Genomic DNA, 122,534 nt, shown 5'->3' on the forward strand with positions numbered 1-122,534 from the left:
ACAGCAAGGAGGTCACATGGGTGAGGGCAGGCAATTATTAAGATATGTTTAAAGACATCAGACTCTCCTAGAATCGTATGTATATCTGGTACAGTGGGGAGTTACATAGACACCCCCCCATATCACCCTCTACCAAAACATCATTCAGACACACAAGTTAGGGAGTGTCAATGGGTGCAGACTGCAGCGGAAACCTGTCCTTACCACCTTCCCTAAGGCATGCATTAAGGACTGGACTGTCGTGGGTCCACTAGAAGAAGATAGCCAGATGCATGTGTTCTTTGTATGAGCACTAATGTGCCCCTTAGGGCTTTTGTACTTGTGTCCTGAGTTGCTGTAAATGACTGCCACTATCTTTTCTTAGCATACACACAATACAAGGTAGCAGTGCCTTTGCCTGGCACTATCTTGCCTAATTATAAACACTTTCCCAAAGTAGCAATCCTTCCCTCTGACAATGTTTTTTCCTACTATAAATACAATTCCACAGTTTTTGTCTTAATACACCATCTCAATAAACCAAAAGCTATAGCCCATGCCAAGATGTGTATTTACCCTATTGGCACTCTAGGGCCGGTGCAGTTTTAGGAGGTGGCACTTGGATGCTTATATGCTAAAAAAAAAACTTTCCAAAATAAACCCCAATTTCTGCTGCTGCTGTTTACTTCCCTATCAAATCCATCAGCAGAAGTGGGGGTAGGGGGCCTCACTACTAGTGGCACATGGGAGAAGTGACATCACATCTGTCAACGTCACACTTAGGGGCGCTCAGTGCCCAGGGTAGCACCGGACCTGAATGCGATATTGCCCAATGTAATAAGAGAGGTAGGTGTATAGGAGAAAATATACTGTTTTTACTTTCCATATACCGACAGCTATGGCCCTGTGGGAACCCACATCTTGCACTTCTGGGGTCCAAGAATCTAACTTCTTAACAAACTAAAGGTTTTCATCTCCTGTATTTTTCCCCTCCAGCATTTTTCTATATCTATTCCAGTTATGCTACCTCCCTCGGCTGCTCGAAATAAGCTCAGCAGTCAGAAGTGGGAAATCATGAAATATCAACCTTATGTTTAATTTAATGCATCAGACAAAGGAAAAACAAAGCCATTCTTGCCGCGTATATCTGTTGTTTCATTGTTTATTTGCCATCCATCTGTAGCAGATGTACAGATATGAGCTCACTTCCAATCCTATCTGGGCACTTTCTATGTGCAATGAGGAAAAAAAGCAATCTGTTTGATGGGAAGCCATGCACATCTACACGGATTCATTCTGGCAATTAGAAGCTGGGGATATTGACTTTGTACAAACCACAGCTAGGCTGAGTGTATTTGCGTGTGTCTGCTAGATATTAAACTAAACGCTGAAGAGTCTTGATCAAAGGTCCACCAAAAAGCATTTCATCTTTTATTTTGTCTGTATTATGACTCATCAAAAGATATTTGCTGAATGCTTATTGCCCTGGTCTTGCGCCGATTCAAACCAGGAACACGGCCGTCATCCTACATGAAAAGGATGGTGGGACAATTATTTTGCCCGACACTGTGTTGAAGGGACAGAGCCTTCAAATAAAGTCTGTTCCTTTAGTGTTTAGCAAAGTGCCAGCTGACGGTTAATAAATAGCGGCAGCATGGTGGGCAGCAGTAAGTGGTGCAGGTTTCCTTCTCCTCATTAATTCACAAGCTTTGATTCAGAACTTAATTATAGGCTGCACCACCCGTTACAGGCGAAATGAGGTCCTACGTAAAACCAGATTGTAGGAGACGCTCCTCATGTGTAGGCGAGCTTTGACTTCATGCCATTCAAATAAGTTGGCAGTTTATACCCAGCTAAAATTGTTAAGGGGCCATTTATACAGGGACAGAATCTTACTTTAATGCCAAGCAGGATTTTTCCTACTAGAACACCAAACATCAAGCATTTGCACCTATCCCTGCTGCTGTGCATCTGCGCTTTGTGTAGGGCTTACCGCCTTCAACCTTGGCAAAAACCAAACAAAAGGGCAAGATGATGACATTGGGGCAGAGCAGTGCCGGGCCACGCTGGGTAGGCGTCCTAGGCAGGCCCGGCAGTCACGGTGCCTGTTTCGCCTGCGCATGCGTGAATTTGCACATGCAAGAAGCAAGAAGAAATGCAAAGTCGGGAACCGGACTTGGGGTAGGCGACAGAGGAGGTACGTGCCTGGCGCCCTCCCAGCTTTGCGCCCTAGGCACGTGCCTACTCTGCCTACCCCTAGTTCCGGCCCTGGGGCAGAGCCATAGCATAAGGGAGTGGGAACATGACATTTGTGGGCGTTTGTTGTGCCTTGTGGAGGCAGGTCTGTGACATCCGAGGCAGTTATTGGCCAGATTATTGTCCGGTTTTCACAGGATTGAAAACCCAACCAACAGTTGTTACCCGAACAGACCTAAGAAAACCTGAACTGTTTGGGTCAAAACCAATGAGTGGCACCTTGATTTAAGACCTCATGGTTACATTGATATAAAGGAAAACTAAAGCTTAACAAAAGAAATAGGACAAAATTGGTGTACACTATGTTTTGGGCTTCTATACCAGCTCAAAGAAACCACAGGACTTTAGCAGTAAAGATCTGGGCATTCGAAGATGCCACAGTAGCTCCCCATCTTCTTTTCTGCTGATTCACTGCACTGCAAACGTCCATATTTAGGGCTGCTGACCCATTTACTAATGACATTCTTTATGTTTGTATGGGGGGGGTAACTGTGCCAAATTTAACAACTGTTTCTTGGAATAGTATTTATTTTCATTATATATTTCATAATAAATCAAATGCAAACATCTATGCAGACTTGTATATGCGTTATAACTTCCAGTTGGAAGAAAGCATTTGGAAAAAAAAATTTGGTTTATTTCCAGTGAACTATCTGAAACCAACTGAACTGAAAAAAGTGTTTGAAGGTGAACAACCCCTTAAAATGGCAATTGTGTAATAAATGGGGGCATTGTGCAATGTTTTGAATTTTGCACAGTGCCTTGGATATTATAAATGATATGACTGTCCTTGTTGCAGTTCTGTTAGCAGGTGTTACACCTTGCTCCCCAGGTGCTCCAACTTGAGTGGCAAGCAACTAGGAGCCATGCAATCGGATGCCCAGATATGCCCGGATATGGGGCACACAACATGTCTAGAACAAGGGGGCCAAGCATGAAGTTGGAGGTACAGAAACTGTAAGATCACAAAAATACACAACAGCTTTCTTTTAAATTTTCTGGAGACAATCTCGGATTAAGACACAAATGGTAGAGTTTATAAAGGTTTTAGTTCATCCAGGTTCTGATATGCAGTAAAGTATTTTTAAGTCTAAAAGAAACTTTGAAGTAACAGCATTTCATGAGAACCTTGCAGAATAGGCCATACATCTTCAACTTGTGCTTTCTTCTAAGGCACCATGTTTCCTTGCGCCATCATGACCTCATCAAACATGGCAACACCCTTGAAGAAAAAATAACAAGGTTAGTGACTTGCCTCACTGGAGTGGCCAACATATTCTGCCCCCAAGTATTTAAACCTTGTTCTTTTTTTCCTACCAGCAGTTGAACTGAAGAAGAATGGGGAAGCCTTTAAACTCAGCAAGTTGAGCTGATTTACAATTGCCACTACTAGATACTACACATGAGAAAGATAAAAAACAGTTTTACATACTACAATTAGTATACTATACATAACCTAATGACAAACTGGTGATCTGGGCGGCTAAGTGGCAAATGAGATTCAATGTTGATAAATGTAAAGTCATGCACCTGGGATGTAAAAATATCCACTTATACCCTTAATGGGACTGCACTAGGCAAATCCATTATGGAAAAGGACCTTGGAGTCCTTGTAGATGATAAACTTGTCTGTAGCAAGCAATGCCAGTCGGCAGCATCAAGGGCAAATAAGGTCTTGAGCTGTATTAAAAGGGGCATAGAGTCAAGGGAGGAGGGGGGCATTCTTCCACTGTATAGAGCACTTGTAAGGCCCCATCTAGAATATGCCGTACAGTTTTGGTCTCCATCACTCAAACAGGACATTATTGTATTAGAGAGGGTACAAAGAAGGGCAACTAAGCTGGTAAAAGGTATTGAAAATCTTAGCTATAAGGAAAGACTGAGCAAATTGGGGATGTTCACACTGGAGAAGAGGCGTTTAAGGGGTGATATGATAACTATGTATAAATATATAAGGGGATCATATAATAATCTCTCTAATGCTTTATTTACCAGTAGGTCTTTCCAGCTGACACGAGGTCACCCATTCCGATTAGAAGAAAAGAGGTTCCGCCTAAATATTCAGAAGGGTTTTTTACAGTGAGAGCTGTGAAGATGTAGAATTCTCTCCCTGAATCAGTTGTACAGGCTGATACATTAGATAGCTTTAAGAAGGGGTTGGATGGCTTTTTAGAAAGTGAGGGAATGCAGGGTTATGGAAGATAGCTCAAAGTACAAGTTGATCCAGGGACTACTCAGATTTTTTGTCAGGAAGGAATTTTTTTCCCCCTTTGAGGCAAATTTTTGCCTTCATCTGGATCAACTGGCAGTTAGACAGGTCAAAAAAAAGTTAAAAGGTTGAACTTGATGGACGTGTGTCTTTTTTCAACCTAACCTACTATGTAATGAGCACACTAGATGGATTAAATAAGTGCTTTTTGCCTCAATGTATTTTGTTACTATGTTGGTAGTGTCCCTTGGAAAGGTTTTTGCTGACTTTGTTTGCTGCACTTGGTAACCAGAGCCATGGTAGGCACAAATCTGCATTATTGCCTCTGAAGTTCTTAGCAACTGCCTGCTTTACCATTGAGAATATTAGAAGTCTCAGGTGTTTTCTACACTACAGCATTAAAAAGGAAACTGTACTCATGCCATGAATTGCTAATATACAAGAAGCAAGCTAGCTTGGAAGCCATTGGATTTAACCCCCTTGTGGTCTCAAATAAAAAGAAAAAACACAGCATTGTGCATAACAGATATGATCAGGTTTCCACTATGAGGGTTAGTGCCCTCTATTGTCTATTAGTGAGAGCCAACCTATTGAACTAGATTCAATAAAATGGTAGTAAAACAAAACAGAGGCGCCAAAAGGATAAAAATAGCTAAAAGCACTTAAAAACCCAATGGGTAATTCAGAGGAGGTAGTAATAAACTTACCTCCTCCAAGCAGACACCAACAAAAGTGGTAATTTTCAATAGTAGTTTATTCACAAAACTGTATTGCAACGCGTTTCGCAGGCATTTCCTGCTTCATCAGGCAATATGGAGCGGGAGCAAAAACCAACTAAAAAAACAAACAAAAGTTGGTTTTTGCTCCCGCTCCATATTGCCTGATGAAGCAGGAAATGCCTGCGAAACGCGTTGCAATACAGTTTTGTGAATAAACTACTATTGAAAATTACCACTTTTGTTGGTGTCTGCTTGGAGGAGGTAAGTTTATTACTACCTCCTCTGAATTACCCATTGGGTTTTTAAGTGCTTTTAGCTATTTTTATCCTTTTGGCGCCTCTGTTTTGTTTTACTACCATATCGAGTCCACCCCGAGTGGAGGGGTATCATCCCCACTTTCTTCTTTTACAGAGAGCGACTTCTTATTCCTGAGTGGGGTCAGGATAATTTCCCCACCTGCCTATACAGTGGTTGCCTAGCGGTAACCCTGGTTTGTGAGTATTAACTTGTTTACTCTACCATTACTCCTTGTTAAAACATATTACACTATTGGGGCTCTTGGTGTTCCTTTTTGTCTCCTAGATTCAATAAAAGGGCATACACATTGCCTACGTTTTATCATACTTTTGGTGGACTGCCTGTATACATAGAAGGGTAACTAATCTATCAGTCCCCTACACACTGTAAGGAAAAACACTCACCGAAAAAAAAGTAACTAACTGGTAGACCTTGGGAGCTTCATCATGAAGACTACTACTACTGGGGAGGGAAATGCCTGGTGGAGAAATTATACTTTGAAGAGTATTTGAAGAACATTTATATTAATGCTACAGAGAAGGTCACTAACTGATGGAATAATAGTTTTTTGATAATGGCCATTTGAAGAGATAAAAACATACATAAAAACATTTTGTTAGGTGAAGGAACCCCTGGTGAAGCTATGGCAGTTTTAAAATGAATACTAACATCATGGGAGGAAGTGCATTAGTAAGGCCCCATCTAGAATATGCAGTGCTGTTATGGTCTCAAAAGGGCATATTAATGAAATAGAAAAATCCCTAAGAAGTGCAACTAAGCTCATAATGTGTATGGAAGGTCTCAGTTATAAGTAAAGGTTTGCCAAGTTTGTAATGTTTACACTGGAGAGGAGGAGCTTTAAGGGGGATATGATTCCTATGTATTAATATGAATAAATACAATCAACTCTCTGATGCTTTATACACCAGTAGGTTCTTCCAGTGGATACAAGGGCATCCAACAAGTTTAGAATAATGGAGGCTCTTTATGTTAATGAAAAGTCTGCCAGAAAAAGCAGAACAATTTAAAAAAAGGGTTAGACCACCTGAAATAAGTTTGCCATTCAGTTAACACAAAGGTCTACTATACATTTTATCATATACATCAGCCCTATGCTCATCAATTTAAGATGTCCTCAATCTTCCCAAAGTCATTTTTCTTTTTTATGCAAGATATTAGTTTCACCTCTTTCATTTAAAGATCAGGAAACCCAATATAATAGACACCCTCCGATAATTCATCCCTTAGATTTGTCACTGGGTCAGTACTTCTTTTTTGGAAAAAAAAAAATAAAGCACTGCAAATGAATATTACCTGGCTTCCCCAGTCATCCCTAGAGTAGAGTGCATGGTAAAATAATCCATTCTCCTATTTGCATTTCACTAAAGTCCCCTGTATCAAAGAAAACGGTGGTCATCTTACTCCTCAACTTCTGCTTTACATAAGATTACATTGCCACCTGGTGGTTCAAATGATAAAAGAGAACAAGAAAAGAAAAAGTTGGCTGCCTTATACCGGGCAAATGTTAGACGTCCAGAAGCAGCAACTAGCCATGCGTGGCCATACACGGGCCGATAAAAACTGCCGACAGACTGTGTCGGCAGCTTATTGGCCCGTGTATGGGGGCCCCCGACGGGCTTCCCCGATCGAGATCTGGCCGAAAGTCGGCCAGATCTCGATAGGATGGGACAGAAAATCCCGTCGGATCGCGGCCGCATCTGTTCGTTGATGCAGTCCCGCGATCCGACCGCCCGTTTGACAAATGCTAGGATCCGATCGTTGGGCCCTAGGGCCCACGATCGGATCTGCACGATATTGCCCACCTCAAGGTGGGCATATCGGAGGGAGATCCGCTCGTTTGGCGACATCGCCAAACGAGCGGATCTATCCATGTATGGCCACCTTAACCTGATGTCATTTGTGTTATAATATTCCAGTTCTGGATTATTTTAAACCTAATTTCTCTTCACTCTAAATGGGAACATGAAATTAAAATCTCAGAAATGCCTGAATCAGTTTAATGACATGGGGTTGGTTGACAACTCTTTATGTATGCCTGATATACTGGGGCGTCCCACATAGTTACATAGTTACATAGTTAAATCGGGTTGAAAAAAGACAAAGTGCGGTTCAACCCCTCCAAATGATAACCCAGCATCCATACACACACACCCCTCCATACCTTCACATAAATTATATATATACCCATATCTATACTAAGTATAGAGTTTAGTATCACAATAGCCTTTGATATTATGTCTGTCCAAAAAATCATCCAAGCCATTCTTATAGTCATTAACTGAATCAGCATCACAACATCACCCGGCAGTGCATTCCACAACCTCACTGTCCTGACTGTGAAGAACCCCCTACGTTGCTTCAAATGAAAGTTCTTTTCTTCTAGTCTAAAGGGGAGGCCTCTGGTACGGTGATCCACTTTATGGGTAAAAAGGTCCCCTGCTATTTGTCTATAATGTCCACATGTTTTGCTATAGGAAACAGGAGGAGTAGCATAACTGACATCTAAAAATTTTCAGGGACAGTTTGTCTCTGAGCCTTGCTGAGGCTCATACACATCATAATGGTCCTGCTTCATGTATAAAGGTTAAAGAGCGAGGACACTAACACCTGATTTCTACCCCACACAGACTTCAGGCCAGGCCTGATCCCCCCCACAGCAGTGCCCAACCTTACTAATGCTCTTGTATGTGAATGGAAGTAAATCCCACCAACAGTGGTCCAACATCTGTACCCAGAAAAGCATAGGTTGTTAATGCAGCAGGGCAGGGCCAACCTCAACAGTGTCCAGATACTTCTGACCATTTGGTGTACATGTATGCATGTATGTGATTGAATAAAGAACATTATCTTATTAGATATATGTCAGCGGTCTCTAATTAGTGCCTTGCAAGTGGCATGTTGCTTATGCCTCCTTTGAAGTTGTTGCTCATGGTCTCAAAAGACACTGTCATTTTAAAGTTCCAGGGTTGAAGGCATAAAGATATTTTTTATAGTTTACTGTAAAACTGAGCCTCTTAATCCACATGGGGCAACCAAACAGCCAATGACTGTGCTTATTTGGCAAAACCCTGAAACTTTTTTAATGCTTGTGTGGCTCCCATAACGTTTTACATCTGATAACAGGGGTCCACAACTTTTTTATGCCTATATGTCTTTTACAGGCTCATTGCTTTGTTTCTATAAGAACTGTGTATGCTGATATAATACACAAAAGCCATGAATATATTGTAAATTATATCCTTATAAACGGTGAGTAGTGATGTCATCAGTTATAAACGGTGAGTAGTGATGTAATTTCTGTCACATGACTCACTAAAATTTGTGTATTATAATTAATAAAGTACCCCCAGTTGTTAAATATGAGGATATTAGAAGTTACCTCGGAGTTCCATGACCTGTATAAAAACACTCGGCCTTCGGCCTCGTGTTTTTATATGGTCATGGAACTCCTCGGTAACTTATAATATCCTTATATTTTACAAGAGGGGGTACTTTATTCACTATATATTTATTATTACTATATATTTTGTAACAATGTATATTCACTATGCAACATTGTTTGCTGACCACTAGATGGCAAGATTCATTTGTATTCTTAATTTCTTCTAAATGTTGGAGATAGGGTAAAAAAAAAAAAAAATGAAGTTGGTCAGGTCCTGTAAACGAATTTTCTGGGCATTGTATTTAGTAGCATTTAAGACACAGTAGTCTGGAACTAGGAAAAAGGGTGTGCCAACTCTGGGTGAATCAATATGGTTTATGTTTGGGTATTGAATATAAGTATTAAAGCGCACCTGTTGCCCAAAAATATTTTCACCCATCAAAGGTATAGGCTAATAGAGCCTGTACTCTGGCTGGGGGTAACAGTAGTTTTCTTTTTTTTTTTAAAAAAAATTAGCCCCACCAGTGCAAGGACTCTTGAACCAGGAGGGAGCTCCTGGTGCGAGAGGCCATGTTGTTACATGCACATAATGGGGCAAATTCATTAAGCGCCGAACGCTAGCGTCAATTCGCTAGCATCGGGCATTTTCGTTACTTCGCAAATTCACTAACGGACGCTGGCGTAATTTCGCTAGTGTAACTTCGCACCCTTACGCCTGGCAAATTTGCGCAACTACCGAAACTACGCAAATTCACTAACGCATTGTTCTGAACGCCACCTTTTACACTAGACTTCCTTCGCCACCTCAGACCCGGCGAAGCGCAATAGAGTAGATAGGGATTGCTTCAAAAAAAGTGAAATTTTTTTCTAAGTCCCAAAAAACGCTGGCGTGTTTTCTATATTATGGGTGATAGGCTGAAAAAGATCGAAACATTTTTTGGGGCTCCCCTCCTTCCCCCCTACATTTCCTAACTCATGGCAACTTAACTATACAGTGGGCACATGTGTAGGGCAAAATAAAATTTTTATTTGATGTTTTGAAGGTTTTCTAGGCATTTGTAGTGATTCTACGTATTCCTCCATTGAAATTTGAATTTGGCGCCATATGCAAATTAACCATCGCTAGCGAAACTTCGCTTCGCTTGGCGAATTAACGCTAGCGCAACTTCGCAAACTTACGCTACCCCTGTGCGCAACTTCGGATTTTAGTGAATTTGCGGAGCGCTGGCGAAACTACGCCTGGCGAAGTGTGGCGAATTTGCGCCTGGCGCAACTACGATTCTTAGTGAATTTGCCCCATTGTGCTTTTGATGTCACGCACAAAATGAGCAAGTTGTGGCATTTGCTCATTATGTGCATCATGCATGTGCCCCAACATAGCCACTCCAACCGGTGCAGGTGTCCAGGGCAGCAATTGTCCAGGGCGCAATTATTTTTAAGAAAAATATTTTAGGGCAACAGGTGCCCTTGCCTTCGAGTTGCACAAGCTTGATGCAATGGTCATCGAGCTAGGCCCCAAAATGTATGCGTTTTCTTTGTTGGCTCTAATTGGTTTTATTAGCACTTTTAGAGCTGAAATTGGACAATTTAGAGTTTGATTGTCCCCCAGAAGTCCAAATGGCAAAGCACAGCGGGGTTGTTTGGTGATTGGTGAGAATCCTCTTGTTACGATGTGTCCTATAAGTGCCATGAGATCCTCTTAGGCTTTTACTACAATTTGTGACTGATAGTGGGTATTTTGTTTAACCTGAGGATGAGGATTTTCATCATCTGATTTATTACATTTTGTTGGCACATAGATTCATTGTTGAACTCGTTTTCCTTGTTCCTGGGTACATAGGACCAGAGATTCATGAGCGAGGGTATTGCTATTTATCATTATCACTTTTGTATGTCTTTTTATAAATTTGGGTATTTTTAATTAATGGTTACTATAATAAAGTGTGTCTATTTTTGATAACCAATATTCCTACGTGGGCCCTCATTACAGGATTTCTTCTGCTCTTCTACGGTTCTTCACATTTCTAATGCAGCATTCATACAGTGGGTGCTCCCACTGTAGTTTTTACTATAATAAATAAACTGTGATCCTTATAAACAGGGGCAATCATTGTCAACGTTTATAATTGGTAATCGCCGTTGTCACTTGTGTCACACGACTTCTTGAAACTTGTGCAATAAAGGAAATAATATAATCACTTTTTTATGTTGTTGTTATGTGTTGTGTTGGTGTGTGTTATTTTTTTTAAAATATGAGATTAGAGGCCACATGACAATATTAAGGTTTGTTGAGACAAATAGATTTCCCCCTGTTGTATATTGGCCTCCAGCCTTGTACCTTTATATGGGCATAGAACAACTCGGTGACTTTTTTTTACAATTTAAAATAGGGGTACATGAATATTTTATAAATACAACTTGTACAGAGGATGTTTTATATAAATGGGAGAGGGTTTTTCCTTTTGTAGAAACTGCATTTCTGGAGAAGGATGTGTCTCTAGTGGAACTGCATTGCTTTAAAGGGGTAGTTCATCATTAAGTTAACATTTAGCATGTTACAGAGTGGCTAATTCTAAGCAACTTTTCAGTTGGTTGTCATTATTTATTTGCTATTGTTTTTAAATTATTTGCTTTCTTCTCCTGACTCTTTTCAGCTTCCGAATGGGGGGTGACTGACACCATCTAAAAAACAAATGCTCCATAAGGCTACACATTTATTCTTAATGCTATTTTTTATTATTTATTTTTATTTGTGCCCTCTCCTATTCATATTCCAGTCCAAGTTTAATCAATGTATGGATGCTAATGGAATTTGGACATTAGCAACCAAATTGGCCAAATTGCAAACTGGCGAGCTGCTGAATGAAAAGCTAAATAACTTAAAAAACGGATAATAACAAAATGAAAACCCAATTGCAATAGGAGGAGGCATCAGTGGTGGAACTGTGGTAGTTTGAAAAGGAAGTATTGTTTAGAGATGAGGTAATTGAATAGTGGAGCTGAGGTATTTGGAACTGAAGAAACTACTGTGTTTCCCTCTCTGAACCTTTATTGCAGGTGCCCTTTAAGTCATTAAGTATAAGACTAAGGGGCACATTTACTAAGCTCGAGTGAAGGATTCGAAGTAAAAAAACTTCTTTTTTGGGTACTTCGACCATCGAGTAGGCTACTTCGACCTTCGACTACGACTCGAACGAAAAATCGTTCGACTATTTGACCATTCGATAGTCAAAGTACTGTCTCTTTAAAAAAAACTTTGACTACCTACTTCGCCACTTTAGACCTACAGAGTATCAATGTTAGCCTATGGGGACTTTCCCCATAAGGTTTGTAAGCTTTTTCTGATCAAAGGAAAATCCTTCAATCGTTCGATTCGAAGGATTTAATCATTCCATTGAACAATTTTTCCTTCGATCGAAGTATTTGTGCTAAATCTTTCGACTTCGGTATTCGAGGTCGAAGGATTTTACTTCGATAGCAAATGTGCCCCTCTGTCTAAGAGTAAGGGCATACGCTAAGATTCAGGTTGATTTGGGCGGTCGTCAACAAATCTTCGGGCGACTAATCTCCCCGAAATGCCTTTCCGATGGCCAGAATCAAAATCGCCAGTGGGATGGCACTCAGAGCGCTTTGTTTTCTGAAGTTGCCTCACGAGGAAACATCAGGCGACTTTTGAAAATGAAGAGCTCAGAGTGCAATCCAACTGATCTTTCTGAGGAAGTGGGTTGACCACGAAACGTGTAAAAGCTATGGAGCTATTGGGCTCATTACGCTCTGTCAATTTTTAACAATTTTCTAATAAACGGATATTTTAAACTTGCTGGTGCTCCGTGGTTTCAAGATTTGCCATCCCACTGATGATTTAAATTGTAGCCAGCCTGAAGAAGAGGCGATTTGTCACCGGGAGACTAAATCTCCCCAAATCTTAGCATGTGCCCTTACCCTAAGAGGTATCACCTGGGGTATGCCACATACAGTCCCTAACACCACAAATCCCTTCAAATCTCAAGGGGATAATAACGTAACATACAGTTGATATAATACACAACATCTGGAACATACACAATACTATATACATATATTTTTTAAAATTGTTACCTGCAATAAAAACGTTTAAAAGAGTGAGCAAGAGGAGTTGTTTCCTCACCAAAGAAGCATCTGATTGCAGCTTTCCTGTAACCTTTGCTCTTGTGAGTTACTGTATCAGTGGGAATAAAACCTACCCTCATGCACATCTTTATGAGCTCTGTAACATTCACATAGTTTTGCTGCTATAAAACGGCAATTTAGTACTTTTATTGAGAGCACAGAAACAAGTTTATTTTCCACAGACATTTGTGATCAGGGGAGAGGTGACAGTCTAGACAGAAAGCCAGCCTAGGTCAGCAGGGCCTATGAAGACCAAGGTCCACAGGGTTTTTTCCAGGTGTCCTGCTGGTCCAGTCCAACCCTGCAAAGTGCTTTTATAGAGCTCATGAAAGTTTCAGAGAGTCATGTGACAGAATTGACATCACTAAGCACCAATTATAACTAAAGACATAACTACCATTATATAGTGAATAAAGTACCCCCTATTGTAAAATGGATATTATAAGTCACCAAGGAATTCCATGACCCTATAAAGCACGAGGCCAAAAGGATGAGTGTTTTTATACAGGTCATGGAACTCTGAGATGAGGGGTTATATTATGTATTAGTGAGACATGACAGAAATGACGTCACTAAGCCACGATTATAACAGATAACATCACTAAGCACCCTTTATATAGTGAATACAGTACCCCCTCTTGTAAATTATAAGGATATTATAAGTTACACTTATAATACACTCTATAAAAACACTTCGGCCTCGTACTTTTATATGGTCATGAAACTCCTCTGTAACTTATAGTATCCTTATATTTTACAAGAGGGGGTACTTTATTCACTATATATTGCAACAAGGGGTGCTTTATTTATTATAATACACAAGTTTCAGTGAGTCTTGTGACAGAAATTCCATCACTACGCACCGTTTATAACTGATGACATCACCATTTATAAGGATATAATATACAATAGCCATGAATATCCTGCAAATTATATCCTTATAAACGGAGCTTCATGATGTAATTTGTGTCACATGACTCGGTTTTGTGTTTTATAATAAATAAAGTACCCCTTGTTGCAATATATGAGGATATTAGAGGTCACCTTCAGCCTCATGTGTTTATATGGTCATGGAACTCCTCGACAACTTATAATGTCCTTATATTTTACAAGAGGGGGTACTTTATTCACTATATGTTTTTTTATAATATATAAAATAAGATATTTATATAAAATAATAGTTTTATATAAAAATTATTTTTTAATTGCCTAATACTTATATTGCATTCACTTATATATTTGATGAACTTTACTATAAAACTGTTACTGTCTTTATATCTCTCAGCAGGTAGAAATAGCATTGTGTCAAATCTGATCAAATTCAAACGTATTATTTATCTTTTTTGTGGCTATTCCAGGTATTTAGAACAGTTCAGTCATGCGTGAACCCATTCTACTTTTATCTGAGTATCTCCTGGCTGTGTCTTCTAATTTGTATTCCAAATTTGTTTCTTTCTATAGAAAGTTGTGGTTCCTAAACTGAGTTTGTGCAAACTGAAGTCCCTTTAGATACTCCTGAGCCCAGCATTAAGGTTGTAAGTGAAATTTGGGGGGTGGGGAAAGCTTAGGACAGTGAGATGCTGGTATGTGTAGATTGTCTTCAGCAGGTAGGCATCTTGCGCAAATCCAGAAGCATCAAGTTGTAACTGAGTCCCAAATACGTACAGAGAATGGCTATATACCAGACATGGCCTCATTTCTATCTATGCAGGACCCTCTGTGTCCTCATTTACATTGAAAATATGTCTCACTTTCTGGCTCAGACGCACGGAGAGATGGGAAGGTACATCTAGTTACAGATAAATTGACAGAGCCTTTTTACTATTTATTGCAGTTGTAGTACTTCTGTAATTTTCCAGTTTTATAAATACAACAAAGGATGGGACTTCGGTCGCAAAAGTGAATGAGATGTTTATTGACATGTTTGTTGCTTTTCTGGTAACACTGGATCTAGGTGTGGTCTACAACTCGATCTTAAAGGGCAACTGCCAAATCTACAAAAAAAAACCATCTAAGCATGTAGTGAGGGTTAATTAGGGGTTCTATTTCAGACTGCCTGTGCTTTTTGGCATGTATAAGGAATAAGGAAACCCTGCATGAGTTTCCTAATTTTTTCTTTGCCCAAAAGCCTGTTCAGGTAAAATTACAGAAATTGGCAAGGTTTTTCTGCCTGAAACTCAGCGCGAATTAGGAAACACACAAGGGATTTTTCTTAGAAGTTGCTTGCCCATAAAAACTGATCATGTTGTTTGGAAGGTGGGCATTTGAAATGTACCAACTTAATTGGCATAAACAGGGTATATACAATTTCATCATTAACCATTGTCTATTTACTGTATATGGCGCCTGCAAACTGCATAGCACTTTACGTTAATTCATACTCACAAGAGTTTACAATCTCGTTATGTGTAATATCTATCTGTAATATCTGTAAATGCTTCCTGCATAAAACAGCTGCTGTTTTCATCTATCGGGACTCTGAGTCTTTATTATTTGCTTTTAATTGTAATATGTGTAAGTTTCTCTAGGACTTAAGTCATCTTATCTTATGTTTATGAACAAGTGATTCATGGTCTCTGTATCTATTACATAGTTTGATGACAAATGAATCTGGCTGTTGAAAGCAGGTGAAGCTTTACGTAACTAGAGGCTCCTTCTGCTGCCCCCTCCCTATCGAGGCACGTCACACACAGCTTAAGAAACAAGAGAGCCCTGTCCTCCAAAAAGCAGAGTTCCCTGCTGCAGCCCTGCCTACCCCACCTTGCCTTTGTCATTCAGCCACATGGCATTCGTTCATAATAACTGTATCCATACTACAAATCCCTGCTTTACAGATTCAAATACCCAATCCTTTTGAATAGTAAGCATGCATATGCATGTGTCATGTGTAAAAAGCATGACACTGTCAAGGTAAGTAACAAATCATTAATAATAATAATAATAATAATGGGCTCCAAATCCTGACCTATTAGTCATAATCATTATTCAAATTAACCTCCTGCCACTGATGATGGCAAATAATATAGGAGTCCAGCATAACAGTGTGTAGCAAGAATTTATCGAACCAATTACAAATAACAGAACATAAGTAGATCAGAAGGGCCTGCCCCGAAGAGCTTACAGTATAAGTTGGCCTTACCTAATGTTTACCGAAGATCCTCTCCTACTCTGGCAGGCCATTCCAACCCTGGAAGATAGGGAAAGCGACGTAAAAAATGGTACATTTGCCTCTTAACATTTCTATTACAAAGGGGAATTTTAAAAAATGTGTAAAAATTGGTATATATTGTTGCGGAACAAAGTTTTTCATATTCTCCTTTATGCTTTTGCTTTCTATAATGACTGTAACAATCAGATTAGTCAATTTCATATATAACCTTTAAGAAAAACAATAAAACTTTTCAGTTAAAAAAATGTATGTAAATATATAATAGACCTACTTTGGGCAATCATAGCCCTTATTTGGCATATAATTTGAGGCCATGTTGCAGCCATCAGGGTACCTGAGGATTTACAAAGCATGTTTTGTTTTGCACGCGCGTGTTTGCACATGCGTGTCTTTTTGCGCATGTGTTTACCTTCGGGCTCTGCCGCCAGCCAGGTTGCCTATGACGCCTAGCTGCCTGTAGTAAATGTGTGGTACCTGTATGTAGCTTTCTACAACAAGAAGAAAGAGAGCTATGTCACCTTGTACAAATATTTACAGGATAAAGCTGCACTGTGGCTTCGGTGTCAGACTAATATCTGCCCATGTTCTGGTTCAGTTGCTATCTTTGGTGTTTGATTTCACATTAACGTCACTTTCCTTGCTGATTTATACAATGATCTTCAAGGCACCTCAAGAACGTATCAGTATTTCCTAATCAGAATGACCTCTTGCATGGGCTTTGCCTGTATCTTTTGCTATGAGTCATTACTTTTCAACTTTACTCCATTTTCAGACATTGCCCATCTTATTTTGTTTTCTTCTTTTCAGCCAGATTGGTGCTAAAATTCAAACCGGGAGAGCTGAACAAGAAGCTGAATAATTCAAAAAACACAAATAATAAAAAATGAAGGCCAAATGCAAATTGCACACTAAAAGGTAATTTTAAGGTGACCAACCCCTTGTAAGGGAAACTTAAAGGAAAACTATACCTCCCAAATAATGTTGGTCTCTATAAAAAGAAATTGCATAAAACAGCTTATATGTAAATGCAAAATGCAAATTGCACACTAAAAGGTAATTTTAAGGTGACCAACCCCTTGTAAGAGAAACTTAAAGGAAAACTATACCTCCCAAATAATGTTGGTCTCTATAAAAAGAAATTGCATAAAACAGCTTATATGTAAAACCCTGCTTCATGTTAATAAACCATTTTTATAATAATATACTTTTTAGTAGTATGTGGCATTGGTTAATCCTAAATAGATAAAAAAAAAAAAAACAAGGGCCGCCCCCTCAGATCCGTAAAATTCACTGTGCACACAATCACACCAAATAAACCACCTCTCGTTTTAAGACCTGGCGGCATCTGAGTAGCTGAGGGCTCCTCCCGAGGCCAAAGGCGGCTGCTACAGGCAAAAGCACTAGCCGAGACCAGGGTGCTTGGCATTGGGTCTAGATTCAGGGTGCCAACCGTTACACTATCTGTTGCTTAAGTATTCATTTTAAGGGTATAGTTTTCCTTTAAATCCTCTTGTCCTAGATATTCTTGAACTTATGGCTAGAATAGGGTTTTCGTAAATCTATAACTTTGTTCTAAGCGAACAAGCACCAGATCAAATATTGAACCTCAAAGGGGCACTTGAATAATAATTGTCTGAAAACCTTTGATTTAAAGGGAATGTATTACCAAATCTTCAAGTAGGGTTTGCATTTACTCCTATTGTTCAGTACATGTTTGCATATATCAGCCCCTTTTGATCCAATTAATCAATATATGTAGCACATGCTCGAAGGAAGGTTAATTTTAAAATGATGATGTGGCTGCAGAGAGCATATTTTGTGGACCTCTGTTTAACTTGAAAGCTTGTATTCCATAATTAGTATACTGCTCCTTTGAACTTCACAGTAAACCAACTTTACTGATAGATGCAGATAGTAAAGTGTGTGCAAGACAACATAGTACATAGTACAGGATTTAGGGGGCAAAAACGAAACCATGTTAACCTATGTTCAAAGAGAGATTCCACTGCTACAGACAGAGTTGAACTGGGTTGGCTGGACACCGAAAAGAACCAGTGGGACATGGCCCTCTTGGGTCCCACCAACCCAGACCCACTCCCTGCCGAATACCGTATGCGGCCCAACTCCCAAGAGGAAAGGTAAAACTTGTGGCTGGGAGCGGAGACAAGTTGGAGACTTGGAGTTGGGGTTGATTAGGCTGGAGCTTGCGTCTGGTGTAGGGGGGCTAGAGACCAGTGGACCCATGGGTTGGGGCCTTGAGGTGGCAGTCCTGATGAGCCCACACACCCAGTCCAACACTGGCTGCACACACATTCTTGCTCAGAAAAACACAACTTACCCCATAGATGAAAGACGATTAGTTAAAGGAAAACAATTTTTTAGTAGTATGTGCCATTGGGTAATCATAAATAGAAAATTGCCATTTTAAAAAATAAGGGGCCACCCCCTGGGATCGTAGGATTCACAGTGCACACAAACATACCAAACAAACTTTACTTGTTAGGTCACATGAGCCAATTAACAGACAGAGTTCTGTCTTTTGCTCCCATACTTCTTCCTGTTACAGTTTGGAGCAGATTTAATAAGGGTTGAATTAAGAGATTTTTTTTATGGTCAAAACTCTCTAATTCTATTGTATGTTATCCAAACTCGAATAGAATTTTAATTCAAATTTCAAGATTTATCATACTCTGGCCATTTAAGAACTCGAATTCGACTATTTGCCACCTAAAACCTGCTGAGTTCATGTATAAGTCAATGGTAGAGGTTCAGGGACAAATCTGGACATCTTAGTAGCCTTCCTGACATTCAAGTTTTTTTTCTGAGAAAAAGCTTGAATCGAGTTTAGCTGAGTTTTCGAGTCTGTACAATTTGTCCGAGTTATAGATATTCAATTTATTTATAAAAAAAAACCCCAGTTGAATTTTTAGTATATTCTAATTTAAAAGAGTTTAAAAAAAAATCACATGAATTCGAAATTTGACTTTTAATTAATGTGCCTCTTAGGGGGTTATTTACTAAACTCTGAATGCGAAAATCATGAAAAATGTGTGATTTTTTTTATAAAATCAGACTTTTAAAAAAATCACAAATTTTTCAGAATTTATTGAACCCCTAGGATGGAAAAGTCTGAATCTGAAAATCCGGCATCTCAGACATGTCGAGGTTGCAATACCCCGAAGTTTTCGGGTGAAAATTCCAGAAGAAAATCGTAAAAATTGTGAAAATCGGATGAAAAAATCCAATAAAGTCCTGAAATTCGGATTTTTTACCGCAAATCAAAATTAAATGTAATAATAAATAAGCGTAAAAAACCCGAGTGGGTTTGTTCGGAGTTTGTAGCAGAAAATATTGAGATAAATTCAGACTTTGATAACTAACCCCCTTAGAGTTGTAGAATTTCTGGTCAGGTGATCTCTGAGGCTATATTCCAGTTTAGTAAGATTCTTTAATATGACACTTAATTTGATATAAACTATCTGTTGCTTAAGTATTCATTTTGGGGGTAGTTTTCCTTTTTATTATTAATTATATGGGGCCAGATTAAATTTGATAAGGAAAAAAATATCTCCAAATTCATTTAAAAAATCCCCATAGACGTCTACTGAATTTTACAAGATAAACAGATTATTCAATACTTTTTTTTCTCACTGAAGTGAATTCATTTTAAATATCCAGGAATAAATCCACTATTAGGCATGACAATTGGCCACTGGAAGTCACTGTTTCCAAACAGAGTTCGGATGAGGATTCCAATTGGAGCAAGGACGGCTGCTTTCTCTCATGATAATAAATGCAAATGTGAAGATAAATAAAGGTTCCTGAGCTATATAAACTAGGCAAATATGTGTAATAAACATCTAAAACATAATAAACAAACTGTGAATGCAACTTATAAACAGGTTACAGTTTTCACTCCAGCAACTTCCTCGAGGTGAGGTGGGAGACAGGCAGGCAGTTTGGTTTCTGTCTTACCAAAGCCTAATATTAATTCTTAACAGTATTCATATTTTATTTCCTGTTATTGATTCAAAATGCTACAGGCGTTTGCCTATGTTCCTATTTAAACATTGAGCTGTCATAATGATAACCTAGCAGAAGCTTTACTGAGGCCTTTGGCACCCTGTGTCTTTGCCGACATTTCTCAGTGAGCGAAGAATGTTGGAATGTTCAGCCTGTCATTCAATGGAATAGGCCAATCATTACAGGAGTAGTTTTGTACAGTGATTTACCAAAAGTGTGTTTTCTGGTATTTGAAAACCAGACAATTAGGGGCATGGAAGAAAACTACCACAGGGCATGGAGATGGGTGGTGATCATATTTCACCAGCAGGGACAAGCTGGGGGATCAGAGGCAGTAAGGGTGGAAATGAGGGGGGGGGCAAAATTTACACCTGCTGATAAAAAATGACTTAACACAGGGGAATTGCTGTCTGGTACTTATGGACAGATTTACCTTCAAAAGGGATGATTCACCTTTAAAGGGGACCCATCACCCAAAAAAATATTCAAAATCCTATTTTATCACATTAGTCAAGCAAAATGAACTTTAAATACACTGTATAAATTATTTGAATCTTGTTTCCATCAGTCTGGGAATTCATAATTATAACAAGCAGGAAGTAGCCATTTTGTGGACACTGTTATTAAGGCAAGCCTTGTATCATCTCAGAGTCTTGTTTGTGCACCAGAATGGGCAGCGCCGATTCTTAATTAAGGGCACCCTGAGGCGGCTCCTGCAATGCCACCCCCCCTCGCCAACTTACCTGTCAGGAGGGGAGGCAGGAACACTAATGCGGAGAGTGCAATTGTGCTCTCTCGCATTAGTAAAGCCGAATTTCCGGTTTAAAAAAGAAAAAGAAATTCGGCTCTTAAAGGTACCAGGAGCAGCTTTTTACCCGCCCCTGGAAACCTCTCTGGCGTTGCCGCCTGAAGAAAGTCTCAGCTCGCCTCATTGGTGGCGCACCCCTGAGAATGGGGGACCTGATGTCCATCCCCATGCCCTGGCTACACAATTAAATGGTGAAGAGAACTGGGAGAATGTGGGGAGAGCAGTGACATTTAGGAAGTGCTTACAACAGCTATGAATACTTTAATAAAGAATAGAAATTGGATTTTTCATGTTTAATTTGGAAAGGACTTTTATTATACAGATTTTTGTGTCTGGGTGACAGGTCCACTTTAAGTTAACTTTTTATATGTTATAGAATGGCCAGTTTTTAAGCCACATTTAAATTAATCTTTATTATTTATTTTTCATAGTTTTTAAAACTTATTTGCCTTTTTCTTCTGACTCTTTTTCTTTGCTCCAGCTTTCAAATAGGGGGTCACTGGCCCCATATAAAAAAAAACAAATGCTCTGTGAGGCTACACATTGTTACTGTTTACTTTTTATTGGCCATCTTTCTATTCAGGCCCTCCCCTTTTTCATATTCCAGTATATTATTCAAATCAATGCATGGTTGCTAGGGTAATATGAACCCTAGCAATCAGATGCCTGAAATTGCAAACTGGAGAGCTCATTAAAACGCTGAATAACTCAAAAGATACCCAGAGAGCTCAAGACCCAGACTGGCAATCAGGGGCTCATTTATTAACACTGGGCACATTTTCCCATGGGCAGTAACCCATGGCAACCAATCAGATTGCTGCATTCATTGTTCTACTTGCAGCTGGTTTCAAAAAGCTAATCACTGATTGGTTGCTATAGGTAACTGCCCTTGGGCAAATTTGCCCAGTGTTGATAAATGAGCCCCTGTAAGGTGCCATAGACAGTCACTATTTAGTGGGCTGGTGGGGCCTGTTTGGGCCTCTGTGCACCTGAAAGGCCAGGGCCTATTTTGACTCTCAATCCAGACCTGGAGAAGTCAGTTTGTTTGGAACATTGAGGTGGGCAATATCGGACTGATCATATCGGACTGATCATACTAGGCCCTAGGTCCAAACGATCGTATAATAATGCAGGAGTACTGGCGTTCAGATTGTATGACCACATCAAAGAACAAATGCAGCTCGAGATCCGACAGGATTTTTAGACCTGCCCGATCGATATCTGCCCGACTTTCACCTGGATATCGATCGGGGAAGCCCGTCGGAGAGCCCCATACACGGCTCAATAAGCTGCCGACTCGTCAGCTTTTATTGGCCTGTGTATGGCCATCTAAAAAACACAATTCATAAAAAATGAATGAAAACCAGTTGTAAATTGTGTCAAAATACCATTCCTGACATCATAGTAAAAGTTAATTCACAGATGAACAACCCCATCGCAATATTGGGCCACGCCTTTGAAGACACGCCCTCTACACAATTTAACCCATTTTTAACCATGGCAGTACGCAATGCCAACTTCATTTTTAACACCCCAGTTTGCCTGTTTAAATGCAGTGCCAATTTCATGTTCAAGGTCCCAGAATACTTTGCTTTTTCTATAGGCAACGCCAAACACGTACATTAAAGGGGATGTTCACCCGCCACACACTTTTTTCAGTTCGGTTGTTTTCAGATTGTTCCCCAGCAGTAAAGACTTTCAATTACTTTCCATTATTATTATTATTTACTGTTTTTCCAAAATTCAAGTTTAAAGTTGAATGTTTGTGTCTGGTGTTTGTGTCTGACAGCTCAGTAATTCAGGTGCAGGTTCTGAACTGTTACAATTTTACAACATTTAGTTGATCCATTTCTCAGCAGCATCTCTGGAGTATTAGCAACTATTGTATCAATTCTAACAGCTGCCTGTAATGAAACCCAGAGATTCTGCTCAGCAGGGACAAAGATAAGAAATGTATCAACTAAATGTATCCATTTAGAACAGTTTACAGGGTCGGCGACCCCCTTTCCCAGAGCTGCTTTAGAAGGTGAAACATTACACTTTACACAATATTAGAAACACGGTGACACATAGAAAATAGAAAGTCATTGGAAAAAGTCTTTATTTCTGGTGATCTATCTGAAAACACCTAGGGGCAGATTTACTAAGGGTCGAAGTGAATTTTCGAAGTTAAAAACTTTGAATTTCAAACTATTTTTTGGATACTTCGACCATCGAATAGGCCTTAATTCGACTTTGTTTCGAAGTAAAAAGGTTCGACTTCGAAAATCGAAGTACTGTCTCTTTAAAAAAGTTCGACTTTGACACTTCACCATCTTAAACCTGCCAAATTGCTATGTTAGCCTAAGGGGACCTCCTAGAATCCATAGACAACATTTGGCTAAGTCTTTAGAAGTCGAAGGAAAATCGTTCGTTTGATCGATGAAATCGTTTGAATCGTTCGATTCAAAGGATTTCATAGTACGATCGAATGATTTTCATTCGACCGAAAACGGCCTGATTAGATAAGAAAACTTTGACATTCGAAGTCGAAGTAATCCAATTCGAAGGTCGAATATCGAAGTATTTTCCACTTCGAAATTGGACCCTTGATAAATCTGCCCCCTAGTTGTTTGAAGGTGAACCACCCCTTTAATGGCACGTCCACCCCCACAACACATAGGGGCATATTTATCAAGGGTCGAATTTCGAATTGAAAAAATCTTCGAAATTCTAATTGAAAAAGACCAACCGAAATTAAGTCGAAGTTTTTTTTTTTGGTCGAATAGATCCGTTTTCGATTGAATAGGTCCGTATTCTGCCGAATTACCGTTTTCCCCCGAAAAACGTTGATTTTACAAAGTCCACCAATTGACTCCAAATAAGTTCTAGGAGGTCCCCTATAGGCTAAAACAGCAATTTCGGAAGGTTTTAGATGGCGAATAGTCGGTCAAATTTTTAAAGAGACAGTACATGATAAATTTCGATATTCGAATTTTCAAATTCTTTCAAATTTGAATCAAAATTGGACTATTTTTTTTCGTTGGAAAATTCATCTTGACCTTTGATAAATGTGCCCCATAGTCAATAAGTTCAGTCAGCCCCATTGTCTCCTGCCTAGTGCAGACTTTTAGAGGAGTGTATGGCCTCTGACTATTCAAGGCCCCAGTGACAGGTGAGGCGTTTATATAATTCCCTTGGGGTTGCCGTAGGACTCTGTACCAGGTTAACGCGAGGCCCCGCCCCTTCTCTCTGTCGCTCCCAAGTCAAGCCCCGCCCTCCCAACGCAGGTGCGACCCTCCCCGGCTCTTGGTGCTGTTCCCTCCAGCCACACCTTCCTGTGTCAGGGCGGGCGCTGCAGGTTGCGCTGGGCTGTCAGTTGTGAGAGACCGGCAGGGAAGCGCGGTATCGAGCCTTTGGGTATTATCGGAGTTAAACACCTGGAGTGGTGCTGGGAGAGACGTAGCCATGTCCCGGGACGCAGACGCCGTGGCAAAGATCACAGAGAGCACGTACAGGGTAAGTGGGGCTGCTCTACCGGCCACCGTAGTGCGGACTTAAGAGACAGCAGGGAATAGGCAGGAAATAGTAAAGTAACACAGAAATGTACTTTGGAACTCCCTCCTCCCCCCAAGTTTGTGCAAATGGAACACTAGTGCTAGTCATAAACCATGTTGTTGCTACTGAACTAGGACTGTACCACCCTGTCTGCAGGGGCACATTACAGTGAGTTGAGTGGTTCAGTCTGGGCACCCCCTGTAGTCATTTCATCTGTCATCTTGTGGAGCCAGGGCAGCCCTCAGACTTACATTAGAGAATGGCCATAGAGAGCAAAAGAAAGACAGAGAGGGCTCATAGACAATGTATCCTACTCTCAAACATCCTGATTTCTAAACTTTATTGAACTGGAACTGAGTCTGTAACAATAATATCCGCGTAGGGTTCTGGTGTTTGACCCGGACAGTTCGGTTTTCTAAGGCCTGTTCGGGTCTCGATTTTCAGCCTTGGGAAACCCGAACATGAATCTGGCCAAATGAAAACCAATTACATACCAAGATCACTCACTTTGACATGGCTTAGTTATTATGAAGGGCAGTTCATTTCTTGTTATTAAAGAAACAGAAATAAGGAAATCAATCGAAAATAAGAACTCGTTTTTCCTGAGTGAGCATTGCTGTATTCCAGAGCTTTCTGGATAACTGATTTCTGTATAATAGATCCCATACCTGTAGTTAAAGGATTGGTCTGACTTCATCCGGCGAAATAGATAGAGGTAGGGTTTCAACTGGACATCTCAGTTTGTCAAAGGGCTGTCCGTTCAAAACTTTCTGTCCCGTTTAAAACATTGTGAAAACTGGACAGAAATCCATCCATTTGCATATAAGTGATGTAATAACCCTGACCCAGCATCACAGCTCCACGACATCATTGTGCCTGCCTCTGATGTCATCATGCCCACCCCAAGATCACTGCTCCTCCCCCAATGCTATCTGCCCCACCCCCATTGTTCGGGTTTAGCCACCGACAATGGTGGCAACCCCAGCGTGTTGTCAGTCTGTAGGTCTTTACCCCACCTGAATATTGGCTTGTCCTCAGATCTACTTATCGCATCCAGCAGTGCGTTTATGTAGTTCCACATGTCTGAAAATAGTGTTAAAGAGGTATTCACACAGGATTTGTTTAGTAAATGATACCAATTCACAGGGTCACATTTTGCGACAGATCTGAATGTGGTTAGTGCATTACTTTGTGGCTAACGCCTCCTAGAATTCTGTGCCAGTACAACTGATGTTTCCCTAAATATGTCTCCTTCACCATAGGGGTGTGTTGGAATGCTTTATGACATGACAATAGCTTTGTGTATATATCAATAAAAGGTACAGCTGCAGGGATGTATGGCTTTAACCATGAGTAACTGTATAGCCTGTGCCGTAGAACTTTATTGGTGAAATTACTCTCTAAGCAAAGTAATTACCATTGTTGGCAGCCATAATTAACTCTGGATTACAATGGTGGCGATAGCACTGCTTCAATAAGAGGGCCACACATGGGCTCTTAGGTGTCTTAAATAAATGGATCTTTGACCGATTGGAATAGTGGACAAAATAGAGTTCAATTGTTCAGGTAACATGGGGGGTTATTGGGAGAAGGTGTACTCTGATGGGTGCATTGTTAACTGCATTTTGCAGCTCTTGAGGTCAGTATCTGACAGATCCTCAATAAAATGTCTTTTTGCCCCCCCCAAGCGGCTCACTCAGTGAACAGTGACCAAGAAAGTCTGATATATTGCCAGATTAAGAGTAAAGCAAATTACACTGGGGTGTCAGATCTGCATACCTGAAGCTATGGCTAATGCATGACTTTCAGCACCCTTACCAAGACATTGTTGAGCTACAGCTCCCAGCATCCTATGAGGGAACCAATAATTCAGCCAAAAAACAGAGCTTTGTGTCCTCTGTAAGTCAGTGGTTTTGTTGGTTGTATTGGTTGTTTAGTGTTTCATTCATTTTCTATTTGTTGGTGTGCATGCAGAGCAGTGAATACGGAGAATCAGACAGAAGTGAACTGGCCCAGAACGTGCTGAATTGGGTCATCGGTTTATCAGGTTTTTGGTTTTGGTCCATCAGACTTGTTTAGATTTCACCCCACACCAACAAACAAACCAGAGTTTGTACAGAAGTTCTGACACAACTATAGCACGATCATTGAGCTTATCATACATGATTCAATAATGACTGTCAAGTATGGTTGCCGGTATTTCAGCAGCCTAGCCAGTACGTCTCTAGCTAGGGCTGAACCAGAATTACCTGTCCTTTCCTCCCCACAATGAACTGTTCCACCACCTGAACCAACCTTAAAGGCCCTCTCCCACACTGTAAGCTCTCCAGGCCAGTGCATTTTTCCTAAACTTTTTTCATGCTGAAACAGTATATGACCTGTGCACAATGGGGTTCATAATTCTAAAAGTAATTTATAAGGGAACTCCGGCTTCCAAACCAAAATTTGATAAAGAGGCCTAAATAACACAGAAACCCCTAATATACCAAATGGAGTTACCTGTTTCTTTAAAAAGCATGAATAAATGCAATTTTCTATGCTGAAATCCAGCTGTGTAAGAGTTCTGTATCATTGGAAATCCTGGCAGGGAAGGAGGGACTAAACACCGATGTAACAAATTCTCCACAGCTTACAGACAGCATGCAGGAACTACATAACCCACAATACATTGCACTGGGATGTTCCTTTCCTTATTGAAATCACATGTGCAGGGAATTGTGGGGTTTGGAGGATGCAGGCTGAGGACAGATGGCTGTTGATACAAAGTAACAGTAGTCAGCCAGCTCAGCAAAGTAGTCAGACAGATCAGCAGGAGAGCAGGGGGCTAGGCTTACGGAACTTTTAAAAATCTTGAAAAGTCAGCATATTTTTTAACTGATGTATATTGAATTTGTTTACTTTTCAAAAAGCTATGTTTGTGTGGAGTTCCCCTTTAAGATTAAAGCTGTTAAGTCCACACCCACCATGTAAGCACCCCCCCCCCCCCCTCATTGGGTGAGCATTTTTGGGCCAAAAAGCCATAGTTGTAGTTTATAAAGCGGCGGCAGTGGGTAACATGATACCGGAAAACTGACAGTCCACATATGTATCTGTAGAGTCTGCAGTCTAGCTAGGCAGACAATAGGTAGCATGCACACACTTATGTTTTTAAATGTATGTAAATAACAGTGACGTATTTACGGTGTGCTAGGGAAGCAGCAAAGCCATCCCTAAGTTTGTTTCGGACATGTCTTATGTCACTCAGTGCAGAGGCTAAAATTAGTGCTCAGAACAATACCACTCTTGTACCTCTATGAAGACGTTTCCCTAAAATTAGGCCTTACACTGGTTATGTTTGGCCACCTTTGATAAATGTCTGGCCAACCTACAGCCCTCCAGATTCTGAGCTGTAACTCCCATACGCTGAAGGCTTTTTTCTGGAACTTGTAGTACAGCTATGAGACCTGTTATTCAGAATGCTTGGGACCTGGGGCTTTTGGGATAATGGATCTTTCTGTAATTTGGATCTTCACACCTTGTAAACATTAAATAAATTCAATAGGCTGGTTTTGCATCCAGTAAGGATTAATTATATCCTATAGAACAAGATACCGGTTTATTATTACAGAGAAAAAGGACATTTTTAAAAATTTAGATTATTTGGATAAATTAGAGTCTATGGGGCAAATTCACTAACATTGGTAGTTTCGCCAGGCGCAACTTCGCCGCACTTCGCCTGGCGTAGTTTCACCAGCGCTCCGCAAATTCACTAAAATCCGAAGTTGCGCTCAGGGGTAGCGTAAGGTTGCGAAGTTGCGCTAGCGTTGATTCGCTATGTAAAGCGAAGTTGCGCTAGCGAAGGCTAATTTGCATACGGCGCCAAATTCAAATTTCAATGGAGGAATACGTATCAGCACTACAAATGCCTAGAAAACCTTCAAATCAGCAAATAAAAATTTTATTTTGCCCTACACATGTGCCCACTGTCTAGGTAAGTTGCCATGAGTCAGGAAATGTAGGGGGGAAGGAGGGGAGCCCCAAAAAAATTTTCGAGCTTTTTCAGCCTATCACCCATAATGTAGAAAACACGCCAGCGTTTTTTGGGACTTAGAAAATTTTTTGACTTTTTTTGAAACAATCCCTATCTACTCTATTGCGCTTCGCCAGGTCTGAGGTGGCGAAGGAAGTCTAGCGTAAAAGGTAGCGTTCAGTACACTGCGCGAGTTAGTGAATTTGCGTAGTTACGTCGCTAGCGAAAGTTCGCCAGGCGTAAGGGTGCGAAGTAACACTAGCGAAACTACACCAGCGTTCGTTAGTGAATTTGCGCAGTAACGAAAATGACAAACGCTAGCGAAGTAACGCTAGCGTTCGGCACTTAGTGAATTTGCCCCTATGGGAGAAGGCCTTTGCATAAATTGGAACTTTCTGGATAACGGGTTTCTGGATAATGGATCCCATCCCCGTACAGCAATTTTACATGTTGTTTAAAGTGATCTTTCATGTTATCTTTCTAAGGGTAGTGTTTTAGTATATTTGGACCCTGCAGTAAAAAAAATAATTAAAAGGCAATGCACTGTGTTTGTTCTGCCAACTCTGTTGGGGTCATTTACGTTGTCCCCATGGGAGAAGGCCTTTGCGTAAATCGGAACTTTCTGGATAACGGGTTTCCGGATAATGGATCCCATCCCCGTACAGCAATTTTCTATATTTCACACATTGTTTAAATTGATCTTTCATGTAATCTTTCTAAGGTGAGTGTTTTAGTATATTTGGACACTGCAGTAGAAAAAATTAAAAGGCAATTCACTGTGTTTGTTCTGCCAAATCTGTTGGGGTCATTTACTTTGTCCCCAGGTAGAAGTTAAAAACTCCAAGGGCAAGGACATGCAGAGTGTAAGCTCTTCTGTTCTCAGCCTGCATATTTTTTGCATGTTGAGAGAAGCGGATGTGCTCCATGCCTGATCATACTCTAAAATGGAGCACAGAGACCTGCTGCAGTTCAAATAAAAAGACATTAAATTAGGCATTAAAGGGAACATGCAAAAAATAAAAAAAAAAATAATGAATTTTGCACTTTCTGCACTGCCTTCACAGATATAAATAATACCTTATGTATGATGTTTTCTTATACACTTACAGTGGTGGATTTATTAGTTGTGAGGCTCCTAGGCTTTGCTTTACACTTTTCTTCTAGGCTTCTCCCACTCTCAAAAGTTTACAAAAAATACAATTAATCCAGGTCACGGGTACACATAAGGGATCCATGATCTAGCACTTTAAAAAGAGGTGGTGTTACTGGTGTGCACCAAATTTAGAGAGCTCAAGTGCACTCCTTGCAACAGATGCATCCATGCACCTTTACTGGCCCAGCAGTGCAGATTAAAATAAATAAATAAATAAATAAAGAATAAAAATAATAATTGAGAAAGCTAGACAGGCCCCTAGGTGATAGCCTATTCATTAATCCACCCCTGTACTTCCTGGGTATAGATAAAGATTGCAAAAATGTTAAAAATATTAGGGATGCACCGAATCCACTTTTTTTGGATTCGGCCGAACCCCTGAATACTTTGTGAAAGATTCAGCCGAATACCAAACTGAATCCGAACCCTAATTTGCATATGCAAATCAATGAGTGGAGGGAAAAAGAGAGCTGCTTTTTTTCCTTGTTTTGTGATGAAAAGTCACATGATTTGAAGGATTCGTTCCGTCCAGGCGCAAGGATTCGGCCGAATCCTGCTGAAAATGGCTGAATACCGAACCGAATCCTGGATCCGGTGCATCCCTAAAAAATATGTATGTTATGAATATGCAACAACTAGTACTGCCTGCTTTATAGAATGGTGCGTGTAGGCTTTAACCATAGGCAGTACTAGTTGTTGCACATTCATAAGATGCATATTTTTAACATTGTTGCAATTTTTATTCTCCACAGTGCTACATATTATATGGACATGTCACTCCAATTGATTTTTCACTTGAAGCTATTACATATTGAAATGGACATAAAAGGATTGGACAATTTTGGCAAAGACTTTACGCTAATTTCACCTGGGAGGTGACAATTTATGGGTTCTCTTCGTTATAGGTCACTTCCTGTACTACACCTTAAATTTGTGTTTTGTTGTACTGGTTTCACACTTGACAAAGGGCCCCACAGGCTTGAAAAATGATATATGGCAATTAAACCCTTTTGAGCAGTTAATCTCTGCTGTAGTGCCTTATTCTTGTGCACTCACTTTTTTTGGATCAAATTTAGTGATTATAATGGCCAATTTGCAAACATGGGTGCTAAATTGTGCAACTGCATTTGTGGACAGCAAACAATCCGATCTTTTGTGTTAATTTTCCAGCTCATAGTGAACTCCAAAAATGAATAGCTAATTAGTTGCAATTTATCACAGATATATGTAAGTCAAAACATCTAAATATTATGTGGAACCAGTAGCCCACTAGGACTCACCCAGTTCTCCTTCGGTCACTGAGATTGTGGCAACTCAAGCATTTGAGCCATTGTCTTGAAATCTTTTCACTTTACCAAAATGTTTAATATGGATCAAGATAAAATGAATGGCTTTCCAAGGCTTACAGTCAGGTAAATGTGTTTTAATATTGCTTTAAAATAACATGATCTGTTGCCCAAGATATTTTTTTATTGTTACTTTCTTTTACTTATTTACTCTATTTAGGCCATCTCCTAATCATTCACTTCTTCTCGGTGACTAGTCTTAAGTTTTCCCACAGTTTGCTATTATTGACAAATTGTTATGTGCGCCAAAAAAAAATCAGAGCAACTTTTCTAAAAGTATCTATTAACAAACATCAAAACTGGCAAATTTTGCAAGCTTGCTATAGGTTAAAATGTTCACCAACTCAGAGCTGGCAAACAGCTTTAGGCAAAATGAAAATTTTGTGAGAAGTAGAAATATTTTTGAACATTCCGGATCTGACTTTCATAAATGGGAAGAAAAATTTTACTTCTGTAAAAACGCCAATTTTATTTAATATCTAATGAAAAATAAAAAGTGATTGACCATTAGGAAATCTACCCCTATGTCTTTTTGCAAGTTGCTCGAGCTGTTTACCAGTCACCGCTTCAAGAACTTCATGTTGTCAGCTAAACTTTACAACTCTCTTTAAAACCAATGTCAATACAAGAACTGTTTCTTGGGAGCATGACTTTTTGGGGTTATCAGCAGCCCACAAACCTATCCTACACTTTTTGAAGGCTGTTGATTGAAGTGTTCACTAGCTTTGAAAACAGGAGTATTGTACGTGCATTATCTGTCGTGCTGAGTTGCATCTCGCAGAACAGATGTATCAATGTTTGGTGGATGCCAGGAGAATAGTGAGTGACAATGCTTAAAGGGGTGGTTCACCTATCAGTTAACTTTTAATATGCTATAGAATGGCCAATGCTAAGCAACTTTTCAGTCGGTTATGGTCAATATTTGTTTATGGGTTTTTTTCTAATAATTTGTATTTTTGTTCTGACTCTTTCTAGCTTTCAAATGGGGGTCACTGACCCCATCTTAAAACAAATGCTCTGTATAGCTACAAATGTATTGTTATTGCTACTTTTTATTACTCATCTTTCTATTCAGGCCTCTCCTATTCATATTCCATTCTCTTATTCAAATCAGTGCATGGTTGCTAGGGTAATTTGGACCCTAGCTACCAGGTTGCTTAAATATCAACCTGTAGAGCTGTTGCATAAAAGGCTGAATAACGGAAAAACCACAAATAATAAAAAATGAAAACCAAACACACAAATTTTCTCAGAATATCACTCACTTCATCATACTTAAAGATTCTCAGTCTGTATAGTTTGTTGGGGAGGAATAATTGTCTGGGGTTGTTTAATACCCATGATCCCAACCAGTGGCTCACTAGCAACTTGTTGTTCCCCAACCCATTGGATGTTGCTCCCAGTGGCCTTAAAGCAGGTGCTTATTTTTGAATTCCTGAATTGGAGACAAGTATTGATTGCATAAAAACAAGTCCTTGACACTGTCGTCCACATAGGAGCTTTCAAATAGCCAATTAGAGCCCTTATTTGTCCCACAGGAACTTTTTTTCAATGCTTGTGTTGTTCCCCGACTCTTTTTACAATTGAATGTTGCTCACAGTTAAAAAGTGTTGTGGATCCCTGTTTTATATAGTGTGGACTAGGACCCCTTTTTCTAGTGAAAGCAAAACTTTGTATAATTAAATTCTAGGTATTTCCATACTTCTTGCTGGCAACAATTTAAAAAGACCCTTTAAAGAATGGGTTTGCTGAGACGAGTTGTGGAAGAACTGAACACTTTTTAAACTGTGAGCCAGCTCCAATCGCCAACCTTGCTAAAGCTTGTGAATATGGAAATAAATCCCACAAACAAAACACCTTTGCTATAATGAACACAGTAACTAGAAATTACATTCTACCTATTGTTTTAATAATAAAATTCAGATTTTCCTGTTTTTAAAGTTAAGCTATTTTCACTAAACTTGCCTCCCCAGCTTTATAAATAGGGCAATGTGTTCAGAGCAACCTATTTACCTTTGTATAAACAAACCACTCCCTTATCTAAGCAGCAGCCTTTGAACAGCTCATTATCAGGGACTTTTCAATGGACTGGTATGTTTTATCAGCTCTTCTGATGTTTTATGTAACCGGAAGTAATAAAGGGAAATTGGCTTCATATTTTTGTTTAGTGCCAGAAATAACACAAACTATAAATATTTCTTAAACAACAGTAGGCAAAAAGCATTCTGTCCCTTTAAAGCAGCAAAGGGCTTTAAATATCTCATATCTTTGGTTTTGGCACAAGATATTGTGTTTTGGTGATAGAACATAGTTTGTGTACACGACTTGTGCAAGTCCAGACAACATGTCTCTCATCTTTTAAAGGGGTCTCTTGTAGATCTTATTTTTGTCGTCCTGTTTTTTTCTTAGGAGGTTTTTTTGCTGCTACTTTTAGCATTGGGTTCACCACAGGGAACGTGAGGGGATGGAAGACTATTCCGAAATAGATTGCAGCCATGCGTGCAGTTTGTTGGTATGCTCTGTTTAAAAAGTTCCACCTTGATCTGGTGAAGATAGAGAATAGTGTCTTAAGTTATTTCAGTTGCCGACTTGGTGACTATCCAACCTTGATGGAACATGTTTGGGGCAGTTACACTTGGGGGTTATTTATAAAAATCCAAATGCTAAAAACTCAATTTTTTTCGAGATTTATTATACCCTGAGGATGCAAAAATCAGAATCCAAAAAATACTCCATCTTCAACTTGTTGAGGTCCCTAATCCCAATTTAAAGCTATTATGGTCTGTGCTGGGTTTTGTACGATAACCCGAACATTTCCTGGCTTTTCCGCTGATTTAAAAAAAAATCTGACTTTTCAGGCATCAAATACAAAAAATTCAAATTTTTCGCATGACAATCCGATAAAGTTGCAGTTTTTCGTACGACAATCCAAAAAATTTCAGTTTTTTTGTTTTTTTTAAATTATAAATAAGGGTAAATCATGAATTCTAGTTTGGCCAGATGTTTTTATTTAAAACATCTGAAAAAATTGAATTATGATAAATAACCCCCTATCTGTGTGAACTGAACCATTTTTGTGGGCTAAGTAAGACTTCGGGTTTAACATGGGGTTGGCCTTGGTGGACTCTCATTGCTCTACCTCAAACCTCTCACCTAGAGAGACCTGACAAATAAGAGAGGGGAATGTGGGGCGGGCAGTGATATCTAGTAAGTGCTTAAAGGACAAGGAAAGTTAAACTAAAAAAGTAGTTTAGAAATGTTGTACATTATGTTTTGGGTCTCTGTACCAGCCCCAGGCAACCACAGGCCTGTAGCAGGAAAGATATGGGTCTCCAAAGATGCCCCAGTAGCTCCCTATCTTTTTTTCTGCTAATTCACTGCTCTGTGCTGCTTTCATTGACTGAGCTTAGGGACCCACTCACAATATACAGTACACATAGAATATAACTGTCACAGTATAAGGCTGATTAGAAATTAATACAGTTAATTACTACATGGCAGCACAGAAACCAGTGCAATTAGCATCAGAATTTAATAATCAGCCCTGTAGCATCAGCTTATATGACAGGCCAACCTAATTTTCTGCTTGAAATTTGCGACGACCCCTAAGTTTAGCTTCTCAACAGCTGCTCAGAGCCCACTGAGCATGTGCGTGTCACAGACACTTTCCAAGATGGTGACCCCCTGTGACAAGTTTGAAATCCTGGATCATTGCTGCTATTGACAAGCTGAAACTTTAGGCTGGTGCAATAAGTTCAGTATATAAAACATGGCATTTTAAGCCATATTCATTTTTAGGCTTTAGTTCTCCTTTAAGGCATAGAAAAAACAAACAATATTTGATTGATAGCTGAGATTTTTTAAATGTGTTTACAACAGCTATGAATGCTTTAATAAAAAAAGAATTTGGATTTCATGTTTATTTTGAAAAGGACTTTTATTACGGCTTTTTATGTCTGGGTGACGGGTCCACTTTAAAACATCCACTTTTCCATGCTAAACTAAAGTGCAAATAAGCCCAGGAGGAAGATCTCCATATCGCATTTCTAAAAGGGCTGCTGTATGTGCCCATATGTATCCATAGTATATAGATATGCTATGGATACATATGGGCACATACAGCAGCCCTTTTAGGCGTTGGATAGAGGATCACATCAGCAGACAAATGTGGTCCTCCGTTTGACGCGAAAATTAAAATATTGGCTGTTCAGGCCTGTCAGCTGCCACCAATATGTTCAGCAGTATGTTCTCCGCATCATAAAGCCTTTTATACAGTCAAGTGCACTGGGTGGCTGGAAAAGTCATCATTTTTACTCTACTGATGTGTTGCACAACAAATGATGACAACGGCTGTTTGTCTAAGACAGTTGAGTGAATGCAAATAAAAAAAGGTTTTGGAAAAGTGCCTGCTTATTTCACGTGACATACAGAAAAAACAAACCATGTCTGTCTTAGAAGTTAATGCTTCCTATGAGCATTTTAGTTTTTTATACATATATTTTTTTTAGCTTTTCTTCTTCTTTTTTTTTTTTTTCCTCTGTGGCGCACCTATCAAGAACAATAATTACACATACACCAGGAGCTACCCATTCAAGTCCCTGTTGTTTTTACCAAGACAATTCATACATACAAGTATAAACCAACTGTACAATGCTACAGAGAGTAAATAGTAACAGTAGGGGCAGCTTTCATCAATTATTTATTTAAAAAAAATGTCATCCTTGCTTTATCTACAATACAAGTACGGGACCTGTTATCCAGCATCCTCAGGACCTTGGGTTTTTCCGAATAAAGGGTCCAAAAAGTATTGTAAACAATAAAACCCAACAGGATTGTTTTGCCTCCAATAAGGATAGTAAGGTAGACTCGAGACCATAGTCCCCAGTGTCCTACTTTATCCCAATGTGGGGTCCCAGGGCCTAGAAAATACAATCAGGCAGTAGATTATCGGGACTTCTAAACCTCATTAACTTTTTTACATTTCCTTGCTTTTATTTCTCAAATGCCGGTTTTGGTCTGTATATTAGAAATGGTTTATTAATTCACTTCCTACACCAGACGGCTCGGGCTGTTTTTAAAAAAGCAATTCTAAATTATTTTGTTTGCACATTGGCAATCTGTGATTGCAATTGGTTGGTGGCACTAGCACGTTAAATGTATTGAAATTGCACATGGCACTTTAAATGTTTTTATAAGCAATCGATTAGAGACTTAAGCACGTTAATAACTACATTTATAGTAAAGCCTCATGCCAGTCATATAATTATGTTTTAAAATCTATTTATTGCACTAAGCACTTATTTTGTCTATAATTAGGTAGGTGTGTGGAAATAAGAGGGGTATACTTCTTTTTTCTTGGTGTAAGTTTAACATAAAACATGGCCCTTAAACTCCCAGAAATGTGTTCAAACTTTCATAACCTGCCAAATTTTGTAAAATGGACATGGGAAAACGTTTTTGTCCCTCTTTACGTTTTTCAGATGTTTGGGGGGAAAGTTAGTTCTGGGGGAAAAAAAGAATAAATGATCCAGATGAAGCCCACATTGTATGTAGGGTTAAACATTCTGGCATTCATGTTGTGTTTGATTTGTAACTATTTATGACTGCAGAGCATATTTAGATTTAGGGCAGAGACACATGATCAGATTTGGGGAGATTAGTCACCCGGCACAAATATCCACTTCTTCCGGGAGACTAATCTCCCCGAACTGCCTTTCCGCGGGCGGAAAACGAATCGTTTCGAGTGCCATCCCGCCGGCGATTTTCATTCTAGCCGGAGGGAAGGCATGTGCCATTAATGCCACAGTTCTTTTTATTCGATAAGAGAAATGGGGTAGATATATGCATGCGTGGGCTTCATATTTGTATTGGCTCTATAGCTTAAAATGTATAGTACTGTGTGCTGTGGAAAGAGCAGCACTGTGATGTAAAACAGTGTAAATGACATGTCTAGCATGTCTTTACTTACCCTTTAATGTAAAAAATATATGCCAGGGATTCATGCATGCAAGCTCCACTAACGTGCAAATATTTTTTTTAGTTTATCGTAAATTAAACTTTATCTTCTTCCGTAATGAGAACAGCTTATTCTTCTTCTCCAGAGATTCACACGCGAATGTCGTTTATATCAGGGGAAGTGTAACACGATCATATCACACAGAAGTCAGAGAAGAGAGAATAGAACTGATCTGTTACAACTTGATCTAACGCAAGTTGCTTATATGTATATCTGATTGTGCTATTCATAAGTATTGATTTAAGTAGAATTCTAGGTTTTGCTGGATGTTATGGTATATTTTATTACATTTGATTTGGTTTCAAAATTTATCAAGGGTCGTACATTTTAGAATACCTGAAACTGAATTTCAACATAAGTGCAGGGGACAATAAAATCTGCCTACTCAGACCAAGTTGACAACTTATTGGGCTCTCCGGAAAGGCCTGTCTGAAAGTGGAAAATCAGCCAGATCTCTATTAGTGGAAGGAGATCTTACCTGGCGTCCCAAGATGGTGGCGTCCAAGATGGCGGCGTTCCCCATGTGCTTCCTCCTGGTCGCAGTTCTGTGACATCACGCAAGCGTCAGAAGACTTGCCGTCGTTGGATTGATCGCCGGCGCCGAAGCGTCAGCGTCAGAATGGACGCCAGCGTCAAAATGCCTTTGTGAGGACGCCAGCGTCATGATATCACTGCGTCCGTTTTTGGCGCCAAAGGAGGCCTATAAAAGACGCTGAAGCACTGCAGACTGTGCCCTACTATAGGTTCTTCCTTGTGAGTTCCTGGGTGCGCTTCCTGTGGTTATTATTCTTGATCCTGTGTATTGACCCTTGCTTGTTTCCGTGTACTGAACCTTTGCTGCCTGAACCGACCATATTGCCTGGACTTTGACTACTCTTCTTCTAAACCCTTGCCTGTACTTTGAACTATTGGACTGGTGCTTCCTCTTAGGTCCGCTACTCCTGGCTGAGCCTTCGGGCCTCTTACAATTAGACAGGTTTTAAAATCCCATTCTGCAACAACCATATCGGTATTTTGGTCCGGCCCTCTCCTTAGGTCTTCTATAGGTCTCTCTTGGCCTCCATAATGATCTGATCATTGGCCTAGGGGCCTTCAACATTGAAGGGTTTTCAAGCTACAAAGAAACAAGAGGTGGCAGCTGACTGGTGATCAGTGCACTGAATAAGGGCTAATGTTGGCAATGGGGAGCTGGCAAATTATTGCAGAATAAATACACATTGGACTAAGCACTAAGAACAGTATCTGTAACTTGTATGATTAAAACTATCTATCACATCTCCTTTATATTTGATAATGCTTCTACAAGCTAAGGTGAGCCTTTGCAATGTATTTTTGTGGGTCTTGAGGTTATTTCTCTATTTTTTTTTTTTGAATGTCTTAGGGGCATATGTCATAAGTAGAGACAGCCCTCCGAGTTCATTGGTATGCTCACCCATTTAAAGGAACAGTAACACAAAAAAAATTGGTTTAAATGAATGGCAATATAATGTATTGTTGCCTTGTGCCGGTAAAACTGGCATATTTGCTTCAGAAACTCTACAATAGTTTATATAAACAAGCTGTTGTGTAGGCATGGGGGCAGCCATATTAAAGCTGAAAAAAGGAGAAAAGGCACAGGATGTTCTTTAGAACTTATCTGTTATCAACTGTGTGTCCTGTGCTTGAATGGCTGCCCCTATGGCTACACAGCAGCCTGTTTATATAAACGATAGTAGAGTTTCTGAAGCAAACACACCAGTATTACCAGTGTAGGGCAAACAGTTCATTATATGTATGTAATTCATTTAAAACACTTACATTTTTGGTGTAACTGTTCCTTTAAGTACGTAAAGTAACTATTTGTCTTATCTAAAATAATAGATGATCACTGCTTGCTCAGTAATACGTGTATATGAGATTCCTAGAATTTCCCCACCACTTTTTGAAAATCCTTTAAGCTCTGCACAAAACCAGGACAAGTTAAAGATGGCTTTGAAAGCTATTACTTAAAGCCCTAAAAGGGACATTGTGCTCCCAGGCATGTTTGTAATTTTTTTTTTAATTGCAAGCTATAGTATCCTATGATGTTGTTCATGTTTTTGGCAATCTTCCTTTGTACAGCTGATTTGTCAGGTAGATATACATTTCTAGGGGGACTTGCTGACTTCTGTAACAAAGTCCCAGTAGGTTCATTGTCTGGGTCATTGGCAAAAATAACTCAGCTGCCCGTGGTTAGGTTTGATATGCTTTTAGTTTAAACCTTCCTCAAAATCAGAGCTGAAAACAAAAGAAACAAGGATAAAGAGAAGTCACTGATTTAAACCTAAAAGAAAGTAACATGGTGCTTGTGTCTTTAGTTTATTTTTGTAATTTCCAGTTCATCCTGAATATCTTGCAGAATATTTCACAATCTTATCCTGCCTGTGTGGTTTTGACTTTCGCTTGAAACTGCTTGGATGATGAGAGTTTAAAGTAAAAATTCCTGTTGCTAAGCATTTTATATGTTGATTAAACGCTTCACCTTAAATCATTATGGAGTGATCCTTAGTATATGGGTATATAAAGAGCAATTATGTCTAACAAAAACATCGTGTGTTTATATTTCAGCAACTTTTTAGAATAAATTATATTTGAATAAAAGACTATAATTTGGGGAGTTTTTATTTGCACATTACCGTACTATTTCTGTTTAATGACAGTAGTAAGACACTAAAGCTAGTCATACATGAACCTGCTTCTGGCCAATTAAGGCAAAGATCAACTCATTTGGTGACAGAAAGCATTTCATAGGCTTTAAGATGAAATGTTTTTAGATGGGTGTTTGCAACTAAGACCTTGTATTCTGGACCGCCCAAGTCCTAACTAGAATATCCACTGAGTTCCTTGGGGAGGTGAGGAAAGGGAAAAATTGCTGTCCAGATGCCATGGTCCCAAAAATTGGTCCATATACTTCTTAGGATGGGTCACCCCTGAATGCAGTCACTTTAAAATCAGTTACCGTTTATAATAATTTGGTCACAAACCTTGTGCTCCATCTAAATTTGGATCCCTTGTGGGGAAAAAAGGTCAAAGAACGCTTGGTTTTGAGCTTGAGTAATATGTGACTGTAAGATAGACAATCTTGAGATTCTCACAGTATCTGTCTTCCCTAGAAGGTATGGGAAGGGGTTTGCTTTTTGTGCAGTCTGTGTTTTTCTAACTGGCAGATTAATCCTATGTGTCATTTTTCTTATGGATGCCTGTTCTTTATCACCTGCCCATCATGGATTTTACATATCTATTTAGAGATTCTGCATTCAGGCTAATAAACGGTTTGGCTCTATTTTGTATGCCTGGAGCCTGCATGTATAATTGCATATACAGGTATGGGACTTGTTATCCAGAATGCTCTGGACCTGGGGCTTTTTGGATAACGGATCTTTCCATAATTTGGATCTTCATGCCTTATGTCTACTAGAAAATCATGTTAACATTAATTAAACCCTATAGGCTGGCTTTGCTTCTAATAAGGATTAATTATATATTGGGTTGGATCAAGTACAAAGTACTGTTTTATTAATTTGGATTATTTGGATAAAATTGAGTCTATAGGAAATGGCTTTTCCATTATTCTGAGCTTTCTGGATAACTGGTTTCTGGATAATCCCATACATGTATATTTTGCCTATTTAAATGTTTTATACCCCATAAACAACTAATGCACTGTAATACCACCATAATAACTTCTTGTAACACAATTAACAGATCCGATACCTGTATTGGTTGTTTTAGAGTTCTTTCATCCCTTTTACTGTATGACACATCAGTAGTTCAACTGGTGCATCCTCCATAATTAAAATGGTATCTGAGCATTAGAACATGTTCACAGCCATCTAAAATTACAGTGATCCAGACTCCCTGTTTCGTGTAGGATGCTGAAGTAAAGTATAGTGTTCTTCTGGATCCAGTTCAGTGTTGCATGATAAATTGCCACGTAGGTATCCCACACTGATGGAAGTTCTGATAATCCTATGTAAAACTGTCCAGTAGGGGTTACACTTTTATCATCTTAAAAAATGCATAGGTGGTATAACCGTGTTCATATATTAGTTAGAATGATTTTGGCCACACAAACTTACTATTACAGTGTTTTTTTTTCTTAAAATGAGTAACACGTTCAATTATATTTGACTGTCTTTTATAAATGAGATACTGAATAATACTAGGTTGGCTAAAGTCCAGTGAGCTGCTTATAAAGCATCAACTTGGCTGTATGACCTGCACTCATCTGGCTGTGATTTCCCAATGTTTGCCCTATAAAAAGAACAGCGATAGAGGAAATTAGAGTGGAGGAGTAGAATATGCAACTGCATTCCTGATGGAAAGGTCACTCTTTTGATAATGTGAGATTGCAAAATTCTGTGAACATTTACGTTTTTATCAAATAAATATTTGCAATGAAGAAACAGACATTGCAGTTAAGAAAGAAGGTGCCTCCGTCGTATAGTTTCAGAGCCAACTGTGTGTAATACATTGGCAGTCCCATGTCTAAATTTGGACTTTCAACAGGCTGACGGTAATATGGATGTTTTGCATTTCCAGGTAATTGAGCTACACACCTTAATAGTAAATCTGCCATGCTGACAATGTAGCTAGCACAAATCACCCACATTACCATGAAGTGGAAGCGTTTGGGCTGACCTGTTTTTGGATGATACTTGCCCATGCAAGGTAATACATGGCTTTTCAATTCAAATAAAATGATCTATAGCAGATAATGACTGGGTGGCCCCTTCCCAAACTGCTTGCTATACCCCACTAACAATGTAGGTCTCTCTATAATTATATTGCAGAAAACAGTTCATATGTAAAACCCTGCTTCATGTAAATAAACCATTTTCATAATAATATACTTTTTAAGTTTTATGTGCCATTGGGTAATCCTAAATAGACAATTGCCATTTTAAAAAAAAAATATGGTCTGCCCCTTGGGATCCTAGGATTCACGGTGCACATAAACAAACCATGTTTTTGTCTCAGTGTGTTGTTTTGTCTCCCCGATGTATAGATCTGTGCACTCCTCGCTACACTGGACTCCGTATACCACATTGCTTTGTTTTTCTTTTGGTGTTTGATCCTTTGTGTGTACCAGTTTTTGTCTCAGTGTGTTGCTAGGTTTGAAAAACCTAGCAACACACAGACAAAAACTGGTACACCCAAAGGATCAAACACCAAAAACCTAGCAACACACTGAGACAAAAACTGGTACACCCAAAGGATCAAACACCAAAAGAAAAACAAAGCAATGTGGTATACGGAGTCCAGTGTAGCGAGGAGTGCACAGATCTATACATCGGGGAGACAACAACTGCTCTCCAAGCGAATGGCTCAGCACAGGAGGGAGAACTCGACAGGGCAAAACTCAGCTGTCTTTCTACAGACAAGGGACACTCCTTTGAAGATAGCAAGGTCCAAATCTTGGATAAAGAAGACCGTTGGTTTGAACGAGGCGTGAAAGAGGCGATTCATGTCAAGGTGGAGAGACCATCTCTGAACAGAGACGGGGGCCTTCGACACCACCTGTCTGCTACATACAATGCTGTTCTAACATCTGTACCCCGGTGGTGTCAGAACACTTCACACATCCATTCATTCAACTCTCACAAGTAACACCTGTATCTAGGAGTTGCATGACACATTGGATAATCCTATCACAACTACACAGAATCAACACCTCTGTGAGTTTCTTCAGATGTCACCTCTTTGAAGAGTTACAATGTGCCATTGTAAATGGATTAGTGGAAGAGTTTATATGCCGAGAATTTCCCACACCAGTCAGTTGAACTGAAGAAGCTGCTCGGATGAGTAGTGAAACGTCTTTATTGATTACTCAGAAGTCCAGTTGTTTTTAGATTGACCTATACTAGATATACTATGACCTGGATGAATGAAAATCTTCATAGTCTGTCGCATAAGTGTTAATTTTGGGGTGTCGTTTTCCTTTAAGATCCCTAAACACAGCTGTTTCTACCTTGTTCTGTGAAGCAGAATAACGCAGAGGTGAGCAACTGCATTTAGGGGTTCCTATGTGGTGTGGTTCAGGTGGACTCTTCAGTGGAGCCCAGTTATTACTAAGGGTTTCATTCTCCTTTAACTGTTGCCACCAGTGATTGCAATCAGTATCCTCTCAGGCAGTGTGTGCCAGACCTTTTCAGTCCAAGCCCCTGTTGGAGGTCCAAACCTTTGTCAGGGCTCACCTTAGCTCATAATTAGGTAACAAATATGGGAAAACATCAGCTTGTCAGTATCAGCCTTTCAGCCACAGTTTAAAGAATATCTAGGAAAGAAAATAATTTTCACCCCATATATCACACTACAGATACAGTTATCCAGAATGCTCAGGACCTGGGTCTTTTCGGATAACAGATCTTTTTGTTATGGATGCACCGAATCCACTATTTTGGATTAGGCCGAACCCACTATTTTGGATTTGGCTGAACCCCCGAATCCTTTGTGAATGATTTGGCCGAATATCGAACCAAATCCGAATCCTAATTTGCATATGCAAATTAGGGGTGGGAAGGGGAAATTTTTTTTTTAACGTCCTTGTTTTGTGACAAAAAGTCACACAACTGCCCCTAATTTGTGTATGCAATTTAGGATTCCACTAGGCCGGGCAGAAGGATTCAACCAAATCCTGCTGAAGATGGCCGAATATTGGCCGAATCCTGGATTCGGCACATCCCCACTTTCTGTAATGTTGACCTTCATACCTTAAATCTGCTTGAAAATCATGTAGGCATTAAGTAAACCCATTAAACTGCTTCTGTTTCCAATAAAGATTAATTATATCATAGTTTTGGTCATGTACAAGGTACTGTTTTATTATTACTGTGCAAAAGGAAATTATTTAAAAAAAATTCAATTATTTGTATAACATAAAGTCTATGGGAGACGGCCTTTCCATAATACGGAGCTTTCTGAATAACTGCATTCTGGATAATGAATTCCATACCTGTAGTTTACTTTTAATCGTTGTACTGTATATAGGGCAACAAATAGGAGTTCTCCCCAAAATTAACCCTAAATATGGCAACTCATAACTGAATCAATGAAAGCAAAGAACTGATAGATTTGTGCAACACTTTCGGTAATCAATTTTTTTGTACATATGAACACTCCAGACTAAAAGCAATGATGCCTGAGCTGATATTCAACTAATCACAGTCATTGAAGAACATTTTGATATGGTAATCTTTCTAAAATGAATGTGTAAGAGTGCATATAAAAGAAAGCCTGCCTTCTAAGAATCTGTTCCCATTTGACCTCCCAAAAGAAACCCCAAGAGTATTTTCTCAGACTGACCAAACTCTTTAAGCTGGAAAGGCGATGCTTAGCTGGAATATTCTGCGCCCTCTGTTAATTCTTTCCAAAACATAAACTCCGCACATTCTGTCAGAACTCAGTCCATAACCACAAATTGCCTGACGTTTATATAAATAACCAGATTGAGGCGTACAGGCGTTTTGTGTTAGTGACCCAAATATGGCCGCTGGAAAAATATGCAGTAAAACGAAGGATAGTGGTGTTTTGTTTAATTAACAGTGAAACTTTTCATCTCGTGCTGTAATTTTTATGCTGCCCGACCCCTTGGTGTGAGAGCTTTTAAGAGGACACAAAATTGGAATACATGTCTTCTTACATGAAAGAGATCATTCTTAGACTTCTGCTTTATGAGGCATAGAGATGCTTATAAGTCTATGCTACTCTTTCTCCTTATAGAGCTGTGACATTCTTCCCAGAAACTCTGGCTTGAAGCTTTAGAAGATAATCTACACTGCTGATCATGAACCAGCAGTTTAAATTAAAGCTGGCCATAAATTTAAAGACCCTTTAATTTGGCATGGTCGGCAAACAAGCAGGTCTTGTACGGATATGCCCACCTTGGCGGACTGATCCAATAATTTGTCTGAAAGGCTAAACAGTTGGATCACAATGCAAGACAAGCAGGCCATTGGGATGAGGGCCGCATCAACGAGCCTATACATTCCTCCCTCCAACTGGATTTTTAAACCTGCCCAAATTGACATCTACACGATTTTCAGGCAAATATTGGTCAGAGAAGGCCCTACGGCGATCTGTCTGCAACTTAACAGATATGTATGTAGATTGATATACTGGTTCCTTCTGTGTAGTATTTAAGCCCTTGTTCTTATTTGGAGGTTTGCCCTTTCCCTTCTTCAAGGCTGCCCAGCAGAAGACAACTGAGATTGTCCATGTTACCTTAGCTCAACATATTGCTCTCCAACCTCTTGGATGTTGCTCCCAGTGGTCTCAAAGCAGGTGCTTATTTTTGAATTCCTGGCTTGGAGGCAAGTTTTAGTGGCACAAAACCCAAATGTACTGCCAAACAGAGCCTCGTGTAGGCTGCAAGTCCACATATGGGCAACCAAATGCCAATAACATTCCAAAATTTGCACCTGTAGGAACTTCTTGCATGATTATGTTGCTTATTTTAAATTTTAATGCAGCTCACAGGTAGAAAAGGTTGGGGACCCCTGCCCTAGCTAGAGAGCGCATGCATAGGATTTGGACATCCATTGTATAGTTTTATAATGAGGCAGCCCCGGGACATCATTAGGATTGCACCTGTAAGAGGCAGACTTAGATAATATATTATATACATTGTAATTGCCCATTCATTAAATTTATAAGGGGAACCAAACATCCTATGTTTTTAGGTTTGGTTTCCCAAAACAGATTTTGTAGGCCTCTGGGTCCAAAGTGATTTACACATCAGAGAACATCATTCACTTAATGGCTTAATGGATATCACAGTGTAAGGATCGCTGTCATAAAAATGCCAAGAATGATCAGAAGAATGTGTTGGGTAGTTTAGTAAATATGATTGTAATCTTTATTGCCTCGCTTTTACTCTTCTCATGTTCCGTCCTCTGCTAGAGAATTTTTAACTTGTTTTGCAAGGGCAGTTCTAGCATGAATACCGACCACCCTAAAACAAAATACATGATATTCTGCCTTTATTGATTATAGTTGGAAAGATTGGTCTTAAATGTTTTCAAAATGTGCTACTTTCTAGCCTTGGGTCACTTATGGACCTGTATATATATAGTACTCATGGGGAAATGCTACCTGCTATCTTTTTTTCAAGTGTTGGTAGTTACATGAATTTGAGTTGGACATTGAACTCTAGAAAGATGGGTCATAAGCCAATGAACTGTACTTGTCCTTGGCAAGGCAGTAGGCATGTGAAGCACCTAAAGTACCATGTTATCTACCTAAAGAATGTTTAGCTGGGTGCAAGATTGCACTTATCAGAGGCTTCATACACACTTATGTTTCTAAGATCTATACTGAACACAGAGCTGTATTCCTTTATCAGATCTCCGACTGTTTGTGTAACAGTTTAGTCCAGTAAAGGCAGAGCCCAGTGTATACTGAAATATATATCCGGTTACCTGGTGGAACATTTTTCAAGCAAAAATCACTTCCTTAGCAGCTCATGTGAAACATCTGCATGTATACGATCAAATGCTGGTGTGACATGTTTTATCAGTTCTGTAAAGTCTTTTAAGCTCTTTGGGCTCCCTTTATGTGAGTCTGAAACATCACTGGAGGCAGTCAGCTAAGGGGAAAGCGTTCAAATACTTCTGCTGCAGATAAACGTGGAAAGTAAGAATGTCTCGCCGCCCCCCAACTTATACTCCAGCATAAAATGTGACTAATAAATAAAGTCTTAAAACATAGTGTCAGTGTATTAAAGGCCATAGACTCCTCATAATTCTTAAATTCGGGACCCCCGTGTTGCTTAAACATTTGGCTGACTCCCCCCCCCACCCTCACCATAATAAACTTTGCCTCCCATCTACTGCATCAGGCTTACCTAGGGGGACCCATGATCAACCACCACCAGCACTTCTTCCAGCTTATAATAATAATATTAAGTATATAAGCTGAGCCAATCACTGGTTGGACACTAAAAAGTGGCTTACATTTGTGTGAATGACAGGTGGTACTGAGGAGTGTATTGAGTATTTATTTCCCATTTCATCTTTTTTTTTTTTTTAAATTTATCAAACTTTTCCTGATAATTAGAAGAGTTTTAGCCTACTGCTCCCGCCTGTCTGCACCAAGAAGCACTGAATTGGCCTGGTTGCAGACAAACATTGTGGATTTTGACGAGAAAAAGCATACTCCCATGTTTCTGCACCAAAATCCACTCCTAGTCTCAGCACCCAGACTGACTTGATGCCTCTCGGTGCAGACACAGGAGGGAGCAGAGACCAGCACATTGGTCAATTAATGCAGGCCAATAATCAGCCCTGTCTGGTAATAACGTTAATGATGCAGTTATCAAATTCAATACTTTTGTCAGAATGTAAATAATTATACTGTCAGATGATAGTCGTGCTATTCAGCAGCATCACTGCGCACTGTCGATCTTCCGAATCCTCAGTCCATGATGCAAATTGCATGCAAATTCCAACAATTTTGTTAAATTTTGTGCAAAAAACAACATAAAAAGCACATGCAGAAAAACATGAAATGGGGTTTTGCCTTGTATATCATATGTACATATCTCTGGGGCATTGTTTTTCCACGCATATTTACTACAGTGGTTAATTTTCATCCAAGCAATTGTATCGTTTGACTCATGCAGTTAATTTTTCAATTGCATTCATTTCAACTTTTTCTTTGAGATCAGTGACAAAATGAAAAAACCCCGGGGCACATTCACCAAGCTGGGGTGAATGAATAGAGGAGAAAAAACTCGAATTTCGAGTCGTTTTTTGTGCTCCTTGACTATCGAATTGGCGTAAATTCGCCTGAGTAGAATGATTCGAATAGATCGAGCGAAAAAACGCTGTGACTATTCGCCCATTCGATAGTCAAAGTACTGTCTCTTTAAAAAATACTCGACTTCCTACTTCACCAGATTAAACCTACCGAATTGCTTTAAAAGCCTATGGGAAAGTCCCATAGGCTTTTTTTCTAAGTTTTTGATCATTCGATCGAATGAAAATCCTTCGATCGCATTTTCGACTGTTCGCCAGCGGGTAAATTCGCCCGAATTGCCTATTCGATTCTATTCCCCAGTCGAATTTCGAGGGATTTAACCCCTCGAAATTCGACCCTTGATACATCTGCCCCCCCATGGCAAAAGTATGGAATTTGATAAATGCGTCATTAAAGTTACTACCAGACCGGACCGATTATCAGCCTGCATAATGCTCATGCTAAAAATGCTCATGTTACTGAAACCTGTGTAATATTTTTTTTTTCCTGAAAAACACAGTATCCAAATGATACTGCATTATTAGGGATGGACTGAATACAGGATTTGGTTCAGGATTCGGCCTTAGGATTCGGATTCGGCCAAATCCTTCTGCCAGGCCGAACCGATTCCTAATTTGCATATGCATATTAGGGGCGTGGAAGGAAATCGCATGACTTTTTCTCACAAAACAAGGAAGTAAAAAATGTTTTCCCCTTCCCACCGCTAATTTGCATATACAAATTCAGATTCAGTTCGGTATTCAGCCAAATCTTTTGCGAAGGATTCGGGGGTTTGCCCGAATCCAAAATAGTGGATTCGGTGCATCCCTATTCATATTCATTATTAAGACTTAATGAATACATCTGTATAATACCATGCGTCAAAGGCCTGTGTGATTATTCTGATAATCTGTGTTGTAGATTCTTTGAGGCTTCTTTTAGATTTGTGATACAGCTACCTACGAGAATACGTGCTGAAATTGATCTCGTCTTTTCATCAGTATAGTCAGTGTCGTGTCATTTCGGGTCATGATGAGATTGTGTATTCAGCTGCAAACAATACAGATTGTTAGATCACACCAGCACCCAAGATTCATGTTACACGGATTCATGTTTTAAATTGTATTTATTACAATATGAATTAAGGAATAATGCTGCTGGATTTAATTATGGTAACATTACATGAAATAAATGCATTGTTGATTTTTTTTTTTTCCTCTTTGTCCTCTAGAATGTTATGGATCAGTTCAACCCTGGGTTAAGAAACTTGGTTAATCTTGGAAGGAACTATGAAAAAGCAGTGGCAGGTAAGATTAATTAATGTAACATTTTCTTTATTATATTTGAGGGATGCACCGAATCCACTATTTGGGATTCGGCTGAAACCCCAATCCTTTGTGAAAGATTCTGCCAAATACCGAACCGAATCTGACTCCAAATTTGCAAAATAAAGTTTTACTTCCTTATTTCGGCCAAATCCCGAACCAAATCCTGGATTCGATTTATTACTATTATATTTACAACAATTGCAGGAAGAGAGGTATGTCCAGTATGCATTCTTTTAAAAGTTACCTTTTATATATACGCACTTTTTTATGATTCTGTTTTTTTTCTTAACCCTAATGATAGTGGTAGTTGGATTTACAGAAAGGCCATCTCCCATAGACTCCATTTTATCCAAATAATCCAAATATTTAAAAATAATTTCCTTGTACTTTGTCCAAACTAAGACATAATTAATCTTTATTGGAAGCTTATCGGGTTTATTTAATGTTTACATGATTTTTTAGTAGCCTTAAAGGGATTCTGTCATGATTTTTATGATGTTTTTATTTCTAAATTACAGTGTTTACACTGCAAATAATTCACTGTACAATATAAAGTTCAATTCCCGAACCAGCAAGTGTATTTTTTTTTTCTGGTCATGTGATTTCAGAAAGAGCCAGCACTTTAGGATGGAACAGAAAGCCAGCACTTTAGGATGGAACTGCTTTCTGACAGGCTGTTGTTTCTCCTACTCAATGTAACTGAATGTGTTGCAATGGGACCTGAATTTTACTATTGAGTGTTGTTCTTAGATGTACCAGGCAGCTGTTATCTTGTGTTAGGGATCTGTTATCTGGTTACCTTCCCATTGTTCTGTTGTTAGGCTGCTGGGGGAGGGAAGGGAGAGGGTGCTATCACTCCAACTTGCAGTACAGCAGTAAAGAGTGACTGAAGCTTATCAGAGCACAAGTCACATGACTGAGGACAATATGTCTAGCCCCATGTCAGATTTTAAAATTGAATATAAAAAAATCTGTTTGCTCTTTTGAGAAACGGATTTCAATGCAGAATTCTGCTGGAGCAGCACTATTAACTGATGTGTTTTGAAAAAATAGTTTTTTCTCATGACAGTATCCCTTTAAGTATAATGAAAGATTTCTCTATAGAAAGAGAAAAGTACCCCACAAAAACTTGTTTGAAATAGCGGTCGCCAATCCCCTTAGCTTCCTCCCCACCAATCAGACACACGTATTGGTTATAAGATCAGTAGTTAGTGATTTGTGCAGCACCAATATATTAAGCCAGAGGTCTATGCTGCTTAGTAAGTAATTCTAATTGGCTGGTCTGTGAAACAGCCAGTACCATTGTTAAACCAAAGAGTGAAAATTCCTTATTCTAATTAAAATATGAATTGATTAATTATAATAAGGAATTATTAAGATAAAAAAAGAGCTGGCCTATATTTTAAAGTGGCTGATTCTGTTCACTGGGAATGCCTGACATATTGGCAACCCTCAGAGTATTTAAGTTGACTTGTCCTTTAAATATTCCTTTATATATGTACCCTCATGTAGCAGGTTACTGTGATATCACCATTAGGAAAAAATCCTAGTTGGGATTTTATCCAAGTTTACTTGGATCTGGCCCCATTTACAGCGCTAAGGAGAGAGCATTGTGTAGTAAAAAGGAAGTACATATTGTGCCTTCCAATTTGTTATCTGATCGTTAGGAAGAAGGTTTGTTGTAGATTAAGGGATATATATATATATAAAACTGTATTATATAAATATTTTTCTGCCGATAAGAGCAGTGCATGAGTGGAGTGCATGATTTAACCATATTAATGTCACAGACATCACCCATTACAAGGAGATAATCCTCATATTAATAAAGGTGTGTCCTTTCTTTTACACCAGATTAATAAAGAAAATTATACAATTATTTTATGCCAGTGCAATCGTTATGGCATAGTCTATTGAGGTCAATTAGACAAATCTGGCATGAAGTCTGTTATAAAAAACTGGTTAAAAAGTGTCATTTTTTTAAAAGTAACTTTTATACAGTTTGGTTTTTCTCCGTTTACAGCATTGTTTTTTTTTTTTTACATTGCACAGCTTTATAGATAAAAGTCATTTACTTGGCATTCTGCAGTGTGTTAAAGTGGTGATGTAAATTATAGTTTAACACCCTTTTTTTTTTTTTTTCTATGAACCTTTCAAGCCATGATTTGCCTACACAATCATGTCTGTACACAGTAGATGTATTCATTATTTGAATAACACTCTATTTGCTGTGGATTTAATTATCACTTTGTGGGCAGAGACACACGCTCAGATTTGGGGAGATTAGTCGCCCAGCTACTTATCTCCTCTTCTTCACAGCGACTTATCTCCCCGAATTGCCTCCCTCCGGCTACAATGTAAATCGCCCGCGGGATGGCAATCGGTGTGCTTCGTTTTCTGAAGTTGCCCGAAGTTGCCTCACGAGGAAACTTCGGGCATCTTCGGAAAACAAAGTGCTCCGAGTGCCTTCCCTGCCTTGTTTCAAGGCCAGTAATGTCAAAATATGGGGGTAAATTCTTTTCACTGTAAATTCCTGAATCTATAGTTAATGACCGCTATAAAAGGACCAGTACGTTTGTGTCTATCGGAGATTATACGTAATTACAATTCCAATATAGGTAATTCTCCTCCAGTGGACTGGGAAAGGGTTAGTCTGGGGATAAATCATAACCAGCCTTTGCTTTGCATATCTTTCAAATGAATTGTCATGTAGTGTGTCTGGAAAAGTCCATACCAATGCCATGTAGGTTAACACCACTTCTCCAGAGCAATTTTGTAAATAACTTCTGCCACAGTTCTTTAGCTGTACTCATGTCTTCAGGGTGTCTTTCCTCTCGTTACACTGCTAATTCTATAATCCACTGTGTAGGCCTTGCCAATGCTAAATTGTATTCAAAAAGAGCTCTCAGGCCAATTGAATGGCCCGTCCTCATACAAAAACAATGTCATACTCAAAAGTCATTCTATATCTATTTCCAGTCTAAACACTTTTTCAGTTCGGTTGGTTTCAGACAGTTCACCAGAAATAAAGCCTTTCCCAATTACTTTATATTTTCTATTTGTGACCATTTTTCTAATATTGAAGTGTAAAGTTTCATTTTTCACCTTCCAAAGCAGCTCTGGGAGGGGGGGTCGCTGACTCTTTAACTTCTAAATTGATACATTTAGTTGATACGCTGAGCAAAATCCCTGAGTTTCATTAAAGGCAGCAGTTAGAATTGATACAATAGTTGCTAATATTCCACAGTTACTGCTGAGAAATCAACTAATCGTATAAACTAAATGTAGCAAATTGTATCAGTTCAGATGCTTCTGGATCACTGAGCTGCCAGACAAACACTAGACATGAACATTAAAGGGGAACTCCAGAAAAACATAATTTAAGATTTTTGAAAAGTAAACATACTTTCAAGCAACTTTGCAATATACAGTACATCAATTAAAAAATATGTAGACTTTTCATGATTTTATTGGTTCCCTAAGCCTAGCCCCCTGCTCTCCTGCTGGTCTCTCTGACTACTTTGCTGAGCTGTCTGACTACTGTTACTTTGTATCAACAGCCATCTGTCCTCCAAACCCCACAATTCTCTGCACATGTGATTTATTTTTAAAATTTTAACAATTTGATTAAAATGGAGTCTATGGAAGATGACCATCTAGTTTAGTTCAAAGCTTTCTGGATAACAGGTTTCCAGATAACACATCCTAAACATGTACTTGTATGATCACAGAATATGCTGAATATGAGGTCAGCATATGGGACATATACATACTGTACATATCTCCCTTGATGCCAAAAAAAAACCCTTTTAGAATTTTTGGCTTTAGGGGGTGATACATAATTGATTTCTTGGTTTACAAAATAAAATGTGTCAATGTATTTTTACAAATGTTAAGAGGATGGCAAACTAGACAAAAACTGTCTGGGTTTACTGTAGTCTTTTACCCTTGTTTCGTGTGTTCAGTGGACAGTTATTGTATAGTATTCTGATATATTAACGACATTTTTTCCTGTACAGCAGCTTAGCCAAGCATTTAATGTACTGAACCAGAGCACAGCTTGGATAGGCTTTAGAATCAGACATGTCCTTCATTATTTATGGCACTTCCCAGGCAGAAGCAGTGGTGTGAAATTTGATGTCTTGTATCAAGTAGCTATGCAGTTTAAATGCTTAAATATAGAGTTCTGCTCGCTTGTACTTTCTCTAACATAATCCTGTAAATCCTGCATTGCTAGCTTGAGAAATCCTAAAGGGAAAGTATACACTTTTAGTTAGTAGAGTCTGTCTTCCATTTCTTTCTTTTAAATGGATACATTATTAAAACCCTCAGAACTGTTTATTCCTTTACTTGCTCCTTAAAGGAGACGGAAAGCTACCAAAGCAGTTTATTGCCAGAAGATTAGCCACAATAGTGCAAGCTATAACACTATATTTGTTCTGCAGAATGCTTTACCATATCAGAGTTAACCGCTCTAGAAGCTCTTTCTGGTTGTTTAGGATGGCAGCTGCCATATTAGCGTGGTGTGATATCACTTCCTGCCTGCGTCTCTCCCTGCTCACTCGTAGCTCTGGGCTCCAATTATTGCAGGGAGGGAGAGAGGAGCAAACTGAGCATGCTCAAGCCCTGCCCTGGAAGTTTATACTGAAAACAGGAAGTCTGATACAGAGGCCCATGTGTACACAATAGAAGGAAAGAAATGTGGTGTTTCTTTTGACAGAGGACTCACAGCAGCATTACTTTGAGGGTTTACTTATGAAGCTTACTTAATTTTAGCCTTTCCTTCTCCTTTAATGAAGTCCCTGTAAATGATATACATATTCAACTTAAATAGGTGCAAAATGTATTTACCATGAATGTCTTTCTCCTTCAAAATTTCCTCCCCGAATAGTGTTCATGTCCACCATCTTGGTGTAGTTGGGTCCAATTTCTTCTCTAGATTATTTGGGGTCTCTTGCCACTCCCATGTATCCTTCACTGTTTTTCTCATGTGTGCTGCAAGGAAGAAGAAAGAACCAGTGTCGGACTGGCCCGGGGACACCCGGAAAAAACCCAGTGGACCCTGACCCTCATGGACCCTCGCTGGGCCACACCCCTCTCCCCATATTGGGAGCGAGCGGGAAGGCCGGAAGGGGAGCCCTGGACATCGGTCCTGGTGGGTCCTGGGCCCCCCAGTCCGACCCTGGCAAAAACTGCACAGACGTAATGCACATGCTGTTTTCCAAGAGCGTAGTGGGCGTCTCCAGAGAGACTGCAGGTGTGGGCTTAACAAATATGTAGTTTCAGGACAATTGCTTGTGGATAAACTTGTTTCTGAGGGGATATTTGTGATCTTACTTTTATATTTTTTTAATGAATGTCTATCTCTCTCCAGCAATGGTGCAGGCAGGAAGAGCGTATTATGATGGAGTAGCCAAGATGGGCGAATTGGCCTCTGCATCTCATGTATCAAAAGAGCTAGGTAAGTTATACTGTCTTTTTTGCAATGCATGGTGCCTGTGTTTTAAAAGTAGTGATGAGTTAATCTATCCCGAAAAATTTCCAAAACGGCGAAATGCATTGAAGTCAATGGGCGTTTTTACTCGCAACGATGGGTGTTTTTTCTTATGGAGACTTTTTTTCCCTAATGCATTAAACTCAATGGGCGTTTTTTGTTATGGTGACATTTTTCTACAAATGCATTAAAGTCAATGGACGTTTTTTCTTATGGGTGTTTTTTCTTGGTGAATTTTTCCGCTGCAATCTTTCGTTGTAGTTTCGCGCAAATATTCGCACATGGTGAAATTCGGAATTTCGCAATCCATGGCTGGCGGATGAATTCACTCATCGCTATTTAAAAGGCAATTAGTAGACGTTTTTCAACATTAATTTGGTCATCTGAATCCTATACACATACCAGTTTTTTAGGCACCCCCTAGTTATACAAAATGCTAAATTGCAGTGTAGCAAGTCTTGGTGTAGCTTGCATGCACCCAGCTTCATCAGTGCAACGACTTCATGGGTGCGAAAAAAAAAGCACCCTAGACTGGAACATTTCTTTTTAAATATAGCACCCACTCAGGGCCGCAGGTGAGACTTTCAGTTCAATGGATGGTGCCTAACCAATTGCTGTTACCTTCTGGTGCAAAAATGAACATCATTTAAGTGCAATTTTAAATTCTGAAGCAAAGAAAATGTGACTGCAGCCAGCGGACTGAACCAACTGTCAGCAGGCCAAAGAGTGAGGGTTTCATGGGTTGGGTTCAGACATACCTGCATGCTTCTCTACTTCTCTGCCACTGCTTAATTCTCCTTTTTAATATGCAAAATCGCCTTTTCGTTCTAGAGTGGATTAATCTGCATTAATATGTTTGGTTTTTAAAGAAAGAACCCTTTTTTTTTTTATATGAATAGAAAAAAGCAGGCCTCTGCCAGTTTAAAATGAGCAGGCTTTTCCCATGGCTGTGTGCAGATTACAGGAGTGGCTCAAAAGCAAATAGAAAAGAGCAAACATTTGGAGACTGAATTATGTATGAGCTTGTTGGTTTTAGCCAGCTTTAGTGAAAATAATGGCGGCGTTTGTTGAAACAAAAAATGTAAAAAATGAGTAGTGGATTATTTCTATTGTGTCTGTTAGTCTGAGTGGCCCTTCATAGGCTGTAACAGCACTTAACCCCTTAACACTTTGTGGTCATTTTAAGCAAAAAGGCCAGGCGTGAGGTTGCTGGAAAGTTTTGTGGTTTAAAGATATTATTGCATTAGTAGTATCGGAGCCAAACACAGAAGGGGAATTCAGGAAAGCCTTCTAATGCTGTAGCTGTTCTTAACCAAACAATTGACTGAACTATTACAGGGCTCTAAGATACTAATCAATCGTTTAGGGAATGGGTTGCTGGTGGCAGTACATTAGCAGTTTTGTATACAAAACCTATGCTGGGTAATGTAACTTGTATGTATTGAATTTGGTGTTTTCTCTTACTCATTACTAAACACATTTCTTTAGATTTGTTTATCCTCAATTCGCTTGTTCAGTGCGCTCGATATGCCACTTCCACTTTCCAAGTGGAGGTATGGGACCAGTTATCCAGAATGCTCTGGGGTTTTCTGGATAAGGAGTCTTTCCCTAATTTGGTTCTTCAACTTAGTATCTAAGTCTATTAAAAAATTGTTCAAGCTTAAATTAAACTCAGCAGAATTGTTTTGCCTCTATTAATTGTATCTTAGTTGGGACCAAGTACAAGCTGCTGTTTTAATTTTTACAGAGATAAAGGAAACCAGTTTTAAAAAATTTAATTATTTGCTTAAAATAGAGTCTATGGGCCAAATTTACTAACACTGGAAAAAATTTGCCAGCGTGACGTCATTTCGGTACTTTGCCGATTTACTAACGAGCGCAGATGTAACTTCGCGTAACTAGCACAACTTCGCACTCTTAACACCAGGCGAATCTTAGCTCTGGCAAATGGAAGTAACTACGCAAATTCACTAAGATGTAGATTTTACTGAACGTTACCTCTTGCTCCAGACTTGCCTTCGCCAGCTCAGACCAGGCAAAGTGCAATAGAGTTTATGCCTATACCCTTTTATTGAACAGTGCTATTGAATATGGTGGGATTTCATAATAGCGACTCTTGGCAGCTAAAAATAGTTGACAGGAATCGCTGTCAGTCCTACCCAAAACCAAATCTATTGACCTAACAGCCACAGCAAACACATGTCATGAGTATTTGGATTGTGACCTGCCTTTCAGCTCTACATGTAGTTTAGGGAGCACATTTGTTTATGGGAAACAGTGACTGGTGTATAACGGTGTACTGTTAATCAGCCAGACAACTTATGATCCATAGCCCTAAGATGACAATAGAAACATGACTTATGCCGTTGTCCCAGTGATACAATGTCTAATGTTAAAACCCTAGGCAGTTAAGTGGTTAAAGGATAACAAAATACTCCATGCTCCCCTGCCTGTTTTATTTGCATATGCAATTGGAATCCAGATCACTTGATTCCTTCTTTTCTTATGAACGTTCTCGTCAGGCTTGAGTAAAAAATGCAGTGTGTAGAATACTGTGCAAATGTTTATACGGCTACATGTAATGCTGGTAAATAGAGACAATATATCGTTTTATTTGTACAACGACAAGCTTTCTTCCCCATCTCCTATTGTGTTGTATTCAAATCTGTGGTTGTAAAGTGAAGTCATTTGAAACACAAGTGGGGTTTAATATAAAAAAACCTCTGAAGGTAGGCAGGGCTTCAAGCATTTATAGCTTCTGGAAATACAGGCATTAAGGAAGTAGGGGGAAATAACCTGCATGCGGGGGGAAAGAATTCCATATATAGCTGCATTACCGGCAGGTACATAGAATATACAAATAAAAACCATGTATGCCTTAAACTTGAGGGTATTCATTAACCCAAGAACACAGTTAAACACAATACATTGTGTTTTAAAGAGAGTGTCATAATTTTATGGTATTTTTTTTATTTCTAAATCAAACTGTTTACACTGTAAATAATTCACTCTACTGTATAAAATTTCATTCCTGAACCAGCAATTTATAATATTGGTATGTAGGCAACCATCTCTGGTCATTTTGCCTGGCCATGTGCTTTCAGAAAGAGCCAGCTCTTTAGGATGGAACTGCTTTCTAACAGGCTGTTGTTTCTCCTACTCAATTTAACTGAATGTGTCACAGTGGGACCTGGATTTTACTATTGAGTGCTGTTCTTAGATCAACCAGGCAGCTGTTATCTTGTGTTAGGGAGCTGCTATCTGTTTACCTTCCCATTGTTCTGTTGTTGACAGCACTCTAACTTGCAGTAAAGAGTGACTGAAGTTTATCAGAGCAAAAGTCACATGACTAGGGGCAACTGGGAAACTGATGATATGACTAGCCCCATGTTGAATTTAAAAATTAAATATAAAAAAATCTGTTTGCTTTTTTGAGAAACGGTTTTCAGTGCAGAATTCTGCTGGAGCAGCACTATTAACTGATTCATTTTGGAAAAAAAAAACGTTTTCCCATGACCGTATCCCTTTAAGTACAAACAATAATTTATTATTGTAAGAAAGGTCTAATTATGACTTGAGCTTGTACTCATTTTGCAGTTGGTTAACTGGATTGCCACGTTTTGGCAAACCATTAGCATTTTGCATAAGATTCCTTTAATACCCTGTTTTTGTTTAGAGTTGGTGGCGTAATCCTCCAGGATATTTGGCGCATTATTACCTTTTGTGATAAGTTTAGTTTTGGGTGTAGCATACCACTTACTTCCCAGATGTGTACCCCACCAGCTTCTGTCCTTCAAGGCAAGGGCTTAATATTTAGGCAGGGCTTAACTCTACAATGCAGGAGTGGTTACTTTTGTATAGAAATGTCATTGGAGGATCAGCCAAACATTAAAATTTAACATTTAGAAAAAGATATTACATTTACATGTAATAATAATGTTTTTGGACAATCAAGTGATAATTAACTGGCAGATCTCATACCAACTCCTCTAGGAAACCAATCCATTTAATTTCCAAAATATTGTGTGTGTAGGTAGTATATTCTTCCACTATAAGCTTTCTCATCTCCATATAATTCCCCACTGTGCTTTTCAACAACAATTATGTACCAGTATATATAAAGAGTGCAACGGAAAATGGCTAAGAACAAGTCTTTACTTTTGAAGGGTTATCATTCCCCTTCTTTATACGTTAGTTCTATGGATAAGGCTTGTGCTTATCATACCCTTTACCAATTGTTTTTGTTAAGATATATCTGTTTTAGTTATTAAACAGGGCAAAAATGGAAATTGTACTTTCTGTCCACATTACTAACTCACTGAGCATTTATATAAACAAACCCCTTCCACTAGCAGGTTTTAAAGGAGAAGGAAAGCTACCGAAACAGTTTGCCATTTGATTAGCCACAATAATGCAAGCTATAATACTATATTTATTCTGCAGGATGCTTTACCATACCTACTGTAAATGGCTCTAACCGTAAATGGCTCTAGAAGCTTTCTCTGTTTAGGATAGCACCTGCCATATTAGCTTGGTGTGACATCACTTCCTGTCTGAGTTTCTCACTGCTCACTCATAGCTCTGGGCTCAGATTACAGCAGAGAGGGGTGGAGGGAGAGGGGGAAATGGAAGGAGAGAGCAGCAAACTGAGCACGCTCAAGCCCTAGCCCTGCAGGTTTAAGCTGAAGAAGGAAGTCTGATACAGAAGTCCATGTGTACACAATAGAAGGAAAGAAATGTTGTGTTTCTTTTGACAGAGGACTCAAAGCAGCATTACTTTGAATGTTTACTGGTGTATTTATATAGACCTTTCTGATAAAGCTTTCTCAATTTTAGCCTTTCCTTTTCCTTTAACATAAGAAGCTCGTTATACAGAGGGTCATTTGCTCGGATTGCTCCCGAAAAAAACAAAGGAAGTGAATGTGAATTTACATAAATTTTCTTCAGTGTTTAGTGCAAGAAACAATACAAACTATACATATTTGCTATTTAAAACAATAGACAAAAAGTGTGCTGAGCACTGACCGTATTTATTAAAGAAGGGGGTTTACTGGCCTTAAAAAAAAAAAGAGTGTTTTTTTTTGTTTTTTAAACCTGTTGTGGATATCCATGTGAATATAATTAAATCCATTTTCCCATATTGGAGCAAAGTGTTTTTGTTTACCATGTGTATCCTGTTTTCTAGGTCAGTTTGCATGATACAGTAATTATTTAGCTGCTGACATCTGTTCTGTCCATTGGTTACTATGGAAGTTGGAAAGCCAACTTGTTGAACTGGTTTTTCCATGGCATTTTTTTCCATAGCTGCAAATGCTTGTGAGCAGATCTAGATGTGCACGTCTTATTGTTCGATACAGATCTGCTGCTTCAGTAATTAATTTCAAGTGATCCATGCATCTCTTCTTTCAATCCTGGGAATGACAGGAGGCCGGAAGGCTTGGGAACTGCTGCAGGGGGTGTGTTGAGGGTCCGTCTTCAGTTCCCAAGGTTCCCATTAGCCGTATAGTTGTTTATTCATTTATTTCAGATGTTTTAAGGACTGAAGGCAAAGGATTTGGAAGAGACTGAGTATATAGTATCAATGAAAAGCAAACAAAGCATCCCAGATTCCTTGAGACACTGAAGCAATATGATACTGAGAATGCTTCCCCAAAGCTTTAGTCATTTGTTAGTGTCCATGTAAGTGCCCTGGCTGCTAAATAAAGGAAAGGCGCGGGATCCCATTTCAATCAGAAACAAGAAAAAACTTTAACTACATTCCCCTATTTTCATCTTGAGATTCTTTAAAGGAAAACTATACCCCCAAAATGAACACTTAAGCAACAGATAGTTTATATCATATTAAGTGGCATATTAAAAGAATCTTATCAAACTGGAATATATATTTAAGTAAATCTTGTCCTTTTACATCTCTTTCCTTGAACCACCATTTTCTGATGGTCTGTGTGCTGCCTCAGAGATCACCTGACCAGAAATACTGCAGCTCTAGCTGTAACAGGAAGAAGTGTGGAAGCAAAAGACACAACTCTGTCTGTTAATTGGCTCATGTGACTTAACAAGTATGGTTTGTTGGTACGTTTGTGTGCACAGTGAAGCCTATGATCCCCGGAGGCGGCCCTTATTTTTTAAAATGGCAATTTTCTGTTTAGGATTACCAATTGGCACATACTACTAGAAAAGTATATTATTCTGAAAATGGTTTATTTACATGAAGCAGGGTTTTACATATGAGCTGTTTTATGCAATATCTTTTTATAGAGACCTACATTGTTTGGGGGGGTATAGTTTTCCTTTAAGTTGCAAGTGTATGTGGTACACAGCCACCTATTCTTCCTGCAGTGAATGTTTCATTCCCTGTCTTTTGCCTTAAACATCTGTAGTTCTTTGCCTTTAAGCCATTCATGAGCATATCTGGTTAGAAAAAGGTATCTCCTTGATATAGACTCGATTCAGTACTTACTATGCTAACTGACTAATCTATACTGTACTTTCTAATTTATCACTCTTTTCTTTTCCCTCAACCATAATTCTTTACATTGCATGTAAGTAGATGATGTGCCTTGCTTATAATGTACCCACGCCGGTGTACTGATGGGTCTCCAAATGTTCGTTGCATGCATACAAAGTTGTCATGTTCAGACTTGTCTGAAACTCCTTTATACCTGCATTTGGAGACCAATCAAGGCCAATTCTGAATACAAGGGATGTTTAAAGGGGTCGTTCACCTTTAAGTTAACTTTTAGTATGTTATAGAATGGCAACTTTTCAATTGGCCTTCATTATTTGTTTTTTTTTTTTTGGACCTCAATAAAAAAAATCCTGGCCTCTTCTTTGGGTTGCCAAAGTGACTTGTGCCAGTTATTAAAGGTGACATGGAAATGTAGTTGACAAACATCTGGAGGAGTTACAGTTGTAACATCCTAAAACTGGTAACATTTTATGGTTTTAACCTGCCAAAATCTTTTCTAATCAGAAGTTTATAAAAAACGAAATTCTGATTTCTAACTGACTTTTTGCCCCCTAGCACTAAATGCCAAAAGCTTCATAATCCACTCAGACAATAACTAATTTACACCAAAACAGCCTTGTTTATAGCCCTAACACAAACGTTTCCAAGTGCTGTTCTCATGAGTTTCCTGGCAGAACAAGGGTAGTTTGAGTAAATGATCATATGATTCTAAGACTTGTGTTATCTCTTCTTCTTTATCTGGAAGGTCAAAGATTTCCTATTCCAAACATAGTCCTTGCTGAGATATTCTACTCAGATACTGTATGCAGCCCAGTCTCCCAGTATAATCAGAAGAGTAAATACTCAGGACTACGGACAGGTTGCAGGATGGACTGAATTACTTGCTTAGCTTCGAAATACCACACTCTTTATACCTTTTCTCCAGAGCTAGCTACATCTTTACTGGCACAGAGGTCAGCCTGCACCCCTAGACCTGTAAGGTGCACTATGTAATATACTCAGGCCTGCCTTAGGTTACTAAAATATACATTAAATACAGGAATGGGACCTGTTATCCAGAATGCTCAGGACCTGGGGTTTTCTGCATAATAGATCTTTTCATAATTTGGACACCTTCTCTACTAGAAAACCATGTAAGCATTAAATAAACACAATAGTCTGTTTTTTCTTCCAATAAGGATTAATTATATCTTAGTCTGGACCAAGAACAATGTACTGTTTTATTAAGGAAAAAAATAAATAAATAAATAATAAATAATAAAAGGAAATAATATTTAAAAATTTGGATTGTTTGGATAAAATGGAGTCTGTGAGAGACTGCCTTTCCGTAATTCGGAGCTTTCTGGATCACTGGTTTCTGGATAATGGATCCCATACCTGTATTTAAAACTTTGTTTCCAGAACAGTAAATAAGCGTCTACTTACGTTCCAACCGGGAGTCGCAAAACCAGAAGTGGCGTCATCGCAGACCAGAAGTGACGTCATTGCACTCCGCACACGGCCCGAAAATTGTACGAAACGGAGATTCGTACTCTTTGCGTCTATGGCCAGCTTAAGTCACAACAGGAAAGGAACCCCCGAATCCTTGGAGAAACATTTGGCCGAATACTGAACTGAATCCTAATTTGCATATGCAAATTAGGGGTGGGAAGGGGAAAACATTTTTTACTTCCTTGTTTTGTGACAAAAAGTCACACAATTTCCCTCCCCGCCCCTAATTTGCGGACGCAAATTTGGATTCAGTTCGGCCGAATCCTGCTGGAAAAGGCCGAATCCTGGCCGAATCCTGAACTGAATCCTGAATTCAGTGCATGCCTGCAGAGAAATCAGGTTGGGCTGGAGTACAGAAAAAGTATACAGGGCTAGAACCATGATCAGCCCCTCTACTAATCCAAGTCAGCATCCTCCACTCATCCCTAATTCAACTATAGGCACACTCTGTATTAGTAATGCCCAAAAAAGCAATATCTGCCTTTAATAATCAAATCCTGTATACATGGAGTGACCTACAGACATGTGCATCTGTTTAAGGACAAAAGCCCTACATGCTGTTATTTTAAAGGGGGTATTTAACATTAATTTTCATACTTGGGCATTTTCTCAGTATTTTCGGGCTAAATAAAAGCTGCATTGTGTAAACAGAAGAAAATACCACGTCTATGTTGCAGTTAATTAACTCTAAGGCTTCCTGCAGCACATGTTCCTAATGATAGCTTTGAGGTTTTTATTTCCTGGGCTTCTCCTGGGTGTTTCTGACTATGAAAACTTGTTGTTCCATCCAGAAAGTTATAAACCCTGTACTGAACCCCTCCCGTTGTCTTTGATGTTGTACTTTGTGTTGCCTCCTATAACCATCAGCCTAAACCACCTGGCCTCCATTGACACCAGAGGGACTTCTGAATTACAGGCTAAAGGTGGCCATACACGGGCCAATAAAAGATGCCGACAGACCGAGTTGGCAGCTTATTGGCCGGTGTATGGGGCCCCCCGACGGGCTTCCCCGATCGAGAGGATCTCGATTGGATGGGACTAAAAATCCTGTCAGATCGCGGCCGCATCTGTTCATTGATGCGGTCCCGCGATCGGACCGCCCGTAAAGCCACCGTTAAGATCCGATCGTTGGGCCCTAGGGATCAGCCCTATATTGCCAAACGAGCGGATCTCTCCGTGTATGGCCACCTTTAGCTTCAGAGTGCTGGCCATGTCCCATAAATATAACATATATTCAGTATGTCTCTAGATTTCTCTTTGGTGAACACGATTGTCATTTGCTCTGTGGTGATTCCACGCCTAGTGATCTGTGGGATCCCTTCCACAAAAGAACCAAATTTACACCTTCATTTGAATATTTGTATTTGACATACAAATTTACATAATCTAAACACTCTCTCATCTGTGGAACTGTTTAACATATCAATTACTGTTGAACATGTCCCAACACCGTACAAAATAAATAAAGTACAGGTATGGAACCTATTATACAGAATGCTTGGGACCTGGGGTTTTTCGGATAATGGATCTTTCCTTAATTTGGATCTTCATAGTAGTAAGCCACACCCTTAAGTCTACTAGAAAATCATGTAAACATTAAATAAACCCAATAAGGCTGGTTTTGCTTCCAATAAGAATAAATTATATCTTAGTTGGGATCAAGTACAAGCTACTGTTTTATTATTACAGAGAAAAAGGAAATAATTTTTACAATTTTGGATTATTTGGATAAAATGGAATCTATGGGAGACGGGCTTTCTGTAATTCAGAGCTTTCTGGAAATGGGTTTACGGATAACTGATCCCATACCTGTATATTGTGCCTATTTAAACCCAAAAACAATGAATGCACAGTAATACTACCATAATAACTTCTTGTGGGTAGCACAATTAACATGAAAGCCTTTTGACCAGAGGTTCTCAAACTGTGGGTCCGGCTCCCCCTTGGTGCCTGGAGCTGTGATTGGAGGGCTTGATAGACACATGTCAGATCTGGAGCATGACTGTTGACTACAAGATACTCCTGGGGACCCAGCCTATTTGTGAATGATAACAGAACTGCACAAGTGCCTTAGCTCTATTGCACATGGGGTGTTTGGCCGATGCTGCCCTCTAGTGCAAAACGGGTGGGCAAATGCCCCTGTCTACCTGTGATTGCTCATGATAATAGTGGCTGGAAGCAGCCATATTGGATGCAAAAAGAACAATGATATATGTGCTTGAGATTTTTTGTCTTTTCCTTCACTTGGTTTATTCAGTAGGCCACTTTACATTCAGTGCTATAAGGGACATCTTAACTGACCCTGTTCTTTGTCGAATAGGGTTACCACCTGGCTGCTAAAATTGTTGTTGATGCCAATGTTATTTATAGGGGGGGGGGGGAAAAAAACCTACAAATATAGGAAGACCAGTATTTTTTACAGAAAACGTGTCAACCCTACTACTACTACTAACTACTACTACCTAGTAGTGCCATTTGCCTAAAGCTGGCCACAGACACAAAGATCTGATCAACGTACGATTGGACTTCCCCATCTCCCGACCTGCCACTAACCATTCAGATCAAATAAAGTGCAAAAGAACAGATTAGCCGATGTTCTGCCCCTGACAGCAATCGTATGAAAGTTATGTCCGACCAAAGCTAGTGACAGTCTCCCTCTGAAAATTCGTACAATCTGCAATACACGCAGAAATATTACCGCAGCCGACAGAAATCTTTTAATCTGTCCAATCGACCAAACGACCGATCTCCGCTGGGACTCTCCACACACGGTCCGAAAATCGTACGAATCGAGGATTCGTACGATCAGATCTTTGCATCTATGGCCAGTTTAAGGGTTAGTCAGGGTGAGATTTGGGGTAAGCAGCAATATACTGTTCTAGATATATATTTGCAAATGTAGTGGATAGAGAAATATTTTCATGTATCTGCAAGCCGTATGTGCTAAGTAGGGTGGGGGCCGGCAAAATGTTGGCACTCAAAGGTGGGGCTTGAAAAAGAAAAACCTTAAAGAGATTCTGTCATGATTTTTATGGTGTAGTTTTTATTTCTAAATTATACAGTTTACACTGAAATTAATTCACTCTACAATATAAAATGTAATTCCTGAACCAACAAGTGTATTTTTTTTTAGTTGTAATATTGGTGTGTAGGCGCCATCTCAGGTCATTTTGCCTGGTCATGTGCTTTCAGAAAGAGCCAGCACTTTAGGATCGAACTACTTTCTGGCAGGCTGTTGTTTCTCCTATTCAATGTAACTGTATGTGTCACTGTGGGATCTGGATTTTACTATTGAGTGCTGTTCTTAGATCTACCAGGGAGCTGTTATCTTGTGTGTTAGGGAGCTGTTATCTGGTTACCTTCCCAATGTTCTGTTGTTAAGATGCTGGGGGGGGGAGGGGTTGATATCACTCCAACTTGCAGTAAAGAGTGACTGAAGTTTATCAGAGCACAAGTCACGTGACTGGGGGCAGCTGGGAAACTGACAATATAAAATAATCTGTTTCCCCTTTTGAGAAACTGATTTCAGTGCACAATTCTGCTGAAGCTGCACTATTAACTGATGCATTAAAAAAAAAAAAATCCCATGACAGTATCCATTTAAAGGTAGGACTTGAAAAATAAAAATCTTTAGACCTCTAATTTAACCCATCCCTCATCCAAAAAAACTGTATATATATTTATATATCATATATATATTAGCAATCCACAGGCATTATTACTTTCTAGATCTTGACCTTTCGAAAACCAAAAACCAAAACTCCTTATTGATTTTAGTCTTTAAACATTTGAATTGGTAATAATTTACAGTTAATTCTGTCCTCATGGTTACTTATGTGGAAAGACAAATTGCTTTTGTGGCACACTTGAGCAGCGCTGAACAGGGATGAAGAGCAACCTTGAGAGTAGTTGTTAATTTGCAAGAAATTGGCCTGTTTCATAGGTTGCTACAGAAACCCAAGCTTACTGCCAGCATCCTGAATGGATATTTTCATTATTTACAGATTATAAAAGGGTTTACCTTGCCAAAAATAAAAGCTTTTATTAAGCCTCTGTATTGGTTTGCTTGCTGTGTTTGGATTTCGCAAAGTACTATACGATCTTTTAAAGGAGAAGGAAAGGTTAAAACTAAGTAAGCTGTATCAGAAAGGTCTATATAAATACAACAGTAAAACCTCAAAGTAATGCTGCTCTGAGTCCTCTGTCAAAAGAAACACAGCATTTCTTTCCTTCTATTGTGTACACATGGGCTTCTGTATCAGACTTCCTGTTTTCAGCCTAAACTTCCAGGGCTAGGGCTTAAGCATGCTCAGTTTGTTCCTCCCTTTTCCATCCTCCCCTCCCTGCTCTAATGTGAGCTCAGAGCTATGAGTGAGCAGAGAGAAACTCAGGCAGGAAGTGATGTCACAGCAAGCAAATATGGCAGTTGCTATCCCAAACAAACAGTGTCTAAAGCTGTTTAGTCAGGTATGGTAAAGCATTCTAAAGAATAAAAATGGTGTTCTAGCTTTGCAATAAACTGCCTTGGTAGTTTTCCTTCTCCTTTAAAGAAGTAGATGTTAAAGTTAAACAAACCTCAAAACAAAATCATGCTTATTGAAGAAACTGTAATTCTTGGCAACTATGATTACTCAAGTATGACTTTTAATGTATTTGTTAATATAATTACTATTAAGAGCAATATCTGCTTGTCTCTTCTCACCCCTGGTCGTTTTAACTTTCGGTACAGAAGCCAGATGAATAACAGACCTGTTAAGAAGCATAAAACTTGCTACATTGTTTCAAGGTACAGAACCAGCAGTGCACTAAAACAAATATTGCTTTTCAGTTGCAGTTTGCAAATCATTTTAAAACCACTGCAAATCTGCAATATACATTGGAAAGGTGCCTTAAAATTCCATTCTTTCTTAGGCGAGGTGTTATTTTTAGGGATACACCGAATCCACTATTTTGGACTCGGCTGAATTACCCAAATCCATCTTGAAAGATTTGGCCGAATACCGAACTGAATCCGAATCCTTATTTGCATATGCAAATAAGGATTCAGATTCGTCCGAATACCGAGCTGAATCCGTATCCTAATTTGCATATGCAAATTAGGGGCAGGAAAGGAAAAAGTGGGAAAAAATTGGTTTGCTTCCTTGTTTTGTAACAAAAAGTCACGTGAAATCCTGCCCTCCCCACAATTTGCATATGCAAATTAGGATTCGGTTAGGCCAGGCACAAGGATTCGGCTGCATCGAACCCTGCTGAAAAAGGCAGAATCCCGAACCGAATCCTGGATTCGGTCCATCCCTAGTTATTTTGTTTTTTTATGCCCTTTAACACTCCAGCTACACCAGCTGCTCTCAAGTATAACCTGATCGTTGCATGGGTGAATCAGTGATTGGACTGGGAATTCTGGCAGAGCAAGCCGTGCTGCTGGGAAACCTAATGCTAACGTCAGAGGGTGTGACATTTCTTTCAGAATCAAATCTGTTGCCTCATAGGAAACCTCCTAGTTTCTCCGTCATTATTAATCATTATAGGCACGGAGAGTGTTTCTATTGTTTATAAATGACATAGTTATGCAGTAAAATGGCATGAAATGTCATGTCAGGGCTTGGATATCTGTCAAATTGTCAGATGATGAGTACTCCAGCTGTCAACTGGACATGGGTGCCCAGCTATTCTGGGTCGTGTGCACAAAAAATTCATTCCCTGCAGAAATAATCTGTTGTATATGAGCAGGAGCTACCATTTAAATATTTCAGATTACCGGTAGGCAATGGTAGCTCCATGTAAATATGAGCTGGAGCTACCATTGCATAATCTAAAGTATTCCCTTTCAGTTACTTGGTATGGGATCCATTATCTGGAAACACGCTATCCAGAAAGCTCTGAATTACTGCAAGCTTATCTCCCATAGACGCCATTTTAATCAAATATCAGTTTTCAAACACATTTCCTTTTTCTCTGTAATGATAAAACAGTACAGGTATGCAATCTGATCTCCGGAAACCCGTTATAAAAGTTCCGAATTACAGAAATGCCGCCTCAATGATTTCCTTTTTCTCTGTAATAACAAAACAGTACCTTTTACTTGATCAAAACTAAGATATAATTAATCCTTATTGGAAGCTGAACTTTTTGAATGTTTTCATGATTTTCTAGTAGATTTAAAGGGGACCCCAAAAAAATATTCCAAATACTATATCATGCTAGTCAAGCAAAATGAACTTTAATTACACTGTATAAATTATTTGAATCTTGTTTCCTTCAGTCTGGGAATTAATAATTATAACAAGCAGGCAGGAGCCATTTTGTGGACACTGTTCTTAAGACAAGCCTTGTATCATCTCAGAATCTTGTTTGTGCACCAGAATGGGGGACCTGATGTCCATTCCCATGCACTGGTTACACAATTAAACAGTGAAGAGAACTGGGGGAATGTGAGGAGAGCAGTGACATCTAGTAAGTGGAAATGGAAAGTGAAAGTAAATGCTTGCCCCGCCTCTATGCCTAAGGCATAGAGGAGGGACAGCCAATATTTGATTGACAGCTGAGATTTTTAAATGAGTTTAACACAGCTATGAATGTTTTAATAAAAAAAAAGAATTTTGATTTCATGTTTAATTTGAAAATTACTTTTATTATACAGATTTTTATGTCTTGGTGAGGTATGAAGATCCACATTACAGAAAGATCTTTGTTAGCCCCAGGTCCCGAGCATTTTGGATAATAGGTCCCAAACATTACCTTATACTACAAAGATTTTATTTATCCTTATTGGAGGTGCAAAATAATACTATTAGATTTAATCAATGTTTAATTGTATTTTTTTTGTAGACTTAAAGGGGTTGTTCACCTTTGAGTTAACTTTTAGTATGATGTAGAGAGTGATATTCTGAGACAATTTGCAATTGGTTTTCATTTTTTATTATTGAAGGTTTTTGAGTTATTTAGCTTTTTATTCAGCAGCTCTTCAATTTGTATCTTAACCAATCTGGTAACTAGGGTCCAAATTACCCTAGCAACCATGCATTGATTTGAATAAGAGACTGGAATATGAATAGGAGAGGGCCTGAATAGAAAGTAACAATAACAATACATTTGAAGCGTTACAGAGAATTTGTTTTTTAGAAGGGAGTCGGCGATGCCCATATATCTATAAAACTATAACAAATGAAATAATGAAAACCAATTGAAAAGTTGCTTAGAATTGGCGTTCTATAACATAATAAAAGTTACTTTAAAGGTGAACTACCCCCTTTATGGTGATCCCAATTACGGAAAGCCCACTTATCCAGAAAGCCCCACATCCCAAGCATTCTGGATAACAAGTCCCATACCTGTTTATCATTTTTTTATGATAAAAAATGGTGTTCTGTTGCAGTCTATGTTGCAGAACGTCACTAACAATTGCTTTCTGCACATCAACCATATCAATCAGTTTCAGGCTTTGTTTATAGTAACGAACCCCCACCCTCCCGATGGTATACCTTTTATTAAAGGTGCTCTGCCTATAATTAGATTTGTTTTGGCCGTTCTCACCCCTGTGTGTGGAGTGGCGCGTTCCTTTTGTACCTCTGCAAGAAAGCATGTAGTGCACTGCAGTATCACATGTCCTGCAATATACATAGAGGCACATTTATCAAGGGTCAAATTTCAAATCCATGTGAGTTTTTTTTTTAAAACCTCCATAAATTCAAAATTTGACTAGTCGAAATGTATTAATAAAATCCAATTTTTAATTCTCTGATTAGTTTAAATGTCCCGACAACTCGAATCGAATTAGATTAGAATTCGATCAAACTCGATACAAGTTTTTTCTCCAAAAAAAACCTCAAATGTCAGGAAGGTTGTAAACATCTCCAAATTGATCCCTGCAACTCTCCCATTGACTTAAACAGTAATTCGGCAGGTTTTAGGTGGAGAATAGTCGGATTTGAATCCTTAAAGGGCCAGAGTATGATAATCGAATTCGAATTTTTTAAAAACTCGAATAAAGTTTGGATAACTCCCTAGTCGAATTTGATAGTTTTGACCATTGAAAATTCAAATCTGAATTTTCAATTTGACCCTTGATAAATCTGCCCCTTAGTGATTACACTGGAAGAGTCACGCGGTCAGATTCAGTGAGATTAGTTGCCCTGTGACAAATCTCTTTTCACGGCAACTAATCTCCCCGAACTGCCTTCCCCGCCGGCTAGAATGCAAATCGATGGCGGATGGTGGATATGAAAGGGATTTTCACCTTTCAATTAACTGTTAGTATGATGTAGAGAGTGGTACTTCTAGACAATTTGCAATTGATTTTCATGTTTTATTATTTGTGTTTTTTTTTAGTTGATTTTTGTTCAGCAGCGCTCCAGTTTGCATTTTCAGCGATCTGGTTGCTAGGGTCCAAATTAGCAACCATGCATTGATTTGTTTTGATTTTTTTTTATTTGATTCGAATTGAATAAGAGACTGGAATATGAACCGAAGAGGCCTGAATAGAAAGACGCGTAAGAAAAAGTAGCGATAACGATAAGCGTGTGGCCTTGCAGAGCATTTGTTTTTTAGATGGGGTCAGTGACCCCCTATTGAAAGCTGGAAAGAGTCAGAAGAAGGCGGCAAAAAAAAAACTATAAACATTATGAAGACCAATTGAAATGTTGTTTAGATTTGGCCATTCTATAACATACTAGAAATTAATTGAAAGGTTAACCACCTCTTTAATTACTGTATGGCAGATCCTTATCCCTAGTTTCTTTTATCTGAAAATACATTTTATCTTATAGTTTATATTACACTTTTTCCATGTGTTAGAGCAGAAAGAAAGGACATGACACAGGGCAGGGTGATTGGCCGGGTGCAGAACCATAAAAATATTTCACTTGTTATTGTATCCATAGAGATGGCAAAACAAACTATTATGCTTCCTTATGAATCAGAGAAGATAGTAGGGCAGACACATGTTTACTGTACGTTATCTCACATTGTATTATAGACTGCCCGTTTGCTACGTGGTGTCTCTTGGGAAAGATCGAAACCTCACCCCTTACATTTATCTAGGCATGTTGTCTTAATAACATCCTGAGAAATGTGCTTTAATATTCACAGACTCTCAAAGGGCTAGTTGATCTGTAAATAAACATTTATGTAGACATGGAGCTTTTTTTGTTCAGCAGATCTCTGGTTTGGAATTGGCTACAAATACTTAATCCTCTAAAACGAACGGTTTCTCCCAAATGTGGCAAAGAAAGGGCTCTCCTCCTCCCTTAAAGGGATACTGTCATGGGGAAAAAAATGTTTTCAAATTGAATCAGTTAATAGTGCTGATCAGCAGAATTCTGCACTGAAATCCATTTCTCAAAAGAGCAAAAAGATTTTTTTATATTCAATTTTGAAATCTGACATGGGGCTAGACATATTGTCAATTTCCCAGCTGCCCCAAGTCATGTGACTTGTGCTCTGATAAACTTCAATCACTCTTTACTGCTGTACTGCAAATTGGAGTGATATCACCCCGCTCCCTTTTTCCCCCAGCAGCCAAACAAAAGAACAATGGGAAGGTAACCAGATAGCAGCTCCCTAACACAAGATAACAGCTGCCTAGTAGATCTAAGAACAACACTCAATAGTAAAAACCCATGTCCCACTGAGACACATTCAGTTACATTGAGAAGGAAAAACAGCAGCCTGCCAGAAAGCATTTCTCTCCTAAAGTGCAGGCACAAGTCACATGACTGGGGGCAGCTGGGAAATTGACAAAATGTCTAGCCCCATGTCAGATTTCAAAATTGAATATAAAAAAAATCTGTTTGCTCTTTTGAGAAATGGATTTCAGTGCAGAATTCTGCTGGAGTAGCACTATTAACTGATGCGTTTTGAAAAAAACATGTTTTCTGATGACAGGATCGCTTTAAACAGACACTATCCACAAATAGATTGCTGTGCGACTCAAAGACCATAAGACATTGAGGGGGAAGGAAACAGAAAAATAATATAGTGTAGTATTTCTAAAAATTATTTCACATGTGCTATAAGTAATTTTATGTGCTAGATTACATCCAAGTTTTGTTGCGTGCCACCTTAAAACAAATATATCCTGTGAGATACAGTCCCCTAAAATGGGGTTAGAGATAAGTGGTTAGAGATACACCCGTGGTTTCTGGTTGTAATTCAACAAGAGCCCGCACTCCGGTTCCTAGTGAGTCTGGCAGGCAGTCATACTTACAAGAGGTAGGTTTGTAACGGGCATTTATAGTGATAAGTGTTCCAGTTCAACTTCTAATCTTCTTGCATCCTTAGTGGGTAGAATTAAGCAAAGAATATGTAGTACAATCAGGGCCTCAAACGGATCAACAGGACCAGAATAATTCAATTAAAAAATAATTTTATTTATACAAAGTTAAAAATGTATATCTGCATCTCCATCCACCCTACGCATTTCGCACCCATCCAGGGTGCTTAGTCATGGGCTCTCTTAAGCAACATGTGTGGAAGCGTTTATACAATTTTAATAAATAAATAAAATGACACTTACAAACGTTTCTTCGGTAACATCGCTTTAAAAACAATGCAGCACATTCGTGTATTATTCTGAGTTCATTGGCGTCTTTTGCAGTTCAACGCACTTTCCTCCGGGAATGTTAGTAGCTAGGGTCTGTTTGGCCTAGCAACCAGGCAGCAGTTTAAATGAGAGACTGGAATCTAAATATAAATAGGAGAGGACCTCAATAGAATGATTAGAAATAATAACAATAAAATTGTAGCCTCACAGAGCAATAGTTTTTGGGCTGTCCAAGTCAGTGACCCCCATTTGAAAGTTAAAACATTCCTAAAACCATACCTCCCAACATGTTGGAAATAGAAAGATGGAGAAAAAGATAATTTTTTTATCCGCAGCCAATTTTGTGGCCACACCCCCTAATTTTCATGTTCATTTTACAAAATTTGGCAGGTTATGAACGTTTGAACACATATCTGTGGTTTTTATGTGTTATTACAATTTTGCTAACTACGGTGAATTGCCCTTTAAGCTGCAAGTCACAGTTTCCCCAAGAGACCTGCTTATCTTTAATTGTTAAAATTGTTTCTTTGCTTATCTCAAATTGTTACAAAAGTATCCAAGTGCACCGGGCATGTATTCTGGGCTCTCTGCCAAAAGCCAATTAAGTTTTAGAAACTTTGTATCTTTTACTGGCTGTTCAGTGCAGCAGATCAAAGAGAAAGTTGGGACATTTCAGTAACGATCTGAGACTGCGGATTGAGCTGTCAAAATCGGGACTGGCCCACGGAAAACGGGACAGTTGGGAAGTATGCTAAAACAGCTTAACAGTAAACTGCCCCTTTGCCTGGAGCGATTGCATTCATTCATGACACAGTAGGGTTGCCACCTCATCATGCATGACTAATTAGCAATTCATTTCCATGCATGGCTGCACTTAAATCTGTTCAGTCTGCATTCAGTTTCTGACCAGCCGTGCAGCATATGGATTAAATATCTGGCCAATATTAAAGGGGTGAGGTGGCAACACTATGCCTCAGTAAGGCTTAGGCTGATGCCTTTCCAGGCCCCTTCCTAATCTGTAAATGTATTCTCTCTTTCTAAAGCATTACATTTCCAACCCTTCCCATCAAAAACCATACAGAGGGGAATGTGTAGTATATTGGGCCTGATATATATATATATATAATTAAGCCTGAACTTGTCCTTTAAATGTTTAAAGGAAAACTATACCCCCAAAATGAATACTTAAGCAACAGATAGTTTATATCAAATTGAATGACATATTAAAGAATCTTACCAAACTGGAATATATATTTACATAAATATTGCCCTTTTACATCTCTTGCCTTGAACCACCATTTCGTGACTCTATCTGTGCTGCCTCAGAGATCACCTGACCAGAAATACTACAACACTAACTGTAACAGGAAGAAGTGAGGAAGCAAAAGGCAGAACTGTGTCTGTTAATTGGCTCATGTGACCTTACATGTGGTTTGTATGTGTGCACAGTGAATCTTACGATCTCAGGGGGCGGCCCTTATTTTTTAAAATGGTAATTTTCTATTTATGATTACCCAATGGCACATACTACTAAAAAAGTATATTATTATGATAATGGTTCATTTACATGAAGCAGGGTTTTACACAAGAGCTGTTTTACTCAGTATCTTTTAATAGAGAACTAGATTGTTTGGGGGGTATAGTTTTCCTTTAATCTGCTGCTCTAATGAGGAGCGAGCTCTTGGCTGCAGAGTGTGGCAGCTGGGCATGTAGCGGCATGACTACCATCAGTTTTCTGAAATGAGTAAATGTAAAGCTTCCTCCCTGGAAAATCTAATCCTAAAAGTACTTCTTGTGTTCAAAGAAAAGGAAAATTGCAGCTCGTTATATATTTTTATGATTGGCTGCTGTTAAATATTATTTCAGCTTAGGTTTGCTATTTGCCAGGTGCATCTTTAGGCCTGACGATCTGTTTTTTGATCATTAGGTAAAATGTTCCCACATGAGTCCAAGTGTGTACAGGTATGGGATTCGTTATCCGGAAACCCATTATCCAGACAGTTCCTTATTACAGAATGGCCATTTCCCATGGACTCCATTTTATCCAAACAATCCAAAATTTTCTCTTTTCTCTGTAATAATAAAACAGTACCTTGTACCTGATTCCAAATAAGATATAATTAATCCTTATTGGAAGCTAAACCAGCCTATTGGGTTTATTTAATGTTTACATGATATTCTAGTAGACTTAAGCTACGAAGATCCACATTACAGAAAGATCCCTTATCTGGAAAACCCCGGTCCCAACAAGCATTCTGGATAACAGGACCCATACCTGTACCACTCTTTATATGCTATAAACCTGCTTTTTTTACACTGCATTTTTTGGATTATTCATTCACCTTAATGTGGTGGAGGAAAGACAACTTTATTTCCTTTCATACCATTAAAGAACTAAGTAACTTAGGTTATTAATATGCGAGTAAAGGTGTTTCTAGACACACCAATAATAATTTAGCTAATGTTTTATAAGTTGTGTTTGGGCTGATGAGAAGGATACCGGGCTTGGTAAGGTTTTGTGAAGCAGTGATGTGTGCCACATTTTTCACTTCTTATCTTCTGCCAATCAGTTGCTTTGTTCTATTGTTCATTACATTTTGCTGTCATAAATCAAATAGTTATAAACCTAGTTGTAGAAAACATTCTGTTCCCTGACCATATAGTTCTAAAAGGGATACTGTCATGGGAAAACCCTTTTTTTTTTTTTTTTTTTTTTTTTTTCTTCAAAACACATCAGTTAATAGTGCTGCTCCAGCAGAATTTTTAACTGAAATCCATATTTCAAGAGAGCAAACTGATTTTTCTTGTAATCAATTTTGAAATCTGACATGGGGCTAGACATATTGTCAGTTTTCCAGCTGCCCCCAGTCATGTGCTCTGATAAACTTCAATCACTCTTTACTGCTGTACTGCAAGTTGGAGTGATATCACCCCCCTCCCTTTTTCCCACCAGCAGCCAAACAAAAGAACAATGGGAAGGTAACCAGATAGCAGCTCCCTAACACAAGATAACAGCTCCCTTGTGGATCTAAGAACAACACTCAATAGTAAAAACCCATGTCCCACTGAGACACATTCAGTTACATTGAGTAGGAGAAATAACAGCCTGCCAGAAAGTAGTTCCATCCTAAAGTGCAGGCACAAGTCACATGACTGGAGGCAGCTGGGAAATTGACAATATGTCTAGCCCCATGTCAGATTTCAAAATTGAATATAAAAAAAATCTGTTTGCTCTTTTGAGAAATGGATTTCAGTGCAGAAGTCTGCAGGAGTAGCACTATTAACTGATGTGTTTTTAAAAAAAAACATGTCTTTCCATGACAGTATCCCTTTTAGTACCTGTGTTTATATATTCTGCCAGAGTCTGTGTGTATAGTTGTGTGTAAGGCCTTCTTGTGTTCTCCATAGTCTTCCCAGTAGAACCTACAGCACTGGCATGTGGGCATTTAGATTCCTGTGTTCACAATTCTTTTTGAGAATTGAGATATTACAGCCCCTCCATAAGATGAAAACTACAAATCCCATCATCCTCAGGCATCCAGCTCTCATGAATTTATGAATCCATCCCTAATAATTACAAGGCTATATGAGAGTAATAAAAAGGTCTTTTATTAGCGATTCCAAAGGTGTAATTACAATGTTAGATAAATACCTGTATAATCAGAAGTGATTATGTCCCTGTGACTGCTTAATTTAGCCAGCGTAGACATTCCCTTGAAAAAACTAGAAGTGACAGAAGGTTTGGTCATACCTCCCAACATTATGGAAACAGAAAGAGGGATAAAAAGATTTTCCGCGTGGAGTATGGCAACATTTTTTTGACCATGCCGATTTTGTGGCCACACCCCCTAATTACCATGTTCATTTTACAAACTTTGGCAGGTTATAAAAGTTTGAACACATTTCTGTGGTTTATATGTTTTATTAAAGTTTAGCTAATGAATGTGACTTGTCCTTTAAAGTTGCAAGTCCGAGTTTCCCCAAGAGACCTGCTTATCTTAAATTGTTACAAAATTATCTAAGTGCCTCTGTCACGTATTCTGGGCTCTCCGCCAAAAGCCAATTAAGTTGGAAACTTTGGATCTTTTTCTGGCTGTTCAGTGCAGGAAATCAAAGAGAAAGTCGGGACATTTCAGTAACAAACCCGGGACTGTGGGCTGAGCTGTAAAAATCGGGACTGTCCTGCCAAAAACGGGACAGTTGGGAGGTATGGGTTTGGTGTCTGTGGGGGGAAGGCAATTGTTTATAAAGCTTACACAGACATAGGTAGGTATGTGGTAAGTAGGGATGCACTGAATCCACTATTGTGGATTAGGCCGAACTTCTGAATCCTTTGAGAAAGATTCAACCGAATACCAAAGCGAATCCTAATTTGGATATGCAAATTAGGGGTTGGAAGGGGAAAACATTTTTTACTTCCTTGTTTTGTGACAAAAAGTCACTTGATTCCTCTCCCTTCCCATAATTTGCAAATATTTTGGGGTATCCTGGTTTATAATGCAGGTATGGGATCCGTTTATCCGGAAACCCATTATCCAGAAAGCTCCAAATCCCATTTTCTCCAAATAATCCAAATTTTTAAAAATGATTTTCTTTTTCTCTGTAATAAAATAGTAGCTTGTACTTGATCCAAACTAAAATATAATTAACCAGCCTATTGGGTTTATTTAACGTTTACCTGACTTTCTAGTAGACTTAAGGTATGAAGATCCAAATTACAGAAAGATCTGTGATCTAAAAAAAAAAAAACCCAGGTCCCGAGCATTCTGGATAACAGGTCCCATACCCGTATATGAAAGCTAGCATAAATGGCCAGTGAAGTCTTGCATGGTGAGGATGAGTAGAGGCCATGTCTGCTCAGTGTGTTACTTATTTTCTCTGAAACAACTGTACCTGCTAATTTAAGGTCTTTCTGACGCTCTCCACAAGTGATCCTTGGCTTTTGGTCAACTCTTCTGATTATTCTTTTTACTCCTCAGGATCTTGCGAGAAACACTTGGCTGTGGCTGGTTTAGGATAAAATGTTCTTTCCACTCTGGATTATGGCCCCAACGGTGCTCACTATAGGCCATCAATTAGGACTAAACCTGATGATATTAATTTTCACTGATCTTACTGATCGGGGTCTGGATTGCTTTCTAAATTTCAGCAGGTTTCTTGGCTTTCCATGCCATTATGTGCCTCCTTTTCTTCATGCGTTCAATACTTATTCCCTGTGTCATTCCAGTAATTACACATAACTTCATTTACGGATTTATTTGTGTTGGGTTGTTTGTATGTGTGGATTACTTGGGTTGTTAGTGACATCTGGTGTAAATGTTGTGTCGATAGTAGGGATGCACCAAATCCAGGATTCGGTTCGGGATTCGCCTTTTTCGCCAGGATTCAGATTCGGCCGAATCCTTCTTCCCGGCTGAACCGAAACCTAAGGGTGGGGAGGGAAATCCCGTGACTTTATAAAAAAACAAGTAAAAAATGTTTTCCCCTTCCCAGACCAATTTTGCAAATTAGTATTTGGTTCGTATTCGGCCTTCGAATTCGAATCTTTCTCAAAGGATTCGGGGGTTCAGCCAAATCCAAAATAGTGGATTCGTGCATCCCTAGTCAATAGCCCCATTAGAAATATATTTACTGAGAAAAACGTTGACGTGTTCAATACATCTTTTCCCTTGAGCCCCCATTTTATGATATTCTTTGTGCTGCCTCAGAGATCACCTGACCAGAAATACTGCAGCTCTGGCTGTAACAGGAAGTGTGGAAGCAAAAGACAGAACTTTGTGCTTTAATTGGCTCATGTGACCTAACATGTATGTTTTGTTTGTGTGCACCGTAAATCGTAGGATCCCAGGGGGCAGCCCATTGTTCTTAAAATGGCCATTTTCTATTTAGGATTACCTAATGGCACATACTACAAATAAAGTACATTAATATGCAGGGTTTTACATATAAGCTGTTTTATGCATTATCTTTTTATAGAGACCTACATTTTTTCGGGTTATAGTTTTTCTTTAACCACTAACCTTGGACCTAGAGCTGGAGCACTTCTTCACTGAAAAGTGTGCTGGGCCATAGTACTGTTTTTTGCAAACCTTCATATCATTGCAATATGATTTAGTTAGGCACCGATATGGGGATTTTGGGACTGTGTTTTAAGTGGGTTTTGATTGTTTCCTTAGCAGTTTTTTATTTTTATTTTGGAAAAATTGCATAACCATGGATGCTGAAATCCAGATGTCCTAAAAGTATCCATTTTATATGCCATGATATTGGCATACTTCTATGGGTAATAAGACCATATAAGTGCCATGCAAAGTTGCAGACAACTTGGACTGGTTTTTGCCGTTACCATGGCATTGGAACCCAGCAACAGTGAAGATGACACCGTCTACATGATCAGGGCCCGCCCATATATCTGATTAGGTCATTGGTCAGTCTGGTTTTTCATTTTGGCCAATCAGCCTAGATACATTTGCAGTAGAGAGCAATTGAATAGATGGAAATTGATAGCATTGATGTGTTGATTAAAGGAGAACTGAACCCTTAACATGAATATGGCTAGAAATTCCATGTTTTATATACTGAACTTATTACACCAGCCTAAAGTTTCAGCTTGTCAATAGCAGCAATGATCCAGGACTTCAAACTTGTCACAGGGGGGTCACCATCTTGGAAAGTGTCTGTGACACTCACATGCTCAGTGGGCTCTGAGCAGCTGTTGAGAAGCTGAGCTTAGGGCTCCTCACTAATTATCCAGCAGAAAATTGGGTTTGTCTGTAATATAAGCTGGTGCTAATTGCACTGGTTTCTGTGCTGCCATTTAGTAATTATCTGTATTAATTACCAATCAGCCTTATATTGTGACATTTCTATTCTATGTGTACTGTATATTGTGAGTGGGTCCCTAAGCTCAGTAAGTAATAGTAGTACAGAGCATTTGCAGTGAATCGGTAGAAAAGAAGATGGGGAGCTACTGGGGCATCTTTGGAGACACAGATCTTTACTGCTAAAGGGCTGTGGTTGCCTTGGGCTGGTACAGAAGCAAACAACTACTTTAGTTCTCCTTTAATACCTTACACATAAGGTTAATACACCTGCAAACAACTGGATCTGTACTTGATTCACCCACTCAACGTGCTGGGCCAAATCGTATGTATTGGGCCAATAGCTATTACATAGCATGAGATGACTAATACCTTCACAAGAAATGTGTTTGAAGGCTCCGTTGCTGTTGATTTAACAACATTCTTTACATTCAGGTTTTGTTTTCCTATTTTTGACATTTTCCCTTTTCATTTGCAGGCCATGTACTTCTGGAGATTTCCATCGTTCACAAAAGGCTAAATGACAACTTAGAAGAAAATGTAGGTATCTGCCAATAACAGTAGTAGGGGTAAAACTGATGTGTTTGCTTCAGAAACACTACTATAGTTCATATAAACAAGCTGCTGAGTAGCAATGGCAGAAATTGAAAAAAGCCTATATGGCACAGGTTAAATAGTGGATAACAGATAACACCATTATATTCTACAGAGCTTATCTGCTGTGTAACCTGAGCCTTTTCTCATTTAATTGGCTGCCCCCATTGCTGCACAGCAGCTTATTTATCTAAACAATAGTAGTGTTTCTGAAGCAAACACAGCAGTTTTACCAGTGCACGGCAAACACATTATATTCGTATTACTTTAAAACACTTTAATTTTATGACATTACTGTTCCTTTAAAAAACAAATTCTCTGAAAGGCTACACATATATTGCTGCTGCTACTTTTAATTACCGGTACTCATCTTTCTATTCAGACCCTCTCCTATTCATATTCCAGTCTCTTATTCAAATCAGTGCATCATGGTTGCTAGGATTATTTTTATATATATATATATATATATATATATATATATATATATATATATATATATATATATATATATATATATATATATATATGAAATTGCAAACTGGAGAGCTGCTGAATAAAAAGCTAAATAACTCAAAAGCCACAAATAATAAAAAAATGAAAACCAATTGTGAATTGTGTCAGAATAGCATTCTCTACATCATACCAAAAGTTAATTTAAAGGTGAACATCCCCTTTTAAAAATGAAACCAAAACCCTCCTTGATTTTGTCCATGATTGCTATGGCTTTTTATTTATGTGGAATAGCCAACTGTAAAGCTGCCCCCAATTGTATTGAGTGGCTCCATTCGTATTATGTATTCCCCTTACTATGGATAATGTATAGCCAGGCTGCTCAGTGCTTCAAATGCAACGGCTTCATAGAACAAGGAAGCTCAACATGTCCTTTATTCCGCTCTTGTTTATGAAATATTGAGTCCCATTAAGCCTGTATTTACACCAAACAAACTTAAAAAGCAGTTTCCTTGCTAAGGATCTATACATATACAACAGAATGGCCTAAGTTCCTTTTGAAAGGCAGCCTAGCTTTGTAAAATGTAAATTAGATTAGGCTTTATGGGAAATTCCTTCTCAGAATTCCGTTTTCAGGCTGGTGTCAGTTTGTCTTTTAATTTTTTATGCATAAAATAGCCAGTTTAATCATCGACAGTTAGTAGAAAAGAAACCTTGTCATTTAAAAGCAAACATTTCCAGTGGATTCCTCATGATGCCAATATTTTTTGCTCCTTTGCAGTTTAAAAAATTCCACAGAGAGATTGTTGCAGAGCTGGAGAGAAAGACTGATCAAGATATAAAGTATATGAATGTAAGTGCACTGCCTCGTCAAATGTGCTGTTCATTTTGATCCATTGGCCGATGTATCTGTATTGGTAGATCGACAGTACTGGCTTCATATAAGGGTAGAACTAGACTAACGTTTTCCATGCGATCATGTTGCATCCGACACGCTGCGCCAAAACGCAGGCGTGAAGTTGGATGCAACGGAAAATAAGGTAAGAAATAGAAATGTTGCATGGTATCGCAGCCTATACCTAAGAGCAGGGATCCCCAACCTTTTGAAGCCGTGAGCAAGTAAAGTAAAAGGAGTTGGGGAGCAACACCAGCATGAAAAAATGTTCTTGTGGTGCCAAATAAGGGCTGTGATTGGCCATTTGGTAGCCCCTACGTGGATTGTCAACCTACATTGATGCTCTGTTTGGCAGTGCACCTGGTATTTATACAACCAACACTTGCCCCAAGCCCAAAATTCAAAAATAAGCACCTGCTTTGAGGCCACAGGGAGCAACATCCAAGGGGTTTGAGAGCAACATGTTACTCACGAGCTACTGGTTGGGGATCACTGCCTAAGAGTATAGTCAAATATAACGAATATAACAAATATAACTTCTGTATTAAACAACAACATAATCGCAGTATAAAACAGGTTCTCTGCTGTTTTATGCAGGAGTTTTAGATAAACTTATTGGCCTGTTCTACATGATGTAGTCAGAGCTGCCATCAATAATCATGGGCCCCATACTACTAAGCAGGGACTCCCCTTTTTGGACCCTGCCTAAAATTAAAATAATAATCTACACATGATCATGCTCCTTTTTCCCATGCCCCATTTATGCCAAAAACTCTGTTCCTGATCCAGCCACAAGCCTTTTCATCACCCTAGAATTGTGTCTTTCCATCTTGGGGCCCCCAACTGCAGTACCCTCCTGATGGAGGTCTTGTGTATAACGTGCACACAGATGGCTACAAAAAAAAAAATGAATGCAGTCAATAACATGTTACTTTTATGTGGTAGGCCACCCTTAAGAGGTACCAGACAGAGCACAAAAATAAAGTAGACTCATTGGAGAAATCTCAATCAGATCTAAAGAAACTCAAGCGAAAAAGTCAAGGAGGAAGAAACGTCACTAAATATGAAATTAAAGAATCCGAGGTATGTTTGCTTTCCCTCACTGTGTTGAAATTATATGCACCATGTGATCACATGAGATAGTCAGTTAATATGAACTAAGGGTAGGCAGTAGTGATGTGCCGGTCTAGAAAAACTCTTCCTGCACCTGATCCGCACCTGGCAACCCCTTCCTTTTATAGACCCGCGCCGCCCCAGCAGGGTCGTCACTAAAGGGGCGGACAGACGTGTACCTATAAAAACGTAAGTAGGAAGCCTGCAACATGCAAATGGAGGAGCAAGGTCGGCCCGAACCCACCGACCCACAGGTTTCGGCCCGCACATCACTAGTAGGCAGGAAGATGAGGTACATGCAAAGCACACCCTGTTGCACCCCTAGGCAAGTGCCTCTTTTGCCTACCACTAGTTCTGGCCCAGGATTTATGATATATATATATATATATATATATATATATATATATATATATATATATATATATATATATATATATACGGTATATATTTATTTATTTATAGCGTTAACGATACAGTAAGTGCATCACTATTGCATCTCCATGATGAACTTTAATGCAATACTTATGGTTTGTTTCTAGTACGTGGAAACCATAACGTCCAGACAGTCGGAGATAAATAAATTCATAGCGCAGGGCTGCAGGGAGGCTCTGCTTGAGGAGAAGAGACGATTCTGTTTCTTAGTGGACAAACACTGCACCTTCTCGAATTATATCAACTATTTCCACGTACAGGTAAGCTTGAATCTAAGGGGTGTCCTGCAACATAACGGTTTGTCCTGGGGAGCATTGTGGGAGAAAATGATACAGCCACAGGGAACAATCAAATCCAGCCAATTTTTACTTCAGTTCTCAACCAATCCTTCCGTTATGGAAATGTGTGCCATTATGGAAAATGGCCTCACATATTTGTCTGCTCTATAAGTTTAAAGGGATACTGTCATGGGAAAAAATTTTTTTTCAAAAATTAATAGTGCTGCTCCAGCAGAATTCTGCACTGAAATCCATTTCTCAAAAGAGCAAACAGATTTTTTTATATTGAATTTTGAAATCTGACATGGGGCTAGACATATTGTCAATTTCCCAGCTGCCACATGTCATGTGACTTGTGCTCTGATAAACTTCAATCACTCTTTACTACTGTACTGCGAGTTGGAGTGACATCACCTCCCTCCCCCCCCAGCAGCCAAACAAAAGAACAATGGGAAGGTAACAGGTAACAGCTCCCTAGCACAAGATAACAGCTGCCTGGTAGATCTAAGAACAACACTCAATAGTAAAAACCCATGTCTCACTGAGACACATTCAGTTACATTGAGCAGCCTGCCAGAAAGCATTTCTCTCCTAAAGTGCAGGCACAAGTCACATGACCAGGGGCAGCTGGGAAATTGACAAAATGTCTAGCCCCATATCAGATTTCAAAATTGAATATAAAAAGATCTGTTTGCTCTTTTGAGAAATGGATTTCAGTTCAGAATTCTGCTGGAGCAGCACTATTAACTGATTCATTTTTAAAAAATAGTTTTTTCCCATGACAGTATCCCTTTAAGGCAAATATGGGCAGTGGGGCTGTAACTGAAAAATCTGCCCCAAGACATCTACAAAGCATAGAGAAGAATGCTTCTCTATTTCCCTTTTTCAAGCCTTTCATTTTTACATTACCAACATGTGTTTAAATACCCTCAGGAAGATTTGGGGCCATGATCAGTCACCTCCATATTTCAGTGTTCATAAATAAAACTGTGAAGTTATACAGTGAACCATAAAAGATACTATATATCATATAATTTTAAATTGTGAATACTTTGTAACAATCATTTAAAAGTTGCAAAATAGTATCATTTAGAAACAGTGTCGTTTAAAAATTACAAAAAAGTTACAAATGACCTTGTGGCTATAGAAAATGGACAGTACAAGTATAGGATCCCTTATCCAGAAACCTGATATCCAGAAAGCTCCGAATTACGGAATGGCTGTCTCCCATAGACTCCATTTTATCCAAATAATCCAAATTTTTAAAAATTATTTCGTTTTTCTCTGTAATAATAAAACAGTAGCTTGTACTTGATCCCAACTAAGACATAATTAATCCTTATTGGAAGCAAAACCAGCCTATTGGGTTTATTTAATGTTTAAATGAATTTCTAGTAGACTTAAGGCATGAAGACCCAAATTACGGAAAGATCTGTTATCCAGAAAACCCCAGGTCCTGAGCATTCTGGATAACCGTTCCCATACCTGTGCCATAAACGTCTTATTTTACTGTTGCTTTATATTAATTATCTTGAAAAAATGCTTTCTTTTCTGCTCCGATGCTGAATTCAGGCGACAAATACCCCAGAACTACTTTGGATCTGGAGCTTCCATATCTTTAAGTCTTACTGTCTCATATAAACAGTATATTTTTTCAAATTACCAGAGTGCTGCTGTCTTGAAATAGTGTCCCCTTTACCAATACAAATTAGACACTTTGTACAAATAGTGCCCTGTATTTGTTGATAAGCGGACCATAGCACACTTAGTAGACTGTTGAGATCCTGTAACATAATAAATTAGGTTGAAAAAAGACACATGTCCATCAAGTTCCACCTTCTAACTTTTTTTAACCTGCCTAACTGCCAGTTGATCCAGAGGAAGGCAAATATAACCCATCTGAAGCCTCTCCAATTTGCCTCAGAGGGGGAAAAATTCCTTCCTGACTCCAAAATGGCAATTGGACTAGACCCCTGGATCAACTTGTACTATCTGCTATCTTACATAACCCTGTATTCCCTCACTTGCTAAAAAGCCATCCAACCCCTTCTTGTAGATAGTAAGCTCTTCTGAGCAGGGCCCTCCAATCCTATTTTTATTCTGTAAGTCTTTTGTGAAATTGTTATAACGTTGCTGTTATTATAAAAATGCAACTTGCTGGTCCCATATAAATATGATGGGTTAATTTATGAACACTGGGCAAATTTGCACCTGGGCAGTAAGTGGTTAGCTTTTTTTCAGGCAGCTGTAGGTTGAACACTGAAAACAACCATCTTAATGATTGCCGTGTGTTACAGCCCAGATACAAATTTGCCCAGTGTTTATAATTATCCCCCACAGAGTCTCTACATTTTTGGACAGGAAAAATTTAAAAAAAAGCCATAATTTGTGTTCATTGCAGGCTGTGGATCTACTCACCTCCAAGCTGCCCAAGTGGCAGGAGACGTGTAGTGACATCTCTCAGGTTCCAGACACAGTCGTTAATATTATGCAGGACCTGAAAACTCCAGTGTCCACACCAATCTCTGCTTCCCCTGAACCATCCCCATTAATGGACAAAAAGGCCCTGGTAAGGATTATTAATATTACTGTATGTTGCTGTTCCATACCGGTATTTTGTGTTTGTAGAGTGCTGGGCACACTTATGCCCGTAAACCAGTACCAGTACTGTTGCATACTGACATATATCCATCTAGACATGGAATATAACTCCCAGTATTTGTACTTTTATATTGGTATGGTCTGAGACTTGAATGGGTTAAAGGAATTGTTCAGTATAAACAGGGTCGGACTGGGGGGCCCGGGGCCCACCGGGACTCCAGTCCAGGGCCCCCCTACAGGCCCCCGTCCCCCTGCTGCAACGCGCCGTGCGGCGCCCTTCAGTGTGCATGCGCACACGGTGGCACCCTCTGTGTGTACGCGCGCACGGCGCTGCGTCTGCACGCATGCGCACACTGCGCATCGACGAAGATTTTTTTTTTTATTTCAAAAAACAAGATATCTGTTGAGGGGGCCTGGCCCGGCGGGGGCCCACGAGGGTCGGGGCCCACCGGGTTTTTTCCCGGTGTCCCGCCGGGCCAGTCCGACACTGAGTATAAAAATAAAAACTGGGTAAATAGACAGGCTGTGCAAAATAAAAAATGTTTCTAATATAGTTAGTTAGCCAAAAATGTAATGTATAAAGGCTGGAGTGACTGGATGTCTAACAGAACAGAACTTCCTGCTTTGCAACTCTCTTGTTTCCACTGATTGGTTACTAGTCAGTAACCAATCAGTGACTTGAGGGAGGGCCACATGGGTCATAACTGTTGCTTTTGAATCTGAGCTGAATGCTGAGGATCAATTGTAAACTCGCTGAAAAGTTATGTCCCATGTGGCCCCCCTTCAAGTCTCTGATTAACTCAGAGTTAGAGAGCTGAAAAGCAGGAAGTAGTGTTCTGTTATGTTAAACATCCATTCACTCCAGCCTTTCTACCATATATTTTTGGCTAACACACTATCTATTTACCCAGTTTTTATTTTTACACTGAACTGTTCCTTTAATGTAATTAAAAAAAATTACAACTTAAGTACCAGTTTCAGCAATCCATAGCAATTCAAAACAAGCAAAGTAGGATTTATACTGTACTAGTCATTTTGTTAGACCAGGTGCAAACTTTCATTAAATTATCCAGAGGTTTAACTAGCCAGCATTATACATATATTAATCTGGCAACATAATTGTTTCATCGTTTTTTTTAGTTTCATATGCATTTCATATTTTTAATATGGAAATTACAGATGTTATTTTTCTTGAACAGACTTGAAAAAGTTGATTTCCCAGGTGTAGGCCAATTGCACTTTCTATATTTATGTAAATAGGGGCGGCCATATTTCTGTGGGAAGGTTAAACCTCACTTTTGAGGAGAGTGCATTAGGGTAGGTTTCGTTTTTTAACTTGAGAATATGAGAATATGAATCCAGAACAAAATTTATGTTCTCCATTTAGATGGCTGGAGATACCCTGTATAGGAACACACTAAGGATGCCTCCAGCACCCCAGACGAAAGCGCAGACGAGTCCCCTGGTTGACATGTTTAACAAACCACCAGTTGTCCAAAAACTAACATTTGACAATCCAAGGACATCACAAGGTACTAACCTTTGTTTCACGTTTTACTTTCTTCCATATGAAGGGGCTTCTCTCATAGGAAAATAATTTCACCCACTGGAGGTGCAAACAATACTATTTTACTAAAAAATGATTGTATAATGCTATGGCCCTCACAACGGGAAGGAGCTACTTATGCGGGTGGCTATGTTGAAACTCTAAGCAACTTTTGTTCATTTATGCATAAGCCTGCACGTAATGATCAACATATGAGACCCGGTATTCATTATTTGCTTGCATGTCACCAAACATGGCCGCCAACACCAGAAGCTCCCTCCAGTTACACAGTAAGTTAGGTTGAAAAAAGACACACGTCCATCAAGTTCAACCTTTTAACTCTATTTTAACCTGCCTAACTGCCAGTTGATCCAGAGGAAGGCAAAACCCCCATCTGAAGCCTCTCCAATTTGCCTCAGAGGGGGAAAAATTCCTTCCTGACTCCAAAATGGTAATCAGACCAGTCCCTGGATCAACTTGTACTATGAGCTATCTTCCATAACCCTGTATTCCCTCCTTTGCTAAATAGCCAGATTAGGGCGGAATAGTACTATGAGCATTTTTTGGGTCAAAATAGTATTGTTACTCCCAATCAGAGTGAGTACTCGATTATCGCTAACCTCTGGTGGGGGAAACCATTTTCTTTTCTTTTTTCTCCCTTTTATCATCATTGTTTTCACTCATACCTATTAAACTTCAGTTGTTGTGTATCTGTATGATGTAAAGTGCTTATAATATATAATATATATTTGTTGATTAATGTATCATTTTCTTCCATATTCCTTTACTTATCTCTGTCCCTCTTTCTGTGCTCTAATGTCAGAGTGGTCTACTGTCTCCAAGGTCTAGATTGGGATTCAAAATAAGCCTTGGGATTTCAAGTACACAGAGGAGCAAACAGTCCCCACCAGCCCAATAAATAATGACTGTCTATGGCATCTTACAGCAGCCCTCAGTTTAGGCCTGATGTCTCCCTCCAAGCACAGAGCCATATGCTCCATATAGAGGCACCTCTAGACTGCCATTTTCTTTTTCCTTATCAGTTGGTTTGGAGGCAGATTGGTTGCCCTAATGGATGCCATAATGATCCATGGCTGGAGCAAATGGGTTCATGGTATATTAATTTTTTTAATTGGGCACCATTTACATATAAATATAAATATAATCGTATTTCTTTTTTTTTCCTTTTTATATGCCACCATGCAAATCTCTCCATATTTTACGTTTTACTCCTAAAATACAATTGTGGGCCAGCTATTTTTGTGCATAGGGTTTGCAGAGTCATTGTTTGCTTATAGGATTTACAGGAGGTAGTGTTTACAAGGAGATCATTTGATGGAAAGCCAGCAGAGTTCTTCCCTGAGTTGTGAAGGGACCATCCCAGGATGGTAAACATTACAGTTCTTACTTGTGTAACAGTACTTACCTGTAAGGCTAAAACACATTACTGTTTCTGTCCCCTTGTCTCTTCTTTTGCTTCACATTCAATTGCCATTCTCCATTTGTGAACTAGTTGACAGCCATAATCCACTCTTGTTTTTAATCCTTATTCCAATGCTACTGGCTAGACAGAACCCAGATTATTGGGATGTTTAATACTTTAAGGCAGAGCCACAAATAACATTGCCTCCCCCAAGGTCCCCTGCTCAATGTGAATGAGTATAAATAATAATATTATTATTATGTTTTAGAACATTATTCCATGTATGGTTAATAAATGAATGTTGCTCCTCAGACACGATCATATAACTTTGTTGCTCTGTTGCAGGAGAGAGTCAAGAAGAAGGCACTTTACCTCGCTCCATGTCCGTAGCAACAGGTTTGAATCAAATGAAAAAACGAAAAGTCAAAACCATCTTCCCACACAGCGGAAACGGCAGCACACAGATGAGCTTTTCTCAGGGCGACATCATCACACTTCTTATCCCAGAGGAAAAGGATGGCTGGCTGTACGGAGAGCATGATACAACCAAAGTGTAAGCAACATGCAGATCATTTTTTTTTAGTTCACCATAGGAGTAAGTGGGTAACCTACTGCCCACATTCGTTTCTGTAAATCGGTTTAGAAAATTCTGTTCAGTCTTTGTGCAGAATTTTCTTTAAAAATGCTGATATTGCTGAAGTCTGGAATTAATATTCAGTAGGGGTGGTAGGTAAGAAAATACATACATACATACAGAATAGCAGCTTATTATCTACACAATATGGCTGAAAGTATCCGGACACCTGTTCTAAACTTGAACACCTTCAACTGGAACAACCGTTGCTGTGTTCCATTCTGCCTAAAAGCAGTGCTAGCTCATGGATTATTTGTCTGGATTGTTTTTTTATGGATGAGCAGCCACACTTGAGCATTATATCAATATGAGCCATGCTAAGCATTGGTTGGAGATGGAGCCAACTATGGAGCTGTGGAAACACATTAACTGGAGCAATGAATCACCATCTGGGTGTGGCAGATGCCAGGAGAACTCTACCTGCCTATGTGGATGACAAACTGTAAACTTTTACAGGAGGAATAATGCTCAGGGGCTACTTTTCATGGTTTGGGCAATGAGCAGTGAAATTCCATACTTCCAGATTTGTGGCAAAAGTTTGGGGAGGGCTCTATCTTTCAGCACAAAAATGCCCCAAAGCAAGGTCCATACTGAATGGATTTGCTGAGATGAGAGTCGAAAATTGACAGACCTGTGCAAATACCTGTTATAAATTGGAACAACAGCTGTGAACCTGGTCAGTGCTTAAACTCTCTAATATTTATGTGTCTGGATGGAAATGAATCCCACCAACAGTATTTCAACATCTAACTAGATACCGGCCTTCCTATATATTTTTTTTTTTTCCCTATTAATAACATTGGGATCAACCATCATTTTTACCGGCCAGGTGGCAACCCTACATCTAACAGAAGTCTACCCAGAAGAATAAGCAAAGTGAAGACTAACTTCATGCATAACATCATCCTCTTTGTTTGGGAATGAGACCTGTGTCTGGATACTTCTGGCAAAACATATGTTGTTTAAAGCAGCAAGGTCTTTGCAGTTTGCAACACATATAATCTACTATTACAAAAGTAGCAGCAGGTTACTTACACAAGAGCTTACAATCACAGATAAGGGCTAAGACTGTAAGATCCACAAAGCAGTTTGGTTTCACGGAGTTTGCCTGGCACACGTTGTATTTAAACTGTTGCTGAAAGGTGAGTTTTAGTTGGGTGACGCCCAGCTGTGCTGACAGTTTCACTTGGAAAGAAGCCACTTGTTATAAAACAATTATTTTATAATTGTAAAAAAAACATTAGATATACATATTATCAGGCCACGGGGATTTGGCTTGTTTTCCTTTTGTGACTTGGACTTTCCCACTGGGTGTTAGAACAGAAGGAGAGAGAGAGAACTGCTAGATAGCATAATGACTGGTGATCAGTGAGCCATTGTGCAAGCTCTGTGCACTTTATTCCTCATTTGTTGGCATGGAGCAGTGTGTACGCTCTAATAAACAAAGTCCAATTAGGCCTTACAAACTGGGTTTCATCTCTGTTAGTAAAGCTAGATACCCTAGCAACTACAACTGTTATATGTTATATAACTGATGCATATATTTCTGTATCTGGCATGGGAAAATGAAAAAAAAAAAGCTACCATGGTCCTGACTCTGGGGGTGGTGCAAATCTGATGACTTTAATTACTAAACGTTTACCCCAGGCTGGCACTCTTTTCTGTTTTTGCTTGTCTTTGAATAGACCTTCGTTTCAAACTATAATCAGGTCTTGAGACCTTGTTGGGGAGTAGTTTTTTCTTTCAAACAGTAGTCCTGATGTTATTAGTATTCTAGTTATCATTTAACCGAACATTCCCTCAGTGACCTGGATCATCTGTATGAAACCCATTATTTATATCACCATAGTCCTTAAAGCCCTTGGAGCTGTGGCACTCTGTGCACTTCACCATCGCTACTTTTCTATTGTTGGTTTTTTACTAACTGCAATGGAAAGCCCAGTGAGTTAAGCTGGCCATATGCAGGCTAATATTAGCCTCCAAGACCAAATCCGTAGCTTATTGGCTCATGAATGATGGCAAATTGATGACCTGCTGATCAAAAGCTGGGCGAGGATTGGACAGGTATCAGGCAGGTTGAAAAATCTTGCTGGGAAAGACAGGATCAGGCCAGTGATACAATGGGTTGGCATAGGCCCCTTTTGTGGTCTGATTGTTGGCCAGACCAAATTAAATCAGCCTGATTGAGCCCATCACATTGGTGTCCAAGTTGGGCAATATCCACTGTTTGTCTGCCCCATATTATGGGCTGCAGAAATTGACCAGGAACATGTTTTTTCTTATCTTAAAAACCACAGACTTCTTGAGCTTTTTAAGATAAGGATAAAGGCCGACTAACCTCCCGAAAATGCTTCTCCATCGGCAATAATGGAAATGGCTGATTGTAAAAACCTACGCGTCCTGATGTCGCCCGAAGTTTCCTCGTGAGGTAACTACGTATGACTTGGGAAGAACGAAGCAACGCATAATGTTTTACCACCGGCGATTGCAATTATTGCCAGTGGAGAAACATTTTTGGGAGATTTGTCACCCGCACTTATCACGGGCAACAAATTTCCCTGTTGGGCATTACCCTAAGGAAGAGAAAAAATCACTGTTTTTCAAAAAATATGCCATTGTATAATTGTATATGCTTATGATTTACTCAAGGTAAATATGCCATATAATTATAATGAGGTTATCAATTAGTAACATAGTAAAACCTCTAGCAAAGTTATTAATCAATATCTTTTGTACCAATTGCAGTAAAGGTTGGTTCCCATCATCCTATACAAGGCCGCTGGAAGAAAACGGCAGAGAGCCATTGAAAGTGCCAAGGTAATATAATACAACAGGCCTCTCATAAAACTGAATAATGTGTCGGCTGGTTGGCTAGGAAAAGGCAGGATTATGGTAACCAGCCAATACAAGCAGCTTATCATGTGATCCGGCATGTGTATGAATAGCGAGAACAACCACAGGGCAAGCCCTAGCCACAGGAAAGTGAATGTGAACATGTGGAAGTTTTGGGAGTGTGTTGTTAACATCTCAGTTACATTACTCATGGCTTGAGGCTTTATGTTTGGCTGCTTGCTTGGCTGCGCACAACAATGGCATACCTCCCGACTGTCCCGTTTTTCACAGGACAGTCCCGATGTTGACAGCTCAGCCTGCGGTCCAGGATTGGTGTTACTGAAATGTCCCAACTTTCTGATCTCCTGCACTGAACAGCCAGAAAAAGATACATAGTTTTTAACTTAATTGGTTTTGGCCAATAGATATAGGCCCAGAATAGATACTTTTGTAACAATCTAAGATAAGCAGGCCTCTTGGGAGAACTTTGACTCACAGTTTAAAGGGTAATTCACCTACATTAGCAAAACTGTTATAACACATAAAAACCACAGAAATGTGTTCAAACTTTCATACCCTGCCACATTTTGTAAAATGGACACGGTAATTGGGGGGTGTGGCCACAAAATGGGCGTGGTAAAAATTTCACCACGCTCCATGCGGCAAATCTTTTTGTCCCTTTTGCTATTTTCAAAATGTTGGGAGGTATGCAATGGTGCTATCTTATGGACTGGGGGGCCCAGGGTCCACCGGGGCTTCTGCCCTAGGGTGAGTATGGCAACTCCCCCCCAGTCGCACGCACATTGTTTTTGCCGAGACCAACAGGTCACAGCTAGGGTTGCCACCTGGCCGGTATTTTACCGGCCTAGCCGGTAAAACACCTGCCGGGGCTGGTATTACAAATTTACCGGCAATGTAGTTGCCGGTAATTTGTAATACCCTTAAGAAATAGCCCTTGGCCCGCCCCCAATTCTCTCAGCACTTACTTTTTTTTCAGGCTTTTGGCGATCGCGCATGTTGCTCTGCCCCCTTTTGCATCAAGGCCCGCACCTTTTTGTTCCCCCCCCCCCACCACCCCACCGGCCGGTAAATTTTAGAAAAAGTGGCAACCCTAGTCACAGCAGGAAGCAAAGCAGGGTGTGGAAAGGGCCGGATTGGAGCCTTGGGGGCCCACCAGGGCTGCAAAGGAAGGGCCCTCCTGCCAGTCCCAGGGGGCCCCCTCCAGACCTCCGACTCCCTGGCCTAGTGCGTGATTAGGGTTTCAATTGGTCTTCGATATTTATTTCGGTTTCAGTGCCAGCGTCAATGTTTTTTCAACACCGGCGTCAAAATCACTGTATCGGGAATTTTCGCCAGTTTCGTGGGAAATTTGCGAAATTCATGGCGAAGCGAAATGGGACAAATTCGCCCATCACTATTGCTAATGGCACTTTTGCCCAGCATAGATGCAAATAGCAACAGATAACTGTATCTCCTACTTTGTCTTCTGCAATATACACTACCATATAGTCCTTTCTCCATTCCTGACCATATTCATTTCACACTAACCTTGGCTGAATCTGCTTGTTCACTGCAGCGTGTCCCCAAGTCCTGCTCCAGTCCGGAGTCTCAGCACAGCCAACTTAGTTGAAAAAAGCGGAGTTGTCCTCCCAGAACCGGATTATTTGGAACCAATGTCTGGGAAACGCAGTAGCAGCAGCAACAATAGCAACCGGGGATACACTTTCAGCCCACTCATTGCCAAAGATCCTCCTCCTGTGAGTACAGTTGTGTACATAACAAAGCTACTGACTGTTTTACTGTTGTTTAACTTGTTTTCCAGATAGCTACAAATATATGTTATATATATCATAGCACTTTAGTTAGGGAAACAAGGCAGCTAGTTACATCTCCTCTGACCTCAGCAGCTTTGCCTCTGTATTATCGGATTTTGTGGCACAAGGAAATTGAATTGTATTCATAGTATTTTCCCCCATAAAAACTGCTCTGAATCATTGCTTTGTCCTATGGCCAAGTTTTCCAATCGCTCATTTCCTTATGCTGCTCTTATGGAGGACTCCATTATGCAGAGGGGCTTATCTTCGTGCTGAGAATCTAGTTATTTAACTAGCAAGAACCAAGAATAGAGGAGCTTCAGTTTCTCTTGTTAGCTCAAGAAATAACAAAAACCATTGATTTGTCTTTAAGGCAAATATATTCAATGTATCGCTCTCATGTTGAACAAGGGGTGGAAACCGCATCTGTAACTTCTAATGACTTCAGCATGCACCGGTTTTGCCTTTACATTTCTTCCCCTTGAAAGCTAGTTTAATGACTTTATTTGTAGATGATGGGGGCGCCAGATTGAGTGCAACCCCCTAATGTTCATGCCCAGAGATAACCTCCCATTTCCTGCAAGCAGCCATCAGCTGTCACTGGCAGTCTCTGTAGGTTTGCTGATGAGAATTCGCAATAAGACCAAATAAGAGCAGGCATAAAAGCATTTTAATGTAATTAAAATATAATAGACTGTTGCCATGGATTAGTAAAAGTTATGCAATTGCTTTAGATACACTACTATAGTTGATATAGATAGGCTGCTGTGTAGCCATGGGGGCAGCCATTAAAGGTGGCCATAGACGTAGAGATCCGCTTGTATGGTAACATCGCCAGATGAGCGGATCTCTTCCAGATATGCCCACACTGAAGTGGGCGATATTGGGCTGATCCGATTGTGGGCCCTAGGGCTTAATGATCGGATCATAATGGATCCAATACGACGGGATTTTTTAACCTGCCCGATCGAGATCTATCCCATAGGATGGCCCCACACACGGCCAATAGGCTGCCAACTCAGTCTTTCGGCAGCTTTTATCGCCCATGTATGGGGGCTTTCGGGGTTCAAGCACACGGGAAGATTCGGGGAGATTTAGTCGCCTGGCTTCTTCTGTGGGGCAACAATCTCCCCGAACTTTCTTGACCCTGCCTGCCGACCTGCTATAATGACAGAACGCCAGCGCCATTGCACTCGCGGTCCTTCGATTTCTGAAGTCTCCCGAAGTTTCCTTGTGAGGCAACTTTGGGCGACCTCGGAAATCGAAGCTCTCGAGTGCAGGCGGAAGGCAGCTTGGGAAGATTGTCGCCCCGAAGAAGAGGCGATTAGTCGCCAGGCGACTAAATCTCTCCGATTCTGCCCGTGTGCTTGAACCCTAAGGCTGAAAAAGGAGAAAAGGCACAGGATACTTAGCAGATAACAGATTAGCTCTGTAATAGAAGATAGTTGTATTCTGTGGAATGCATCTGTTATCTGCTATGTAACCTGATCCTTGAATGGCTGCCCCCATGGAACACAGCAGCTTGTTTATATAAGATATAGTAGAGTTTCTGAAGGAAACACAGCAGTTTTACCAGTGCAGGGAAACCGTACATTATATTTTCATTACTTTTAAGCACTTACATTTTTTAGTGCTACTGTACCTTTAACCCCCCCCCCCAAAATAGTAGATCTATGTTTTAAAAAAAAAAAGTTTATTTTACATGAAGGTTAAACCAACAAGTGCTTGGTCGTTATGACTAGGCAATCATTATGGCCAGAAAACCATTTAAGAAGATTCACAGTACTGCTCTAGAGAGCTAGCACTCTGCTGCCATCTTGGGATCAAGCAGCGTAACTGCAATACCCCGTGGGCTTCAGTGATTGTATTTACACAGGAAACTCATACTTTGACTACTTGTAAAAATAGCATATTGCTCAGTCAACAAGGAACGGAAAGTAATGTTTCTGGGAACTGAATGTTTATTGACTTTGATCATAATAAAACTGGTTGCTTTCAAAGCTCTTGTAATGGCTTCTCTCACTTCTGTTTTTTTTTTTCCCCAACAGTCAACTGCAAATGGCATCACTAACCATCCATTTCTAAGGTAAATACTAACTCTTTTGCTTTGCTATCCGTGATGTATATCTTCTTTAAGATGCACATTTGACTTAGAGGAGAATTAAACGGCAGCCCAATAACAGTAATGATCCAGGCCTTCAAAGTTGTCCCCAGCAGCTCCCCCATCTTGGATCTTGTTAGGCCACTGCTCATGCTCCTCATCTCCTGGGCTTAAGAATAATAATAATAATAATCGTACTGTCCAAACTATGACATAACATTAATAAGATGAAATTGATTTTGTTTCTTAGCCCTAGTTCCTTTTACTAGAAACTTTTTAATACTTTATAAACGTCCCTTCTAAAAGGAAACACGGAAGCAGAGAAATTTAATTTATTTGGCATTTCATTTATTATAGCACTTTGCTGCCATCTAGGGATTAGGCAGTGTAAGTACAGGCAGATACAATACCCCCTAGGCATGTTAATGTGGCATATGTACTTTCCCCTTTTGTGGCCCCCTCTTCTTTCACTGTGGCCCTATTTGGAAGATTTCACATTAAATGGCTGCTTCCACTTGCCAAATGCAAATATATAAAGTAAGAGATATTCTGTAGTCAAAATAGTCAACGTTAATATATTACTGTATTTGGCAGTGCTTCCATGTTGCCTTATAATAACCTCCCTATATATTCAAAGCTACAGCAGAGAGAATGGAGGAGTATCTAATGCATTTAAGAAAAATATTATTTATATTTAAAGGGATACTGTCATGGGGAAAAAAAAGTTTTTTTCCAAAATGAATCAGTTAATAGTGCTGCTCCAGCAGAATTCTGCACTGAAATTCATTTCTCAAAAGAGCAAACAGATTTTTTTATATTCAATTTTGAAATCTGACATGGGGCTAGACATATTGTCAATTTCCCAGCTGCCCCAAGTCATGTGACTTGTGCTCTGATAAACTTCAATCACTCTTTACTGCTGTACTGCAAATTGGAGTGATATCACCCCCTCCCTTCCCCCCCCCAGCAGCCAAACAAAAGAACAATGGGAAGGTAACCAGATAACAGCTCCCTAACACAAGATAACAGCTTCCTGATAGATCTAAGAACAACACTCAATAGTAAAAACCCATGTCCCACTGAGACACATTCAGTTACATTGAGAAGGAAAAACAGCAGCCTGCCAGAAAGCATTTCTCTCCTAAAGTGCAGGCACATGTCACATGACTGGGGGCAGCTGGGAAATTGACAAAATGTCTAGCCCCATGTCAGATTTCAAAATTGAATATAAAAAGATCTGTTTGCTCTTTTGAGAAATGGATTTCAGTGCAGAATTCTGCTGGAGTAGCACTATTAACTTGAAAAAAACTGTTTTCTGATGACAGGATCCCTTTAATATATACAGTGCATATGCCTCTAGCTGAGACCCTCTCAGGCCCGGCAGTCCATAAAAACATTGGAGAATGTTGTAGAGTGAATTATTTGCAGTGTAAACAATGTAATTTAGAAATAAAAAACGACAGCATTAAAATCATGACAGAATCCCAAAGAAGGAAGTCCAGGTTCCTGCTCTCACTGTTCATTGTTTGTATCTAAAAACAAAGCTTCCGTACATTCTCTTCTCACTCATTCACTGGAGCACAGGGACGTAAACATGAGCAGCCCTAGCTTATATTATAATATAGTAGGCTGCTAAGCACAATATTGGTGGCAACAGTAGACGTTGCCTAGATCATGGGGCTTAGGAATTATCTACTTTCTACTCATAGGGCCACTGCATTCACTACCATATGTGTAAAGCCTTCACCTTTTGTAGTCAGTTCCTCTTTACAGTGATTTTTTTTTTTTTTTTTGCATTAACCCCCAGCTTTTACAGTGGTATTACTGGTTCTGTCTCTAAAGGTGGCCATAGAGGTAACAATTATGATCTTTCTTGGAAAAGATCTTTCCATGAAAGATCATTCGTTTCAATACAGACGTGTAGAGCTGAATCGTCAGATATACAGATAGAAACAATAGAATTCTACCTGTATCTGATGATTCAGCACTAACAATGGCTGATATTTGGGTCCCTTCAAAGGCGCCCAATCAAAATTTTCCATCCAGCCCGATCGTCGAGCCGACTGATATCCAAGTTTTCTGCCGATATCAGTCGGCTCTTTTCCCACCATACACGCACTGAATATCGTACGAATATTAGTTTTGTTCGATATTATCTGTGCGTCTATGGCCACCTTTAGGCTGGTCACAAGCACCTCCCAGAGCCCTACAATTATGTTAAATAATCAATTCTGCAAAGTAGCAGGGGACATGGCCAAGGGGTGAGGTCTGTAAAAGAGCACGGAAAGATAAATTGGCCATTCCATGGTGACTGTAACTCAGGCTGGCTAACTACACCCTTTTTTGTTATCTCTCACAGTCCTCCTGTTATGTTATAAACCCTTTAAAAGAAGCCAACATGCCATAAGGACTGATGTCTCATTATTAGAAATAATAATTTCCCATTTCCAAGATAACACCTCTCTGAATTTTTACAAAAATTCAACTTTATATTTACTGCACATTAGTAGTGTGAAGTAAGGTGCCACAGAAATATATATATATATATATACGTGGCCTTGCAATGATTCGTTTTAGAGGCCCCTTTAACTGTACATACCCCCCTGTGATTCTACCTGACTTAATCCTTAATGTTGCTTCTCTGTTCTGTTCCAGTGGAGAAAACCCATTTTCCACCATCAAGCTCCGACCAACCGTAACAAATGACCGATCTGCGCCAATCATCCGATGAGCCGGACCCATTAATTTAATTAACCTTATTTTTTTATAAATATATATATATACTGTATATCATTTCTTTATGCTTGATGAGCTGAGTACTGTCATTTCCGCTGTGTTCTTCAACCCAAGGAACAACTGGACTGTCAAGACTATGCACTGGGCCTCAATGCCACGATTAGTGGAAATCTGTGGCCAAACCCAACAATTCCGCTGTTGTCCATGGAGTGAGTACGTGTGGGTCTGTGACAGTCGCTGTACATTCTTTAACCGTTCCATAACTGTATTGGGTTGGAATAGTTTAAAGGGGTTCCCATTTAAAGGGGTTGGTATGTCTATAGACAAGTGTTTCCATAGTAATGATCTGCTAATAAAGACCAGTTGCAGCTTAAAGGGGAAACAGTTGACTGGTTATAAATTGGTTATTGTCTTCAGATTGCAGTAATGTATTTTGTATGTTCTGAGCAGCAGTCCATGTGTATGAATGGGGGCCTCCATATTATTTATGGGTTTCCACAGTAGCATTTAAGAGCAGTATTTGAAATTGGGTAAATCGATTCTAAACCAATTTGTGGGTCGCCAGGCTGATTCCCAAATATAATATTGATTCCTGGAGAAAGGCTTGCATTCCAAGGGCCGCATCTATGGGCATTAAGATGCAGAGGGGAAAAAGTGATGGCACTTTGCACCTGTTTTGTGCTCTTCGCACCTCCATATAGTTAACTATAGTTAACACTTTTGTGTTATTAGGGATTTCTATTGTAATAGATGTTTCAGCGGATCAGACAATATGGCAGCTCCGACACCCCAGCATACTGTAAATGCAAAGGAAGAGGAAGGGGTGTTCGGTTCTGATAGTAAGCCACACCCTTAAAGGAGAAGGAAAGGTTAAAATTAAGTAAGCTTTATCAGAAAGGTCTATATAAATACACCAGTAAACCCTCAAAGTAGTGCTGCTCTGAGTCCTCTCTCAAAAAAAACACATTTCTTTCCTTCTATTGTGTACTCATGGGCTTCTGTATCAGACTTCCTGTTTTCAGCCTAAACCTCCTTGCCCCGGGCGTGAGCATGCTCAGTTTGCTCCTCTTCCCCTCCCTTCTCTGCTGTAATCTGAGCCTAGAGCTAAAAGTGAGCAGGGAGAGACTCAGGCAGGAAGTGATGTCACATCAAGCTAATACTGCAGCTGCTATCCTAAACAAACAGAGATCTTCTAGCGCTGTTTACTTATGGTTAAACATTCTACAGAATAAATATAGCATTCTAGCTTGCACTATTGCAGCTAATCTATTGGCAATAAAATGCCTCCATAGCTTTCCTTCTCCTTTAAAGTAAAATAAAGAGGATAATGCCTGCTTAGAATCTAAGTCTACATTCGTCTACTGTATGTTGTTTCGCGTTTCATTTGTTGCATAAATCAAACCCTGAGTCTGTGACTCTATCCAGAAGGCAGAGCTTTTTTTCTTTAAAGTGTGAGATGAAGCCGGCCATGTTGGCCCCTCCTGTTTTACTTTAGACAATGGCCACGTTTTGTAGACTTTCCCTGCAGTCAAGAAACAGTGCACTTCATTGCCACGTGGCCCTGCCACCCTTTCATGGTTCACCAGACTTCAAGGTGCGGCCTAGTTTTGTCTTCCTGCTTCATAGGAAGTGTCATGGCGGCCCATTGCCTGATATCTGGGAGACGCAGATTCACGCTAAATTCCAGCCTTGTGTTCATTTTAAACAAATGTAGTTATTGGGGGGAAATGTTATTTTAAACATTTTCTTAACTGCGGCACCTACATTGATTAATATCCCCATCGTTTAATGGTTTCCGCGTGCCGCCGACAGCCTGCAGCCTCTTTGTTATTTGATACGTTACTAAATGCCTTTATATAAAATCATATATAAATATGTGATGTTAAAAAGATTCTATATATTTCATTGGTTTCAATCGGGAAGTTCCAAAATCTTTCGGAAAAAAAATAAATATTCTCGTAAAAAATGTTGTTTTAATTTTTTTTCTTTTGTAAGAGATGCAAGTGGAAATAGCTTGACTGGTTAAATGGGCGATGCTACAGAGATCCCTCCTTTCCATTTTAATGAAGAGAAAAGGACCCAACTTCCCTATTAATGGATTTTCATTACCTAGATATTCACATTCACTGGAAAAAGTGTTTTCGGTGATCCAGGTTTCTATATTTAAACATCTAAGCAAAGTTAACGTGAACAAGGTTACAGGACATGATGTAATACACCCTCCCTGAGTTCATAGAGAGCTTAGTTTAATTTTATCCCAGCCTCTAATTTAAATTGAATGCCAGTATTTTAAGTTTTGCGAGCTCAAATTTGCAATTCTAGACCTGTAAGTCTGACTTTGTTATTGGGCAACTTATTAGGTTTTGTATTTATATATATATATATAAATGAACCTCTTTTGGAGAAGGCTAAGCTTCTTCATTTTTCTCCATCTATGCTATAGAATAGAAACTACGATGGGAAAGGGTGTGGGAGGTGTGCATTATTAATGTGTTATTCACCAGTAGATCAATGCAGAGGAGCTGAGATTAGAAGAAAAGAGGTGCAATTAAGGGCAATAAAAAAATGTAGCTGAAAATACTGTACCGTGTAATACAGAATACATTTCCCCAGAATTAAGCTGGATCGCTGAATGTAGAGTATTATTTATGCGGTGATCCCCATCGTTTTCTCCTGTCAACAAATTGGAATTTTACAATTGGAATTCTACATAGTAATTAGGCTAATTGTGCCATTTGGTTGCCCAGTGCTAGAAAACTTTTTTTTCTAAAGCTTCTCGCGATGCACTGAATCCAGGATTCGGCGAAATCCAAGGGCCTAGCTGAACCGTATCCAAAACCTTAAAGTGGACCTGTCACCCAGACATTAAAAACTGTATAATAAATGTCCTTTTCAAATTAAACCCAGCATTCATTGCTGTTGTAAACTCATTTAAAAATCTCAGCTGTCAATCAAATATTGCCTGCCCCTCCTCTATGCCTTAGGCATAGAGGCGGAGCAGACAATTACTTTCACTTTCCATTCAGCACTTACTAGATGTCACTGCTCTCCCCACATTCCCCCATTCTCTTAACCATTTAATTGTGTAGCCAGGGCATGGGGATGGACATCAGGTCCCCCATTCTGGTGCACAAACAAGATTCTGAGATGATGCAAGGCTTGTCTTAATAACAGTGTCCACAAAATGGCTCCTGCCTGCTTGTTATAATTATTAATTCCCAGACGGAAGGAAACAAGATTCAAAAATTTTTTACAGTGTAATCAAAGTTCATTTTGCTTGACTAACATGACAAAATAGGATTTGGAATAATGTATTTGGTTGACGGGTCCCCTTTAAAAGCACATGACTTTTCAAACCAACCCAACAACAGCGGTCGAGTTGTGGGTAAAAAAAATCCCTGATTTCCTGACCGTGTGGGTAGTTGCAGGTAACTCGCCTGGGTACCCACCCTCCCTGCTGCTGCAATGAAACTTACCTTTGAGCAGTGGAGTGATGTCACTTCCAGTCTGAAATGATGTCACTTCCTGTTTCACGGGTCCCAGGTCGGGTGGTAAGTTTGACTTATAGGAACCTTGTGAGATAGTGGCATGTGGTGGGTGCAGGTCAGGGGTCAGTGGGTTTGGTTCGGGCAGGACTAGGGTTGCCACCTTTTCAGCAATTTTTTACCGGCAGTGGTGGAGGCAGGAACAAAAGGGCAGTGATGTAAAGGGGAGCGTTGTGATGCAAAAGGGGGCTGATCCACGTGTCATGACACAAAGGGGGCGGAACCACATTGCACGATTGCCAGACAACGGAGAAAAGGTACGTTTCCAGCGGAGGGCCAAGGGCTTTTGTTAAAGGAAAACTATACCCCCAAAATTAACACTTAAGCAACAGTTTATATAAAATTAAGTGGCATATTAAAGAATCTTACCAAACTGGTCTATATATTTAAGTAAATCTTGCCCTTTACATCTCTTGCCTTGAACCCCCATTTAGTGATGGTCTGTGTGCTGCCTCAGAGATCACCTGACCAGAAATACTGCAGCTGTAACAGGAAGAAGTGTGGAAGCAAAAGACACAACTCTGTCTGTTAATTGGCTCATGTGACCTAACAAGTATGGTTTGTTTGGTCTGTTTGTGTGCACCGCAAAGCCTACGATCCCAGGGGGTGGCCCTTATTTATTAAAATGGCAATTTAGGATTACCCAATGGCACATACTACTAGAAAAGTATATTATTATGAAAATGGTTTATTTACATGAAGCAGGGTTTTACATATGAGCTGTTTTATGCAATATCTTTTTATAGAGACCTACATTGTTTGGGGGGTATAGTTTTCCTTTAAGGGTATTACAAATTTACCGGCAACTACAGCCGGGTGGCAAACCTAGGCAGGACTCTAACGCAGGATATGTGCAAGTTCCAGGCAAGGGGCAGTGTACCAACCACCCCGCCCTCCCCCCATTATCAAGTGAAAAAAATTTTTCTGCTCATCTCAATCATAGAATTATCTTTAATATTTTCACAGTGCTTTTCTGGTTTTACTATAAAATTTGTACATGTTACAGAATTACATACAAAAAAAAAACCAAAACAACCCACAGGTCCGTTAACTGAAACAATGTCACTTTTACATTAGATCAGGGGAAACCAGTTCCTAGCTCACCGCCTGTTGCTGAACTACAATTCCCAGCATCCTTGGCCCAGTCAGCATCTGGGAGTTGTAGTTCTGCAGCAGACAGGGAGCAAAGAAACGTCTCTGTCCCTGTAATTGGTAGACAGAGGAAGGACAGACTAAATTGTTCCGTACAATTTTTAAAGGCACCAGAGTGTGGAAGCGTCACACTTCCACCTGTCACATGATCCCTATGCAATAACCAGGAAAAGGAAGGAACGTTATCACACACCCCTCGTACAAATATGCAATTGAATCAAATAGAAGGATTGTGCACCTAAATGAGATTGAAAGAAGGGAACTGAGAAGTGCATGATATAAAGCTTCTGTGGGGTTAGTTGGCCTTAACCAAAAGTAGCTCCACAGTTGGGGCATCTCCGCTGTCTCAGTGCCAGGCAGAACAGGATCCCAATAGGAAAGAAGAAGATGGCGCAGAACAGGCCCAGGCAAGTGAAGGAATCTTCCAAGACGCCAACTCTGCAGGGGGACATAGAAAAAACAATTACAAAAGGGCTGGTCTTACATAGTTAAAGGGCACCTGTTGCCAAAATATATTATCCCCAACCAAAGGTGCAGGCTAATAAAGCCTCAACTTGCTCATTATGTGTAAGGAGTGTTTTATGCACATGTCCTCTGACCTACAGGGATCTCCCGGTGCGAGGGTTCTAGCGCTGGTGGGGCAATTTTTTTTTTTTTGAACTACCGTTACCCCCAACTGGACTGCAGGCTCTATTAGCCTTCACCTTTGGTTGGGGATAATATATTTTGGCAACAGGTTCCATTTAAAGAGATACTGTCATGGGAAAAAAATGTTTTTTTTCAAAATGCATCAGTTAATAGTGCTGCTCCAGCAGAATTCTGCACTGAAATCCATTTCTCAAAAGAGCAAACAGATTTTTTTATATTTAATTTTGAAATCTGACATGGGGCTAGACAAGTTGTCAGTTTCCCAGGTTCCCCCAGTCATGTGGCTTGTGCTCTGATAAACTTCAGTCACTCTTTACTACAAGTTGGAGTGATATCCCCCCCCAGCAGTCTAACAACAGAACAATGGGAAGGTAACAAGATTGAAGCTCCCTAACATAAGATAACAGCTGCCTGGTAAATCTAAGAACAGCACTCAATAGTAAAATCCAGGTCCTACTGAGACACATTCAGTTACATTGAGTAGGAAAAACAACAGCCTGTCAGAAAGCATTTCTCTCCTAAAGTGCTGGCTCTTTCTGAAATCACATGACCAGGCAAAATGACCTGAGATGCACCTACACACCAATATCACAACTAAACAAAATACACTTGCTGGTTCAGGAATTAAATTGTATATTGTAGAGTGAATTATTTGCAGTGTAAACAGTGTAATTTAGAAATAAAAACTACATCATTAAAATCATGACAGAATCCCTTTAAGTTGGGTTGAAGAAAGTCCAACCCCACCAAATGAAAACCCAGCATCCATACACACACCCCTCCCTACTTTCACATAAATTCTATATACCCATACCTATACTAACTATAGAGCTTAGTATCACAATAGCCTTTGATATTTTGTCTGTCCAAAAAAATCATCCAAGCCATTCTTAACAAATATCAGGGGTGTAGCTATAAAGGAAGCAAACTGCTGGGGGCCCAGGAGGTACAGGAGCCATGATTGAGCAGTTTGGGTGTGTGTTTAGGGGGCCCTAAAATCACTTTCTTTGGGGCCCATTAACTTCTCCTTTGCATTGCTTCAAGACTTTTGTGCCGTTCGGCTGAATATTTAACCTCCTTTATTCCACAGAGTAAGAGGCCTCTCCCAGGGATAATGCAGCAGTGGGTGCATGTGATGCTACTTCCAATTATTCACTTGCTATAAAGGGAACAAGGAAAACCTCTAACCACATGAACAACACATCAGCCAGGCTGCACAACATGTGATCCCAGCTAACAGTCTTGCATACTGCAGATTTAAAGGAACAGTTCAGTGTGAAAATAAAAACAGGGTAAACAGATAAGCTGATCAAAATAAAAATGTTTACAACTTCCTGCTTTTCAGCTCTCTAACTCTGAGTTAGTCCGTGTCTTGAAGGGGGGCCACATGGGCCATAACTGTTCAGTGAGTTTGTAATTGATCCTCAGCATTCAGCTCAGATTCAAAAGCAACAGATATGACCCATGTGCCCCCCCTCAAGTCTCTGATTGGTTACTGCCTGGTAACCAATCAGTGGAAACCAAGAGAGCTGCAAAGCAGGAAGTAGTGTTCTGGCTATTATGTTACACATCCAGTCACTCCAGCCTTTATACATTACATTTTTGGCTAAATAACTATATTAGAAACATTTTTTATTTTGCACAACCTATCTATTTAGCCAGTTTTTATTTTTACACTGAACAATTCCTTTAAAGGGGAACTTAACCCCCCCCACCAAATGCCCCCCCCCCTAAACTTGCAGGCATTTCCCCCACCGATAAGCACATCACGGGGAGGAAGCGGGATTGGGGGAAATTGTGGCAGGAGTTTAGTTCTCCTTTAAAGGGAAACTGTACATGGGGCATTTTCACCATCTAGCACTTGGTTGTTTCTGAACATCTCCAAATTGAGTAATTATGGGACCTTCTACTACTACTACGTTAGTAAGACCCTCCCTCCAGTTATTAACACACTGATTACCTGAACCCACTGGGCAGTTGTCCCTGCCAACAAGCAGAATGAAAACCCCCTAAAAAAATGCTGTGGACCCACATTCATACACCAGAGGAGGGATATTAAGGACATGATACGCTGAAAAATGTGTCCAACAATCCATCTTGTGTGTCATAGGCTTCAGGTCAGTAGCACAAAGAGAAATGTCTGTGTCTCCAAATAGAACATGGAGACAGGAGGGCCCTAAGGCCCCAAAATGGACCCGCGCAGGACTCTAACACAGAACCTGTGCCAGATACAGAAAAGCCATGCAAATACCATCCTTCTTGATCAACCAACCAACAGCACCACTGCAGCCACCAACAGGGCACTGATACCATCATTTATAATTATTATTGTTTATTGAGCCAAGTAGGAAGATCAGGATTAAAGAACCCTTGTAACCAACCCCTGGCTCTTCCTTGGCTACAACCAGGTTGCTCCCCATATTTGTACAACAACTGCCCCAAGGCAAAGATGCCCACCGGCTGGTAAAATCAGTAGCGCACCAATAAGTAAGCCCTTAGGTTTAATAGTTAATGAATCCTCTGTTTGATTCATGATGTTCAGAGATGTGTTTTTCTTTTTTAATGTCAACATTTACTCACTGGAGTTGGGCCAACTGCTTCCCAAGGTGACATACTGGAAATTCATGAGAATTTATCTGTAGAGACTTCCGTGTAGCATAATTCACATTCAATGGCTGGGCAAAAACTAGGAAGGGTGGACAAACTCATACATACACTCTGCACACAGCTTACTCCTTGCTCTACCACAATCCTCTGCTGCTGATCCAGTTTACACTGTGCCCCTTGGATCTTTTTTACTAGGATGATGCTAAATGTAGCACCAGGTGTTGTATCAGACAGCAAATCTGGGAGTTAAGGTTATGGCTGAATTTGGAATTTTGGTGTTAATGGGATTCCATACTCTCTATGCTGCTCCACAGACACATTCCCAATAAAATGCACGGCTCGTGTATACTTTTCCATGGATCACTCTTCCCATAAAGATCTACAGTTCACTACAGGATAAGCTAAAGAAATCGTAAACGGTTCTTACTTTGAACAGAACTGGCCGACTCATCCTGGAACTAATTTGGAATGATTATGGAAAACGTCATTATAAGACATGTCCATGATTCCACTATACCACAGCTCTTGGGTTTAGGTGTCCAGCAAAAGGGTTACTCGTTCTGCAAAATGATATTCGTTCTTCTTTATTGTAGCCTCGTATCTCAGGCTGAATGGCCACACATTTTTACCTTTACCCATAGCCCTTCTACTGATCAATTACCTTTGAGCAAGAAGCCAGAGAAGGGCATTTCTAGGGGTGTAGGCTGTTAAAGGAGAAGGAAAGGCCTATTTATTTGGGCGTGCCAAAAGTTAGCCAGCCCAGGTGATTATATATACTTAACTCATACCCCTGGGGGTTCTTCCAACGAGCAATCTGTTTCCTTCTTCTTCTTTCTTCAAAATTCCCTGGGGGAGACGCATGCGCAGTAGAACGAAATAGTGACTACTTCGTTAAAGTTCGGCTTTTCGCATTACTGCGCACGAGCAGCCGCGAGGAGAAAGAAGAAGAAGGAAGCCGATCGCTCGGTGGTGCTCGCTGGAATAACCCCGGGCCGGTATAGTTTTCTGCTGATAGGAGCACCAGCCCGGGGTTTCAGGTAAGTAAATACATTCACTTGGAGAGCCTACCTTTTAGCACCCCCAAGTAAACAGAGCCTTTCCTTCTCCTTTAAACAGAGGACTATAAACAGAACTCTCCGTTGTAGAGACATATCTCCAAGGTTTTCTCCTAGCCTTTACAGAAAACTAACAAAATGCACCCCAGCTTTTAGCCCTTCTTGAAAAAAAAAAAACCAAAGCAAGTAGGACTCCAGAAAAACAAGGATCCACCCTTCGGCATCCTGGGAAAAACTGCACTTGTACAGCCCTACACTGCCGTCCCTATCAATGTACCAAACACTGACGTATATGAGAATTGTAGCACATGCGATATCAGATTATACTCATGCCCTGCCACCTACTGTAAACTTTAACAGCCACTATCCCTTCTAAGTCATATGGGAAAGCCATAAAGGGCCAGACATAGGGCTGTACATTTTTCTATTTACCCATTTTTTATCTTTACACTGAACAATTCATTTAAGTATGAGTGAAAAGGATGGTGATGCCCTGTACAAATGCCGGAAATAATTGGGAAGGGAGCAGGCAGACTGCAGCCCAGCTCATGGGCATTAGATACTTACCTGCATGCAGGACAGCCTCCCACCACCACCACGGACGTAGTTGCTGCTGGCTGTTGGATTATGGTGTAAGTGCCTGGATAGGCCAGCTGGGAAGAAGGAGCATATCCTAAAATGGAAAGAAAAAAAAAAATATAATATATATAAATCTATAAAATCAAGCCAACAAGATTTTATACTAGGGTGCACACCAAATACATCAAATTCAGTCAATATGAAGCACCAGATACTGCCAGTGCCAAACACACATTAAAGGGGTTGTGCAGCGTTGAGTTGAAGGGGTGGTTCACCTTTTAAGTTAACTTTTAAAGGAGAAGGAAAGGTTAAAACTAAGTAACGCACAAATAAATAAGCAAGGGGTCACCCTGCATTGCATTGTACCTCGTGTGCCAGTGTATTCTTACCTAAAACTAAGTAAGCCTTATCAGAAAGGCCCATCTAAATATACCAGTAAACCCCCAAAGTAATGTTGCTCTGAGTCCCCTGTCAAAAGAAACACAGCATTTCTTTCCTTCTATTGTGTACTCATGGGCTTCTGTATCAGACTTCCTGCCTTCAGCTTAAACCTCATTGCCCTGGGCAAGAGCATGCTCAGTTTGCTCCTCTCCCCCCACCCCTCCCTTCTCTACTGTAATCTGAGCCCAGAGCAGGGAGAGACTCAGGCAGGAAGTGATGTCACACCACATTAATACTGCAGCTCCTATCCTAAACAAACAGAGAGTTTCTAGAGCTTTTTACTCAGGTATGGTAAAACATTCTACAGAATAAATATAGCATTCTAGCTTGCACTATTGCAGCTAATCTATTGGCAATAAAATGCCTCCGTAGCTTTCCTTCTCCTTTAAAATGTTGTAGAAGGGCCAATTCTAAGCAATTTTTCAATTGATTTTCGGTATGTAAAGGCTGCACTATTATTTATAAAAGAACATACTCCACATTTACACAGAAACTTATCCTAAAACCGACAGTCCTACAACTTGCCTAACTCCACTGCAGCGTATGGGGAGAACATGGTGCAAGTCTAGTAAACTCCAAGTGGCCATAAATGGACCTATAGTCACTTGTTCATCATTGCTCTAACATACACTGTATTGCCAAAAATATAAGGACTCAATCCAAAACCAAAGGTAGTGATATGAAGTTGGTCCCATTACAGCCGCGAATCTTCTGGGAAGGATTTCTGCTAGCTATTGGATTAATGTTGGAGAAACTTACTTCCATACATAGGAAAGAGGTTGGATGATGATGATGATGATAAAGGGGATGAGGTCTCACATCACTCATTAATATTATTATTATTATTATTAAAGTGTATTTTTAGAGCGCCAACAAATTGCGCAGCACTGTAATCATCCTACTGGCATTCAGTTGGGTTGAGGTGAGGGCTCTGTGCCAGCCAGTCAAGTTCTTCTACTCCCATCTCAGCAAACACATTCTGTATGGACCTGGCTTTGTGCATTATCAAACCGAAACATAAGACGGCAATGTACTATACAGTAGCACTGTGGTCGGCAATCCTTGCTGGGCTTAAATATCCAATTCCAATATATCTGAGATTGAATTTAATTAACTTACCCCACGGCATGGTGCTTTGACCTGCTAATTGAGGGTTTCTGGCAGTGACAACCCTAGCACATGGAGCAGCTGAGAGAAGACAATCAAGGGAAAGACCAGAAAAAGCAGATACACCGACCACCCAAGCTTGTTCTCTGGGAAGAAATGATTTTACTCATGGGCAGGTGCAAGAGGTGGGGCACTAAGGAGTGCAACATTTTAGGATGTAAAGAGCAGTCTCTGCTTTTCCAGTGGTTAATGCTCTTTGCAAAAACATTTGGAACAATATCAAGTCAGCCACACCATGAACAGTCCACGTATGACCAACTGAAATAGGCACCTTAAAGGAGAAAACTAAGTAAGCCTTATCAGAAAGATCCACCTAAATATACCAGTAAACCCTCAAATTAGTGTCCTCTGTCAAAATAAAAAACAGCATTTCTTTCCTTCTATTGTGTACTCATGGGCTTCTGTATCAGACTTCCTGTTTTCAGCTTAAACCTCCTTGCCCCGGGCAAGAGCATGCTCAGTTTGCTCCTCTCCTCCCCCCCCCCTTCTCTGCTGAAATCTGAGCCCAGAGCTATGAGTGAGCAGGGAGAGACTCAGGCAGGAAGTGATGTCACAGCAAGCTAATATGGCAGGTGCTATCCTAAACAAACAGAGAGCTTTTCTAGAGCTTTTTACTTAGGTATGGTAAAACATTCTACAGAATAAATATAGCATTCTAGCTTGCACTATTGCAAATAATCTATTGGCAATAAAATACCTCCGTAGCTTTCCTTTTCCTTTAAGAAAATGGAAATTACAGGGTTCAGTCTTTGCATTCAGAGGGTTGCCCATTCTCCTGACCAATGAAACATGGACACTCATGCAAAAGGTCACGTCATTTGGATTCTAAAGAAAAAGCCCATTTCCTTGACCAATGAAGGCTGGGCATCCCTGCAAGAGATGTTTACATTCTTATTCTCATACGTATGAGATTATATTTAAAGGAGAATTCAACTCTAATGTTAAAAAACCCTACCCCCCTACCCTACATAAACCCCCCTGCCTCCCCCCCCAGCCTAAGTGTTACCCCGGGCAAATGCCCTTAACGTTTTACTTACCCCTCGGTGCAGATTCAGGCATCGGAGTTCACGGGCACCATCTTCAAAATGAGAAGATAATTTCACTAATTTTCGTGAGTTCCGCCGCATGCACAGTTGTCATGAAACAGAAAATTGCTCCAGCTGCACATGCACTGACATGCCAGACGCATTCTGAAGATTACTAAAGAGAAGAAGATGGCTGCCGTGAACTCCGCTGGACAGAATCTGCACTGAGGGGCAAGTAAAAGGTTAGGGACTTTTGCCTGGGGTAACACTTAGGCTGGGGGGGAGGAGGGGAGTCTATGTGGGGTAGGGGGTTTTTAACATTAGGGTTGAATTCTCCTTTAAATATAATCCCATACGTATGAGATGAGCTTAGCGGGGACAAAAAGTAGAAGATCATGAGGTGAGGCACCAAGGTTAAGATAAACACTGGATCAGCTCACCAATACATTTTACAATCCTATTATTGCAGAACCTTTGTCCTTCTCTTGAACAGGTTTTTTTTTTTTTTTTTGTTTTTTTTTTTTTTTAAAGGGACGGACACATGACATACAAGTTCAATACAGTTAAATAGTGTGTAGATGTACTTCCAGCGACCATTAAGTTAACTTTTAGTATGATGTAGAGAGTGATATTCTTAGACAATTTGCAGTTGGTTTTCATTTTTTATTATTTGTGGGTTTTTGAGTTATTTAGCTTTTTATTCAGCAGCTCTCCAGTTTGCAATTTCAGCACTGATCACTATGGTCCAAATTACCTTAGCAACCATGCATTGATATGAATAAGAGACTGGAATATGAATAGGAGAGACCTGAATAGAAAAATGAGTAATAAAAGCCTTACAGAGCATTTATAATGATCTGTAATTTGTAGTGACCCCCATTTAAACGCTAGAAAGAGTCATAAGAAGAAGACAAATAATTCAAAAACGATTACAAATAAATAATGAAGACCAACTGAAAAGTTGCTTATAAATGACCATTGTACAACATACTAAAAGTTAAAGGGATTCTATCATGATTTTTATGATGTAGTTTTTATTTCTAAATTACACTGTTTTACATTGCAAATAATTCACTCTACGATATAAATTTAATTTCTGAACCAAGTGAATTTTTTTTTAGTTTTTAGCCATCACAAGTCATTTTACCTGGCCATGTGCTTTCAGAAAGAGCCAGCACTTTGGGATGGAACTGCTTTCTGGCAGGCTGTTGTTTCTCCTACTCAATGTAACTGAATGTGTCTCAGTAGGACCTGGATTTTACTATTGAGTGCTGTTCTTAGATCTACCAGGCAGCTGTTATCTTGTGTTAGGGAGCTGTTATCTGGTTACCTTCCCATTGTTCTGTTGTTAGGCTGCTGGGGGGGGAGGGAGGGGTGATATCACTCCAACTTGCAGTAAAGAGTGACTGAAGTTTATCAGAGCACAAGTCACATGACTGGGGGCACCTGGGAAACTGACAATATAAATTTAATTTCTGAACCAAGTGTATTTTTTTATCAGAGCACAAGCCACATGACTGGGGACAGCTGGAAAACTGACAATATAATATGTCCAGCCCCTTGTCAGATTTCAAAATGAAATATAAAAGAAATCGGTTTGCTCTTTTGAGCAACGGATTTCAGTGCTAAATTCTCCCAGAGCAGCACTATTAACTGATGCGTTTTCAAAAAAACATGTTTTACCATTACAGTATCCCTTCAACTTAAAGGTGAACCACCGCAAACAGGTGTCTTTAGCTTGCAATTCATGGACTTTTTGTCACTGTCATTATGTTTTTTTATAAAGCGCCAACAAGTAGTGGCCCAGCCCTTTACAATCACAGTCTTTCAAACAAAGGCAAATAAATGAAACTCCAGATCGGTCAGCCCAATTTGGCCCTGCGGGAGACTGCATATGTGCACAGTTAACCCCAGTAGAAATAGTCCGCTCATTACTGATCAAAAGATAAAAGAAAATTAGAAAATGTATTAACTAAGCAGATCTAGTCTACTAATGTGATTGGTTCAATCAAAATTCCAGGAATCTAGAATTGACCGAATCCTCCCCCCCCCCCCCCGCCGCATGTGATTTATATCAGCCGATGTTGTGGCTGAGCTCTAACGGGATTGCACAAGGCAATCAAACAGATTCTCATGAAGTCACCCAGCTTTGAGAAATGTGTCCATATTTAAAAGCTTTGATAAAGGGGGTACATTTTAAATGGCTGGGAAACCTTCATATAAACGATGAGAACCATGGAAATGAAAAAACTCTTTTACCCTCCTCACCAGCTTCCCTTTTAGTTGACTGGGACACTTATTCCCTATATCCAAGTCACAGTGCAATTTAGGAAGGTTTAGAGCAGTGATTCCCAACCAGTGGCTTGAGAGTAACAAGTTGCTCACCAACCCCTTTGATGTTGCTCCCAGTGGCCTCAAAGTAGGGGCTTATCTTTGGATTCCTGACTTGGCGGCCAGTTTTGGAGACATAAAGACCATGGAACCTTCTAAATAGACCCACCTGTACTCTGTCAGGCCACATAGCAGCCACCAAATAACCAATTCCAGTCTTTACTGGGCATGCCTAGGAACTTCTTTCATGCTTGTGTTGCTTCCAAACTTTTATTTTTAATAGTGTGGCTCATGGGTAAAAAAAAAGGTTGGGGACCCCTGGTTTAGAGTTAGAAGATGATGGTTCCATGATGCCCCAGTGTGGATAAGCCAATCTGCCAACTTCCATCTCCTCTCTCTGAGGGCACAGCTTCTGGCAATAAGAGCAGCCAATCAGATTTCAAAGCAGTAGAACTAAACTTTACCCCCAAAATGAACACTTGAGCAACAGATCGTTTAGATTATATTAAGTGGCATATTAAAGAATCTTATTAAACTGGAATATATATTTAAGTAAATCTTGTCCTTGTACATCTCTTGCCTTGAACCACCATTTTGTGATGGTCTGTGTGCTGCCTCAGAGATCACCTGACCAGAAATACTGCAGCTCTAACTGTAACAGGAAGAAGTGTGGAAGCAAAAGACATAACTCTCTGTTAATTGGCTCATGTGACCTAACATGAGCCAGTAAGTATGGTTTGTTTGGTATGTTTGTGTGCACCGCGAATCCTACGATCCCAGGGGGTGGCCCTTATTTTTTTTAAAAATGGCAATTTTCTATTTATGATTACCCAATGGCACATACTATTAAAAAAGTACATTATTATGAAAATGGTATATTTACATGTTTATTTGACATGTACAGGATCCGTTATCCAGAATGCTCCGAATTACAGAATGGCCATCTCCCATAGACTCCACTTTATCCAAATAATCAAAACTTTTACAAATGATTTCCTTTCCCTCTGTAATAATAAAACAGTACTTTGTACTTGAACCCAACTAAGATATAATTAATCCTTACTGGAAGCAAAACCAGCCTGTTGGGTTTATTTAATATTTTAATGATTTTTTAGTAGACTTAAAGGAACAGTAACACCAAAAAATGTAAGTGTTTTAAAGTAATGAAAATATCATGTAGTGTTGCCCTGCACTGGTAAAACTGGTGTGTTTGCTTCAGAAACACTACTATAGTTCATATAAACAAGCTGCTGTGGAGCAATGGCGGAAATTGGAAAACAGCTATATGGTACAGTGTAACTAATGGATAAGAGATAACACCATTAGACAGACAGAGCTTATTTGCTATCTGCTGTGTAACTTGAGCCTTTTCTCCTTTGAATGGCTGCCCCCATTGCTACACAACAGCTTATTTATATAAACAATAGTAGTGTTTCTGAAGCAAACACACCAGTTTTACCAGTGCAGGGCAACACTGCATTATATTTTCATTACTTTAAAACAATTTTATTTTTTTGACATTGCTGTTCCTTTAAGGTATAAAGATCCAAATTACAAAAACGTTAACCCGGAAAACCCCAGGTCCCGAGCATTCTGGATAACAGGTCCCATACCTGTATTTGCATGTTTCTTTAAGAGTTCTGTAAAAATAATTGAAAGGGGAAATAAAAGAAAATAAAGACCTGTGACTGCCTTAATTGGATTATTCCTATTAAGCCAATGTGATGTGCACCCAGGCTTTTTTCCTATTTCCCTAATATGAGAGTGCAGCTATATGCGCTATGCTATAAAATCCTTATTGGAAGCAAAACCAGCCTATTGGGGTTATTTAATCCTTACATGATTTTCTAGTAGACTTAAGGTATGAAGATCCAAATTACAGATCCATTATGTGGAAAACTCCAGGTCCCAAGTATTTTAGATTACAGGTCCCATACCTGTATATATTATGCCTGTAAAGTGCTAAGTAAAGTGCTGGCACTATATAACAAAAAGACAAGCACGATAATATAGGTTATTATTATGACATATTTATAAAGCAATAAAAATGTATGTATGATTGTACACTCCACTGGGGTAGAGACTGATCATGTGACTAGTGTATGAATACAGGTCATGGAACTCCGAGGTAACTTCTAATATCCTCATATTTTGCAACTGGGTGTACTTTATTTATTATAATACATAATTTTCGGTGAGTCATGTGACAGAAATGACATCCGAACTCACCGTTTATAAGGATATAATTTACAGGATATTCATGGCTTTTGTGTATTACAATAATATGTAAACACAGGGCTACACCTCCTAGGTGGTTAAGTGCACAGACTCAATGCCAGTGCAGATATAATAACCCAGAGCATGCTGTGTACAGAAGTGAGCCCAGAGCGTGCCTGCATACAAAAGTGAGCCCAGAGCGTGCCTGTGTACAGAAGTGAGCCCAGAGTGTGCCTGTGTACAGAAGTGAGCCCAGAGCGTGCCTGTGTACAGAAGTGAGCCCAGAGCATGCCTGTGTACAGAAGTGAGCCCAGAGCATGCCTGTGTACAGAAGTGAGCCCAGAGCGTGCTTGTGTACAGAAGTGAGCCCAGAGCGTGCTTGTGTACAGAAGTGAGCCCAGAGCGTGCTTGTGTACAGAAGTGAGCCCAGAGCGTGCTTGTGTACAGAAGTGAGCCCAGAGCATGCCTGTGTACAGAAGTGAGCCCAGAGCATGCTTGTGTACAGAAGTGAGCCCAGAGCATGCCGGTGTACAGAGGTGAGCCCAGAGCATGCCGGTGTACAGAAGTGAGCCCAGAGCATGCCGGTGTACAGAAGTGAGCCCAGAGCATGCCGGTGTACAGAAGTGAGCCCAGAGCATGCCGGTGTACAGAAGTGAGCCCAGAGCATGCCGGTGTACAGAAGTGAGCCCAGAGCATGCCGGTGTACAGAAGTGAGCCCAGAGCATGCCGGTGTACAGAAGTGAGCCCAGAGCATGCCTGTGTACAGAAGTGAGCCCAGATCATGCCTGTGTACAGAAGTGAGCCTGTGTGTATAAATGATGTCAGAAATGTCAGTAGAAGAGAGTACATACCAGAGGCAGCAGGGTAAGGGTAGGCAGGAGGGTAGGCGGGCTGGGCAGCTGTCTGTGGAGCTCCAGGAATAGTGCCATAGTTCTGCTGCTGCCCGTAGTCAAATCCCCCCGGTACCGGCGGGCTGTAGGCTGGGGGTCTGTCCTGCAGAAGGGGCTTGGTATCCATTCTCTAGCGGAGCGGCCACGGACTGGCTGGAAGGAGATCAATCACAAGTCAAAGCAGCTTCCCTGTCAGTAGGGTGTGGACACAAGTTTGTGGGAGACTCAATCACGGGAAGGGGAGGGGGAGAAAAAAGATGCGCAGGGTCACATGTACCCGATCCCTTCTGTACGTGCGAACTCTCCCACCCCTACTCTCTCAACAGGGTCCCGAGTCCCGAAGTACAAGGTGCAAGCGGTAACGTGCTCAGCTCTTTGCTGGATCAGTCAGACCAGTCACAAGACTTGGGTCACGTGACCACTCTCGAGCGCTCATGCCTCCCCCCCTCCTCCTGCAGGAAGAGCTGCTTCTTAAAGGCGCCGCGCCTGTTACTGTACGACTGACAGTATTGACTCTATTTACTTCCGTGGGGGACCTTATTTATAAACACTCAACGAGCACCTTTCACTGACGCAGGTTTGGTATTTTCTTCAACTGAGCAGTAAATACTTTGACTCCTCCTCCTACTACTAACAGGAGTCTGCTCATTCCCGGCTAATTGCTTTGAAGGGGTAGTTACAATACCTAATACATTTTAGTATGTTAAAGAATAGCTACTTCTAAGCAACTTATCAATTGGTCTTCCTCTTTTCTTTGCTGTAGACTCATTTGCTTTCTTCTTCTGACTCCAGCTTTCAAATGGGGGGGTCACTGACCCCATCTAAAAACAAATCCTCTGTAAGGCTACAAATGTATTGTTAGTGCTACTTCTTATTATTCATCTTTCCATTCAGGCCTCTCTTATTCATATCACAGTCTCTTAATCAAATCAGTGCATGGTTGCTAGGGTAATTTGGTCCCTAGCAACCAGATTGCTTAGCTTGATGTAACCTATGACCCCCCCGCATATTCTGGCCCATGACTTATGTGTCATTTTTGTTGGTAGACCTCTAAAGCTGAAGTTTTATTAGGGCATATGCCACAGCCATGCTCAAAGTCTACCCCAGTGGAGCTTACAATCGAATTGTGGACACATTTTCTGTGTTTGTATTACCATAGCACTGTCTGACTCCTGCCACATATACAAAAAACAAAGAGACCTCTCAAGCTCACCGTTTCAGCTTCCTTGTACCCTTGCCAGGTGCTCAGTCCTCAGTTTCCCCACTGCATCCACATCAAAAAAACCAGCAACAGATGGCACTTCTGGAGGGATTTTATTTCAGCAGGCTGCAAGTATATAACACCTAACGCATTTCAGGAGTAACTCCCTTAATCATAGGCTTGCCTTCCACATATACTGCAGATTCATACATTTACTGTCGGCAAGTAATGGTGAGCAGAGTAGCTCTCTGTGCTGTGGGGCCTAAGTAGAGGAAGGTCAGTTGGTTGATGAGAGCAGGAAAAAAGCAAAGATTCTAAACTGTTTTATCTGTCTGCACAACTGAGGAACCAGCTAAGGATGACTTCTTTCTTTATAGTAAATTTCGGCCCAGTTTTAAAAATACTACTACTTGACGCATGGGTTACATTCAAAAGAGCCTTCAATGTGTGACAGTAAACACAAGTCCAGGATTGTATGATATTTATCCCAGCAAAGTAAAAAAAAGTTTAGCCCTGTGATTGCCATATCTCTTTACTTAATTTTTCAGCATACTTGAGGTCTGGCATGGTGCCGAGAAATTTGGAAATTGCTACGGTGGTACCTGTTAATTTGACATTAGTGTTAAAAAAGCTTTGGGGAGGGGCTAATAAGGGACAAGATACCTGAATACATTGAAAAATCACAAAACTATGAGTTTGTGCCATTGTGGTTTTATATGCCATAGATCTTGCTGGACTAATGTGGATGAGCGTTAGATACAATCCTATTGGGTTTCTTTAATGTTTAAATGTTTGTTAGTGGTTTGCGATGCTGCCTTGCAGCGCTGGGGTCCAAGGTTCAATTCCTTCCAGGGCACTATCTGCAGGGAGTTTTTATGTACTCCCTGTATCTGCGTGAGTTGTCACGGGATACTCTGGTTTCCTCCCTCACTCCAAAAACATCACCTGTTAAACTGAACATAGCGTGTGAATGTGATAGGGACCTTAGACTGTAAACTCCACTGGGGCAGGGACTGATGGGAATGATGTATAATCCTTGTAAAGTATTGCAAAATGTATCAGTGCTATATAAATAAAGCACAATCATTGTATACTATTAATTTTTTTTCCTTGTTATTTCTGATATCATGGAAATTTCTATCATTTCCTCATGTGTTACCAGCAGTTTATTCAAAGCATACGTTTCCAAAAATGAGATTTAACTTACAATTTAATGGTTATTCTCAGCCACCCTACCCACTGAAAGCTAAATCCTGAACTGCTCCTATTGACCTCCAGTGATGCATTGTATAGACTGGCACCTGCCTTCCTGGCTCAGCTCACTGCTGATTCACCATTCATGTATCGCCTAAATTATTCTGTAGGTGGGCAACTCAACCTCTTTATTCTTCTAGACTCTACTAGACATACTATACTCTATTCTTCCTTTATTAAGCCTCTTTGTTGCCATAAAGAAATGACCATGAAATAGGCCAAATGGTTAGAAGCAAGAGGCCAACTGACACCTGGGCCCACTGGGAGTTTTCCTGGTATCCCTGTGGGCCAGTCCAACACTGAACCCACACTTTTTACGGTGATCACCTTCAAATGGCTGGTTCACCTTAAAGTTAACTTTTAGTATGTTATAGAATTGCCAATTCTAAGCAGCTTTTCAATTGGTTCTCAACCCACAATTTTTACGGTGATCACCTTTAAATGGCTGATTCACCTTAAAGGAGAATTCAACCCATAACTAAAAAAAAAACCCCTATGCTACGTAGACCCCTCCTCCCCCCAGCCTAGCTTTCCCTCTGGGGAAATGCCCCTAACTTTTTACTTACCCCTCGGTGCAGATTCAGGGATTGCAGTTCACTGCAGCCAACTTCCGGGTCTTCGTGTCTTCTTCCGGCGATTTGACAAGTTCTGTCCATTTCGGTGCATGCGCAGTTGTCGCAAACTGGTAAATTGCTCCAACAGCGCATGCGTTGCTTCGCCGGTCTCAGTATCAGCGTACTTAAGACCCGGATCATGGCTGCGGTGAACTGCTATCCCTGAATCTGCACCTAGGGGTAAGTAAAAAGTTAGGGCCATTTCCCCAGGGGGCAGCTAGGCTCCAGCATTCAAATCAGGGTCACCGACCCCATCAAAAAACTAATTTGCTGTAAAGCTACAAATGTATTGATTTGTTACTATTTATTACTCATCTTTCTATCCTATTCATATTCCAATTGCTTATCCAAATCAATGGATGGTTGATCATAGCAACCAGATTGCTGAAATTACAAACTGGAGAGCCGCTGAAGAAAAATTTTATACAATTTAAAAAACACAATTAAAAAAAATTGAGAACCAGTTATAAATTGTCTCAGAATATCACTCTCTATATCATACTAACAGTTAATTCTAAGGTTAACGACCCCTTAAACGAATTACTTTATAAAAAAACCATAAATTTTATGCCTCCGGTTTCTTCTTTGATGAATACTGTGCCACATGTTGCCTGGCACCAAACAGTGCAGCCTAATCCAAGTGGCCAGTGGGGGAAATGTATTGGCCTTTTTTGATAAAAAATCTACAAATGTGGAGGAAAGGAGAGTACACGTGGTGTAATAGTATGTATATCTTGTGTATTGCTCAATGTGACAGTGTTGCTTGGGTGCCCTCATTGTTCCAGGCTAAGCTTAAAATGAACAGGTCTCGGCCCCATTGAGTTTACAGTCTAAGGAATATTCTTGGAAGTATGAGTGAATGGCTGAAAAGCAATGTTTTTTGTGTGCAGTTTTAATACTGCAGTGTGTGTGTTTTCTTTACCTTTCCTGCATGCTTCTCATTTGTCCTGCACTGATGTGGTCTGACTGTTCTCCTGTAAAGATAGCTAGAATCGCAGCCATAAAGCAGATCAGTCCTGCTGCTTGGTAAGTCTTTCCAAAACCACTTTACCAATCTACCGTTTATTTTGAGAAAGCTGAATGAAGAACTACAGTAGTGTTAAACTTAATGGTGTTAAACTGTACTGATTTGTAAACAATTTTTACTTTGCACTAGCCAGTGGCATTTGCTTAGGGACCAAATGGACGGAAGGGTTGAGGGAAGCTGGGCTGAACTATATTATAGTTTCAGGGGTGCTCTAAGTTGAGAAACTTGCCTCAGATGGAAGCACCCCCCCCGGTTAGCAGGGACAGAAAAAAGATTGGGAAAACATAACGGCTAATAATGTAAAAACGCAACAGCCTTCCCAACCGATTGCAAGCTCTTCTGTACAGCTCTCACCAGCACAATATCCATACATGACTGCTGCCTATGTCAACAGGTAGGGGAAGCCATGCTGGATGCTGAGTTCATCATAGGTACCACAAAAGTCTTATTTAACCCCTTCTCACTTCTCATTCCCAAACCCGGGATCCCCCGACAGCTGCCCCTGCTGTCTGCTCTGCGCTACCATTTATTTTTTGAAGCAGCTACCTCCTCCCACCCTCCAGAATAACCTGCTCCCTGGTCTGTGTCAGTGACGGAGAATCTGTGAGTGACAGCGCACTGTGAAAGCTGATTTGCTCTTGCCTGCCACGAGGCCACGCCCCCTCAATAGTAAACATACAGAGAAGAAGTAATGGAATGGAGCCGGGCTGGACTGGGGGCTTGTAATAACTGCCTTTGCACACAGAAGATTAATGCCAGAGACACAAGTTGCTATTTTGGGAGATTAGTCGACCCAGCGACAAATTGCTTCTTCTTCGGGCGACTAATCTCCCCGAACTAGAATGTAAATTGCCGGCAGGATGGCACTCGGAACGCTTTGTTTTCCGAAGTCATCCGAAATTGCCTCACAAGGAAACTTTGGGCGACTTCGGCAAACAAAGTGCTTCAAGTGCAATCCTGCCAGGGATTTTGATTCTAGTCAGCAGGAGGCAGTTCAGGGAGATTAATCGCCCGAAGAAGAACTGATTTGTCACTTAGTGACTAATCTCCCGAAATAGCAGCCCTAAAGCTGCTCTTTGTCCTTTAATGGTCAAATGTTTAGTGCTGTAGTTTTATTTCCTTCTTTATCAATAGGGCTGCATGGGCACAATGGCCACTACCCCCCCCCCCATAATGCAGCTTTCTCCCCAAAATTCCAGTGTTTTTGCATTCACAAGGGGGTGTTGTACCTGATGCAATTGTGGCGAATGCATCCAAATTAATGTAATAACACTTGCACTTTGCCGTCAATCGGATGCAATTTTTACTAGCCCATTTGGCTTTATTTCCAGTGTTCTGTGAAAAATTGCTGTGTGTCCGAC

General features: G+C 39.9%; 2 protein-coding genes across 2 annotated transcripts; one reads left to right on the forward strand and one right to left on the reverse strand.

The window, feature by feature from the left end:
• Positions 1–24,345: 24,345 nt before the first annotated feature.
• On the forward strand, positions 24,346–101,386 carry baiap2l1.S (BAI1 associated protein 2 like 1 S homeolog). Its single transcript, NM_001090083.1, is given in 14 exon segments — positions 24,346–24,510; positions 49,060–49,135; positions 54,531–54,617; positions 80,450–80,511; positions 81,797–81,868; positions 82,856–82,993; positions 83,563–83,715; positions 86,135–86,302; positions 87,722–87,866; positions 89,649–89,856; positions 92,683–92,754; positions 94,346–94,526; positions 96,632–96,669; positions 99,340–101,386. Coding segments are annotated over 14 exon segments (1,527 nt in total). The 5' UTR covers positions 24,346–24,459; the 3' UTR covers positions 99,416–101,386.
• Positions 101,387–103,898: 2,512 nt separating this feature from the next.
• On the reverse strand, positions 103,899–117,504 carry bri3.S (brain protein I3 S homeolog). The gene is made up of 3 exons (XM_018239171.2): positions 117,039–117,504; positions 108,995–109,100; positions 103,899–104,555 (listed from the first exon to the last, which is right to left on the reverse strand). The coding sequence occupies exons 1-3, from the start codon at positions 117,202–117,204 to the stop codon at positions 104,423–104,425; spliced, it is 405 nt and encodes a 134-aa protein (XP_018094660.1). The 5' UTR covers positions 117,205–117,504; the 3' UTR covers positions 103,899–104,422.
• Between the last annotated feature and the right edge of the window lie 5,030 nt (positions 117,505–122,534).

Source organism: Xenopus laevis, chromosome 9_10S (assembly GCF_017654675.1).
Source record: "Xenopus laevis strain J_2021 chromosome 9_10S, Xenopus_laevis_v10.1, whole genome shotgun sequence".
Lineage (NCBI taxonomy): Eukaryota > Metazoa > Chordata > Amphibia > Anura > Pipidae > Xenopus > Xenopus laevis.

Coding starts and splice junctions, on each gene's coding strand:
- bri3.S (XM_018239171.2), bottom strand. CDS start 117,204: ATGGATACCAAGCCCCTTCTGCAGGACAGACCCCCAGCCTACAGCCCG. Junction 109,101..117,038: donor CCCTTACCCTGCTGCCTCTG/GTATGTACTCTC, acceptor TTTCCATTTTAG/GATATGCTCCTTCTTCCCAG. Junction 104,556..108,994: donor GGAGGCTGTCCTGCATGCAG/GTAAGTATCTAA, acceptor GTCCCCCTGCAG/AGTTGGCGTCTTGGAAGATT.